Genomic DNA, 144,179 nt, shown 5'->3' with positions numbered 1-144,179 from the left:
GGTCTTTGGTGAGGGAAAGGATCAGTTGGGTGTCGTCAGCGTAAGAGATGATGTTAAGGTTGTGTTGTCGCGCGATGGATGCGAGGGGACTCATGTAAACGTTGAAGAGGGTGGGACTGAGTGATGATCCTTGTGGTACTCCGCAGATGACTTCGGTGGCCTCTGATTTGAATGGGGGGAGTCGGACTCTCTGGGTTCTCCCGGCGAGGAACGAGTCCAAGGCTTTTCCTTGTATGCCGATGTTGCTGAGGCGTTGTATGAGGGTGCTATGGCAGACTGTGTCGAAGGCGGCGGAGAGGTCGAGTAGGATGAGGGCAACTGTTTCCCCGTTATCCAGAAGCGTTCGGATGTCGTCTGTCGCTGCAATGAGGGCGGTTTCGGTGCTGTGTTTGACTCGGAAGCCGGACTGTGAGGTGTCGAGGGAGTTGTTTGATTCAAGGAAGGCGGCGAGCTGGCTATTGACGGCTTTCTCAGTGACTTTGGCAGGGAATGGGAGGAGGGAGATGGGGCGGTAGTTCTTAAGTTCAGAGGGGTCTGCTGTGGGTTTCTTCAGGAGGGCGCTGAGTTCGGCGTGTTTCCAGCTTTCTGGGAAGGTAGCGGAGTTGAAGGAGCAGTTGATGACATCACGGAGATGGGGTGCGATGATGGAGTCTGCTTTGTTGAAGATGTGGTGGGGACAGGGGTCGGTTGGCGAGCCTGAATGGATGGAGTTCATTAGTCGGATGGTGTCTTCAGTGGTGATTGGGTTCCAGGCGCTGAGGTTGTTAGAGGGCGGTTTAGGTTCGGAGGTGGGTGGAGTGGACAGTTCCGTGGAAATGTTCTCAAAGCTGTTATGTATGTCGGCTATTTTGTTGTAGAAGAAAGAGGATAACGAGTCGCAGAGATCTTGGGAGGGAGTAATGTCGTTTGAGGCTCTGGTGGGGTTGGTAAATTCTTTGACGATGTTGAATAGTCCCTTGCTGTTATGGGCGTTGTTGACGAGACGATCCTTGAATGCTGATTTCTTGGTGGATCGGATCAATTGGTGGTGTTTGCGGGTGGCTGTCTTGAAGGTGGTCAGGTTGTCAGTGGTTGGGTTTTTTCTCCATGTTTTCTCGAGAGTACGGCATAGTTTCTTGGATTTCTTAAGGTCATCGTTGAACCAGGGGGCCTTTTTGCTGCCTTGTTTGGTTTGGTGGTTTTTCAAAGGTGCTAATTCGTCAACGCTCTGAGTGAGCCATTGTTTGAGTTTGGTGGCAGCTTGGTTTGGGTCCGATGAGAGGGCGGGAGGGTTTTGTTTGAACGATGTGAGCAGTTGGTCGGTGGTGATTTTGTTCCAGTTTCTTCGTGGAATAGGTTGTGGGGGGATGTGGGTCGAGGTAGTTTTGTAGCTGAAGTGAACACAGCTGTGGTCCGTCCAATGGAGAGCTGTGGTGTGATCGAAGGAGATGTGCTTGCTGGAGGTGAAGACTGGGTCGAGCGTATGTCCGGCTGCATGGGTGGGGGTGCCAACAAGTTGTTTGAGTCTGAGAATGGCCAGGTTGTCCAGAAGGGTGGTGGTGTTGCTGTCGTTTTTGTTTTCCAGGTGGAAGTTGAGGTCTCCCAGTAGAATGTAGTTCTCGGAGGTGAGGGCGTGTGGGCTGATGAAGTCAGTGATGTCTTCGCTGAATTGTTTACGGGTTCCTGGTGGTCTGTAGATGAGGGTGCCTCTAAGTGTGGTCCTGGGGTCGGTGTGGATCTGGAAGTGAAGGTGTTCGGCGGTCGCGAGGTTATCGTCGGAGTTGGTCGTGATTCGGATGGAGTTCTTATGGACTATGGCTATGCCTCCTCCTGTTTGGTTGGTGCGGTCTTTTCGGATGATCTTGTAAGCGTCCGGGATGGCTATGGCGATGTCGGGCGCTGATGATGTGTTCATCCAGGTTTCTGTAAGGAAGGCGATGTCCGGTGAAGCAGTGTTGAGTAGGTCCCAGAGTTCAGTGGCGTGTTTGTGGACCGTGCGGGTGTTCAGCAGGATACACTTCAGGTAGTTAGAGTCGGAGCTGTGTTTGGAGTTAGTGGGTTTGGTGTGGGTTTTGATGCAGGCGAACTTGCAGGAGTGGCAGGCGAAGGGACCGTGGGTACGTCCTGGGGCAGCTTCGTAGCATTCTGGTGTGCGTCCGGGGTTAAGGGCTAGGAGGGTGGCGGCGTCATATGTTATGCGGGAGGAGTGCGGATTGCGGGGTCCAGGGGGTCTGGCGCTGGGCGCGGACGGGCGTAGACGGGCTTACCTTTGGCGCACCTTCGGCGCGCATGGGGCGCGATCGCTGCGCGTGAACGCTGCGCGCGAATGCATCTGTCATATGTGGATAGTGGAAGGGGAGGGGCGAGGGAGGGTCAGCTGGGAGGCGGGGTGGAGATCAGGGCAAGGAGGCAGAACAACAACAAACAAAATGGCAGCAAGCAGCCAATATCTAAACAAGACTGGGGCACAATCCAAACTAGCGTGATGCAAATGGCGGAGGCGCGGGCACAATCAGGCACAAATACAATTGCAGGCAGCACAGCACAATTTCTAATGTCGGACAAGCGCACCTTGGCAGTCGAGCGCTACGGATCTAATTAACCTCGGCAGATGTTATAAATAATGCGAAGCAGGCGGGGCAATCTAGCGCTACGAACTAGGTTAGATAATTATGCAGGCTTAGGCAGTAGGCGAGATAGGCACTCGGCAATCAACTATACCAGGTGAGGGGGCAGGGAGCAGCGTGTGGAGCGGCCGCTTCTGCTGAAAGCAGGACGGTCACAGCGGCAACGGCAACGGCAGAGCGGGGAGGTCAGTATCAGTGGGAGGGAGGGTCAGCTGGGAGGCGGGGTGGAGATCAGGGCAAGGAGGCAGGCAATAGTCGGTAGGATTCCACTATGAGATAGCGGCGAAGTGCTGCACTTGCCCCACATGTGAGACGCTTAATACCACAGTGCTTTTATTGATCCCGTTGCATAGAATGCACATTGGATTGGCCCCTAAGGGAAGCAGCGAATGGTCCGCTAAGACACGCCTGGGGGGTGGGGAGGGAGAGAGGGTGGGAGATGGTTGGGGATGACTGAGTTGCGGCGGGGATGGGGTTTGAGGGGCAGTTGAGAATAGATACTAGCACGGCACCCACTCACAAACTGCGCCAGGACCGGGTGTTCGAGGCGGGCGCAGATAAAGCAATAGACATTACTCAATGAATGATTATTAGTGTTGCGATAAGTAGTGGCGCCTCCAAGATTTAACGTAATTCTTGGTAGAGCAAATTATTGAAACGGTGCTACAGAAAAGAGGACTCCCGATTGTTCCCATAATGTATGCTTAATTGTGCAACCCTTGGACTCTCTAAACCCATTCTGGCACCAGTAATGAAGATATTCATTGTAAGACTGCACACAGTAGAACAAATCGCACACTATCAGGGTGGGGAATTCCCGATCCGTATACTGTAGTGCCAATATCAGGGCTTTCAGCTCTGCCAACTGTGATGTACAATCTCCTAGAGATTGTGTAGTCATATTGCTGGGATGGAACATACCACCCCGCATACGTCCTCTCACTATAGCACAAGCATGTATTCATATTTTTCTAGAGGCAAGATTTAATTCGGGAGAGGGTACTCTTGTTTATACTGCAGAGACACTTGTGTTTTTAATGTAGAATCAAATTTGTAATCTACATCTGTTCCAGTGAGAGAATTAGCTCATTGTATTAATTGAGGATGCAGTGCTTTTACATTTGGAATGCTCACTTTGGTAACCGCTTCTAAAGTTGGTACCGGGTTTACAATGATAATGTATTTCCCCTGTGTAGTGCTCTTTCCCTCACTACAGCAGTTTGCACTGCGGTCAATATTTTCAGTTGCCTCAAATCACATTTCAGCATTTGTGTATAAATGTGATTTGTATGAAAGTGGAACTGTCTCACCTTCATTGAAAGTGAGGTGAGTATATCGTGATAAACCAGGGACGACCCGAATCATCAAGTTTGTGCAATTTACACGTTTGGGTAAGTGTTTATAGGCTATCATGTCAGCTTGAACTGAACGTAGAGTATCCGTGTGTTGTTGCGTCCACTGATGTGGTGTGAAATCAGGTCTGATTGAGTCATAGAAAGGTGTAACCTTTTCTGCGTAATCTAAAATGTATGTTCTGCCAAAATTTAAAAATCCAAAAATGGATTGCAAACCTTTTAGATTCTTTGGAGGTTGCAGCAGCGTGCACTTTTCTAAACAGGCGGCTGCCAGGCTATTGCCTTCACTTGACAGCTTGTATCCCAAAAATAGGACATTGAGATGGGCAATTTTTGATTTCTTGAAATTACATTTATAGCCCAAATTGGAGAATCCAACAATTATGTTGTACAGCCTGCACAAGTGTTCAAGTAATTCATTGTCCGTCAGATAGATGTCATCTATATAGGACGCTGCCTCCTCATCGCATGTTTGCAATATTTCGGATAATCTTGCAGAGAATAGCCCCGGGCCTTTCTTATACCCTTGAGGCAAACAACAAAAATTTTGCTGAGTGCAGAGCACAGAAAATGCAGTCAAATATCTGCTTTCTGGAGCTATATTCTGGCAGATGAATCCATTCGATATATCTAATGTTGTTTTGTATTTCTTCTGCACAATGTTATTCATTAATGCAGCACTGTGTGCATTTTGAACTGCAAATGTTCACTTGCATGTGTTTAAAAGTCGGTAGTCTAAAACTAGTCGGTAGTCTAAAACTAGATGATACAAGTTGTCGGGTTTTATTACTGGAAACAAAGGACTATTCATCGGGGAGGTGCAAGTTTCAATTACACCTTGGTATTCTGGTCGCTCTAAGATTTCTTTGACCTGCTTCTTTGTATCATTTTTAATAGGTACTGTCTCTGTGGATTTGGAGTAGATTTTTAGGGGATTTCGTGGTGGGTAGACTCCCTGTCCCACCCTACATGCTTGCGGTATAATGCCGGTGCTAGGGCCCACTCCTGCACGAATGAATGTTTTAAAGATTCTGGAACGAGGTTGGAGAAAGCAGGCAAAATTACGCTTTCCCCCTTTGGACAATCCATCACAAACTCAGGCGGCCAATCTTTTTCTGCCAGCAGTTTGTCATATCCAAATGTCAAATTCGCCAAAAAGATACCTTTAACCTTTCTTGAGATGTCCCCCTCTATCTGTTGTGTAATTTCATATAGTCTATGTGAGACACTAACTCTGGCATCAGGTGTTTCCACCGTGATATGTTCATTCAATACTGCTGTCACCAGAAAATTCTTCAGGTTATGCCGAGCTATTGTTACTTCTGCCGCGCTGCCTAGCATCGTCAGAGCCCATTCCCGGTTCAGAAGCGGAGTCCTCAGTAACCGGGGCATGCCTAATTATTAAGCCAGCTACTTTCTTAATTATGAATTGAGGTTTTGCTTTAGGTTGCTCTTCCTGTTTGATAATATAATCTGAAGTGCAATGTTTTTCCCTTTTTGTGTTTGGTCGATCTTTAGTCTTTTGTTCTGATCATCCGTCCGTCCCTCTCCGAATTTCTTTGATGAATTCTGGAAGTAATGAAAGGAACGTGTATCAGTGTACTGATACCTATCAGGTTTCTTAATGTTCTCACGATTGCCTAGGTTGTACCTCTTTTCAGAGGACTCCCATTGGGGAGATCTACCCCTTGATCATGAACTATTTTCTGAATTATTATTTTTAGAATTTTTGTTTTCCCATTTCTTTTTATAAGAAGTAGGTGCTTACTTCAGGTTGTCCTTGTCGGGACTACCCGCCATTTGTGGCTACCCAGCTTTGGTTCCCAAATTATCTCTACCTAATGCAACATAGGTTTCTTCAATAATTTTTGGTAATTCTCACTCTCTATTGATAGGAGCAGTTTCCCTTCGGCAGCTATGTATGGCCACTGCTGATGCCTCCCCCTTTATGCTGCTCAGTATGATTGCGGAGACTTGGGCAAAATTACCCATCAGTTTAATTCCCAAGTCCAGGGCAGCTCCTGCCCCGTACTCGTTCGGTATTTGTTTCAATACATCAGGAACAACTGCTAAGGAAGGGGTATGTGTACTCTGACGTAAACATTGCAAAGATTGTTCCCCAAGTGGTACAATTTTCGATTGAGGGAACCATCCCCATGGGCAAGCAAATGGTTAGCATTCTGTGTTTTTCCTGCAGACCGTATGGGGGGAAACTGCTTCCATCTGTGTAATATTTTGTGCTATCCAGAACGGAATTTGCTACTGTTTGGAAGGTATTGCCTGTATCACTGGTTTTAGTGTCTGTGTGTTAATTGTAGGTATTGCATGATGATGTGTATCGGCTGGAGCATGTCTCGCAGGTTGGACTGTTTATGTTCGCATGACGAACTGGACAATGTGTCTGTATAGCCTGACTATATCTTTGTATATTGTACGGACTTCATCCACTGGTAGTCTATCTATCTCGGGATGTGGAGTGTATTTCGCCAAGACTGGCCAGGTTGCTCCTTCTATGCTGAGCGGACCGAATCTCACAACAGAGATTGTGTGTAGGAGGAAGCCTTAAACCAACTTTTATGCTGCTGGTATGTTAACAGGACTTCAATGTCTTCGTATGGAATGTATTCTTCTTGTGGTTCAAATACAATGTATGTGTGATACAATTCAGTCACCTGATCTGCAGGTGGGAACTGAACCCAAGAATAGAATACCTCTGATCCGAACACCATGTGTGCCTCAATCACGAAGGTAACACAGCCACCTGTTGCTGGTACACCATGTTCTAACAGCTTACTAGTTACAGCATGTCTGCAATTCTCTGTGATGTTAAGAGCGTTTGCTAATTCATCTTCCCCATTCCCTGAACACCTGCTTTTTGGAAGACAAGATAATAGTTAAGAAGTAGGGTTTTGCACAATGTGGGGAACCTTTTATCCTTACAAGCTTGCTAAACCTCCTGCTCAGCTGAGGCGTATTCTCTCCCCACTTCAGACGTCTCTGATAAAATGTGAGTAGGGCTTTCTGAGAAAGCACGACTGAACTACTCAGATTTTAAGTGTTAATATAAGGACCAAACCAGCGTTGGTGGCGCCATGTGGTGTCATTCCTAGGAGTCCCCCCAGTACCTGCGCGTTTTGGATGACCTAAACTGAGGGCTTTGTGTCCCCACCACTTCCGGACTCCCCCACAGGATAAGTCAGCTGTTAGACCAGCTAGCTCTACAGTGCCACCACCACATCCTTGTATTCTACAATGGCATATGTAGTATCTGGCAACCACTGAACAGGACAACCCTCATTCCTCAGGGATCATAGAAAACAGTACAGTACGCTTCGCTCAGACACTCGTGCTTACTTTCTCGGAAAATACACAGGATAGCGATTAACACGTTTCAACAAGAATTTATTGGTCCAGCGATAGCCTCTTGTAAAACATATGTGCTGTGACAATCAGGAGACAGAAGCATACGAAAGAGATTGCTAGTACCAATATAGTAAATAATAGATACATTTCTACCATAGTGCTAATAAGATGAACATAAGCAGTTCAGATAAAAACCGTAGCACTTGCATATCCCTAAAATGTACCTAGCCTAACCTGGGTGTGTAGGTGTGTACGCGTATAGCTATGTGTATCTGTAGCCAAGAAACCCCCAGGGAAGAACCAGTCCCCCCTCACCTGATGGTTCGGAATGAAGGACCCTGTCTCTGCTTCGAGAATGACAGCCCGCTGCTTGTCGGAGAGTCGGCATGCAGGACCCCTGTCTCAGCTTGGAAGGAATTCTCCTCTAATTAGTCAAGGGGAGTGAGGGACTTTTATACTAAAGTGGTCACTCCAGGCTTTTTTCTAGAATCCATATGTTTTAAAAACAATCATGGGTGTTATGAAAACAATCACTGAAACTTTCCCAAACAAGGGTGATCATGCACAGCTGGCTGTTGGCCAATGATGAAAAAACATGATGACCCTTATACAGAAAAATTCTGCGGTGCCTGGGGACATCTTTTTGTACGTCAGGTGCAGGGATTGTGATAGAGTTCCGAGAGCCTGGTGTTGAAGAGACAGGAGCAAGTTACTAGGTAAAAGGTCACCAGTTTAGAATTGTTATTGTCGTGTGGATGGGACAAATGTATGTAATAGGGGTATACATGACAGGACTATCATAAAAGACATGACAGTGTAAGCCGTTTTTGCAGCAGGTACTACCTGTCCCAGAGTTCAAAAGTGTGTCCAGGAGGAGCCCGTCATAGCATCATCACTACCACCTGAGCACTGGCAAGCGCTATATAGCGCAAGGACCATACCCCTCAGCACGAAACGCGTGTGCGGGTCCATCCTGCGCCAGGAAAAGCCAGGGCAGGGCCACCCCCTTATTTCTGCATCTCTAACACCTCTTGCATCCCTGGTTAGAGCTTCCATTACAGTGTAAGCATGCCTAGAATTGCTGTCTTTGCCCACTGCCTGTGCTCCCGCTTATTGTCTAAGCCTAAGGTCTTAACCTGGGGTGTTCTCGTAGCCCCGGGCTTGTTTACATCATAGGGGAGGCCAGTGGAGGTTATGCGGGACGTCTGACTGTAGCTAGAGACGCATCCGTCTCAAGCTGACTTCTTGCAATTTTTCCTGCCTGGATATCCGTAAAAACCCAGGCGTGTGCACGGGAGCCCTTGACATTTGTTGCACATAGCCGCACTATGTCCCAGGTCCCTTTCTTCCGGAGTATGCTCTTGGCACCATGCAGGGGTGGTCCTTGTGTTTGCTTTGTTCACCCTAAGTTCGCAGGGTATGCCCAGACGTGGGTCCCTTGCTCACTTTGCCACTGGATTCAAGCTAGCCTGGCTGATGAGGGCAGTTAGCCTGAAACCGGTCCCAGCGTGCTTGTTTCCGGTCCAGGGAAGACATGGATTGGCAGTTCGGGCTGGACTGTTCCCATGAGGCACAGGGTCAAGACTGATTTGCATATGGCCATGTCTGAACTGGGTGGCAAAGTGAGCTAAAGAATGATGATGGATTCAACCCAGATCTGTGACTGGGGGCGAGTGTTTGAAAAGTTTCAGCGCTCCATCCATCATCTCCTTGTGTTTGCATGGTACGTCGCCCCCCAGCTTGTTTGACCAGAGAGAGAGAGTGCTCCTTGATGTTCTCTCTTTGCCTCGAATTGAGCCAGCGAGGGAGCTCCTTCTCACCTAAACCATTTCAAGTGAAAGATATTAAAGGCTTTACATTTATCTTGGGGAAAGGCCAGTGGTTAAATTGCGCTATAAAATTCAACTAGCCCGGGGTTACTTCTCATAAGTCAATGCAGTCATGCCAAGGAACAGTTACAAGGGGAAAAATAATTACTGATGAGCTATTAGGAAAGGGTGGGTGTGAGAAAGTGCCACCTTTCTTGCCTTGGTATGCCCCCACTTTTTTCTGAACTGCTGATGTGCTTTGATTGAGTGTGCCCCCTGCCAACCAGGTACACAGGGCCTGTGTTCCTTCCCTAAAAACTAAGCTGCAACAAAATGAACAATAGTTACTTACCTGGAATCTGTGGTTCTCCAGTATTGGTGTCTTTCATAGATTCACATGCCTGAATCATTCCCCGTCGTCGGAGTGGGAGTCCCACGGTACATAAAAAAGCAATAGTATGCTAAAATATATATAGCAAATACCAATTATACCAAACCAGGAAGTAAAGTAGCCCCAGCTACAGTAGAAAAAACTTCCACATTAGTGACTATCCCTGTCATTTTGTATAGCCCAAACTGCAGCCAATCAGGCGACAGCACCCACTAGAAAGTTCTCCCCAGAGGCTCAGGCTGTCAGATTTTCTCGCACGGAGTGATAGTAAACCAATGTATCCTAAGAGCCTCTGAAGGGGAGGTGGGCGGGTGCATGTGAATCTATGAAAGACACCAATACTGGAGAACCACAGATTACAGGTAAGTAACTATTGTTCTTCTCCAGTATTAGGGGTGTCTTTCATAGATTCACATGCGTGAATCAGAGTTGATAGCAGTAAATATCCTTGCTAGGCAGACGCCATAGTAACCCAGTTTGTCAAACTGTGCACATTATCATGAAATATATATAAAATGTATTAACATAGCCCGAAGCATGATAAAATGCATCTAGTGCAGAATGTTCACACTGAAAACGGTATCAGAAGCGTCTGACTGCAGGAAAAAAGGAGGTGGGAACAGAGGCTCACCTTAGTAGAAAAGATTACATAGAACTGCTTGACACATGGAAACATCGGTCTCACTGGCTGCAACCCACAGTAGTGATTGGTGAAAGTATGTCTACTAACCTAGGTTGCCGCTCTGCCGATGTGCTGGAGAAGAACTCCAGCAAACAGAGCAGTTGAGGAAACATTGCCCTGGTAGAGTGCGCTCTAGGGGCTGCTAGCAAAGCTGTCCAACTTGTGCATGGCAAAAAATCGATCGGAGCAAAGATCCATAATGCAACTGTTCGCCAAGATCCTGTAGGGTTTTAACTAATCGTACCCTAGTTAATTAATTGATCGGATCTGCGAAACCAAACTATCCCTTGTAAATAGCATTTGAAACCTCCCCTACTATCAAGTGTATGTAAAACTCCTTTGTTGATAGTGGTGGAGGAAAAGATGCCTTTAAATTTACCGGCTCAACCCGAAGAAATTCCGGAGGCACTGAAAGTATGAATTTCGGAGTAACTCGAACCACCACAGAGTTATAGTGAACTGTATGAAAATGCTAAAGAATCGATAAGATCTGAACCTAACTGACTAATAGAGGAATGTCAAAGCCAATAAAAAAGAAAATGACACCTTTCTAAGTCATCTTAGATCATCACTGAGGATAGGTTCAAAGGATAGCACAAGAACTGCGCTATTACCACATTGAGATGTCTCGATGGTAATGGACGAACTGGCGTAGAAAAAACATTCTGAAAATTCCTTTGAAGGATTGATTTATATTTTTTGAAGAATAAAAAGATGTGGTCCCATCTCGTCGGCATCTGGAGCTGCTGCCAGGAAAAAACTAGTAGAGTTGCATGAGGCAATCCTAGTAAAAGGATGAAGTACAGCCGAACAATATCAGATACCACAAAAAAAACATTTCCATTTGAGACCATGTCCCTGTTATGGCTAACACTTCTTTGCAAACCACAGGGATGTTTAGATGGGCGAACCAAAGGTAAACAAGGGCAGGCCGCTGACCTCAAAGATGGCTGATCCGGGTGATAAACCTGGCCGCTCTGGAAGAAAAATAGATCCGGAGGTGGACACGACCGAATTGATCTGACTCCGACTGGAAAAAATAGAACTCAGTAAACCAGTCTTGGCGAAGCCATCAGGGGTAAAGAGGAACCCTCGACACCACTTTATCTTGTTCTTCCGCAGAACTTTGAGACCCAAAGGTATCGGTGGAAAATGGAAGCAGATTGAGATCAGTTGGACGACAAACGCATTTCCCTGTAAATCCTTGTGGGGATGCCAACTTGAAAAGAACCAGTATGTGCTGTTCCTCTTGGTCGCGAAAAGACCAGATCTGGATGCACCCCTCTGCCGAAATTTGAATCCACCGTCCGTAGAAGAAAACTCACTCGAGAGTGGAAAATTGTCGTCCTGCTGAGAGTGCCTGCCAACTGTGTCTTGTACCAGGAACATGCAATCGCCAGAAAGTTGAGTGTGCGCTGTATCGCTCATGCCCATAGATCACAGGCTTCCTGAGGCAACAAAGCTGATCTAGCCCTTTGTGTTTAGTGACATAGTGCATACCAGTTGTATTGTCTATGCGCCACAGTACAGTTGTCTCCTTGAAATTATTGCGCAACAAAATTGGAGGGCAAGGAATATGGCTCTTCGGTCAGCAGAATGATGTAGCAAGCCCCTTATATGAGGGCTGCATTTCCCGTAGACCTTCAGCCCCTAAAAGAGTGCTCCCCAATTCCCGAGGGATGCGTCTATGGTGATTGTGCAATTTAATACCTTTTTGAATGAAAAAACACACCTTGTGTACAAATTTCTGTCTTGGATTCACCCAAGAAAAAACCTCTCGCATCGAGGAGTGATTGTAATGAGATCTTCAGATGAATCAAAGACCTGAAACCACTGCTTATGCAGTTGCGTTAGCAGCTTATCCTGTGCAGAAGGACACCAACAGGATGCAGGTGGAGGTCATGGCCAGTTGAAATTTCAAGAATTAATGAAATAGGCTGTAATGTACGTAAAAGAAACAGCAACAAGAGCTGCAGGCTTCTCATTTGCAAGAGACAAAACACCCTTGCTGGATTTGCATCGATTGTTGTTCCTAGAAAATCCTGTGTCGTAACTAGGAATAATTAGGACTGGACATGATATATTGATAAAAACCAGGCATTGAAACAGTGACTGCAAAGTCTGGATGTACTGGATTGTTTATTAAGAAGAGTGATCCTTCTTAAATAAACTTGTCTCAGAATTGATGAATGCGTATGTATTGCAGACACAGATAGGCTGCCAGAATCTAGATATGAATCACGTGGATTGGACCGAGAGTCCTAAAAAGATAGGCCTGTGATAGAAAATGATTATAACTTAGAGGAAAGAGCAGCCACTTCCCGTGCTGTGGAAGGATTGGCACCTGAACCTTGACATCCTGGAGGTCGAGTGCACTTGCCAGGTCCTCTGGCAGTAACATTTGAAAAACATTTTTGAGGTATAACATTTGAAAAATTTTGCGCAGAGATGACAACAATCCGGTGCTACATTTCTGACCAGCTAGTTGATGAGGAACTGAGAGGAAAAAACCTAACTCTTTATGAGATTCAGAACCACTCCGACGGTCCCTGATGTATCCATAAGTCAATTTGTGAATGACTCACGTAGATGAGGTGAATGTGGTCACTATGAAGGTGTAGCAGAAAAGAAATAGCCAAACTCAAGAGCATGCCCCTTTGGCATCACAATTAGAATTCCTCACAGATAAATGGCATCGGTGACCAAATTATATGGCAGAGATAGTCCACCCTTATCCCACTTGGAATGGACTAAGGATGGGCTCTAAAGTAAGTCGTAGTTTCCTGGAAAAACGACTTCCTGTATACGATTTAGAATCAAATAATACAGTTGTATACCAGATACTGGGTGGAACTTCTTGGAATAAAATGAAAATTGTCCTCGGGCACCACAAAAGGGCTGAACCCCGTACTGTAGAGAATCGAAGGCACGGTATTGTCTGGCCAATATGATGGCCCAGAAGTAACATCTATAAAAAGGTACGGCTATTATCTCAGTTTGAACTTGTGGGCGAGGAACCAAGGGCTCTTCCAACCCTAACTTCGCAACACAAAACTGCAAAACTTGGAGATGCGATGTGCACTGCACGGTGTTTTGTTGATGATGATCTCCTTCCAATCTTTTTCTAGAAGCGTCAGTTTTAGGGGTATTCGTGGATACGCACATTCTGTGCCCCTATGCCAAAATTGATCGTGTCCAGAGAGCTAAAAGATTGCCAGAGAGCCACCAGCGCCGATCTTTGGCTTAAGCAGAGCTCAAAATCTCTGCCAATCTAAAATTAAAAGAGAAAAAACCTTCCGCCTCTATACTGGTGACAAGGGCTCGACGAAAGCGCGTCACCGTTCCTTACATGAGGAGGGTAAATCCGTCAAAATCCGCCGGAGGATAGAATAATAAAGATTCATGCAAGATCTCGTCAAAGGATAGGACATGGCATCCCAAAGAAACCAAGGCTAAGAGTCTGGTTAAGTCCTAAGCCATTCCAAGAAAATATGGCGTCGAGTAAAAAGACATCACTCCATCCGGAGGATCTTGCTGAAAGGAGGCTACGACTAATAAGTAGGATAAAGGAACACTGTACATAAACCCAACTGAATCAAGCGTCGACGAACCGAACCATGGACTGGGCACAGCATCAGAGAGGTCAACCTAAAACGTGACCCTCAGTGTCCGCTTTGGAAAACTGTTGCAGACTTAAACTACTATGGATGTGACCGCTGACGCTGTCAGTGTACAAACCCTCCGTAGACGTACTACTTGTTGTCTACAAAACTGATCCTTAACTTGGCCAACATTCAACAATAAAACTCACCCACTGAGGATGTTTGATGAACAGAGTATTTTGTCGACTTAGAATGTCGTCGACGAGCCTGCTATTGACTAAGCTTTTCTGTCGTCAATGGGCCAACAGTACGGACTTAAAGCCTGCGGGCCAACTGCCGATGTGCCCACTGTTAATGGCCCCAACTGCACTGTTTATAGGTCCACTGTTGACAGCCAAGAGATGCTGGGAGCCAATGGCCAACTGCCGATGGACCACATGTCAGAAGTGCCACTGTCAGTGGCCACTGGTATTGAGCCAACCGTCGCCAAAGGTTACCGTTGACCATTTCAGCTGAATAGGCTCTCGAACGTCGACGAGACTCTTCACCGTTGACGAGGCACCCCACCGTCGACGAGACTCTTCACCGTCGACGAGGTACCCCACCGTCGACGAGACTCTTCACCGTCGACAAGGTACCCCACCGTCGACGAGGCATCCCACCGTCGACGAGGCACCCCACCGTCGACGAGACTCCTCACCGTCGACGAGACTCCTCACCGTCTACGAGGCACCCCACCGTCGACGAGGCACCCCACCGTCGACGAGGCTACTCACCGTCGACGAGGCACCCCACCGTCGACGAGGCACCCCACCGTCGACGAGGCTACTCACCGTCGACGAGGCTCCTCACCGTCGACGAGGCTCCTCACCGTCGACGACTGCTCTTCAGCGTCGACGAGGGACACCCTGCACCGTCAACGAAGCCCGTCGTCGACGAGGCCCGCCGTCGACGATGCCACCATCACGGTCGACGAGGCTTTTTGTCGACGAGGCTAAACTCGTCGTCGACGAGGCTCACCATCGACGAGGCAAATTTGCACTCAGTAATGAGGCTGATTGTCGACGAAGCTCTTTGACGGTTGCGCAGCTCCCTGCGACTTACAACCAGTGCATAAGAGGGCACTGTCAACAGGATCCTGTAGCCCTGTGACACCGTAGATCACCAGTGACGGCAGAGATTGTCGTCGTAGAATACAGAGAGCGTCTTGTCAACCAGCTGGCACGTTCTCAGAAGAAAAGTGCGCAGAACGAGTCTAAACGCCCGAGAGTAGATCTCGTGGGCGTAGATGTGGGAGGCAGACTCAGAGTAGGTCAAAGACCCTTTACTTTTGAAGCAACCTCAGCTGGTGAAGTAAAGCCAAAAACATCACTGCAACATAAAGGCACCATATAAATAAAGAAAATTCTCCCACATCAGAAGGGGGGGTAGCCAAATCACAAGAACATCCCCTTCTCCTCCTACCATGTCAGCGACAGGCAGAGAAAATGATCCATATAATCGTGAAGATAACCGGAAACAGTCTCAGCTTTCCACAAGTGACACAGGGTCAACAAATAGACTTCATGTAAGAAGACATCACAAAATTTAATATAAATGAAGTAAATGAAGAAACTGAGCAGAGCTCAGGGAGACTCCCTTCACACGACGTGCGGTAAAAAATCTGACAGCCTGAGCCTCTGGGGAGAACTTTCTAGTGGGTGCTGTCGCCTGATTGGCTGCAGTTTGGGCTATACAAAATGACAGGGATAGTCACTAATGTGGAAGTTTTTTCTACTGTAGCTGGGGCTACTTTACTTCCTGGTTTGGTATAATTGGTATTTGCTATATATATTTTAGCATACTATTGCTTTTTTATGTACCGTGGGACTCCCACTCCGACGACGGGGAATGATTCAGGCATGTGAATCTATGAAAGACACCCCTAATACTGGAGAACCCTAATTGGCATCTCTGGCCACCTGTCAGCCCCTAGTCAATGGTACCCTAGGCACCCAGGGCCTGGTGACCAGAAAAGAACCTTGACGGCTGCAGCACTGGTTGTGCCACCCTCAGGGGCCCTGTACCCTGGCACCCAAACACTGCCTTTGCAGGCTGAGTGCCTAAGTACAGAACTAAAATAAGAGTCAACATGACACACATCCTTGTGTGCCATGCCCACCGAACCCACTGCCCTGGCATACCTCAGTCACCCCTCTAGCTGGGTGCCCTATGCCAGATGTGAGGGCACGGGTGCATGATCACTGAGCCCCTACAGTACCCAGGGTCATTCCTGGGCACTGTAAGTACAGTGATGCCATTCACGAGAATATGGTGCTGGGAGGTTGTCATTACGAACTCCACAGCACCATAATGGCTACACTGAAGACTGACAAGTTTGTTACCAAACTTCTCAGCATATTAAGCCCGCACTGATGCCAGTGTGAGATTTAATGTAACATGCACGAGAGGGCATCTTAGAGATGCCCTCCAAAACCCGAACCTACAATCCACGTCTGGGCTGAGTGGCTGCAGAAGCTGCCACCCAGCAGACATGTTGCTCGACCCCTGGGTGGAGAGCCCCCCGCTCTCCTGGGTCTGCAACAAACCACATCCTGGGCGAGGTGCTATGTCTCCTCCTCCAGGATGGACAGGGGGAAGCTTCAAAGGCATACTGCCTCTGAGAGCTTCTCCAGATCATTTGCTGTACCCAGCAACCAGCCTCCCACCAGTCCTACCCCCACTTTGGCAGGAAGACTGGTGGGAAAAACTATGTCAGGAAGGGGGTGTGCCAACCTGTGCCAACTCCACCCCTCAGGTGGAGGAGGCGAGGTGAAGCACGACCCCGGGCTCCGGCCATCTTGTAAATGGGGAGTCCTGTCCAATCCCAGATAGGCCCCTGCCCCCCTCCCACAGGAGAGGAGCAGGCTAGGGAGTGTACACACCCCAGGACAGGGACCCATTGGTCCCTGCCCTTGCCCTACCTCTAACGCCCCTACAGTTAGTATTTAGGGGCTCCCTGAACCTTCCTTCCTCAGATCCCGATATCAAAAAGAGGAAAGAAGATCAAGAAGAAGAAGACCCGCCGTGCAGCTGCTAACAACAGGACAACAACAACTGACTTGGCCCCAGCCCTACCGGCCTGTTGATCCTGGAACCTGCTCCTGCCTAAACCCAGCGACCTCCGCGGACAGCAACCTTGGGACACCCAGAGGACCTGCCTGCCTTGACCCTCTCGACGATTGGGACTCCCATCAGCAGAGGCTCTGCTGCAAAAACCCACCTGGTGCCCACCAAGAAGCTCCAGACCAGCCCACTCTGCACCAGCCGAGCCCGGGCTTGGCCAACCCGAACCAAGACCACGAGGACGTCCCCCCGGCGACTGGGACCCAAAGTCCAGTGCCCAAAGACCCTCCTCAACGAACCAGCCGACGCCTGCAGACTCAGAACCAGGGGTCACCCCAACAGCGACCAGCCGAAGGTAAGCTTTTCCGACACCCAAAGACACCCCTGCACCCGGTGCCCCCTGTGCCTCCCTTTGGGGTACCTACCTGTGCTCCAACATCCCAACTTACCTCTCGAAGTGCTGGTCGCCCCGGGAGAGTCACCGTCCCCGAGCCTGCAGCCTTTGTTCCTTTTTCAAGATCCTCATTGGATAACATTGAGCGCCCAACGGCTCAAAAGCACCCTGTACCCAGCCGCCTGAGTGCCGCTGGCTGTGACCTCTTTGCCCTATCCTACTTCCCCCCTTGCCCAGAGCAAGTGACCAGGAGCCCAGCTCCCAGAGCTGCGTGGCCTGCTAGCCAGCCGCCACCAACCGAAGGCCCCCTCTCCCTCATTGGATAACACTGGGCCTACCTACCTCTGCACCCGGCCGCCCCTGTGCCGCTGGGACTGAACTAACTGTACTCACCTGACCCTGGGGGACCCCTGAGTCTAAGCCCAGAACCCTAACTTCACCAACCAAGTACTCACCTGGAAAACGGTAATTCACTTGCCTGCCATTGGATGACATTGACACATTTTGACTCGAAAATGTTTAAGGGTGAAGTTTTGAAAACTGAAAATATTCTTATAAAATCAGCCAAAGTCCGAATTCGAAAATACCCACCTGTGACCAGGAGAGAATCAATCAATCAATCAATCAGGTCATTTGTAGAGCGCACTACTCACCCGTAGGGTCTCAAGGCGCTGGGAGGGGGGGGGGGTGCCGCTACTGCTCGAACAGCCAGGTCTTGAGCTTCTTCCTGAAGGAGAGGTGGTCTTGGGTCAGGCGCAGGTCGGTCGGCAGGGAGTTCCAGGTCTTGGCAGCCAGGTAGGAGAAGGATCTTCCTCCTGTTGTCGCTCTTCGGATGCGGGGGACGGCGGCGAGAAGCCACTACTGTACCTTTCGGCCCAGTACTGAACCGCAAAAAGTAATCCCTAGCGGGTTTACTAGTATCCTATATTTTCTCCATAGGGACCCATTGTCTGCTTTTCTATGAATTTTCTTCTGTCTACTTTTGAAATACTGAAACGCAATTACCTACCTGTTTTGAGTTAAGCCCCCAGTGCTGGCCCTAGGAGACTAGTGCTGGGTTACAAAAGTGACGCGATCATACTTTACCTGTAACCTGAATTTCCTCCCATTGGATAACATTGTCAGAATCACCTCGAAAAGTTTCTAAGTGTGAACTTTGAAAACAGCTTTATATTCAGGAAAATTCATCACAGTAACTAAAACGTTTTTGCTAATCTGGTTTCAGCTTAGACCCCAGGACTGAATCTAAGGTCTAGTCCTGGGACTACCAAAGTAATCCATAAAGTAATCAACTGTACTTTCCTATGAAAAACCTATTGCGCTCAATGCTAGAGTGTGTTTCAGAACTGTATTGCTTATTAGCTAGCCTGTAATTATTGTGTGTACAAACTTATTGCTCCTTAGCAAAGTATTTACATGAGAGTACTCGTACCTCGAAAAGTATATTTTTAGAACTGTTGGTTCTAAAAATAAAACAACGATATCTGAGGATATAACAACAATTGGCCTGGAGTTCAGTTCTTGAGTGTGTGAAACCTTTTGCTGACTGAGTGTGTACAACAAATACTTTACACTGTCCTCTGGTACTGCCTTACTGCTCGACCAAGCTACCACTTTGGAGAGTAAGGTCAGTTCTGACTTTAACCTCCGTTATACCTCTGGAGTTGGTGGACTCTATACACACTGTACTTCATTAAAGTCCAGTATATATAGAGCCACTTTCTCACAGTGGGGTAATGCCATCAAAATGGTACCATCAATAAATATCATAACATTTGAGGCCTAAGATCTCAGATGCCTGGAGAATATGCTGGCCAAAGTGGGTTGGGCAGACTTAAATCTTGCTATGTGGATTTACCCGGGCGTTCCAAGGGAGTTTAACATTCTAATTTCTTTAATGAGATAAAAGATCATCTATTCACTTGTATTTCTTCCCTTTCCCTCGTTCACTTTCCATGTTAGCTCTCACAATAGAGATGGGTTGGTTGAAATAGGGCTTGTTTTTCTTTTATCATTTACTTTAGGTCCTTTTAGTCACTATTTTAGTTTTTTAAACATACCTGAAGAAGGTTTTCGCTTTCTCGAGGACTTCGACCCCCAAGAGGAAACTGATTATTTCTTGAGTGGTTATTTTACTATAAAATAGTTTTATTTTGATCTTCATCAGACTAACAATTTTCATATTCTGCTCAGCTGGTTGAACCAGATCGACCAATTATTACTCTGAAAATACAGATCTAAGGAAAAGCTGTTCATTAGACCTACAAGATGAGTACAAGGCCTCTTAGTGTCTCGTCCTCAAGGACGAACAAGATAGATCTATATTGAGCCTCGTGTAGTGCTGTAGATTCCCTGGACAAAAATACAAAGGGGCAGATTTAAAAGCCCCTTTGCGCCACTTTTGCGTGATTTTTAACATGGGAAAAATGACGCAAAAGTGGAGCAAGGAGCTTGTAAATCTGCCCCAAATTGGGAACAATTTTTTCACAGAGCAAATATATTGCTGTGCAATCACATAGTGATTTTGATTCCAATTTTGTAGTGAATTGAAATGAAAGTAAAGAGCATATGGTAAGCACATAATTACACTCTGGGTGAGATTATATAAAAGTGTAGTGGTGGTGCACAGTCAGGCAAGTACACTGGCACCTTAATTGTGTTGTTTTATCTGGAACATCTATATGTGTAACAAGCAAACATCATTCTCTTAACAGGATGCAATACCTTGAGCAGAAAGGGGCTGCATAATTGCTGATAGGAGTGGTGGAGGTGATGACCAGGAAGCCTAACAAGGCCCGGAATCCTGACATGGAAGCTCGCCAAAAGCTTTATGCACGAGTTTTAATAAATTATTTAGAAATATATTTATTTCCAATTAAAATGTTCTTTTGCAAATAGTATGAAATGAAAAGGTTACTTACCTTTTAAGCATCGGTTTGTGTCGTGTAGTGCTGTAGATTCACATACTCCTGTCATCTAGTGTTGGGCATGGATGTTTGAAAGTTGTTTTTCTTTGAAAAAGTATTCTAAGCCATGTGGTCTGCTGTCTCCTCCCTTTGTTCACAACTAGCATGGGCACTGACTCCATCTTGGTTTTCACACAGAGGGGTACAGTGTGTAGGGAGCATCAAGTGAGTGTAGCTTAGTGCACCATGCATATTATGCATTGCAAACTGGATAGTAAACGAAGAGATTTGCAATCATCACAGGCTTCTAGAGAGTAGTGTGGGCGCATGTGAATCTACATCACTCTATGCTACAGATGCTTCCAGGGTTAGTAAGCAAGTAAACATTTCCACTCATAGCATGCGTGGGTTTAGATACACATGCTGTGCATTGACTAAACCCATGCCCTCTATAAGTGGTGCTGTAGGAAGGTGCCCTTTTTGACATGGTCACCCCCACTTTTTGCCTCGTATGCGATATGATTTTGACTGAAAGTGCACTGGGTTTCTGCTAACCAGGTCCCCAGTGCCAGATCTCTTGCCAAGGATCTCGCCGAATCACCTAGTGTGGACACCCCGGGGCAAAGGCCAGCCTTTGCCCCGGGGAGTCCGCACTAGGTGATTCGGCGAGATCCTTTGCAACACAAATTGTGATTTAACAGAGGCCACTTATCTTTGCCCATACCCCCGGGACAAGATTAGATATCAATATCCTTTACAAATGTATTCTACATTTTGAGAAGGACGATAAAATCGGTCAGTCCTCTATGCATGCAAAACACTCCCTAGCGCGAGTGTTAAATATGCTATTCACGTGGTAAAGTTTTTGCGACCCACTATTTCTCACTTATACTCACTGTTTTGGAGAGGTCTTGAAGAAAGCCCACTCTATTTTTTCCTCCGGGCTGAAACATGTCGACCATCTGATAATATATTCCAGGTACTATGTGTAGCTGTATATATTATCTACTCTCTGAAGATTTTTTAATCATACCCCAGTGCTCCAAGAATAAAGTACCAAGGAAGTATTCAGGAGGCATTTTTAATAGTAATCTCACTCACATACTCACCCATCACATTACCTCAAATACCCACTCCACTGTAATCAGGTGTTGCAGCACAGCCAGGTAGCATTCGGCTACCTGGCTGGGACCCGATGATGAAGCATGACACCAACCAGGTTGGTGTGTGAGGGTTTTAATAACAAACCTTTGAGGTGCCAGTACATCACACACGTCAGACAGCAAATGCTCCTGGACGTCTTCTTTTGGTTATCAATATATAGTTAGGGACTCGGACGGACGTCTCACAGTCCTAACTCTCTCCCTTTGTATAGAAACCTTATATATTTCCCATATCGTTCTAATAATGAGATATTCCTGCTTATCCAATCTGTTCTGGCAATGTATTTGTCCGCTAATGCCTGGCCAAATTATTGGTATTATCATATAAAAATGGCCTGGTAAGGAGTCCTTAGTTGTAATAATCAAACTATTCAGTGCATCCCTCAAGCCTGAGAAAATAATCTACTCCAGAGTTATTTGCTGTTTAAAGTCGTCCAAGAATTGAATGGCACACTCTTTCGGATATCAACGCCTCCAATTTATATTGGTGATTAACCCCTTCCATGCGGGGCTGTTTCCCCCGCTGTGCTGGGGGGCGGGGGGGCGCGCACAGCGCCCCCATGCTCATGATGTGGTCAGCTCGTCATGAGCTACGGCGCTCCGGTGCTCATGACGAGCTGAGCTCGTCAGGGCCACACCCGTTCCAAGGGAACGCTCAGCACTGCAGGGGAATCAGCCCAGCATACGAGCGTTCCACGGAACGGGCGCGGTCATGACGAGCTCAGCTCGTCATGAGCACCGGAGCGCCGTAGCTCATGACGAGCTGAACTCGTCATGAGCGCTGATGGGGTTAAAAGGCTTCACTTGGTGTCAAAGTCTGGACAGTTGTGGAAGCTTGCTACCAGTCCTTGGCGCCAAGGTTCTAGTCCTTTGGATCCAAGGGACGGTGGAGGAGCGGAGGTGTCTGGTGGGTATGTGGAATGAGAAGCTGTAGTTCAGGTATGTTGGTACTCCATCGTAGAGGGCTTTGTAATTGTGTGTGAGGAACTTGAAAGTGATTATTTTGTTGACTTGGAGCCAGTGAAGTATTCAGAGGTGTTCGGTGATATGGATGGCAGAGGCAGGGGATGTCGAGGACCATTCTGGCTGCAGCATTTTGAACGTTCGGTTTTTTGAGTAGTTTCGGGTGACGACGGTCTAGAATGCGTTGCTGTAGCCTAGTCTGCTGCTGATGAGTGCATGGGTGAAAGTTTTTCTGGATTCAGTGGGGATCCATCTGAATTGTTTTTGAAGCAGGCGAAGCGTCTGGAAGCAAAATGAGGAGACAGCGGGGATCTGATAGTTCATTCTGAGAGAGAAGTCAAGGTATGATGGCGAAGTTTCGTCCAAGTAGGCGGGGTTCCCAATGCGGAGGGCCACCATGAGCCGTCCCATGCGGGTGTGGTGGGTCCCAGGATGAGGCCTTCGGTCTTGTCCAAGTTGAGTTTGAACCCGACACTTCAATGACCCTCTGCACCCGGCCGCCCCAGCCAGAGGGGAAGAGCACCATTGGTGTCCCTACTTCACCTTGCATCGCAAGACTTGAACCCTCCTTTTGGTTTGACCCAACTGGCCTCCCAGTCCAAGCCTGCAGTCTCGTTATGCGAAGACTGATCCCATAGACTAACATTGGGCACCCAACGCTGTTTTGCACCCCTACACCGGACTGGCATAGTGCAGCTGGTGGTGACTTCACTAAGTGTCGACTTTATAAACATAAAAGTATTTCTCTTGCAAAACGTACTTACCTGATTGTATTGATTCTGGTGCCTAAATATGATATATACGAGTCAGCCGAAACGAGTCTCCTCATTCTCTGGGTCGAGGGAGGCCCTTTTAAATAAAGAAGCCATATTCCTTCAGCCTTCGTGTGCGTGCCTTCTTCTTTCTGGAATAAGGATTGCTGTGGATATTATTCAGCGCTGGCGGTGAGCGCTGTTCTCACATCACCAGTCGTTCTCAGGCCTTGTCAATTTCAACCGCATTCTTTCTGGAGTAGCATGGCAAGTGCTTTAATGATGAGCCCCCAGAGGAGTCAATGGGATGAGGATTACAGGATGACAGCAGTATTGGGAGGCAGTTATCTCTGAGCGGGCGGCCCAAACATGAGCCTGGCCCACCCAAACAGGAGCCTTGGCCCTCGCAGTGAGGCTTGAAGGCAGGCGCACTACAGCATTGGGCTCAAAGGGCTGTCTGTGTGTGCGCGCGCGCCCAGGCTGAGACAGATTCCCAGGTGCACACAGACAGTTTTTGAGATTATCACAGCCGCACCGAGTACTTCACAGGTCTTTAAAAGGCCATTGATATGTTAACCCCTTGCGTGCTCGTGACGGAACCATTCCGTCACGAGCCACGGTGGGGCTGTGCTGGTGACGGAATGGTTCCATCAGGCCCGGCCGCTGCGCCTGCACGGCGCTGAATTCGCGCCTGTGCGGCATGTTCTATTGACCGGGCGGGCCGCGACTGAACCATTCCGTCACAAGCACAGCGCCACCGCGGCTCATGACGGAGTGGTTCCGTCACGAGCATGGTGGTGCTGCGCGGACCCCCTCCCCCCTAGCGCCGCGGCGGAATTACCGCCGCGGCCAAGGGGTTAAGGAGGCTTTGTTTATTTTTTCACCCCTCCATCTCCACACGGCGAAAGGCGACAAATCCTTTCTTTGACAAAGGTCACTCTGCCTACTGTTCTGCTGTGTGGATATTTATTTTTCTATGCAGTGCAGGAGAAAAGAAGTTTGTTTATTCCTATCCACCTTTCCTGACCTCTGCAGCTACTTATCACATCAGGCTGTGACACAAAGTTTGTTTTATGGAGTAGGTAAGAGAATGTGTTACTATTCGTTTTTCTTTTTTGAATCTGCACAGGCCCAGCAGGACACATACTTCGTGTGTGCTTCATTTGAACAGTTATTATCATTATCATGGCTGATGCAGGACAACAATAAGACAATACAAAATGCCCAGAGAACGCTGGTGATTAATTATTCTGCTGTAGAGCAATCATTTGTCTGTTAGTGGTTTTTAAATCCAGATGAAGTGTATTTTATGCGGAAGCTCAGTGGGTTACTGCCTTTGTCACAGAGATCCTTGTGTTACTTGCAGTTCAGAAGTTACAATCCTAACATAGGACAGTGACCAATGAACTGTCATAAAAGAGCTGCATAGAAACATGAATGGTATAGTTAGAACTTCGCTTTTTCTGTTTTGTGATATAATTAGAACTTCCTTAGTCTTTAATTATTCTAATGTTGCTAAAATTAGTATTTCTGGGCAGATAGAAATTTTTATCAGTAAAGGTGACCCCCATGGAATACTCTTTAAATCTTAAGGTTGGGTTTCCCCAGACCAAACCCTCTTAAAATATACTGCCCACCATTATGGATGACATGCGATTCCTACATGTGATAATATTTAGAAAGAGATTTGGAAAAGAGTGTGTTTTACTGGGACTTGTAAGACTAAGAAGAGATAAAGGAGGGCCCTGAAGCAGGCCTGCCCAGACATATATGCGACAAATCGAGCCCGCAGTGGCCCACCCAAATGCCCCCTTGGCCCACCCGAATAAAAATTCCTGGAGCTGGGCCTGCTGGTAGTCCGCATGAATATGAACAAACCTGCATAAAGTGTGACACTATATGCATTGTAGCTTCAATTATGTATCTACAAATAGTCATCGATTGTGTCTTTTATATTATATAATAGAACGGCTAGGTGGCGCACTTGTGATATGAATTGATTCAGAGGTGTTCGGTGATATGGCAGAGGCAGGGGATGTCGAGGACCAATCTGGCTGCGGTATTTTGAACGTTCGGTTTCTTGAGCAGTTTCGGGTGAAAACAGTCTAGAATGCGTTGCTGTAGCCTAGTCTGCTGCTGATGAGTGCATGGGTGAACGTTTTTCTGGATTCAGTGGGGAATCCATCTGAATTCTTTTCGAAGCAGGCGAAGCGTGTGGAAGCAAAATGAGGAGATTAGCGGGAATCTGATAGTTCATTGTGAGAGAGAAGTCAAGGTATGATGGCGAAGTTTCGTCTGAGTAGGCGGGGTTCCCAATGTGGAGGGCCACCATGAGTTGTCCCATGCAGGTGTGGTGGGTCCCAGGATGAGGCCTTCAGTCTTGTCCAAGTTGAGTTTGAACCAGACACTTCAAAGACCCTCTGCACCCGGCCGCCCCAGCCAGAGGAGAAGACCATTGGTGTCCCCACTTCACCTTGAATCGCAAGACTTGAACCCTCCTTTTGGTTTGACCCAACTGGCCTCCCAGTCCAAGCCTGCAGTCTCTTTATGCAAAGACCGATCCCATAGACTAACATTTAATTTAATTTAATTTAATTTAATTGTGGGTTTATATAGCGCTAGAATCAACTCCCGGAGGAGTATCTCCGCGCTTCGACCCATGGGGAACCCGTCCTGGCTCACCCTGAGAGATGGTCCCTAATGGGTATCTCTAAGGTGCGACCAAGCATCCCCGGCGGTCTGGGGGGCCGTTGTGAAGATGAGGCAAGCTAATGCCCAGAGTTGCCGAGTGTGGTCCCTGACTGGAGTAGGCACCCAGGCGAGAATTATCGAGCCCGCTGACCCTGGTCCACGACCCTGCCGCGTCGGGAATCGAACCCTGGTCCCGGGCCGTCCTCTGCTTACAGGTCTGCCGCCTCTAACCAGTGAGCCATTGGGCACCCAACGCTGTTTTGCACCCCTACACCGGACTGCCATAGTGCAGCTGGTGGTGACTTCACTAAGTGTCGACTTCATAAACATAAAAGTATTTCTCTTGCAAAACGTACTTACCTGATTGTATTGATTCTGGTGCCTAAATATGATATATACGAGTCAGCCGAAACGAGTCTCCTCATTCTCTGGGTCGAGGGAGGCCCTTTTAAATAAAGAAGCCATATTCCTTCAGCCTTCGTGCGCGTGCCTTCTTCTTTCTGGAATAAGGATTGCTGTGGATATTATTCAGAGCTGGCGGGGAGCGCTGTTCTCGCATCACCAGTCGTTCTCAGGCCTTGTCAATTTCAACCGCATTCTTTCTGGAGTAGCATGGCAAGTGCTTTAATGATGAGCCCCCAAAGGAGTCATTGGGATGAGGATTACAGGATGACAGCAGTATTGGGAGGCAGTTATCTCGGAGCGGGCGGCCCAAACATGAGCCTTGTCCCTCGCAGTGAGGCTTGAAGGCAGGCGCGCAACAGCATTGGGCTCAAAGGTCTGTCTGTGTGTGTGCGCCCAGGCTTAGACAGCTTCCCAGGCGCGCACACAGACAGTTTTTGAGATTATCACAGCCGCACCCGAGTACTTCACAGGTCTTTAAAAGACCATTGATATGTTAACGAGGCTTTGTTTATTTTTTCACCCCTTCATCTCCACACGGCGAAAGGCGGCAAATCCTTTCTTTGACAAAGGTCACTTTGCCTACTGTTCTGCTGTGTGGATATTTATTTTTCTATGCAGTGCAGGAGAAAAGAAGTTTGTTTATTCCTATCCACCTTTCTTGACCCCTGCAGCTACTTATCACATCAGGCTGTGACACAAAGTTTGTTTTATGGAGTAGGTAAGGGGAATGTGTTACTATTCATTTTTCTTTTTAAATCTGCACAGGCCCAGCAGGACACATACTTCGTGTGTGCTTCATTTGAACAGTTATTATCATTATCATGGCTGATGCAGGACAACAATAAGACAATACAAAATGCCCAGAGAACGCTGGTGATGAATTATTCTGCTGGAGAGCAATCACTTGTCTGTTAGTGGTTTTTAAATGCAGATGAACTGTATTTTATTTGGAAGCTCAGTGGGTTACTGCCTTTGTCACAGAGATCCTTGTGTTACTTGCAGTTCAGAAGTTACAATCCTAACATAGGACAGTGACCAATGAACTGTCATAAAAGAGCTGCATAGAAACATGAATGGTATAGTTAGAACTTCGCTTTTTCTGTTTTGTGATATAATTAGAACTTCCTCAGTCTTTCATTATTCTAATGTTGCTAAAATTAGTATTTTTGGGTAGATATAATTTTTTATCAGTAAAGGTGACCCCCATGGAATACTCTTTAAATCTTAAGGTTGGGTTTCCCCAGACCAAACCCTCTTAAAATATACTGCCCACCATTATGGATGACATGTGATTCCTACACCATGTAATCCTCATTAGCTTATGTGACATTCCCTGTAGACTGATTTACATACTTGTGTGATTCATTATCTCTGTATAATGTGTGCGTGGTGTAAATTACTGACACACACTACACTAATATGAGTAGTGCTATACAACAAATGAAATGCATATGAGATAGGGGCTACGAAAAGATGAGGGGCACTGTTGGAGGGTGGCAGTGAGGGAATCCGAGGAGGTAGTGGGAGGGGCTATGGAGCGATGAGGGGCACTGTTGGAGGGTGACAGTGAGGGAATCCGAGGAAGAAGTCATGGGGTGGAGGGGGAGCTAGGGAGAGATGAGGGGCACTGGTTGAGGGTGGTAGTGAGGGAGTCTGAGGAGGAAGTCATGAGGGGGAGGGGCTTCAGAGAGATGAGGGGCACTGGTGGAGGGTGCAGTGAGGGAATCCGAGGAGGAGGTCATGAGGGAGAGGGGCTGTGGGGAGATGAGGGGCACTTGTGGCGTGTGGTAGTGAGGGAATCCGAGGAGGAGGTCAATAGGGGGGACCATGGAGGGATGAGGGGCACTGTTGGAAGGTGGCATTGCAGAGTCCCTGGTTAGGTAAAGGTAGTAATGAAGAGGAATTTTCCCTGAAGGCTCGCACAGAGGGAGCCCGAGTAGCGTCACTTGCCCGATACTCCCACCTCAGAAACCTCCTCTTCTCATCAAAGGAACATTACATGGAAAAAAAACCTTTTTGAGAGTGATAATATTTAGAAAGAGATTTGGAAAAGAGTGTGTTTTACTGGGACTTGTAAGACTAAGAAGACATAAAGGAGGGCCCTGAAGCAGGCCTGCCCAGACATATATGCGACAAATCGGTCCCGCAGTGGCCCACCCAAATGCCCCCTTGGCCCACCTGAATAAAAATTCCTGGAGCCGGGCCTGCTGGTAGTCCGCATGAATATGAACAAACCTGCATATCGAGTGTGACACAATATGCATTGTAGCTTCATTTATGTATCTACAAATAGTCATCGATTGTGTCTTTTATATTATATAATAGAATGGCTAGGTGGCGCACTTGTGATATGAATTGATTGTTTAATGCTTAATCACAGCGCTTGTGAGGCTGGTTGAAGCTTGTCGTGACACAGCTCTGTGGGGTTGTTAGGCTCCCAATAAAAGCAAATAAGCAGTAGCCTATCTGAGTCTCCCACATTTGTCGGATTTTATAAGCAGTGTTTTCGTTTTTTTAAAGTATTATTTGAGGCGGTTGGCGCCATGTATATGACACACAAATAAAAGTTGGTAGTCAGTGTCAAATGCCCCATGGTCATTGGCAGATATGGTGATACATTAAGCATGTCAATTATGTAAAGATGCACATTTCATGGTGGATTGTCATTGCATTAGGCAGACATACATTATATTTGAACCCAATCCGAGTTTCTAATATTGTTATTTATTTGCAATTTTGACCATGCACTTTTGTAATAATTATATTACATGTCTAATGTAAGCATTTACATTTTAAGTACTTTATTATTTCACATTATGTGATTAGGATTTTTTCCATGTCTACTAGGTGTGGGTTATATAATGTTGAAATAAAATGGCGCCTACCAGATTGATAAAGGCTGCTGAGTCAACCGAAACGTGTCTCCTCATTCTCTGGGCCGAGGGAGGCCCTTTTAAATAAAGAAGCTTTATTCCGTCAGCCTTCGTGTGGGTGCCTTCTTCTTTCTGGAATAACGATATATAGATTATATATATGTATATCGTTATTCCAGAAAGAAGGTGGTATATATATATATATATATATATATATATATATATATATGTGTGTATATATGTGTGTATATATATATGTGTATATATATGTGTATATGTGTGTTATTTTTACAAATTGGTGTCGTTCTCCTTATTGAGCTGTGTGAATCATTTATTGACTAATGTGTGTATTTGCCGAGGTCTAAACCTCCTCTCTGATAAGCTTAAGACTCCTCAACCACACCACCCCCTAGAATAGCACCTTAGAATTGCTCAAGCAAGCCCCTGTCCACTTATAAGGGAATACCTGGACTCTTTTCCTCGCTCTGTACTGGAGGAGTGGGAGAGAAGGAAAAGAGTAGCAAAGACCCCCCAACCAGTTCATCCATAGTGCACTGCAGATAGACTGTGGGTACCTGGAGGCGAAGTCTGGGCATTTTTCATTTTCTAGGGTCGTTAAAAGGTCTATTTGTGGGGTGCCCCAATGCTGGAAGTACCAGTGTAGGACTTGCAGGTGGAGTTCCCAGTCATAGACGGCTGAAAAAGTCTACAAAGTTGTTCACCTCCGGAAGAGGCTCCATTAGGAGTTGTATGCTGTGGGAGATCATCCAATGCTAAATTCCATGTGCTAGCACCGTGAGCTGGGGACAATTCGTGCCGCCCTGTTTCTGAAAGTAATACATGGCGTCATGTCATCTGTCTTGACGACTACCTTCCCTCAAGTGACTACGAAGAATGTGTTGAAGGCTAGGCAAATGGGAAGCAGTTCAAGGTAATTGATGTGGAGGCCCTAGTGTTAAGGGGCTGCTCCACCTGCATGGTCATGGCTTTGAGATGCACACTCAAGCCTGTGAGGAAGCATCCATGGTAACGGTCACCTGCGGAATCGGGTCTGAGAAAGAACAGCCATATAACAAGTTGGTATTGTTCCACTGATGCACACAGCTGTGAGTGACCCTGCGCCTGAGACCATTGCCTCACGAGGCACTCTTGCAGGAGGTGCATGTGGAGCCCGGGTGCAGAAGGGGTTTGGTCGGCTGGTACATAGCAGGGCCTAGCGGTTGTTGGTCTCACTGGTTGAGGGTGCCAAAACCAGGATAAGTGGGCCACTCTCGAAGTGGCTCTCTGCTGCGCTGAAGACCCTTCATGTCTGCTCGATCACGGTGCTGTTGAAGTCCCGACTGTACTTAAACAGACCTTTGTTCCTGCAAGGGGTCTATTAGCCCAGGTGGTGGTGCTGTGAGGCTCCGCTTGATCATGGCACCTTCTCAGTTGGTAGGGAGATGGGTCTGACCTTCTGAAGCACGGAGACGTCTTCCTGGGCGGCGGCTGCATTGGTACGACCGGGAAGCAGCAATACAGTGAACCGGAATTTGCGGTTTTGGTGCTTGCAGACTGCAGGGGAGTAGCTCCTCTACTCCAAGGGAGGCAATTTGTGAAGGGTTGGCAGCCTAGGCAAGTTCTTGGTAGAGGCTCAGCTGCAGGACAAGTCGATTTCTTTACGGTTGTTGAGATTGGTGCAGGCAGGCAGGGTTTGGTGCCAAAATTCCACAGCAAGTCTTCAGATCTCGTTTCTGCGGCTCTTCTTTGTCCTCTTCTTATGGATCCATCGAAACAAAGTTTCTGGCATCAGGGGTGCCACCTAAATACTCAATTTAGGGGCATTCAGGGGAGTGACAGGTAGTAGCTAATGGGCTACTTACCTTTAGAGTGACTACACTCTCTATAGAAACACTTTCTGTGGGAAGTGGGCATTACCTGGAGCCAGTGATCCTAATTCCATCAAAAACCAAGATGTTGGAATTCTTGTTTTCGTGTTCACATCATGAAGCCCACCTTAGGGGTGGACCTAGCCTGATAGGGAACACGCCTTCGGACTAGCTCATTTTTCCACCTGTCCTGGTGCCAAATGGGCCCGGGGCGGGGGGCATTTCCACCTCTCTTGGGGAAAGCCTGCGTCACATATCAACAGCAGAAGAGGTCTTTGAAGTATGCTGATTACTTAGCTATCGTGCTTGGAGGAGGTGACAGCACTGTGTTTGCCCCCAGGGAGCGTAGGCTTTCACCTGCAGGGGGTCAGAAACCGGTCTGTGGTGGCAAGCTGGTCTACACAAGTCAGCCAGTACACTAGAGGTTGGTAGGTTTTCAGGGGGCACCTCTGGGTGCATGTATTCAGTTTAGTTCAGTTCATAAACTTTATTCGGGTATCTTTATAGCCATAAAAGCACAGCATCATAGCAAATTGAATAACAAACGGAGAGTGGAAAAAATACATGGTACTAGAGAAGTTACAATGATATAAAACATAACATTATGGCAAATGGATTAAGAAGGAGATTCATTAGTGGTAAATAAATTACTATTGTATAAAATGTCAATTCATCCAGCAATTGTATATAGCTGTTCAGACATAATTAAAGCTTAAGAATCAGACATAGTCTTTCGTGCTTGGGTGGCAATTCTCAGAAGTGTGCTTATACGGAAAACCAGCTCTTCATCAGCCAGAGTGAGTATACACGAATAGGCAGTATCCAAGCAGATGGGACTCTTCGGGTATAAAAGCCACCTTATATATTTCATGTAATATTTACAGAAAAATAGAAAATGTAAAATTGATTGGCCACTCACCCAGTCACATGGACATGGTACGTGATCAAGGTTGGGGTGGTAACCGAGAGGAAAACTCAGTGCAAATTCAACAGTTCCTGCTCGCAGACTAAATAATAGGCTCCTTTCCCAATGACTCATAGGTAAGGTGAGATATATGGGTAGAGGATGATGGTACGGTTCTATAGACATATAACTAAGAACAGAAGATTTCTTAGATTCCATATTGATCTTTTCTGTATTATATAGTGAATATGAGCATCTCTAAGCTCTTTTTTCTGCGCGGTATCAACTGTGCTAGGATTTGAAAAGATGCATTCTTTGTTAACGCTGCGCAGGCTTAGGTACACTCCATTCAACGAAGGGATATCCATCCCTTTCTCACACTTAACACAGTCAATAATAGTCTCTCTAGTTAGGGAGGCAGCCTGGGTGCATGCATTAGTAAATCCATCACTGGAATCAGTGTGGGTTTATTAATACGAGAGGTTTAATACCAAATGTCTTTGGTTTCAGTTAAGCCATCATGTTGCTGGGGAACTCTTAATCACCAGTGCCCAGAACATATACTCAAGATGGCTTCCTGTTCACTGGCAATGTCCAAGAACCGACTTGGACATCATAGGGGCATATCTGCTTGTGCAGATATGCCCTCACATGTAATATAATGCACCCCGATTTAGGGCTGTGCGGCCTGCAGTAGGGGTGACTTATATTGCATGCAGTATCTGCAGGCATGGCACACAGGAGGGGTGCCATATTGTGTCTTCACTTTTCTCTGCCCCTTATTACGCAGCCTGCAATGGCAGTTTGCATGGGTGTGGTGAGGGGTCCCTTAGCATGGCACAATACATGCTGCAGCCCTCGTTAGTACCCATGCCTTCGGTACCTGGGGTAGCATTTAACAGGGACTTACAGGTGTGCTAAAGGTATTGCCAATTGGGGGAAACAATTGTACAGTTTTAAGGAAAGGGATCTGGCACTGGGAACCTGGTTAGCAGGAACCCAGTGCAATTTCTGTCAAAATTGCATCCATTACCAGGCAAAAAGTGGGGGTGACCATGTAAAAAAGGGGCTTTTTCCTACAGAGAGTAGACGCCCTATACCTGATGGTGTGGAGGCATTACCTCTAGTGCCCTTTTCTGGAGGAGCGTTTGTACCTCTTTCTTAAGGCAGGGATGGTCTCAGCGGCGGACATGTCTGCTGGTGGTATGTTGGGGGAGGTTGTGAGAAGTTCTAGACAGTAGCCATGGTGAACTACTGCTACAACCCACTGGTTTAATGAGATTTACACCCAGTGAGAGAAGAAATCTTTTCATCCCACACAGGTAGTCGTGGGAGGTGGGGCAAGCCACTACTTAGAAGTGGAAGCTCCTCTCCTGGAGCCACCTCTGCCCTTCCCTCTGTTCCCCCCCGCCATGTGGTGATCCAGCCCAGCCTACTGGTGGAAGTTGTGCTGCTGTCTTCAGTACAACTCTGGCAGGTTTGGTAATGTAGTCATGGCCCCTCCCCTAGTTTGCTGCTTGCAAAAGGAACCTCGTGGCAAAGAGGTTACCAGGATACAGACAGACATGGCAATCTCCATTGTGTTTTTTATTTGTTCTAGCATCTTATCAACCTGGGGGCTAATGAGATGCTTCATGATGAACAAGAGGCTGAGGAGATGCTGCAGTTAATGCCCCTGAAGGCTGTGTTTGTGGCATTGAGTACGCGACAAATGTCAAGATAGGCTTTCCCATACCCCATCTACCTACCCTTTTTGAACTCTAGTGCTTCATGAGTGCACACCCCACCCTTTGTGACCTCCTCTTGTGTTTCATGAGTGCCAGCATCTCCCCTCCACTGAGACCTGTTGTTCCTAGAGAAGAGTCCGGCAGAATTGGCTATGTACCAGTGCGTGGCAAACCCTAGCAGTACCCTTTCCCACAGCATTGAATCTTTTGCTGTTTTTATTAGGCTATACGTTTTCTCTACCCTATGTGTTACCACCCCAGCCTTTACTGGCTACTTAAAATGTTCTAGGGCAGATTTAAGCATGCCCTTAAACATGGGTAAGGACTTGACAGTGAGCGCGCTTGGAAAGAGTCTCGACTAGAAGGTCATATTCCTCATTGAAGGCTGTGGTATCATCCGGTGGGGATCCTCTAACAGGGTAGTGGTCCAAGTCAGCATCACCCCGAGGGATCAACACTGTAGTCTTCCCAAGGGTCATCAGGAGGCCCTGTGTTTAAGGGCTGGTTATATAGGTTGACAGGATCACAAAGGACTGCCTGGATTCAAAAGGGTGTGTGGGGATCTCTCAGGTGACACTAACGGAGGCAGAGGCGGTGGTGTGGTGTGAGTGAGCATGGTGGCTGGAGTGGTGAAGTTGGTGGTGGCATAAATGGAAGGGGGCTTGTGCCTGTCCCTACGTTTCTTTGGTTCCGGCTCCAAGGGGGCATCACAGATAGGTTATTTGAAGGCAAGCCTTTTTTTGACTGGGTGAATGGAATGGTTGGGATTTTCTGAGTCAGCTTTGGTGTGATCTTTGGCATCGACTTTGGGAGTGAGTCGGAGTGCTCGATATCCTTGGATCGGGTTCAGCTCGACACCCTTCAGTGGAATATCGGTAGACTCAGAAACCTTCTCAATGCTGGCCAGAGGATAAAGGCTGTGGAGACCTAGAGATGGCTGTTTCTTATATTCATAACTGGAGACTCCTGCAGGAGCAGTGGTCTACCCTGTGGGACTATTTATGCAACCCTTGCATGGTCGCGTGCCTCTTGGAGACATTTTGAGTGTCATCTTGGCTCAAAGGCCAGTGGTTGTTCAGCATCGGCTAGGCTTCCTCTTATTCCTCGCACTCAGATGCGCTCTAGGGTATCATATCTAGGCTGGTGTTGGCTGGCTGCCAGGGTTCCAGACGGAGCTGCATCCTCACCTTCGTTGGCGCTGAATGGATCTTCTAAAAATAGTTTACAGAGTTTTGGACTATGGCTTTTGGTGCATTTTGCAGTGTGCTCAGTACATATCTCTAGGATACTTTAAAGTCTTCTTCGAGTGAAAGACGAGTCAGGACTTGCAGAAGGCATCATCTGGGAGAGGCATAAATTGCAGATGTCTTTGTGATCAGACTATGGACACTTCGAGTTGCATTGGGGGCAATGTCAGAAAGGTGTCTGTTCCTTCACCCTTTTCCAGTCTGCATTCTCTGGTGGAAATGGTCAAGGGAGGACATGTGGTCACCGAAGGGAGCAGGGAGGCTCCTAGTGCCTTGAGTGGTGGTCGGGAGTCCTCTGAAGGTGTCCGGTGAAGTAGTGGATAGAGAGCTGTCGAGAGGAGGACTATTCTTCCGAAAAAGTATTAAAATTGTACAGTGTTGACCTGAAAAACATGTAAGAAATACAACTAACTCAGAACCTTTTTGATACATGTCCAAACCCAATGGCAGACAAAAATTATTCAATATGGAGTCAGTGCACATGCGCACGGTGAACCAAGGAACAAGTCACCGCACATCTCATGACTCAAAAGACTTCTTTGAAGAAAAACATCTTACAAACTGGTTGTGCCTAACACTAGATGCAGGAGTATGCAGAGCATGTGTATCTACATCAACACAAGCTATGAACATTCCTGTTTCCATTTCAATGGGCATTAGCTCAAATCATATGGCTTGCATTTACCTGTAGTTTGAATACGTTTTCTTAACCTTGACCCTAATCCTAACTCTATATCTAACCCTCAACCTGTCTGTAACCCTGTCCTTATCCCCAATACTAGCTCCCTCCATCATAGAACTAACCCAAAGAGTACTCATTACTCGAATTCTATCTGCTTATCTTTTCTTCAAAACCATCTCCTGTTTGCCTTTTGGTTTCACACCATTTGGTGGAATTGATTGTAATGCCAATCAAAAGATTCAAATAAATCACTAGTCAAGCATTACCCCCGGTGGAGCACTTTGCTTTCAGACTCTGGAATAGAGAACATCTTAAAAAAATATAAACAAATGTTTGGCTCAGGGCCTTAATTCCCATGTTCTGCAGCACCTGTATTCAAGTAACCAAAAGCATCCCCTCGCCCTCCATGAACCAAGGAGGATATTGTCCAGCCCACAGACATCACCCAGGCGCCAGCTCCAATCTTCCAGTCGTCTAAGACACACTGGCCTGGGATGCAACCTCATTTATCTCCAAAAGTTGTTCGGATTTCCATGGGTTTAGTTTCAGAATTCAGAGAATGATTAGTGCCCAAGAGTGGCCTTAGATTAAAGAGTGAAAGGCCCAGTCAGGTCTGTTCTTATGTTTTGGGGTAGCCTGAAATGGTCTTGTATCGCTTGCCGCAGGGCTTGTAGTGGGAAGGACCTGGTAGGCATATTCCATATTTGATCATTTGGTTGGATCAGGCATCAGTTTGGAGAACACCAGATGGCACTTGTTCCTTAAATGTGAGAGGAAGGATAACAAAGGAACAGTATTTTAAAAAGACTAATGTCATCAGAGGCAAGCCCAAAGGTGGCCCTTCTTACACCTTGTCTGTAAATGTCAGTTTTTTAATTCCCAACTCTGCTTTTATATTTTTATACACATTGTATCAGAGAGCATTCACAAGCAGTCGTACATGATAATTCTAATTAAAAGACGTAAACAAACATTAGTGCTCCCAATTAAGGTAATTAGATTGATACTTCAAAGACACTTTGCTCTAAGACAGCCACAGGAAAATGATTTCTCTACTAAACTGTCCTTCACAAATAGTCAGAGAGCTTTTACAGAAATAAGCAGCACATCAGTGCTAAATCTTTTTTTTTCATCCATGCATTTAAGTTATACTCCTTTTAGTATTGGGTTACACAGAGGTACAGCACGTGAAGATCAGGACAAATATTCAAAGTTGTTTCTTTCATGTTATTTATTCAAAAATCCTTTAGAGAATTTCCTGTAGAATAGATCAAGTCCACTTTTTTTTTTTTAAAGCAAAGCATTTCTCTTACCAAAATGATTCTACATTCCAGATACAGCTGTACATTGATCAAATGGACACTACAGAATGGTGTTAGATGCAAGAAGCCATTTCTTCTGGCAATTCCGGTGTTGGCGTGTTATTGTCACTACTAGTGGAGGTAGTAACCAGCGGTACAGCAGGAATATCATTCACTGTCGAATTAGCAGATGCTTTGCTAGAATAGTCCACCCTCTCAAACAAAATCAGCAGCTCACAGTGCATGGTTTGAGGGAACAAGTCCACAGCCACTGCCCGCACAGGCCGGAATGCAGATCCCTTGACACGGTTAGATGGAGCTCGACAAAGGCTGTGAAAAAAGATGAAAAACTAATTGAATTAGGGGACAAAACACCTGTGAAATCATGTAAAGAGAAATTCATTGCAATATGAGGAGCTATGAAATGGCTGTTTTGTAACCTCTCTCTGCAATACTAATGGAAAGTGAGAAGCCTTGGCATGGTCTGTGGCTTGAACTTAATTTGTTAACCGCATGCACGCTAGCGGTTTTCCCGCTGTGCGCGGCGTTTTTCAAAAAGCCGCGTTACATGGCGAGCTCAGCTCGTCATCAGCGTACGAGTGCCGTAGCTCATGACGAGCTCAGCTCGTCATAAGCATCGAAGGGGTTAAGAAGATGGATATCATGGAAATATACCTAAAAAACTTGGAATAAAACAAGAAGAACACATCAAGGATTGACATTTGGACTTTATTTGTTGCTTCTACTTGTGTGCTATCTGCTCAGGTTGACAACTGCTAATTTTAAAGCAGTATGATGGATGCCCAATTCCAAACCACCCGTTGTCCACACTTCACATCAAAGAGTACAGATTCCTTAGTGGTCACTCTGTGCACCTAGTCAGCAGGCAGGCGTCCATTAATTTATAGGTACCACGCCACTACAATCAGTAAGACTAGAAACTGTTTTGTAGTGGGTGATTTAGAGCTGTGCGCAACCGGTACCATGAATGCAGTTGTGCACCATATGAAGCCACAGAGCTTTATACCCACGCTGTTTGGTACTTAGACTGTCTTTTCCATTATCAACAATTTGTAGGGCGAGGGGTTGGAGAAAGAGCGTTGATAACGGGACAAAACCTATGAACTAGGAGTAAGAGCCACTACAAGGATTAACTTTTGTTTGCTTGTTAGCATATTGCTTCTACTACATTGTCTTTCTCCCATTGTGAGTAGATTTTACAACAAAGAGAACAGAGAAAGAGGAGGTAGCATTATGCAGGTTAGGCCTAAGTAAATGGATTTCTAATGAACATCCAGTCCAAATTGTGCATCACTTAGAGATAAATGAAGCCTTCAGAGCCACTGAAGTGGGACTAGCTGTAACTTCACCGGAGTGTGCTTGGACATCAGGAGGAGGTTTTGTTGTGTGCAAGGTATAGAAGCAGGACACGCATAAAGTAATCTATCTTATAATAAGGGTCTTCGTAGGGACGTGGCCAGCATAATTTCTGCTGAACGCAGAACCCTAATTAAGTCAAGATGAAATTGCAGACTTCCAGGGTGAGTACGTTTTAACTCAAAAGAATAAGCATGCAGGCAAATAAAGTGTGGAAAACTATTTTTGCTTATGTTGTGTTCAGTCAGCACCTTTGGAGCAAGGGTGGCAAAACACCTCACACAACCCTATCCCAATAGAATTTGGTGTTTGCTTCTGAGTTTCACAAGGGCAGGAGCACACCTATGTGCCTGACAAAAGAAACAGCAACTAGGAAGAAAGCTCCCCAGATGATAGCCTAATGTTGCAAGAGGCAATAAGGCTCCATGGGCTGTACATTCTGTCCAGATCCAGAATCCCAACTAACTCACAATATTTCACAGGATGAAAAAGGTGGTGTTTGCCAGCCAAGCTTTGCTCAACAACTTAGTCTTAACGGACAAAGTACTATTTGGCCTGTTACTGTACGTGCAAGTGGCTTTACGGTAGCAAACTTTGCAAGGAGTCTACCTGAGCGCCAGATTCAGGAAGATTTCTCGAGGTCAATGTCATCCACTGAGAGTTTTATTGGATTAATGTTTTTACAAGACCAGATATCAGAACCTCTGCCACTTACTCCTATATTGTGCTGTAGTGAAGGAATTTCTGACAGCCCTCAGAAGGCGAATGTTCTCAGAGAAGAGGCAAAGATGAGTCAATGCTAGCCACAAGCTAACTACTATGTGGGGCCTATCAAACATGCCTGAGGAATCCTTCTCAGCGGGCAACAAAGTCATCACTCTGAATCTGAGAGGTCTGAAGCAAGCTAAACCTGGCAGGTCTGAAGCAAGCTAAACCTGGCTGTGACCAGACTGATGAACAAATCATCAGAGATCATGGCAAAGGTACATGAAGTTGTCTTCTTTGAAGTATTTCATCACTGTACCCTAACCTCATCAAGGAGCACTGGTGAACATCAGGCGTATGTGCCTCTGAGCCGTACGCCACACTATCAAGATGAGGTGGTCTGCAAGCTCAATCCTCTATTGCTTTGGGGGTATAGCTGAAATTTCACTTAAAGGGAAGATTCTTGCTCCTGGCTTTCTAGGTCTCGCCTAGTGTGACTGCGCACATGCACAGATCGCTCGACGAGATTGAATGCAGATGAGGATTTTCAGAAGAGGGCTTTAAGCTCCGCCCCTCATTCCAATTGGCCGGCATCACTGTTTCTGTTAAACGGTGGCCTGCCATTGGAAATGAGGTGTTTTGGTTGCCTCCCTTTGGCTTGTGATCTGGACTCAGTGGCCTGCTTCACAGCTGTCATGAAGCACTTTCTTATCTTTATGGGGCCATGTGTTTATACATATGGCCCCATAAAGATAAGAGATCCCCATGCTCCGGCGCAATCCTCTTTTGTTTTTGGAACGAGCTTGTTGTTTTTGGTTGTTCATGTCACTTATCATCCTGTCCTTTTGAAATGTTGGAACACTGAAAATGTTTTCTTCCCTCATGCATTTTCACCTACATGAAGACATGCCTAGCTTCTTTCCTATTTTTGTACGTTATTTTAAAATATATTTTTCAATGAAGCGCTTTTTTCGAAAGCGCTTTTAATGAATGTCAAAAGACGCAAAAGAAACCACGTGACAATAACAGCATCAACTATTTCCGACTGTAAATATAATTAGATTAGGGGACGGTTAATGATGTAAAAATAAACCTTGAGCTGCTCACTGTGCCGCTTTACACCTGAGGTGAGGCACAGCGGGGCTGCGAGCATGAGGCAGGGCAGGAGGGGGGGGGGTGGCGGGCGCTGCGGTTCCGAGGAAGAGTAAGTACGGCCTGGGTGAATTGTATTGATGGCCAGATACGGTCAGTGCATTGCCCTAGGTTATGCGTTGTGCCTGGCCGTTGAAAATAGCATTATTGCTGACTACGGCGGAAGCATCACTTCTTTAAATTACTTTTATCATAACAGGATTAAGCGTGACAGCAGCGCTGATGTCGGCTAAAGTGACTTTTTTTCACTCAATTTCTATTGAGCTTCGGAGCGCGATAGAGCCCCGTCACCTCGAATCCGCGAATAATTGCATAACGGCAGCAAGATTTTGCTGCTCATTTGCATATTAATGCGCTTATATTTCCAATTCATGTTACAGGAATGACTGTTAGATGTGAAATCGCTGGTGTTTTCCCCTGGAGCGAGGGAGCTTCTATTTATGCAGAAACCTCCGATCTCCTGGGGGTGTAGCTCTCCTCCGCTCTTGGCGCTCTTCCATCAGATGCCACTTCGGATTCAACGCTTCTCCCCCAGTGCAAATGGGTTTATTCTGCTGTGGCACAAGGTAACCCCACTATCTCCCTAAATCTCACCCTCTTATTCCAGGTATACCCCCTCCATTTCTATCCCGTAAACATCGCGTCTTCATATAGGGCCTCCTCAGGACTGCCTGTCTCCTTACCTTTCACCCCTACTGGCGCCCACACCCAAGTACTCGTGGGTACCCTTTCTTGCCTTGTAAATGGAAAGCAACAACGTAGCAGCTGTGCTGGTAGAGCAACTTTAAACAAGAAGTGGCAAAGCCAAGAGGTCTGGGCTTGGCAAGTGTACAGTATTGTGTTTTTTAATTAAAATTTTTGCAAACATATGCAGTATACAATAAATAATAAAAACACTGGAAAACATTGGAAAAGTCAAAAGGAGTCCCGAAGCAGCCCAAAAACACCAGCCTCGCACCGAAGTGCACTGCTTTCCAGGTCTGTGGACGTGATGAGGAACAATGCATTAAATATATTTTCTCAACTGAAGACTAACATCTCTCAGAGATGTTCAATAGTCATGGCCACGTTATTCCCTGTTTGGGACTTGTCACGGTATACAGGTGACCTACTTTCAGCCTCATCACGCTCTTAAGCTCTCGGGTGACTGGCTAGAACAAACATTAGCAATGCCATAGGTCTCGCATTTACGCGAGTTTAAGCTATTGGCATTGTAAATAACAATGCCTTTTATTTATGTTTTAACCGCATCGCTGCTAGAGCGATTCCCCTGCTGTGCTGGACAGCAATAAAAACGGGTGTGGTCATGACGAGCTGAGCTCGTCATGAGCATGGAAGGGGTTGAAAACAAGAAAAATAAATAAAAGGCATTGTTATTTACAATGTCAATAGCTCAAACTTGCATAAATGTGAGACATATTGCACTGCAAATGCTTGTTTTCCCATGCCACAAGCCTCTTCAGCTAAGACAAATTTGCACAACCCTGATGTCAGGCACTGACTTCCATTCTTACTTGACTATATCACTTTTAGGGGACTGCAATGCAAATAGAATTGCAGCAAGGGCCACCACTGCCAAACAGTTTAGAGCCTACATCTCCCACAGCTACTCTAAGCATTGGTCAAACCCTCCAACAAGAGTTCAAGCACGCTCCAGAGACCTTCAATGGTATTTACCAGGTATTTACAGGTTGAGGAAATATGTAGGGTGGCCAATGAACATGCATGGTGCAGGCATTACCCTCAAGGCTTCCCCACTAAGCCAATGCATGCTTTGCTCAGTAGGTACTATGGAATCAGATGGTGTAGGCCTAACCCGTTTAATACTACCGTCTCCTACCAGCTTCTCTATGTAGTGGAATCTACCCACAAATTGTGAATGGGAGTACATTGAAGTCACCTATTTATGGTGACTCTTCTACCTATACCATAGGTCCTTTCCCTTTACTAAACTAAAACCTTTCAAGTGAACCCCTTTGCCACTCGCCGATTTTAAGAAGGAAACTGGTCAGGGTATAAACCCATTCAAACAAATGGGTGATATGATGTTTATTCACATGCATAGCACCTGACATGCAAAAGTCTATTACTAAGAAACAGCAGACGTCGTACATCTATTTATCACTGGCACCAAGATGTTGATAATGGGGGTCAGCTTTTCCTCTATGCTACACCTTCAGCTAACATCTCATCTTACACATTTACTCTTTTTTGGTCATGCAAGGAATTGTGATGAGTATTCCAACTTCAGACACCCTGAATGCCTCTTTGCTGCATTAACAGTCCTGTATAAGTTCACATGACTAACTGCAACAGCTCATTTTATTCACCAGGGGTTGAGCTCATTGAAGGAGGAAAAAGATTGCAAACATATAGCTAAGCAGACAAAGGGGACTACACAGTAGCAACTCACTCTATAAAGTTGTTCATTGCAGCTCTGGGATTGCAGGACACGTACAGGAGCCTCTTCAGGTGCTCAGCTCTGCGGATAGCCAAAATCACTTTGGAGTCTAGAATATATCAGAAATAAATAAAGTTAGTGAGCGCACAATAGATTTTGATCACTAAGAAAACTTGCTTTTTTTACATGAATTAAAAAAATACATTTTTCTTTTTACCCTTGCAATTTCAGTCAGAGTAGGGGAGTATTTGTTTCCTGGCATCAGACTTAGTTCAGGCTTTTGAACTGGGATTAGCCATTTTAGTCCTGGCTAGGTGAGAACCATGTAGCAGCATTTAAATGGTAAAATAATTAGAAAGGTGACCATTGAGCTCTGTTAGGAAAGAGGAACACCGCCTGCTTTGCCATCATAGCCGGAAATTTCTAGGGGACTTGCAGGCGAAAAAACCCCCCAAAAGATGGTTCCATCATGGGGGAGTGTCGTGGAAGCCAATCACTGCTTTATTTCAGGGTACATGTGAGAAGTTGGCCTGGTATATGATGTTCACTATTCTAGTGAACACCTTGCACCAGTCCAAACAACCCTTATGGTGATGGTTGTAAGTCAACCTTATAGACCAGCTATCCTACTGGTAGCGTGGACAGAACAGTCTTAGGCTAAAAGACTCTTGAGGGCGTTTAAAGCCAGCTGTTTTACCATATGTAACCCCTTGAATACCAAATGAAAGGACACCACACAGGATATATATAAAATATATATGTATTTATTTACTAACACACTCCTCTGAACTCTTTATGAGATCAGAGGCCGAAGCACATAACAAGTTACTTAATCAGGATACTTTAAGTTGCACAATTTACAGTTAGGCCCTAGGGGCGAAGCAAACCATATATTAAGAAAGTGGTATAAGTACCACGTCACGAGAAAAGGAAAGGCCTAGGGCATCGCTGGGGCTACACTATCTGAACCTTAGTTTAGAAGTGGGAGGCCCACAGGTGGCGCGTGCTGAGTCTTTACTCACACGCGAGAGTCAATGTTAAGTCAATGGGAACTAGAGTTTAGAAAAAGAAGTATCAGGACACTTCCGGTTTAGCTAGGAGGAAACAACTAAAAACCTAGACACTTGGATAGTCAAAACCCTTGGGAGCACCGAAGTACTCGTGTTACCTCACCTACAGGAAGATGTGTCGGGTTTCGCCATTGAAACCTATGGAGACCTGGAGGAAAGATGTCCGAGTGGATCCAAGGGTGGATCGAGGATGAAGAAGACCTGAAAGCAGAGGGGACAGAGTCTGGGTCACTAGCCAGTGACCGGGTGGAACCAGACGACGTCGAGGAGCAATCAGGTGCTGTCGTGAAGCTTGTCTCTTCAGCCACGCGGACCAGGAGGCGTCGAGGAAGACCAGATGCTGGAGAGGAGCTGTCCCACTAAGGTTCTCGCAGATGGAGGGGTCGACTGCCGGATTGGAGTCAACAAGCCTTGGCAAAGGCAACCCACGCAGGATTCAAAGAAGGCTTCTGATGCTGACCAGCAAGGTCTGAGGTGCCTCACCTTTGCAGGGAGGCAAGGGCCAGTCTGGAGCAACCAGACCAGCGAGTTGATTCAAAAGGATTGTCGTCACAGAGGCTACTAGCCAACGGGCCAGCAACCGGACAACGCGTCGAGCAGAACACAAGCAGAAGGGCCCCACGCAGAACTCGTGGAGTGTGGAGGGCTGATCTTCGGTGCAGGTGAAGCTCAGATTCGGGGCTTCTCAATCCCCAGAAAACACAACAATGATGGACAGAATGTGGATCAATGTCACACATTCACCCCAGTCCAAAGATCTGGGCCCAAATCCATCGTTTTTCCACTCCACACCACCCTGGGTTAGACAATGGCGATATGCAAATCAGCGCTGACCCGGTGCCCCATGGGAACAGTCCAGTCCGAACTACGAAAGCCATGTCCTTCCCAGAACGGAAACAAGCATCCGAGGACCGGCCCGGTTTCGAGGTAACACCTCTCATCAGCCCGGCTAGCTTGATTCCAGTGGTGTGGAGTGCCTGGGACTCACGTCTGAGCATCCCCAGTATGCAGTTACCGCTCTCGTGAAGAGAGGGTCAGAGAGGTCTGGAAGTCTGGGTCTTGTCAGGCTCTATGCTCGGGTCCCGGCGGGAGCGTCGACAAAGCAAGCCGTTGATTTGCTGGATGGTGCCTGGTTGTCCAGGGTGGTCACTCCTTGGCCACAAGGGAGATTCTTCAGTCTTCAGCTTCAGCAGAACGTCGAAGGTCCAGAGTTTCATTTCAAGTTTCAGTTCAGGATCAAAATCTAAAGTCCTGGGGCTCAGCTCCTACCTTTATACAACTAAAAGGGGCTGGATTACTTTATAGGTCCCTCCTATGGGTGGGACCAGGAAGGGGGGTGGTTACACTCCCTTTCCTTTGTCCAGTTTCGCACCAGAGCTGGGGCTGGAGTGCCCCAGCAACCGGTTTGAACTGGGGTATGCATGGAGCACCTAGTGTGCCCCAGGCAGTGTCTCATTCTATTCAGCCCTTCCTGTCCCAATACACAAAGTCCTGTCTGGGGTGGTGCTCGCACCTCTCCAGGTAATAAACCTATTGTCCAAACCTCCGTGACTGGAAGGACTCCCGGCAGCAGGAGGTCAGACTTGTGTCTGTGGCAGCAGCGTCCATTTTGTGACGCTGGGGCTCTGGTTAACTTTCACCGGGATAGCCAGCAACAACATGTCTTCTCCCTCTAGAAGGGTGGAATGCTACCCCCGTCGCCAGAATTGGCGAGGGGGTAGTATTCCAAAGCGTATGACACCTTACACGACATGTTTAGATAAAGCCAAACCAAAGTTAGCATACAACCGCGAGGATTATAATGTACTTAAGAGTATATGGTATGGCGATATCATAGAACAGCTAGAAGGACATGGTTCCACAAGCTGCAGACAGGCTCAGCTCATGCTAGAGCACCATCTCACACATAACCAAGCACTCTGCCTCCAGGATTGTTAAGGCCTGCCATAGGAGTGACTTATAGGTTACTGTGTGTCTCTATTTAAGGGTAGATATAGGAATACTATACCTAAGCAAGGGGTGATTACACGACCTTGCCCCAGCTGAGTGATCAGCCAGTTGTATCAGTGTGAGTGGCCAGCCAGGGGTGGCATAATACATGCTGCAGCCCCTGGTAGGCCTTGGTTACACCTATGCCCCGAGTACCTAGGGTACACTTCTACAGGGGCTGATAAGGTGAGCCAATTCCCAATTGTGGATGTACCTAGAGTACATGGTGTGAATTTAGAGAGAGTGCATCTGGGCTGTGGGTCTGATTAGCAGGCCCATAGTCACATCTAAGTCGAAAACCAGTAAAGCAAAAGCAAAAAGTGGGGGTGACCATAGGAAGCAGACCCTACAACTCTTACCCAAAATGATAAGTTACACAGAAAAGTGGCGCATAGTAAACAAAAAAAAAAAGATATGCAGAGTGTGGGAACGTGTCCCTCTAAGTTAAGAGAAAACCCCAATAAGTGCTACAAGAAAGTCAGCTGGATATGTGCTGTGGAATTTCCAATGGTGAAATGCGGTGGAATTTGCAACCTGCTCTCCCAAGGATCAGAACTATTCAGATTCCCCCTTCATTTTTATCTATGGCAAACCCGTCGCACTTACGCAGTCCAGCTCTTGGGGGATCCACCACTGCCACTGGGTTTTGCGACGCCAAAGAGTTGATCAGATTTGGGAACAAGTCTTCAGCCTTTCCACAGCGAAAATCAATGTTACTCAGCTCTGAGGAAGGAGGGAAAGAAAACTTAGAACTGCAAGGTATTTGTTACAAAATACAGTGAACCCTCTTAAGTTCTAATGCATGCCTCACTCCTAAATCCGGGATTCAAGTTAAAGTTCTGACCCTGAAACGCATTTAGTGATTTATAGTTTAAAACGGTTCAATTTCTGTGTATTTCGTACTTAGTTCAGGCACATTTAGGTTAAAGGTTTTGGAACGTTAATACCACATTTCTATTTTTGTTTCAGCCTCAACTTATCCATAACATTGAAATTGAACTTTACCTAGATTTATACGTCTTTAAATAAGCTACACATGAGCACTAGCTGCTGAGGATAACCCGAAAGGCAGCCATAAATACTTAAATGTAATGAATGCGGTCAACATTTGAGATTTGTTTCCTAAAACAACTTGGTGATATGCTACCCTCAAATCAATGTTGCTAAAGTATTTAACTCCCCCAATCATGGTCAGTAGTTCCTGAATCTTTGATAGCGGGTGACAATCCACCACAATGTTCTTATCTAAAGAACATAAGTCAGCACAAAGGGTCTGATTACGATTGTGGCGGACCGACTGCCGGACTGCTGGTGCAGTGGTTGGGAGAACGACGCCAAGCCAGCGGCATCCCGACCACAGCATTACGAGTAAACCACAAGGCCGGCAATGTGCCGGCTGCGGTCTTGAGGTGGTGGCATGCTTCGGCTCAGAATGAGTCTGAAGGCAATGCCACTGCAGCGCCTGCACAGTTGTACGCACTGTCAACACGCACCAGTGCGCACAAGATAGTGCAGGAATGGGGCACAAAATGTGCTCCCAGCCACAATGCCCAATGGGCAAAAGCCCCAGGGGTGCCTGTTTGGGGCCCCTTCCATCAAACTAATAATTAGCCCTAAAGTCTTATTTGGCCTCCTTTTTTCTTGGACATCACAACAGCACTAACCCACTCCGCAGGATTCACTGGCTCAATAATTTTATCTGCACATAACTCCTCCAAGTGTTTCTTCAAATCAACTCTCGCACATAATGCCACATCTCTTACTTCATGGGCCACAGCCACAGCATTCTCCTTCAGTACTATCTGATGTTCAGATCCTTCCCCTTACCCAGTATTGTCACAAAAAACTTCAGGATATTTCTCCAAAATACTTTCAATACCATCAATCTTTCGTTCAACCAGCATAATGGGGGCATCAGTACCAGGTCTTAAAATAATCCCAAGTCTTCCTTGATCAACCCAACCCATTAGATCTTTGCCATTAACAGCCAAATAGATTTTGGTGAATACATCTCTCCTGAATATATCTCTCCCAGTAAAACTCAAAGTGTCTTTGAAAAATTCAAATGCTTCTATATCCAAATCTCCATAAACCACCGCTCTTATATCTGCCTGTTTGAGGTTTTTGTTAGACCAATAGAACTTCAACGTTGCATCAGATAACATAGTAACAGTAGATCCAGAATCAATCAGCCATCATCCTAATTTCAATGTCACCAATAATGAGTGAACAAAAGGGATCTTGATTGCTGGCCAAAGACCCCTTGCTTTCTTCATCAACCGTCAACGCCACCTAAGTGAACTTCTCATTCATCTCCTGTACATCAGAATGATGTACATAGTCAATTTCACAGAGTTGCCACCTCTACACACACACACACACACACACACACACACACACGCGCACACACACACACACACACACACACACACACACACATACATGAAATACCAGACTAAAATGTTTCACTTTGGGCAGGGCAATTCACACTGCTCCCCATATGTGGATTAGACCCACACCTAAAACAATTCTTAGTAAATGTTTTACTGACGTTACTACTGTTCCCATCCCATGCTTATATAAATTATTCACAACATTGACACCCATGCGGTCAGCAATCAGTTTCACAGATTTCGCAGATCTTTCAATTCCTTTAGCTATCTGAATAGTTTCTTCTAAAGTTGCATTGGTACCCAAAAACAAATTCCTGCACTTTCTTTGAAGCACAATTCAGAACAATCTGATCTCTTATGTACTGATCCACAGCATTCTCGAAATTACATATATTCGCTAAAATTCGCAGTGATGCAACATATTTATTGATCAATGCCGTTTCCTAGAGTTAGAATGGACACGTTCCACAACAATACTGGGTTCATCTGCAAAGTGTAATTCAAGACCTTTAACGGCCTCAATATAGACATTCCAATTTCTGGCATCTCCAGATTCTGCTTCTGTGGGTGGCAGTACCAGCAAGTTATCAAAAATCTTCTGTGCTTCTGATTCCAAACAATTGAACAAGTTTCCTGGATGGTGTAAAATTAGTTCCATCAACAGCCACTATAGAATTCCGGAAAACTCGATGCCAATGTTTCCACTCCTGTGAAGGTTTACCCAGATTTTGTAAGAAATAAGCTAGTTGTTGTATTACCATGAATGGCCATGCTGACCAATATAGCCGAAAAGTATTGCTCCTCACATCCGAGCCAGAAAGTTGTAGTACAAGCTCATAAATCACCAATGTGAAGCAGTCACACAATTCGCCAAATAAATGTTAATAAATACTGATCAAAACAAGCTTACCACTGACAGAGTAATTGCGATAACTTGTTTACACGTGCTTACTCCGTAGATGCTGCTGAAGAAATATACAGGCTGCCCTTGCAGCAGTTTGGGTGATTCTAAAAACTGTGTCTTCGGCACTGAAATCTGAAGATAACTCCACTTCCTCAGACGCACATAGCCAGCCACATACGATAGCACGATCAGGTGCCGAGGAGTGTTTCTTCTAGCCGCCAGCAGTTGGCATTGTTTAATGATAGGCTCCGACAAGTAAGTCCTTTGAGATCTCTATCATCCGCTCCCAGCCACATAAGTACTTTCTGATATATATATATATATACACACACACACATATATACAGGAACACTTTGTAAGTTGTAGTGTAGGTGTTTATTGTAATATATTTAGCATAGGTACAGCAGAGCCCATCTCAATACATCCAAAGACTTTCCAGTCCAGATCCTACTCTTTCAGCCATCGGGATCTGGAACTGGAATGTACATAACACAAACAGAGCTTGTTCGGCTTGCGCAACACACAGAACTTATCAAATGAAACACAAAGCTTTGACGACAACAAACTCACATACTTGTAAATAATGAGTTGATTGACTACCACAATCTACTAATTTGTTACTGCTCTTGCACACATCCTCTTCAGTACGTCTTAAGAGTTAGCACACGTCAAAGTGGGTTAATAACGCGCCATCTCCCCCAGGAGCAGATATAGAGAACCAGTAGAACCAAACATCATAAGTGATATGGAAACAAAAGCAGTGTAAAACTGTCTGGAATTAAGAAAAGGTAAACTGTGCAGTCCTACACAAGGAAACAACCAAGGGAGGTTTTTAAGGAGTGCTAACAGCCTTTGTTCAACCAAGGGGAGGGTTTGTATGGAGTGCTAACAGCTTTTGTTCACACAAATAGCACATGCACCCTACTGTGACCAAGTATCAGACCTTTCATCGCTCTGCACTGTGCTGGAAGCATCTGAAAGTCACGCGCTTTTGTGAAAGGTGTAAGAAGCAGCACAGAGCATCTACTGACACCCGTCATTACTGGATGATTCTCAGAGTCTAACCCCAATGTCTTCAGGAAAAAAAAAGTGACTATGTATACAGGCTTTCCATGCACACTGCTTCTACATTTTGCACGATTTAAAAAACAAAAACAAAAAAAACACCACACAATTTGCAAGAATTCATTTAAACAATTTTGTTGTTTGGATACACTTGCTGCAGAGTAGCAATCGCGAACAAACAAAAGGATAGGCCTGGACCAAAACTTCCTGACCATGGACAACAAAAGTGCAGTAATGCCCTTCACTCCCACCATCTACCAAATGGTCAGGTGTAGCAACCGGTATAGAATTCAATCAGCATACAATACCACCTTTGATATCAACAGGGAGGAGAATTGGATGCCATATAGTGTTTGAATTGCACAGTATGAAACCAGATAATCCGGGACCAATCATTGTTAACCAGACTACCCAAACAGGGTGTTCCTAGGGAAATAGGTTATTTCAAAAAGCCTGCTTTTTTCATTATCACATAGGATAGCACCTTCAAATATGTGAGTACAGGATGTGTGCTGTACAAAAACTTCTTTTTGCGTTTGAGTTAATAGACAGAAACAAGGCTACATATAGGGTGCACTGACTTCTCTTAGTTTTCTAATGACACTGCATACACGAAGTAAGGGCATGAATGTTCGTAAGCTCAAGTTTAAAAAGTTTCACTCAAATGCCTCTCAGTGAAGACATAATCTGATGCTTCTGCGTGTTACAAAAAATACACTTAGCGGAATCTTGTAGAAACGTTATCATATTTTTACATGATGTTTGTTGCACGATCTACATGTCAAACATTTCTATGGTGTGTTAAGCTAATGTGAGTGAATAAGGGAAGTTGGGCGCACAAAAAACACAGTACCCAAATTTGTTCAATTGCAGATAATCAAGGCAGTGCTAAAAAAGAAGAGTGATGTCTACCTGCATCCCTAATTTAGACAGCAAATGAAACACTAGCTCCGAGCACATGCGGATTGGAGTACAAACAAATTCACCGTATGCCCTTCCGCAGAACTACACACTGAATAGAGGGTATGCCCACACCGGCTCGTACTCGGGAGGCACAATACTGAATTTACTGCACACTTAAGCACGCTACATGGCCTTTGTACAGTGATACGTATATCACGAAGAGTGAAGAATATTAACAACTAAAGTCGTAGGGTGACTTTACCCAAAGACTAAACACGTGTTGGCTGGTGCAAGAAGTACTGATTGATTAAAGAAAAGATAGAATAAAATGACGACTGTCGGATAAATTTGTTTGTACTCAAATTTGCATGTGCTCAGAGCTCGTTTCATTTATATGGTGTTGCTTGCACATGGGCTCTTACAGCCAAATCAGAACTTTTGGCTCTGATCTCCCTGTGACTAGGTTAAATTGCCCAACTCTAACAGATACCCAGTAAAAATTAACTATGTCTTAATTTGTATACAACACAATAACCGAGAAATCCAATGACATTGTACATTCACATGAAAAATAAACCCATGAAAGTATCTGTGAGCAGGTATGAGGGAGAAAGCAAAGTTCCCAGACTCAAACTGCTTTGGAAGCGAGGAGGGAAAACTCCTGTGCGTAATAATTCATACACACATCCCTGTTTACATATATTTGTGGCGGTCCACTCTGATTATGAATAATACTGCACTGGTTCTAAACCAGCATAGCAAAGAACAAGAGGGAAAGTTCCGATCATTTCTGATTTACATTTTTTAAATTGATTATTTCTGTAATTTACAAGCAATTCTTTGTTTGTCTTCGTATGGGAAAATATGTAGGTTCTTGGCCTGTGGTAAACCCAGGCCCTGTGTGGTTGGTAAACTAATGTGGTGTTAACCAGAGATTTCAGCTCTCTTTTTTTCTGTAAGTTTTAGGACTTTGGGTAGTCTAGAAGGACACTCCCCCTCAATTTCAACTTTCTTTATTGCCTTTGGTTTGAGTAGCCGTTTTCTTTTTGTGCATCTCAGACACTGTGGGAGCTGTACCCAAGTCTTTGTTAGCACCACCTGCTTATGTTAACTGGAACCTGCATACCTCCCTCACTTTTGTTACCACGACAGAGGTGGGGGGAGCACCAGGTTGGTTCAAAATTATTCCACAAGATCCTCTGTGAAGGGAGGGAGTCTCGTCGCACTCCGTTTCAGAGATTTGCATAATTTCCAGCATATTCTGGTAGGATTCTAATTTAGGGGAGCAAGAACCGGATGGACAACTCCCCACACTATTGAACATTGTCTAGACTATACAGAGATATTCATTGCATTACCACATGACTGCTACTTGGAGGCAAAGTAAATATTATGCAAATATTAATCTCCAACAGCTTTTTAAAGCCGTACTACTTGTGCCTCCCAGCTACTATATTCCCAATCCAAACCATTCTAAATGTAAGCCGCTCCTCCTCCCCACCATTCACTTTGGACATCTCCATTCCTCTTGCCATGGGGTATTTAAACTGGGAGGCAGGCCACCCCTAGGGGGAGCCTCAAGTGATCCCAAGGCGGATGCCGACTCTGGCCAAAAGGAATATGCTACTTACCAGTATGCATCTGTTCTTGGCATAGAGGGCTGCAGAGTGGTACATTTATGAATAGATCGCCATCTGGTGTTGGCTCGGATGATTGCACTTTGTTTTTCTTCTGGAGAAGTCTTTGTCGTCATAGATGACTCCTCCTCTCGGTGTTAGTGCGCATGGGCATCGGCTCCATCCTTAGATTGTTTTGCCATAGTAGGGTTAGATGGAGTAGTGTAGTATAGTACATAAAGATATGCCCATATAAGTGTATCTAAATAAGATAATGTTGGGACAGACACAGGTTTCCGGGGAGGCCGGGAGGGCATGTACCACTCTGCAGCCCTCTATGCCAAGAACAGATGCATACTGGTAAGTAGCATATTCCGTTCGAGGCATATGGGCTGCAGATGGTACATTTATGAATAGATTGTAAAGCAGTTACCTCCCTAGCGGTGGTCACCAGTGTCTGTCGCAACTGTTTGAAATAGAGTTTTTAATACAGCTTGGCCCACTCTGGCTTGTTGTGCAGCCTGTACATCAACACAGTAGTGCTTTGTGAATGTATGTGGTGTAGACCAAGTTGCTGCTCTACATATGTCATCTAGGGGAATGTTCCCTAAGAATGCCATAGATGCTCCTAGTTTTCGTGTAGAATGAGCTCTAGGAGGAACAGTTAATGTTCTCTTTGCTTTAATGTAACATATTTGTATACATCTTACAATCCATCTAGCGATGCCTGCTTTAGAGATAGGATTGCCCTTATGTGTTGGGGAAAATGCTACAAATAGTTGTTTAGTTTTCCTGAAGTTTTGTGTTCTTTCTATGTAGTACAAAATGGCTCTTTTGACATCTAGTGTATGTAGAGCCCTTTCTGCCACCGTCTGTGGCTTTGGAAAGAAGACTGGTAATTCCACTGGCTGATTGATGTGGAATGCTGAAATTACTTTAGGCAAGAACTTTGGGTTTGTTCTAAGAACCACTTTATTCTGGTGTAACTGTAGGAATGGTTCTTGTATTGTCAATGCCTGTAATTCACTTACTCTCCTGAGTGAGGTAATGGCTATAAGGAAAGCCACCTTCCATGTAAGGAATTGTATTTCGCACCTATGCATAGGTTCGAAGGGTGGCCCCATTAGTCTGGTGAGTACTACGTTGAGGTTCCAGACTGGGGAAGGTGGTAATCTTGGTGGAATGACTCTTTTAAGGCCTTCCATGAATGCTTTTATCGCTGGTACGCTGCTATAGCTGCTAGATGTACTCTGATAGATGTGTACGCTAGATTACATTGCTGTAAGTGTAATAAGTAGCAAATAATCTCCTTTGTTGATACGTCCAGAGGGTTGATATTGTTATTAGTACAGTGTATAGCAAACCTCTTCCACTTAGCTGCATAACATGCTCTGGTGGTTGGACGTCTCGCTTGTTTAATTATCTCCATGCAATTTGGGGGTAGATCTAAGTACCCAAATTCTAGGATTTCAGGAGCCAGATCGCTAAGTTCAATTGAGTTGGATCTGGGTGCATTATTTCTCCATGGTTCTGTGTAAGGTGCATGGGTAGAATTCGTAGCTTTTGATGTGGCACTTGTGAGAGTTGCAGGAGCGTGGTGAACCACGGCTGTCTTGCCCACGTGGGTGCTACTAGTATCATGGTCATTGAATGTTGTTGCAGCTTCCTGACCACTAATGGGATTAGTGGGAGAGGGGGAAAAGCGTATGCAAATTTGTTGGACCAATTTGTCCATAACGCATTGCCCTGCGACAGGTGATGTGGATACCTGGACGCGAAGCTTTGGCATTTTGCGTTCTGATGAGTGGCAAAGAGGTCTATCTCTGGTTGTCCCCATCTTTGGAAGAATGGCTGCAGTATTTGTTGGTGCAGTTCCCATTCGTGTATTTGTTCCGACTGTCTGCTTAAGATGTCTGCTATCTGGTTTTGGACTCCTGGTAGGTGTTCGGCTAACAGATAGATGTTTTGAGGAATGGCCCATCTCCAAATTTCCTGTGCTAGTCTGGATAGTTGGAGAGAGTGCGTCCCCCCCTGTTTTTGAATATAATACATTGCTGTCATGTTGTCTGTTCTGATCAGGACTGCTTTGTTGGTAACATGTATTTGGAAGGCTTTCAATGCTAGGAACACTGCTAGTAGTTCTAGATGATTGATGTGCAGTCTTCATTCCTGCACACTCCACCTTCCTTGTACTGTGTATTTGTCCATATGTGCTCCCCATCCGGTGAGCGATGCGTCTGCTGTTATTGTCACCTGTGGAATTGGTTCTAGGAACGACCGCCCCTTGGCAATGTTTGTTATGTTCCACCACTTCAGAGAGCGGTGTGTGCGGTCGTCTACCAACACCAGATCTGTAATCTGCCCTTGAGCCTGATTCCACTGTGTCGCTAAACATTCTTGTAGCGGACGCATTTGTAGTTTGGCATATGGTATTAGTAGTATGCAGGATGACATCATCCCTAATAGCTGCATGAACACTCTTGCTGTTAGTGAGTGTTGTGGCTGAAATCTTTGAATGACTGTAAGCATTGTTTGGATCCTGACTGGGTTGGGGTACACTTTGGCTTTTTCTGTGTCTATAGTAGCCCCCAGATATTGTTGAACCTTGTTTGGTTGTAGGTGTGACTTTGTGTAGTTCACCGTGAACCCTAGCTGGTGTAGTAGCTGAATTGTCTTTTGTGTGTTTTGAAGACATTCCTCTTGTGACCTGGCCTTTATTAGCCAGTCGTCCAAGTATGGGAAGACATGAATTTGTTGTCTTCTTAGGTGAGCTGCCACCACTGCCAGGCATTTTGTGAACACCCTTGGTGCCGTTGTGACACCAAACGGAAGGACTTTGAACTGATAATGTTGTCCTTCTACCACAAACCTGAGGTATTTCCTGTGGGCTTTGTGAATCGGGATATGAAAGTAAGCGTCTTTTAGATCCAGTGTAGAAAGAAAGTCCCCTTTCTTCAGTAAAGGAAGTACTTGTTGGAGCGTGACCATGTGGAAATGTTCCGAATTTATGTATGCGTTGAGAGGTCTTAGGTCCAGTCTTGGCCTTAGAGATCCGTCCTTTTTGGGAATTAGGAAGTATAGGGAGTATACTCCTGTTCCTTGTTGGTGCTGTGGAACTTTCTCTATAGCATGCTTTTCTAGCAGTGATAGTACTTCTTGTTTTAACAGTGTCAGGTGATCTTGTTTCATTGGACGCTGTTTGGGGGGGATGTTTGGTGGGGTAGCTGTGAGTTCTAGGCAATAACCATGTTGGATAATTTGTCTCACCCACCTGTCTGATGTGATGTTTTCCCAGACAGGTAGGAACAGTGATAGTCGTCCCCCGACCGGTGTTATATGGTCTGGGGGAGCTGTATGAAGTCACTGTTTTGGGGTTGGAGAGTTGCGGTTGTTGTTGTTTCCGCGACCTCTACCCATGTTGTTGTTACCCCTGTAGCCACCTTTAGAATTACCTCTGGGTGATGTAGGTGTAAAAGAGGTTTGCTGCTGGCTTGTACCTGTATTTTTGGATCCTCCTCTATAGGTGGATCTACGAAAGGAACCTCTTTGTGTCGGCTGTTGCAATGCTCCCATTGATTTAGCCGTTTCGGTATCCTTCTTCATCTTTTCTAGGGCCTCATCTGTCCCTGTGCCGAAAAGTGTTTTCCCATCAAAAGGTTGGTTCAGTAACGATGTTTGTACTTCTTGTTTGAACCCTGATACTCTGAGCCATGCATGTCTCCTTAACATGATGCTTGTGTTTGTAGACCTTGCTGCAGTGTCTGCCGCGTCTAGGGTGCACTTTATTGAAGTGTTAGTAATTAACTTCCCTTCTTGTATGAGTTGATCTGCCCTCTTTTGATGTTCTTTAGGGAGATGTGTGATGAGTTTTTCTAACTCATCATAATGCGCTCTGTCATACCTTGCAAGTAGTGCTTGCGTATTAGCTATGCGCCAGCTGTTTGCCGCTTGAGATGCCACTCTCTTGCCAGAGGCATCTATTAGTTTAGATTCTTTGTCAGGAGGTGGAGCTTCTCCTGTAGATAAAGAGTTTGCTCTCTTACGAGCGTTTGTGACCACTAGTGAGTCTAGAGGAATTTGCCCTTTAATGTATATTGGGTCTTTTGGAGCTGCCCTATATTTTTTATCGATTCTTGGGTTCAATACCCTAGCCCTCACTGGGTCTTTGAATATCTCTGATGTATGACTGAGAAGGCCCTTAAGCATTGGTAGTGTTCCTGATGTTCTTTGTGCAGTAGGTAGTGTTTCTAATAAGAAGTCCTCTATTTGAGGTTCTGCATGTAGTTCTACCTTATGATATGTTGCTGCTCTATTAATGAGTTGTGCAAACCCAGTATTGTCATCAGGAGGTGAAGGTTTTGAGGGATACAATTCAGGGTCGTTATCATTATCTGACCCTACATTATACTCTTCCCATGGGTCTGCCTCCTCTGGGATTGTGTCTTCATCATCCCCAGGATGTTCCCCCTCCCCTGTGTCACTCTCTACATCTGTTGTAGGTGTAGATGGTCGTGTGGGAGGAATATTTGGCCTATTGTGAGGAAGAGGAGAAGATGGTGTGTGTCTAGGTTTGGGAGAAGAGGGAGGAGTTGTATTCGTCCCCATTGTTCTCTTCTTCGGATGAGTCTTGTCGTCCGAATGTTCATTCTTCCTCTTTTTAGGTAGTTCTGTGACTACCTTGCCAGTCTTTGGGTCAATAAACAGAGTCTTTTGTTTAGGATCAGTCCCGTGTTCCTGTGTCGGTACCGCAGTTTTCGGGTCCGAAAGGTGTTTTTTCTTGTGAATGTCCATTTGTATTTTCGGTGCCGAGATTTTATTCGGATCCGATTTCTTCGGTATCGAAGATGTCCCCGGTGTCGAGGGTGTTTTCGACGCCGAAGCGTGCTTCGGTGTCGACATGGACTGCTTCGACTTCGAGCTTTCCTTGACTTGGAGCTTCGGTGTCGATGTGGTCCGTTTATCGGAACCGGAACCACTATGATGGGAGACCGAGTGTTTCGGTTTCTGTTTCGTTGCCGGGCTCGAAGGCGGGGCGTTGGAAACTTTTTTCGGTTGTCTGACCGGGCTCGAAGGCGGGGTCGATACCGTGGGGGGTCTGTCTTTTGGTAAAGGGACGTCGTCACTCACGGTTTGTTGGACGTCGATTTCCTCGACGTCAGACTCGTCCGCTTCGGACCCCGCCTCTTCGGCCTCTTCTTCCTCCTCTTCTGGGTGCTGGTCCTCAAACAGCTCCGAGATTGCTTGTGACTGCATTCTCGATACCTCGTGTCTTCGGGCTCGACGGTTTCTAATCGTCGATTTTGAAGAGAACGCTGCACAGGCCTCACAGTCCCTGGATTCGTGTTCAGGGGACAAGCAGAGGTTGCACACTTCGTGTAGGTCCTTGTGTGGGAACTTAGCACCACACGTTGGACATTTTTTGAATGGAGTCCTTTCCATGGACCCCGGGCTGGACTACGTCGAGTTTCTCGTAGTCGTCGTCCTTCGAACCGCGTCGGTATGGAGTAAAGTCGCGTTCGATAACGATACCGTCGATTTGGAAAGGAATACGCGCCGGTTATAACCTTCTTTGTTGAAGTCGGTCCGGAGCGCTTCGATCCTCATCCGAACCCGATGGCGGAAAAAAACAATCTAAGGATGGAGCCGATGCCCATGCGCACTAACACCGAGAGGAGGAGTCATCTATGACGACAAAGACTTCTCCAGAAGAAAAACAAAGTGCAATCATCCGAGCCCAACACCAGATGGCGATCTATTCATAAATGTACCATCTGCAGCCCATATGCCTCGAACCAAGCATTATGCTGATAACAGTGCTTTGTTTTAAGTGGAAGAAAAGGAGCAGCAGTAAGCCTCTCAGTAATGGGCCATTACTAACCTCTTTTATCATTTATATCCTGGCTGGGAGAAGGTGTCAAAAGGGAAGGGACTCCAGATATTCTTCAAAACCCCCAACCAGATTTCTAATAATCACATTGTGGATACTTCTAAACATTAGTAAGGCCTGCCTGACCAGAATAGTATGTTTGACAATCATTAAAAACGGTAACAGAACTTAACTGCAATGTTTAAATACGTCTAGACATATTTCAACATTACCAATTTAATAGAGTAATTGTGAAATATTCTGAGGGGGGGTCCGATGATTTATTTTCCCCACAAGGAGGGGGTTGGGGGCATTAAAAGATTTGAAGATCACTGCTCTAGCCAGACTGCAAAGACAATGCCACCTCCACCCTCAAAACCAACTCCGCTGCCAAGTTTCCAGTACACTCTATGGTCTCCAATTCCTTGCCTCCTCCTTCCTATCTTGCATGCACATCACCACTGCACCTTAAGCCATCCGGGCAATGTACGCATGTTCCTGGAACTAAAGGCTCGCCTGGCACTGACCATGACGTTACCTCCTGCAGATCTCAGTGGAAGTGACTGCTTGAACTGAAGTGATCTCCTGCTGTGGCGGCTCCTCTGTAATGGCGGAGGAGCGTCGCCCCACTGCCTGGCTCAGAGCCAGCAGGTGAAAAATAAAACTATGTTCTGTCATAGTTTTATTTTTTCATTTGCTGGCGCTGAGCCAGCGTGTGCAGGGAAGGGTGGGCCGAGGCATAGGAGTGGAGAGAAGGAGTGCTTTGTATACTTCTAAGTGCTCATGTGTTTTTGGCCCACCGTCTCAGGCTGGATAAACACATGCGCACTTCGGTTTCTCCAACCCAGCTGCATTCACCAGCCGGGCTGGAGAAACCCCACAGACTCCCTGACCTGAGCAGAGTGTCTTTTATGCCCGCTCAGGCCAATCCCTGTGCTGCTCTCATGTTATGAGAGCAGCGCGGGGATTGCAAAGGAAGCCTGTCTCAGGGGCTGCTGGGATCAGGAAGAGCACAGGGGTCAGCTTAAGGTGGGTTCATTTATTTTTATATTCATATTAACGCCCCCCTCCCTCTTACGCTCCCTTTCCTGCGTTCCTTCCACCTGTCTCACCACATTTTGTTTTTGTGGTCAGCAGCCACTGATCTCCTGGGACCCGACAGCTCTTCAACAGTTTGACTCACTTTGTATCTTCCTCAAGACTAAGAACCTCACCATATGCGAAGGCAATGAAAGAGAGCTCTTAACGGCAACCTCCCTTCTCAGCCATGAGGAACACAGCCATCTAGAAGCTTGGTGCACTTCAAATACACTACCTTTTAAAACCTTGATTTTACCAGTTTTGCTTGTAAACCTTCCCATTTACACTTAAAGATATATTGTACTACTCAAAATACTGAAAATAATGTGAGACCCTGTAACATTTGAGAATAGGGGGAGTGAATACTATATTATATATCCATCCTCATCTAGGGAAAAATACACACTTATGTTCTAATACATCGATAATAGAGATGCATCTCCAGTATTTTAGGAGTTCGGACATTGAGGTAATGGTTATTTAATAGCTACAACATTAATAGTATTTTCTTAATGACTGCACACAAGCTGGGCTGTTTTGGTTCCAGCTCATTGTAAAATGAACTGGATATTTAGCATATATAAGAATATATATGCGATGCAGTACTAAGAGTACCCTTAGCACATTATGGAGGGATGGCATGACATGTAAATCTACACAGAAATTGAAAAGAAAAATAGTGATATGGGTAGCCCAGATGTTTTGCCGGATCTAATAAAATACAAAATCTTGCCATAAACGTATAGGTTGATTGGGAAAAAATGCCCTAATACTAAAGTTTTAAAGCTGAGGCATGTTTGATGAAAGTTTACGACATTCTGTTACTACGCCAGGTTTAATGTAAGGTGTGGGTATTTTGGAGACAATTCCTCACGTCATTTAAAACCCCAATTTGTTTTGTAACATATATCCATTGTTTAGCAAGCTGAAGACTTTGTTTTATAAATTGTTCTTGTTTCCAAGAACTAGCAGCACTCCTTGGGGCGGACATCAGTAATTTATTTTGGAAACAAACACCTCGCCTATACAGCACGTTTCAAATTGTGATTTTGATTTTTTTTTTACTGACTATATGATTATTTATTGAAGTAAAGTGTGTATGGGAAAGTAAAGTGTGTCATTCCCATTACCTGCCGGAGTGTTTTTTGTTAACCAGTAGTAATGGCTTTACTGGAAAGTGCCACATAACTAACAGATTTTTCCATTACTGAAGCCAGGTTTGTCTTACACAGTGCATCTCTCAGGCAGGAAACAGTTCCTTAATGATCTCCACCACTCACCATTAAGTCTGGCATTGACTTTAGCATCTTTCACTGCTTCTTGGCACATCTCAATTCCAATCACTTTCTTTACTTTCTAAAGACAGAAAAGGGGAGAAGAAGCAAGACAAATTGGAAAATAACTCAAATATTACTTTGGGAAAATGGCAGAGAGAGAAGAAAGAGCAGGATAAATGCTGCCATATCAGCTATTAAAGATTCTCCAGAAGACCATATTTTATCTTTATACGACTTTTTGGAAAACTTTTAATGGGTGTACTGGGAAGTAAAGTGTGTGGGTGGAGAAATATGGTAAGAGAAAAGGAGAGAAGTAATTCTAATTTAAAGGCACAACAATCAAAATTGTGAGGGAAAGAGGGACAATGAGCAAAGGAGCGAAGGGGCTAAAGAAAGACCAGGAGAAAGCAAGAGGCTGACAGGTGTAAGAATACAAAGAAAAAAAGATCAGGAGAAAGGGTGAAATAAGGTGGAGCGAAAATAAGAGAACAAAAAAGTGTGAAAAGTGGAAATACTACAGATGGCGCCACAAGATAAGGAAGCTGAAAAAAGGGGTTGAAAAAGAATGTAAACCTGTAGTGAAGGATGAGCTAGAAGCAGGAGAAAAAGAAAAAATAAGAAATAAGGGGAAATATAGAAGAGGGAAGCTGAGGGTTTAGATGGAGGTGACTGACAGAAAATCAAAAACAAAATACAAATAAATAAAAGTCAAACCAAAGCAAAAACATGGACAAGCATGGCACTAGGCATTACAAACTAGTATACTGTACTCTGACACATTGGCCCTGTTTGAAGGACAGTTTTTATCTGTATTATATACTCTGCGATTGGTATGTACAAGTCTGAAAGGTCCTTGGTCTTACGAAGGATAGCAAGCATCCAAAGGTCAATAGAACACTGCTGCTGTATGGTCTAAACATGTAGGGAGCTTCCATCATTTGTCTCAGATTCCCTACAACCCGTTTGGACTTGAAACTTCATGCTTGCAGGAGCTGGCTGGTACCTTGCAGATGTTGTGTAGGGAGTTTGCTCTATATAAGTGTTCAGAAAGTAGGTAAAAGCTGCGTATAAAGACAATGCCCTGCACAGTTGATACAGTATTGTAATTACATTTGTGTAGCAAATCAAGGACAGCTCAGCCAATGTTTCACCCAAGTGGGTCTGCTACAGCTCAAGCGTTCTCTCATGTCAAATTTCCAAACATTGCTGATGTTTTTGGATCTGTGACCCACCTCTTCTTGCCTAGACTGCCTTACTCACCTCGTGGCAGTTTCAAGGAAAAGTAGACTGCCCATCAAGGTCTTGCAACATTCTGCCTCGCTGCCCTTGGGCTCACAAGACCGTGTGATGTTGGGAAGTGGGTGCATTACTGCCACCGCTCAAAATTGATAGAGGAGCAAGGGTCTGCTGTACAATGCTGTGTGCTGCTTGTAATAGTAAGGCTCTTGAGATTTCAAAATGGGAAACGAATATGCTACTTACCAGTATGCATCTGTTCTTGGCATGTAGGGCTGCTGACATTCATATCTGTGCATAGATCGCCGCCTTGTGTTGGGTCCGGATGATTGCACATTGTTGTCCTGTAAGAGTCTTCGAAGTATCACGAGATAGGTGGCTCCTCCCCTGGACTACAGTGCGCATGGGCATCCTCTCCATCCTCAGATTGTTTTTTGCCATTGTGGCAGAGATGGAGTGTAGTACAGTAAGTGATGACCATGCTAAGAGTAATTCCGAGTGCTGCAGCCGCTACAGGCGCCGGGGAGGAGGGCGGGCGATATGAATGTCAGCAGCTCTACATGCCAAGAACAGATGCATACTGGTAAGTAGCATATTCGGTTCGAGGCATGTGGGCTGCTGAATTCATATCTGTGCATAGAATACATAGCAGTCCCTCCATTAGCGGCGGCTGCCTGTGCCAGCTGCAGCAGTCTGAAAAAGTGTTTTAGAACAGCCTGTCCTACAGCTGCCTGCTGTTTGGAATGCACATCTACGCAGTAGTGTTTGGTAAATGTGTGTATGGTAGACCATGTGGCTGCTTTACAGATTTCCTCTAAGGGAATGTTTCCCAGGAAAGCCATGGATGCCCCTACCTTTCGTGTTGAGTGGGCTCTTGGGGAATTGTTAATGTGCGCTTAGCCTTTTGATAGCAAATCTGTATGCACTTAACGATCCATCTGGCTATACCTGCTTTTGAAATGGGGTTGCCTTTGTGTTGTGGTGAAAAGGCAACAAACAGTTGTTTGTTTTCCTGAAATCTTTTGTTCTATCTATGTAGTATATAAGAGCTCTTTTGACATCTAGTGTGTGGAGCATTCTTTCTGCCACTGAATCTGGATTCTGGAATAACACTGGTAGTTCTATAGTTTGATTCATATGGAACTGTGAAATCACCTTAGGCAGAAACTTAGGGTTAGTGCGTAGCACCACCCTGTTGGAGTGAACCTGTAGGAATGGCTCTTGGATAGTTAGTGCTTGAAGTTCACCAACTCGCCGTAGCGATGTGATTGCTATTAGGTAAGCCACTTTCCACGTTAAGAATTGTATCTCGCATGAGTGGAGAGGTTCAAAAGGGGGACCCATCAGTCTGGTAAGGACCACATTTAGGTTCCATACAGGTGCTGGTGGGTGTCTGGGAGGAATAACTCGTTTGAGTCCTTCCAGAAAGGCTTTGATGGCAGGCACTCTGAAAAGTGAGAGATGCCTCCTGTTTTGGAGATAAGCTGCTATTGCGGATAAATGTATGCGTATGGAAGAGTAGGCCAGATTGCATTTGTATAGATGGAATAGATAACAGATGATGTTGTGAGTAGATGCATCTAGCGGAGTAAGAAATGCGTTACTTACCTGTAACTGCAGTTATCCAGTATTAGTGTCTTTCATAGATTCACATGCCTGAATCATTCCCCGTCGTCGAGACGGGAGCCTCCGGTATATAAAAAAGTAATGTCAGAGACATACATAGAAAAGAATAGGCCTAAAGGTCTCACCTTAGTAGCCTATCCACGTCCTTTTGCAGGAAGGACCAAACAGAGCAGGCCCCAAGGGTCCCACTTTGGTGGCCTATCTGGGTCCTTTTGTAAAAAGGACCAAATAAAGTAAAACGGCCAATCAGCTACTACCTCCTTCTAGAACCTTCCTGCCAGGAGCCCAAGTCTCTCAGATTTTCGTACGCACCAAGCTAGTAGGCGTAAACTCATTAGAGAGAAAGGTGAGCCCTGCCAGGGGAGGCGGGAGGGTGCATGTGAATCTATGAAAGACACTAATACTGGATAACTGCAGTTACAGGTAAGTAACGCATTTCTTATCCAGTATTTGGGTGTCTTTCATAGATTCACATGCCTGAATCAGAGTAGCGAGCAATACAAAATGCACATTCTGTATGAACATCAGGTACGAGCATGTAGATAATACATATCACATGACTATAAATCACAAAAAGCAATGTCATAGAAATACAAGAGAATGTGCATACCCGTAAAGGATGGAGGGATTTAATAGGGCTCACCTCACTGGAATAGATGGCGAAGCACTGCTCGGCCCACTGCTGCATCCTTCATCAGCTCAGTATCCAGGCAGTAGTGCCTGGAGAAGGTGTGCGGGGACTTCCATGTCGCCGCTCTGCAGATGTCCAATATCGGCACTCCAGCGAACAGCGCCGCAGACGTGGACATGGCTCTTGTCGAATGAGCTTTGACTCGTGAGTCCAAAGGCCGTCCGGCCTTGTCGTGGCAAAAGGTGATCGCAGAAGAGATCCATCTTGAGATGCTCTGCTTTGTCAGGGGCATGCCCAGTCTTGGTCTACTAAAGGCAATAAAGAGCTGGGATGACTTTTTCGAAAGTGTTTTGTCTTATCAATGTAGAATTTAAGACATCTCTGTAGATCTAGAGAATGAAGAGTTCTTTCGGCTGCCGTGGTAGGATTCGGAAAGAACGATCTAAGCACCACTGGCTCGTTAAGATGGAAGTCCGAGGGGACTTTTGGAATGAAGCGAGGGTTAGTCCTCAGAATGACTCTGTCCTCTCTGAATTGAAGAAAAGGATCCTGAATGGATAGAGCCTGCAATTCACTGACCCTTCTGGCAGAGGTGAGTGCCAGGAGGAGGGCCGTTTTCCAAGAGAGGAACTTGATCTCAGCTTTATGGATGGGTTCGAAGGGATGCTTCATTAGTTGATGAAGAACCACATTGAGTTGCCACGATGGAGGGATAGGTCTCGGTCGTGGAAAGGACCTGAATAGGCCTTTTAGGAATTTTTTCATGAGTCTGTCCGCCCACAAAGATGGGCCTGTAGCCGTCCTTGTGAACCTTGAAATCGCCGCTAGATGCACTTTGATGGATGTATGCGCAAGGCCTGATTGCGCAAGATGTAACAAGTATGGCAGCAGCTGCTGTGGAGTGGCATGGAAGGGGTGCAAGCCATGATCCACACACCAGGAACAGAATCGCTTCCATTTTAGTGAGTAGGTTTTGTTAGTGCTGACAGCTCTAGCTTTCGCAAGGACATCTCTGCAATCCTGCGGGATGTTCAGGTGGCTGAATTCGCGGTATTCAGGAGCCAGGCGGACAACTTCAGAGAGCTCAGGTTCGGGTGGAGAACCTGCCCTTGAGACATCGTGATCAGGGCCGGAAACTGCTGCAGGCGAAGAGGGGGCCGGGCAGAGAGGCGATGAAGCTCCGTGAACCAGTGATGCCTCGGCCAGGACGGAGCAATGAGGATCAGAGTGCAGGGTTCCGCTTTCATCTTCCTGAGAACCCTGGGTATCAGTGGGAATGGCGGAGGCGTACGCAAAGACGTTGCGCCATGCGATGGAAAATGCATTCCCGAGGGTTCCTGAGTGGTGATGCCTGCTTGCGAAGCTTGGGCATTTGGCGTTCTCTCTGGTGGCAAAGAGGTCTATGTTTGGTGTGCCCCACTCCTCGAAGATACGGTCCAGCACCTCCATGTCCAGTTCCCATTCGTGGGAAGGAGACTTCTCCCTGCTTAGTGCGTCCGCCAAGACGTTGTCCTTGCCCGGGACGTACTCCGCTTTCAACACTATTCCATGTTCCAGAAGCCAGTTCCAGATTTTTTGCGATTCTCGTGATAACGAGATCGAACGTGTCCCCCCCTGTTTGTTCAGGTAGTGCATCGTCGTGGTGTTGTCCGTCCTGACGAGCACTGGGGAGTGACGAATGCGTGGAAGAAACGCCTGTAGAGCTAGGAAGACCGCTCGTAACTCCAACAGATTGATATGGAGCTTGGTTTCCTGTGTCGTCCATTTGCCGTTGATCTGAAGTTCCTGGAGAACTGCTCCCCAGCCTTCCAGGGACGCATCCGTAGTTATTACGTGTGGCTCTGCTGGGAGCAGGAACGGCAGACCCTTTGACAGATGGTGGAGTGATGTCCACCATTGCAAATGGTTGACAATGGGTTGAGTGACTCGTATGCGGTCCTCGAAAGAACCTGTTGCTTGGGTCCACTGCTTTGTCAGTGCCTCCTGAAGCGGACGCATTTTCAGGCGGCAGTGTGGAATGAGCAGTATGCACGAAGACATCATGCCAAGGAGGGACTTGAACGTGCAGACCGGAAGATTCTTCCTCGAAGCCACTGCCTTGGCCAATGAGATGATTTTGATTTTTCTCTCCTGAGAGGGGAAAGCCTTGACACGCTCCGTGTCCAGAGTCGCTCCAAGGAACGTAATGACCTTGGTGGGTTCCAGAGTCGACTTTGCGGTGTTGAGAGTCAGTCCCAGGCGGTGGAAAATATCCAGACAGGCGCTGGAGGATGAGGCTGCGGCGGCCGCTGTCGGTGCCTTCACCAACCAGTCGTCCAGGTATGGAAACACCTGGTGGCCTTGTTGACGAAGAAATGCCGCCACTGGAGATAGGCATTTGGTAAATATCCTCGGGGCCGATTTGAGGCCAAATGGAAGGACACGAAATTGGTAGTGCTGTCCTGCCACCGCAAACCTGAGGAACTTCCTGTGACCTTTGAGAATAGGTATATGGTAGTAGGCGTCCTGAAGGTCTAAGGACGTCATGTAGTCCCCTTTCTCCAGAAGACCAAGGATTTCTTGCAGAGTCACCATACGAAACGATTGTTTCTTTAGGAACACGTTGAGTGCCCTGAGATCCAGGATAGGTCGCCACTTCTTTCCTTTTTGATGGATTAGGAAGAAGTGAGAGTAGAAACCTTGATTCCTGTGGGCCCGTGGAACTCTCTCTATCGCTCCCTTCTGCAGCATGGAAGCTATTTCCTGAAGAAGTAATCGTAGGTGCCTGTGTGATCGTTGGCACGGAGGTGTTGTTGGGGGGATAGAGGTGAATTCTAGGGAATGTCCAAATCGAATGAGTTGGAGCACCCACCGATCTGTTATAGCGTGCCAATTTTGATGGAAGTATTTCAGTTTCCCTCCAAGTCTGAAAGAATGTAGTGGTGGAGGGGCTAGCCAGGGAGACAAGTCATTGTCTGTTGCCAGCAGGTCGTTTTTGTCCCTTTCCTCTGTAATTGGATTTGCCGTAGGAAGACTGCCTTCCCTGTTGGGGTTGTCGCTGTTGAAACTGCGGCTTGGACTGGAAATAGGAGTATGAAGATCTATTTTGATAGGCCCCTCTGTATGCAGGTTGGCCTCTTCCCCTGTTGCCACGAAAGGACTGGGTCCGGAATTGTAATGTACCCAGCGCCTTGGCGGTATCCGTATCTTTTTTGATGGTGGTAAGGGCCGCGTCAATCTGTTCGGCAAACAGAGGCTGGCCATCGTAGGGCATATCCAAGATCCTGGTTTGCACCTCCTGGCGGAAAGTGGTGGCCTTGAGCCAACCCTGTCGCCTCAGGACAGCAGCCCCTGCCAGTTGCCGGAAACCAGTCATGGCGGCATCAATGGCACAATCGATGAGCTCTGAGGCAGAGGTCTGTCCTTCCAAGAGAAGTGAATGTGCCTCCTCTCTGACATCCTCCGGCAGATTTGAAAGATAGGGTGCAATGTCCGCCCAAAGTTGGCGATTGTAACGGCCTAGTAGAGCTATTGAGTTAGCCACTTTTACCGTCATGGCCGAAGTGGTAGTAAAGCGTTTGCCAACGGCATCCAGTTTTCTGCCCTCCTTGTCGGGTGGCGTCGATAGAGGCGAGGCTGGATTTCGTGAGTTCTTCTGCGCCGCTTGAGTCACCACGGAATCTGGTTTGGGGTGACCTGTCAGGCATGCCGGTGCTGTGGATGTGGCCTTGTATTTCTTATCAAGCCTGGGCACTACCACCTGTATAGAAGCAGGTGCTTGCATGATTTGTTTGCCCTGCTTCCAGATATAATCAATTATGGGGATTGACCTCGACGTCTTCCGAGTGGGCTCTTTGAAGTCATAAAGGAAGCATTCAGTTTCCTGGGTTTCCATGGACATATGGAACCTCTTGGCAGCCCGCTCAATGATGTTGTGGAATCCACCGATGTCTGCGGGTGGAGACTCAGAGGTCTGAGGATCCGGAGAGGCTGGAGAATGTGCCACATAGTCCTGGTCTGCATCCGGGTCCGACTGATCGTCATCCACCTCCCCTTCTTCCTGTTCCCTCTCCTCTTCGTCAGATGAGGGAGCGTCTTGAATTGGTACCTGTGTCCTTTCAAGGACCAGGGGAGTGGGTCTATGGCGAGATGAAGGAACTGGCGCCTGTGCTGCTGGAAGTGCGGGCGCAGAGTGTTTCTCCGGGAACCTTTCCTTATAATCTTTAATGAGGAATTGTAGGTCCGAGACGATGGAAGCGGGGAGACACCATAGGAGTAATCTGTGTCTGGGACGGAGGTTGAACCGATTGTTGTAGAAGGTTTTCCTCCTCTTCCGGCTCCTCGTCTGTGGTTTGGCATTTCAGGACTAGGTCCGATGGACTAGTAGCCTGCGTAAATGAGTCCTCGTCCGACTCCTGACCTTGTAGTAGACAGGTCGGAAGAAGTTGTTGTATCCTACCGGACGAGGTCTGCTGCGGCGTAATAGGCCGTTTAGTAATTTTCACTGTGACATGGCTCACTTGCGGTGGAAAGGCATCCATGGCGTGGGACAGGAGTGCAGACTCCTTCCAGGGTCCTGTAGACGTCGACGCTGGAAGCGACGGTGTTGTGGTAGGTATTTTCGTCGACGGAAATTTATTCGTCGTCGACGGTGGCTGCGACGACGGTGTCTTCATCGACGTCATTTTCGTCGACGGTAAAATTCCCACTGTCGACGATTAACTCGTCGTCGACGGCTTTCCCACCGTCGACGGGATGATCTTCGTCGACGAGGTAGACTTCGTCGCCGGTGTCGTCGGTGTCTTCGACGAGGGTCTCGTCGTCGACGACGATATCTTCGTCGTCGATGGAGTGACCGGGATGGTCGACAGCGTAGGTGTACTCGCCGACGATGAAGGCGTCGTCCTCGTCGTCGAGGAGGAAGCCGATGATGCCGTCGTCGTCGATACTGTCGACGTCGAGACGGTTTTCTGTGCGGAATGCACCATCGACGCTGTCGTCGTCCCTGGGACTAGCGGCTGCTTCCTGGGGATAGGCAGGTCCTTGCCAGACACGGATGGCTTGCCCTCTGAAGACTTTTTAGGAGTCTTCATAGGAGGGGTGTCTGTGGGGCTAGGGGAAGAAACCCTTGGCCTCTTCAAGGAAAAATGCGACACTCCAGACACACTCTCACCTTCGGACACCAAGTCATCAGTCTTGGTCTTGAGCCAGTTGAGCCACAACAGGAGTCGACCTTCTCGGTCCTTGAGGGTCTTGTTGGAGAAGGTCCGACATATTTTGCAGTCCTTTGCCTGGTGGTGAGGGTAGAGGCAATATAAACATGTCTCATGTTTATCCTCAACATGAAGTCTTTTCTTGCTGCAGGAGGAACAAGCCCTGAAAAGACCCTTCTTCTGACTATCCGACATAACTGTAGAAAACAATTAAAGTTGTTTTTTGAAGAAAAAAGAGAAATTCCTGAGGAGAACTCAGGTGGAGACTCCCTAGCACAACGTGCGGTAGAAAATCTGAGAGACTTGGGCTCCTGGCAGGAAGGTTCTAGAAGGAGGTAGTAGCTGATTGGCTGTTTTACTTTATTTGGTCCTTTTTACAAAAGGACCCAGATAGGCCACCAAAGTGGGACCCTTGGGGCCTGCTCATTTTGGTCCTTCCTGCAAAAGGACGTGGATAGGCTACTAAGGTGAGACCTTTAGGCCTATTCTTTTCTATGTATGTCTCTATGACATTACTTTTTTATATACCGGAGGCTCCCGTCTCGACGACGGGGAATGATTCAGGCATGTGAATCTATGAAAGACACCCAAATACTGGATAATTTCATTATTAGCACAATAAATGACGAAACGCTTCCATTTGGCCGCATAACATGCTCTAGTTGTGGGCCTCCTTGCCTCCTTTATGATATCCATACAGTCGGGAGGCAGGTTGAGGTAGCCAAATTCTAAGACCTCAGGAGCCAGATCGCCAGGTTGAGCTGTTGCGGATCTGGATGCTGAATGTCGCCATGGTTCTGCGTCAAGAGTCTGGGTGTGAGTCGCAGCCTCTGATGCGGTACCACGGAGAGTTCTAGAAACGTGGTGTACCATGGTTGGCGTGCCCACGTCGGAGCAACCAGGATGAGAGTCATCGAGTGTTGCCTTAGTTTGCGTGCCACTAGCGGTATTAGCGGTGCTGGGGGAAAAGCGTACGCAAATATGCCTGACCAGTTCATCCATATCGCATTTCCCTGCGACTGTGGGTGTGGGAACCTGGCGGCAAAGCTTTGGCATTTGGCGTTTTCCCTTGTGGCGAATAGGTCTATCTCTGGATGACCCCACTGCTGGAAGTACGGGTGGAGTACTGATGGATGTATCTCCCACTCGTGTATTTGGTGGCTGTGCCTGCTGAGCAGGTCCGCCATCTGATTGTCCTTGCCTGGGAGGTGTTCTGCCATGAGGAAGATGTTTCTCTGAATGACCCACTTCCACATGCTCTGAGCTAGGTGAGACAACTGTGGGGAGTGTGCCTCCTTGCTTCTGTATGTAGTACATGGCAGTCATGTTGTCCGTCCGGATCAACACTACTTTGTTGCACAAATGAACTTTGAATGCTTTCATTGCCATGAAGATTGCCATCAGTTCCAGAAGGTTGATGTGCATCTTTTTCTGCTGTATTGTCTATTGTCCCTGCACTGTGTAGTGGAGTACGTGAGCTCCCCATCCAAGGAGAGATGCGTCCGTTGTCAGTATTATCTGTGGTACAGGCTCTTGGAACGGTCGGCCCTTGCAAAGGTTTTGTGGGTTCCACCAATGCAGAGAGCTGTATGCGCGACCGGTCACCAACACTAGGTCTTTCAATTGTCCGTGAGCCTGGTTCCACTGCCGTGCTAAGCACTCCTGAAGCGGACGCATGTGTAGTCTCGCGTGCGGGACTATGAAGATGCAGGAGGCCATCATGCCTATCAACTGCATGAACACTCGTGCTAGAAGAGAGTGTTGTGGTCTGAATTTCTGTATCAGCAATTGAATGCTGTTGATCCTCACTGAATTTGGCTGTGCTTTGGCTGCCAGAGTGTCTATTGTTGCGCCCAAGTACTGCCGTACATGGGCGGGCGGAATGTGGGACTTTGGATAATTCAGTGAAAACCCCAGATTGTGAAGTAGGTGAATGGTGTGGGACATGTGGGCGGCACATTGCTGGGCCGACTTTGCTTGGATAAGCCAGTCGTCCAGATAAGGGTAGACGTGGATATTTTGTCTCCGTAGGTGTTCAGCCACTGTCGCTAGGCACTTGGTAAACACCCTGGGTGCTGTTGGTACTCCAAAAGGGAGTACCTTGAACTGATAATGTTGATCCTGAATGGTAAATCTGAGATATTTTCTGTGTGATGGGTGTACTGGTATATGGAAATATGCATCCTTTAGATCTAGTAAATCTCCCTGACTGAGTAACGGTAGAACCTGCTGTAACGTGAGCATGTGAAAATGTTCTGACAGGATATACTGGTTTAGGGGCCTGAGGTCCAGTATGGGTCTGAGGGAGCCGTCCTTTTTTGGGATTAAGAAGTACAGCGAGTACACCCCTGTACCTTTTTGTTCCACAGGCACGAGCTCTATGGCTCCTTTTTGCAGCATGCTTACTACCTCTTGCTGTAATAACTGTATATGCTCTGCGGACATAGGACGGTGTCTTGGGGGTATGTTGGGTGGAGTGGATGTTAACTCCAGACAATAACCGTACTGGATAAGCTGCCTCACCCACCTGTCTGTGGTGATGGTTTTCCAGACTGGCAGGAACTGTTGTAGTCTCCCCCCGACCGGTGTTATATGGTCGGGGGGCAGTGACAAGACGTCACTGTTTGTTGGTGGCGGAGGATCGGGAGTTGTTGATTCCACGACCCCTGCCCTTGGTGCTGTTCCCACGATAGCCACCCCTATTGTTCTTGGTGTAGGTGGCTTGCGTGCCTCCTTTACTATATTGTGTCTGCTGGGACACCTGGCCTCTGGAAGCTCCTCTATTGCTGGAGCGACGAAAAGAACCACCCCTGAACTGCTGGGACTGTAGAGCCCCCATAGACTTTGCAGTCTCTGTGTCATTTTTTATTTTTTCCAAGGTGGTGTCCACTTCTGGGCCAAATAAGTAATCAGGGTTAACTGGCTGGTTGAGTATGGTGGTTTGTATCTCAAGCTTGAAGCCTGAGATTCTCAGCCAGGCTTGTCTACGTAACATAACGCTTGTATTAATCGCCCTGGCTGCAGGGTCTGCTGCATCTAGTGCACACTTAATAGATGCGTTTGAAATAAGTTTTCCTTCCTGAACTAGCATTTCTGCCGCCTCCTTGTACTCATCTGGCAAGTGTTGTAACAGGGTTTCAAGTGTATCATAATGAGCCCTGTCGTATCTGGCTAAGAGTGCCTGTGTGTTGGAGATTCGCCAGACATTGGCCGCTTGAGCTGCCACCCTTTTCCCTGAGGCTTCTAGCACTTTTGATTCCTTGTCAGGGGGAGGAGCATCACCCGTGGTTTGCGAGTTCGCTCTTTTACGAGCATTGGAAACAACTAGCGAGTCCAATGGCAACTGTCACTTGATATAAGGTAGGGTCCCCAGGTGCTGGTTTGTATTTCTTTTTAATCCTGGGGTTTACCACTCTGGCCCTTGTGGTCTCTTTAAAGATGTCTCCAGCGTGTTTCAGGACACCTTTTAGCATGGGTAGCGTTTTGACAGTTTTTTCTGAGGCTGAGAAGGTGTCAGATAAAAAGTCCACTTCAATAGGGTCAGCATGGAGTTGGACATCATGATTTTTTGCTGCCCTCTCAATAAGTGCGCTGAACGCAGCCGTGTCTTCTGTAGGTGATGGTTTAACAGCATAGACATTGCTGTCAGGGGCACTTTGTGGCCCCCCTGGGTCAACAGCGTATGTCCACTGGTCAGTGCTGTCTTCTGGATCAGTGTCGACAGGATAACTGTATTCCTCATCGTAAGCATCCCCTACATCCACATCTGAATGTGTGGGTGAAGAAGGAGCAAAGTCTTGTCCATGTGTTTGCAGAGGTTCAGAAAGAAGAGGTGATGTTGCTGAATCCCTTTTTTTCTTTAATGGAATTTTATATGACTCCATTGGGTGTTCTGGGACGATCTTTCGCTTGTGAATGGAAAGTCTACCAGTTTCGGCGTCGATGAATTGCCTCGGTTGGTCTTCCTGGAGAGGCTGTCGATGCTTCGTGGCCTCTTCAGTAGTTGTAGGCTTCTGCCCCATGGACACCTTCTTGGCCGCTTCAATGGCCGTGTGTGGGGCGAACGCCTTAGGTGTCACTGGCGGCGGCAGTATAAACGTTATCGTGCCGACGCTTTCGCAGTCTTACCGACTGTCTTTGGGGGCGGAGCGGGCTTCGGTCCGACAGCTATAGCTTTTTCCTTAATGCGCTGCAGCGAGTCCGACACTTGCTTGGAGAAAGAGGCGGATGGTTGTGTTGATTCGACGGGAGCTTTAGAGCCACTGTGTGTTTTGTGCTCAAGGTCCTTGCTGACTTTTGCTTTGTCGAGTCGACGCTTAGGATCGGTAGCGTCCTGTGCTTCGAGTCCTTTATTTGTGTTTACGGTCTTCGGCGCCGACTTCTTTGGGTCGATGTCCTTCTTGACCTGTTTCTTCGGTGCCCCGGATTTCGGCTCGACACCCTTTAGCGACCTCTCTGGGTCGATAGCACCTTTTTGTTTCGTCTGAGTAGACGGTCCTGAAGCCTTCGATCCGACCAAAGTAACTTTTACTTTCGGTTTCGATTTAGTATCTGGTGCTTTCGGTTTTGTGGCCACCGATGTTTTTGGTTTCGATTTTAATCGGTCAACCGATGGCTCCTTAGTAATGTCTGCAGCCGGGCCTTGAAGCGAGGCTGTAGAACTATGCGTTTGATCTTGGGTAAGGCCTTGTGGCGATCCCTCGACCTGAGCCTTAATGAGTGTGTTGGTGTCGGCCCCCATACCAGCGGGCGGGGCTTGCTCCTCGCTGGAGCTATCTTCTCCGGCCCCAAATGCCTCATCGTCGTCTCCTACCTCGCCGACGACGTCGTCATTTTCGACCATCTCCTCATTTTCTGCGTCATAACTGGAGTCAACCTCCGATGCAGGATCCGACTGGATCTCATGAGCTTCCTGCTCGACCCCTTCATCGTCCTCAGCATCGAAGATGTTCACCGGGAAAGGCGCTGTGTGCTGGGCTTCCTTCCGCGTTGCGCGTCGAAGGCGAAGTGTTTTCTTGGACCGGAACCGAGAACAAGCCATACAGCTGGCTTCATCGTGATCCGGAGACAGGCACTTGTTGCACACCGGGTGGACGTCGATGTGAGGATACTTGCAGTTGCAAACGGGACATCTCTTGAATGGGCTCCGTTCCATTTTCGTTCGTCGACCGGGCCTTTGGAGCTGAATAGCCACGCGGCTTGTTCACGACGTCCGGCTGGAAATCGAGCTGGAACGAGTACTCGGCACCGATCGCAAAGACAATACCGACGATACCTATAGGCAATGTTCCCCTCTAATTTTTTTCCTCTGTGTGCGGCAGTGTAAGGTCTGTGTGCACCAGTAACCAGGCGCGCGCGTGGGCGCAGCGCTAAATATCACTCCAAACGTTTGCTTAATAAAGTGAAAAGACTGTGCATTTCCTCACATACAGATACTCGTGAACGGTTTTAAGGCAGGTTTGAAACCGTCCCACATATCAATTTGAAACCTTAGCAGCTATGTTGCTGCATTTCTTTTCTTAATAGAGCTGGGCTGCAGGGTGATTGTGTGCATTTGTTCAAGTTTTTATGTTGATTTCAGCTCATGATGGGCACTGTGATTAACATGAAAACTTTAAACAATGCTCTCTTTGAGCAGGAAAAATAAAATTATAATAACGTTATTATAATTTTACTTTTCGCAGTTTCAGGGCTGGGTTAGGGTAGGGCCGCATCAGGCTTTTGACAAACACATTTTAATGCTAGTGTCCGCATCACCGCATTAAAATGCATTAGTCCCGTATTCTAGCAGCCCTCTGACAATACTGCAATTGAGGTACACTGCCAATGAGGCAGCACCAGCACGCTAAAATTGTCTAACATATGAGAGCATGCAACTGTGCCTTCAAATTTAAAATGCTATGCGTCAGAGATATAATATTCATGAACAGCACTGAGCAGGCAGGCCAGAATTTAACAGATCAATTAGCAGTGCCCCAACCAGCCTTCCTGTGAGTCTACTTCTTTAATGTGATAGATTCCATTCCCCAGATTTTTTATTTTAAACATGTGTCTCAGGATGGCAGAAATAGCCAAGGCCCACAGATCTGGCTCGGCATTCATGACAGTTCGGGGCGGGGCGGGTAGAGAAGGAAAAGGACTCTGTCTCTTCCTTCTTGCCCAGAGAAGACAAGGACAGTGTCCACTTCTGCTCTGCCGCTGGCAAAAGCACTCACTGATATCTGAACAATTAATGTAAAAGCGTCAAGGTAACCATGTTGTTCCTGCTAACATTTCACATGCTTTACTTAAACTAGCATTCCTTATGAGTATTTGCTTTCTCCATGATTTTGTAACTTTTCTTTAGGCAGCATATTACTCTCGTCTAATGCGTAATTTGAATTGTGTTGCATCCAGAAGTTTATAGCGGACCACAATTGGGTTGTAGCTGAAGGCAGTGCGAGTGTCTCTCAGTGGAGCAGTATGGTGTTCAGTGGAGGAGAGGATGTGGCACTATGGTCAAAGCTGCCGAGTTTGAAACTGGGGAACCAGGTTCAGCCTTCATGACCAGTCCACCAGACCACTCTCCTGAGGGAGCATATTCCCTTGCTATACCTTAGAAGCCCTGGTGTCTTTGCACCATCATGCGTACCCTAATGGTGGCAACTATGGGTTAAACGTAAAGGCCTGTCAACCACAATCCATACCGAAGTTCACCTCCAGTCTTGCAGGCAGGCCTATGAAGCAGCGCACCATAGAGTGACAGTGACTCTGTCACAGAGGTCACAGGACCCTTGAGCAAGGTGGCTCTAGGGCGGTGCATTCGCACCGGGCGCTGACTTTGGGTGGGGTGACATCCTAGCAGAAAAGTCGCAGATTATGGTGCAAAGTAGGAATCTATTCACTTGCTGGCTACTCCCTTGTAGGATCCTCCTTGAGGAAAAGTCTTGGAACAACGTGACAGTGCGTCCAGAAAAAAACTCCTAGGAAAAAAGCTGAAGGCAGATACAACGAAGTCCTAAGATCCAGTTGTAGAGAAGATGGAAAATAACTCACTAGATCAGGAGAACCAACAGCAGGGATCCACCAAAGTGTTAGGGCAAAGTTGTGATGTCAGTACATGCAGGAAGAGGGCCTTTTATACCTCCAAATTCCTGCCAGCAGACCCATCATGGATTATGTTAATAACCTTGGTAGATTTTATGTTGACCACTTTAAAACTTATAATGGAAAAGTAAACAACATTCATTGATCGCAGTCTGGGAAGAGGGGCTGGGAGGAGTGTTTGGTGCGCTGTGCGAGGCAAGGTGGCAACACCAGGAGACAGAAACATGGGAGCAGGTTGCTGTGCAGGAGTTGTCCACAACATAAGGGGCTCTAGCAGCGATGAGGGAGAAAGAAGTGTGGGTGCGAATCCGTTTAAAGGAGCTGTTCAGCTTAATATACAGGCCAGCATCTCTGGGTTGCTGCATGTGATGACTGCCTGGAATCAATGAGTCCTCAGTTATCTTGAATAATAAGGTTATAAGAAATAACTGCTCACTCGTAACTGAAGAAAACAGATCGTAGTGTGCAATTCATCGTCGGCTGCCTCAAGCCCTTTCCCCTTTGCAGACTGTGGCTGGGCTCTTAATTACCATTCAGCCTTTAATTTTGCAAATGCGTATTCGAGTTGTGTATCACTTGATGCATTTATTTAGCATATTTATAAATACATAAAAAGGTTAAAAACACGCTGGAAACATGAATAGCCGACATAGTGAACAAAGGCACAATGTGGACAGAATGTGGCCTCACAGTTATGGCGGTAGACGAAGGAGCTGGGGAACGGTGTTTGAGTCTCCGCAGGGATGCTCAAGAATGTGTGTTTTTGGGCAAATCAGTCAATCTCCCTGTGCCTAACAAAAATGATTGTGGGTGTATTTAATGCAGCTGGTGCTTAAGTAAAGCGGTTTGATACCTGCGGGTCTAGTTAGCGGTAGATAAAACTCCACATATAATGTGAGAGTGAAGTGTAAACGGTAAATATAGTAGTGAACAAATGCAGAATGTGGCCTCACGGACAAGTAACAAATAAAAAGCGAGATATTCAGAAAGGTGCCTTACAATTTGCAGGGACTTTAGGCTATTGTGCAAGTTGTAGCGTTTTAAAATGGAAACGTAACGTGATGTTACAGTATTGTGCAGAGGACAGGTGTGGTAAATAAATAAAAAAACGTATTTGAAGGATTTTATGCAAGTTATTCCTGAAAAACATTTTTGTGTAAAGCTTGCCATATGATAAAAGCCGTGGTGCCTGTTTTCTTACAAATTAATCAGTAGCAAAGCGGCTGTAGGTAACCCACAAACAATAAGGAACTGCAGCTGGCTGGGTACATGTGCATTACGGGGGAAATTGCCTTTGAAAGTAAAATAAACGCGAGTGCTGACAAGGTAGATATGGCCATTGGGGGTACATATGGATGTGCATAAAAGGCACATCTGGAAGCGGATGTATGTATGAGTTGCGACTTGCGAGTCACATACTATGCTGTTTATTAGGAAGGCAAACAACGAACATTTTATAAAAATCTGCCGCCTAATAAGAGCCCTGGCACCTCTTTAGTGACAATTTAAGCACTGGCAAAGGGCCACCTTGTGACAGACTGCCGCTTCGAAGCACTTGTTGAAGTATGCCCACGGAGAAGAGTGTGGTGTATTGCAAGGCATTTGTATGTGTGGGAGTCTGTTGGGAGGTGAATGTACCCCAAAAATGAAAAACATTTGCTTTAAGGAGAGAGGGGACCCCGTAAACACTTTCTTCAGTATTGTTTTACACAAGCATCTGCGCCTCACACTGAAGGGAGGCCACGCCTTTCACTGTGCACCGACAACTAGTTATTATTGGGTAAAGAATGACATATTCCTGAGGAGAGATTCCGTGTCCACAGGGTAGCCCGAAAACACATCCCTGGCACACATGTACAAAGTTCCTTACTTTAGCCCTGCTTTACACAACAACGGGGGGGAAACATCACTTACAACGCAACTTTTACCACGCAATGCTTTTACATCGCAGCTTTTACAATGCAAAACATTACAACGCATTGCGCTGGGGGGCGCTCTAGGATAGGGAATAGGTTAATTTACTATCCAATAACCTTCCCTAGTGTCCACGGGGACTGGAGTTGGAATAGTAAATTAAACTATTCACTATCCAGCACCCCAAAGCGCTATGTGTTGTAATGGTATGCGTTGTAAAAACCGCGATGTAAAAGCATGCGTGGTAAAAGCATGCGTTGTAATGTCGTACATCCCAACTGAGGGCCCTAGCCCGTACCCAGTCTGAAGAAAGGCCTGACCACTGGGCTCTATTTGCTAAGGGGGTCTGCCCTTAAGGAGATAACCCCCTTCTTCAAATGGTACCCTTTAAACATGTTCCACGCATGCATCTTATTTACACGGTTCGTTTCTTCTGCGCTGCCTTACACATCCTGGCTTCACTCTGAAGGAAGGCCGCTCCTTTCACTGCACACCAACCACTGGCCCCCATGTGTAAGGAAGAATGTCTGTTCTCTTAAGGAGAGAAGCTGTGTACACAGAGTACCCTGTAAAGATGACCCTGCATGCATTTACAAGGGCTCTTTTTTCAGCACCATTTGCAGAACCAAATGAGTTCAGCTAATACTGCGCCACACACACTTTAATTGCGCACCCACACCATCACTTCCAAATAGCGCATTTGACACTCATATGTGGGATCTTCGTCCTGCTCATAACCTGTCCCTTTGTTGCGTCCACAATGACTCAAGACCACTGGGCATTAGATACAGACAAGGGGTGGTGTGTACTTCATTTTCCATTGGCCTACCGTTCAACCATTATCTAACATAAACTTTTTGTTTCATCATCATTTTTTTTAATCAAAAAGCATAATCTGCTTCAATTTACTGGGTCTTGTATTTAACTTGAATAACTGCCAACATCGAGTGCGCGCGTATATGTGAATGTGCGTGGGAGAGTGTCTTTGTGTATAGTGTGTGCCCGTGTATGTGTGGCTGTGTTATTATGTGTGTTTCTTTGTATATGGTGTGTGCCCATGTACATGTGGCTGCGCCAGTGTGTGTGCGTCTTGGTATGGGTTTGTGTCCATGTGTGCATTTGTATTTCTATGAGTGTATGTTACTTTTTGAGTAAATGTATTTCTTTGTGCGTGTGGTGTGCATCCATGTTTGGTTATTTGTTTGTGTCTGTCAGTACAGGTGGGTGCTAGCGTGTATGTGTGCGTGTGATATACTCCCGTTTATGTAGCTTAGGGGCAGATGTATCAAGATTCAATTTTGCAATTCCTAAATAGAGATTTTTAAGGAATCGCTATTTAGAAATCGCAAAATGGAATGTATTAAAAAAAAAAAAAAAAAAAAAAGCTATTTTTTTGCGATTCCTTACACCTCCTTATTTGCGAATTCGCATTTTGCGAATTCGCAAATAAGGAATAATTCCCCATGCATTCCTATGGGCCAGGAGGCCCATAGGAATGATTTTGAACTAATTCTCAAATTGCGAATTCGCAATTTGCTAATCGCAATTTGAGAATTATTTCAAGGGTGCAGGGGTGTCTGAAAGACACCCTGCTGCACCCCAGAAATGAACATGTGTGTGCATATGGCGCACATGCATGCCCCATGGGCATGTGTGTGCGTCACATGCCACCTTAAAAAATGCAAATTTGTGCATTTGTTGAGGACTTCACAAATTACCATCAACTACAAGTTGGTGGTAATTTGCGATTCCTTAACACAAATTCGCAAAAGAAAAATGCATCATACATAGCATTTAAGGAATCGCAAAATTTGCGATTCCTTAAATGCTATGGCAAATTAAGGAATCGCTAATTTTTGCGATTTCTTAATTTGCGATTGTTACATTAAAAAAAATGCTAAACAACCATTTGCGAGTCGCAAAACGGTTGATACATCTGCCCCCAAGTGTTTACATATGTGCATGCATATTTGTATCTTTGTTTATGTGTGATGTTTCTCCGTGTGAATGCCTCAGAGTGTGTTATGTGTCTGTTTGTGCTAGGATAATTATTTGAGGCAGTGTGGCTTGCATGTCTCTTATATTCGACGTATTGTTGTGTTGCAAGAAGACAACTCCTTGGCTCCTGTCACAACGCACACTGTTGAGAACGCTGTATAAACACTGCAATATGTTAAGGTGGGAGGGGTTAGCCTTCCCAATTAATCCCAACGCTTCTTCACACATTCCCAACGAGTGAACGAGAGGAAACATGACGCAGTCTGGGCTCTGGAAACATCTGCCTCTTGTCTTGGTGTCTCTCCCAACTCCGTTTTATTTGACTGTCCTGCCCCCACACTTTACTTCTAACACATGCTCTTCTGATGGGTGCAGGGGGCACAGGCCCATGTATGAATCGGAAGGTGGGGGAGACTTGTTGTGGACAGTCCTGGGTGGTTATTGTGGAAAGGCCCATCTTGCGGAGGGAGTGGGTACACCAGACGAGCCTTCATCCAAACATCCTATGTAGCCCCGTCGGCATGAGATAAGCTTTGTGTAGAATGTTATTTTGGATGTATTGGTATTTAGCATTTTGTGACAATGTGCGTGCAAACTGGAGACCCCTCTCCCATTCCTTATGAGTCAGCCTATTGACCTATGTCTCTTTCCCAGCTCCAGAGGGTCGGCAGTAAGGGGTCCTGCGGTGATGAGTTGGCAGCCGCCGCCCATGGTTTGAAGTGTATGTACTTAACATATGTTGTGCCGGCTCTGTGTTGGTCATGCGCAATTACCGTCCCAGTTCCACCAACATCCTACTGTGGAACAAGTAATGTCCCACTGACAAATCACAGTCTGCCTGCAATTGGTCTAATAATGGCATGAATGCACCATCATGGAATTGGGCACATGATGATTTCTTGCCTTCAACATCTTTCTCTCTCCATTCGCTCTGGGGCAGAATGCCTCTGCTGGACGTGAGTAGGTAGTTGCCATATATCTGGCTGCTCTTGCTACTTTTGCCCGGGTTCTTTCTCTCAACACATACGGATGGATCTTTTTTATACTATTGTGTTTCCTTTTTCCGTAACATTTACTATCCTTTATGAGGTTCTTTTGTGCCTAACTTGATAAATGGCTGTTTTTATCGCTGTCTTGGTCACTTTCAGTTGCATGGTCTTTGTGGTGTAAAGTGATCTATTTTTTGGTATGTCACCATTCTGTTGAGGACTGCAGCAGTGATCTGGTGCCTGCTGCTGGGCAGGTAGGGGCACCGCTCACCGATTGGGGTCGGCCACCCAGCTCGGGGTAATGATTTTTATTGGAATTGAGGCTCCTAAACTAGTCTTTACATAATGAAATACAGCCTAACTGTTATCTGTGCGTGCCTCACTCTCTGTTGTAATTTCTAATATTTTAATGTTTCCCTTGTCTTCATTGCTTGATTTTCCTCACGAGAAATTGTCACTCATAGTCCTTGAAATAGCACTCATAATTGCACTGAAATTAGGAAACTGGCAGCTATGCCCCTCCCGCTCCGGCCTCTCTTCCCCTGCTCGGATCCGCCGCCCTCTTCCTCTCCGAGCCTCTGTCCGACAGGCGCCTCTCCTCCCTTTCTCTTCGGCGTCTGTATTCATATTAATTGCAGCGCACACGGGCTGCAATTAATATGAATACTAACTCAATGGCCCACAATCAGCCCCGCATATGTGCACTGTTAAGAAGAGAAAATCACAGTGTCAAAACACCGCGTGTGCTGAAGCACACGTTGTGTTTGAAACTCAGTTTTTCTTTTCTTAACAGTGCACCGCTGCGGGGCTGATTGAGGGCCATTGAGGTAGTATTCATATTAATTGCAGCCCGTGTGCGCTGCAATTAATATGAATACTAACTCAATGGCCCACAATCAGCCCCACAGCGGTGCACTGGCAGGAAAGGAATAGAGCAAGTGCAAAGGCCAATTGCACGTGAACGCGATCAGAAAATTACGGGTTTTCGCGCCGCTCGCATGTTAAAAGCGGCGGCGCGAACAGTCTTAGAATGTGCGCGCTAAATAATGAGCACTGCGCGCTTGGGGTGCCTTCAATGCGCACGAGCGCAGGCGCGCAGGTTATTGGGAACAGTGCCTATAGGCCTTTTGGCCAAATATAAAGTTTTCTATCGATTCCGAACTTGAGTTAACAAATATACATCCGAACCCAATGGCGGAAAAAAAACAATCTGAGGATGGAGAGGATGCCCATGCGCACTGTAGTCCAGGGGAGGAGCCACCTATCTCGTGATACTTCGAAGACTCTTCCAGGACAACAATGTGCAATCATCCGGACCCAACACTAGGCGGCGATCTATGCACAGATACGAATTCAGCAGCCCACATGCCTCGAACCTGTTATACACTCGATTTTGGAAACTGGCATCTGACCTGGTAGCTTGCATCTAATAGATATTAGGGACATGAGTCACAAGATTGCTTGTGGGCTTCTAATTATCGCTAAATTTTAAAACATAGTGTCTGTAACACTTGACTTTATTCATTTTTTGATAAGTTGATTAATGCCTTGAAAACCTCTTCCAGGAAGATTTAGGACAAGAATCCTCAGAGAAGGTTTCTGCAAGAGCCAGGGATTGGTCACTATTGTGTCCCTGCATCACAGTGAGGAAGGAGAAAGTCAGATGCAAAGCAGAAAAAAAGGAACAAGGAGCATCCGGCAGAAAGGTTCTTTCACCTGAGTATATAACAAAAAAAAAAGATAGGACTGCACAGAGTAAAGTTGGCAGGAGCTCCTGAAACAAGTCCGTTTAATAGGCAAGCCTACAAAACATATGTGCTCAGAAAGGAAAGGCAAGCAGGTGGGGCATAGATGAATGGAGTTTAGGAAGATTATTTGATATCCTCCAAATGGCAGGCACGAGATGTGACTTGTGGAAGGACTGACCACCTTTGCTTGAAGGTGCCAGGTCCTACCCATACTACCAAACAACACATTCAAAAACAGTCTATCTGCGAGTTCAACAACTTCTGCTCATAAGGCACTGAGTAATTCCACTTGTTGCAAAATATAAGACAACTAACTCTCACCTTTGCCAGGGAAATGCCGATTGTGCCCGTGCCACAGCAGACATCGAGTACCGTGCTTGCTGGACTCAGCTCAGCCCAATCCCCAATAGTCGAGTACAGGACTTCAGCCGCTTGGTTGTTCACCTATGGTTTTCGGTCACATCAAACAAACAGCCGGTTATAACAGAAGAGGAAGGAAAACCACATAGACCAAAACACTGCATTCCTTTAAAGCCATTGGTATCTCCAGACACTGCCTAGACAGGCACAAGCTCTTACAGGTCAAAGAGCAAAGTGTTCTAATCTTTAAATGTCACAAGGGACATCATTTTGTATCATCAGATTTTCCAGAACACACAGCACTACTCTGATTTATCTGAGATGCTGTGCTGTGTCAGGTATTTGTGGATCACACAGTTTTGCCTTTTTCTGTAAATTCTGCTACTTGCAGTCATGTATTCATAGAGGACATGGATCATATCTATTACCAATATGCAAAGGAAAACATACGGCTTTGACTACTCAGGCTGGGCCGGGATCAATTAAGATATATGAACAAACAAGCCCTCGAAAAACATACACCACATACATTCAGTAGAGAGGTAAAGGTTTGGATATTTAGATGGTTAGAGAAAGAGACAAAACTATGACAAGCGAACAAGACACAGCATAGAGGTAGAGTAGGGAGACGACAACAGACAGACATGTTCAAGTTTTAGGCACTCATATTATAGAACTTTACATTTTTTCCTGGTTTACATCACTAAGAGAAATGAAGGATGTAGAGCCACAGGGCAGGCAGTAAAGAACAAATTACTTACCTTCGGTAACAATATATCTGTAAGAAACATATATTAGTTATAGATTCCTTACCTTAGAATTACCCCCAGGCGTCAGACTGGATCCTGATTTTTTTTTCGTAGCAGTACCCTTGCGCGTCAGTAGGTGGTGTCGGTCGACTACGCGTTAATTTGTGATCGCCTGGATGATGTGGCGGTATCCACTTAGATGCCGCCCCTGCGGGCTGATGTCAGTTCTTTACACAACATTCCACACCAGAAGCGCAGAGCCATGCAAGATACAGAACACTGGTGCACCGAACTAGGGCCCTAAAAGGGAGTCCCTTACCCTAGAAGTCAGTTTGCAGAATACGGGAGGATGGGTGGGGCGGTAAGGAATCTATAACTAATATATGTCTCTTACAGATATATCGTTACCGAAGGTAAGTAACTTGTTTATCTGAAAGAGACTATTAGTTATAGATTCCATACCTTAGAATAGATACCCCAGCAATACAAACAATGGAAGGGGGTCTGCAAACCAAGTTCGCACCAGAAAGTACTGGAGCACAGAACGGCCAAAGAGGCCGTCTCTTCGGACTTGGCTGTCCAGACAGTAGTGTTTTGTGAATGTGTGCAGGGATGCCCACGTGGCTGCCTGGCAGATGTCACCGACGGGGACTCCACGTCACAAAGCAGTAGTGGCTGCCGTCGCCCTGGTGGAGTGAGCGCACAGTACTACCGGAGGCTCCTTTTTCGCCAAGGAATAGCAGATTTTAATGCAAAGGACGAGAGATGGTCCGTTTTTGCACAGCCCGACCTTTCTTGGCGCCCACATAGCCAAGAAAGAGTTTATCATCCACCGGGAATTGTTTTGTGCGATCCAGATTAAAAGAGAACGCACGTTTTGGATCCAGGCAGTAGAGGCTCTCTTCCTCCTTGGAAGGCTGCGGAGGCGGGAAGAAGCTGGCAAAGTGATGGTATATCCTATGTGATAAGATATAGCCACTTTGGAAGAAAAGAAGGTCGAGTTTGAAGGACAACCTTGTCCGGATGAACGGAAAGGAGGTTAGGAGAAAGAGCCTTAAGCTCACTCACCCTGCAAGCAGAGGTGATGGCAATCAGAAAAGCAGCCTTGAGAGTCAAGAGTCTGAGAGGACAATTATGTAATGGCTCAAAAGGAGCACACATAAGGTACATCAGAATCAGATTCAAGTACCACTGGGGCATTATGAAGGGAATAGGAGGAAAGATGTGAGTAATGCCCTTAAAAAATCTATTTACAATAGGGGACTTGAAAAGAGAAGGCTGATCAGGAAGCCAAAGAAAGGTTGAAATGGCCGAAAGATAGCCTTTGATGGTGCCCAGAGGAGAGCCCTGCTGGGCCAAAGAAAGAATGAATAGGAGAACCTCTGGTAGAGGGGCAGAAAGGGGATTCACAGCCTTTGCTGTGCACCAGGCCACAAATTTGTTTAATCTACAGGCGAATACCGTTTTAGTGGAGGGACGCCTGGCTGCCAAGATTACATTACAGACTTCGGGAGGAAGGTTGATAGCTGTCAACTCTCACCGCTCAAACTCCACGCAAGGAGGTGGAGGCTGGATAGGTTCAGGTGGCATACCGTCCCCTGCTGCTGCGACAGAAGATCCTCCCATAATGGCAGTTGGATCGGAGGATCGATGGTAATGTGCAATAGCTCAGGATACCAGATTCTCCGTGCCCAGTCCGTAGCCACAAGAATGACTTGGGCCTTGTCGCGCTTGATCTTCTTCAGCGCTCTGGGCAGAAGTGGTATAGGCGGAAAGGCATATAGAAGACCACAACTCCACTAGCGACGAAATGCGTTGCAGTGCGAGTGCCGCCTTGGAAATTTCAACACGCAGAACTGCTGACATTGCGTGTTCTCTTCGGTGGCAAACGGATCTAACCAAGGCACTCCCCACTGCTGAAAGAGACCTTGCACCACCTCTGAGTGAAGATGCCATTTGTGATCCATCATGAACCTGCGGTTGATTTTGTCCGCCCGGCGTTCAGTGAACCTGCCATGTGTTGAACCAACAGGGACATGCCCTGATGTTCCAGCCATGTCCAAAGGCTAAGAGCCTCTTAACATAGGATCCACAACCCCATCCAGCCTTGTTTGTTGCAGTACCACACGGCGGTGGTGTTGTCCGTGAACACCTGCACTACTCTTCCCCGAACGAATCGCCCGGAGCTCCAGAAGGTTGATGTGTAGCCCGGACTCCACCGGAGACCAGAGGCCTCTGATCTCCGCCTCCCCCATGTGGCCGCCACACCCCAGAAATGATGCATCTGTCACTACTGTGAACTCTGGTTGGGGGAAGGGAGAGGGATCTGCCATTGACCCAATCCCGGTTCGTTAGCCACTAGTGCAATTGGTGTGCAGTGCCCTACAAGATCTGGATGCAATCAGAAAGATTCCCCCGATGCTGTGCCCACTGGAACTTCAGGTCCCTCTGCAGAGCCTGCATATGCCACCTGGCATGATCCACCAGCAGGATGCAGGAGGCCATGAGGCCCAGCAGCCTCAGGGTCATTGGGATCGAAACCCCGGGATAGAGGCAGAAAGATCTGAATCATGGCCCGAATATCCCAGACTCGCTGTTCAGGAGGATAAGCCCGAAACTGCGCTGTATCCAGAACCACCCGATGAAAAGGAGTCTCTGAGAGGGAATCAGGTGTGACTTCGGCACGTTGATCGTGAACCCCAGTGAATGCAGGAGGTCTGCCGTAGTCTGGAGGTGGGAGACAACAGCCTGGGCGAACTCGCCTTCAACAGCCAGTCGTTGAGATAGGGGGAAGACTGGAACCCCTGATCTGCGCAGATGAGCTGCGACCACCGCCATCACTTTCGTGAGCACCCGAGGGGCGCTGGTAAGGGCAAAGTGGAGCACAGTAAACTGAAAATGCTCATTTATTACGGTGAACCGTAGGTAACGCCAGTGGGCAGGCAGGACGGGGATGTGAAAATAAGTGTCCTGCAAGTCCAACGCTCCCATCCAATCTACAGGGTGGAGGGCGGACAGGATATGAGCCAATGTCAACATTTTGAACTTTACCTTCTGGAGGAAGCAGTGGACGTCCCGGAGATCCAAGATAGGACGCGTGCCTTTGTCCTTTTTGGGTGCTAGGAAGTCGTGGAAATAACAAACACTACCAACTTCTGGCACAGTGACTCGCTCGATAGCTCCCTTGGCCAAGAGAGCCGTAACTTCCTGACGGAGAAGGGCCAAATGATCCTCCGACATGCGATGGAGTGTTGGTGGCGTAGAGGGAGGGGTAGTTTTGAAGGGGAGGGAGTAGCCCCTTCGGACTATCTGCAAAACCAACCTGTCCAATGTGATTTTGTGCCAGTGTGGGAGGTGATGGCGAATCCTACCGCCCCCTGGCAACTGCTGGCCCTGAAAAATAGGACTAGGAAGGTTTGGAGGTTGCTGCAGAGGGGGCGCTGGTGGACTGGCCCACCAGCTGGCCCACAACGCTGGGTCCCGCGTTCCTGGCGGCACAGAGGCTGGGCAGCTTGCACAGGCCTGTGGCTCTGGGTGGAATGTTGTGGGGCACCCCTTCCGTAGCCACGAAAGGGCCGAAAAGCAGACTGCGTGGGGCGAGAGGTGGTAGCGAGGCCCAAGGATCTGGCCATAGCCCTAGAATCCTTAAAGCGCTCGAGCGCGTTGTCTGCTTTGTCGCCAAACAAGTGATGGCCATCAAAGGGCATGTCCAAAGAGTCGATTGGACATCGCCCGAAAAGTCAGTGGACCTCAGCCAGGCGTAGCGTCTCAGGGATACTGACGTTGAAATAGTCCTGCCTAGCAAGTCAGCAGTGTCCAGCCCACATCGTATGGCGAACTGCGCTGCATCTCTACCCTCAGCAACTGCACCGGAGAGAACGTCCCGGGCCTCATCCTGGCACTCTGGCAGCACATGCGTGACAGTGTCCACACAGAGTGGATGTAACGGCCCAAGAAACCTGCGGTGTTCACCGACCGCAGTCCTAAGTTGGCGGTAGAAAACATCTTCTTCCCAAAATGATCCAGCTTCTTGGATTCCCTATCTGGGGGAGCAGTAGGGAGCGCGCCTTTGGAAGTTGAGGCTTGGACCACCAAGCTAGCAGGGATAGGGTGTTGGGAGAGGAAAATGGGGTCGCCCGGGGCCGGGCGGTGCCAGGGCAATCATCCTGTCCACAGGAGCCCCTGTGCTGGGCTTGGACCAAGTGCCCAGAAGGATGTCCGTGAGGGCCTCATTGAACGGCAGCAGGGGCTCCGAAGAGGCGACTGCCGGTTAAAACACCTCGATCAGGAGGTTTGTCCTGACCGCCACCGTAGGAAGCTCAAGGTTCAAGGCCTCAGCCGCTCTACACAACACCACAGAGTAAGAGGCTCCCTCCAGAGTAGCCACGGTAGGGGGAGAAAAGATGCAAAGGTCTGGGGAGGTGTCCAGATCACTAGCCTCACCAAACTCCTCTCTCCAGTCCGGTTCATCCAACTGGTCTGCCAAAGGGTCAACAGACCCGTCCCAGTCGTCACCCTTCTCTGGCTGCCACTCAGGGCGATAAGGAACACCAGGGTAGAACAGCGGTATAAAAGTACCGGTTGGCGCCCGTACCGGCGTCGGTCTATGCCAGTCCGGCTCCAAGTTGAGAAGGCCGGGTCGACGCCGGCTGGGGACACAACCAGCGTCAGAGAGGGCAGAGGTGTCGTCAATGGATTTGATGCCGGAGGTGGTGTGGTAAGGTCAACCGGCGCCGATCCGGATGCAGGCCTGGATCCCTGGGGGCCCTGCGGCTCCGGGGCTGAAACCGCCGGCATCGAAAGCCTAGAACCCCCAGCCGAGTCTACAGGGCCCGAAGGCGCGCCGTCAGGCTGCCCAAAGATGGAATGGAGGGCTTTGTTAAAACTACGAAGTTGGACAGGGGTCGCTCCGGCTCCCAGGAAGGGAGGGAAGCTCGGAGCAGACCCAGTAGGCTCCGCAGGTGGAGCCGAAGGACGACGACCTTCCGCATCCCGTCGGGCTGATGGACAGGGAGAACGCGAAGAGCGACGGTGCTTCTTTGTCTTCTTTTTGTGCTTTAACTTACCCGAAGACTTAGAAAAAGAGTGTTGGCGATGAGTATTGGTGATGACTCTGCGACCGGCCCCGCGACCTCCCTCTCGTCCGGGACCTTGAACGGTGCAGAACTGACTGCCGGGCCTCCAGAAGCTTTTGGTACCACTCCCGCAAAGACTTCAGATTCATGGCCTGACAGTCGGAGCACGACTTCGGGTCGTGGTCGCACTCCTGGCACCACAGTCACACAAGGTACGGGTCCGTAACCAACATCAATTTGTGACAGGAGTTACAAGGTTTGAAGCCGGTCCGCCGATGTGACATTCCTGTCATTCAGGAAGCAAACTACTTGAAAAAGTTGTCAACAAAAAGTAAAAAAATGCTAGTCAAAAAGTGACTACGGTACCGCTGGCTGGAGAAGAAAATCAGGTAGCATGAGTAGTTGTGGGAGGTGGCTGAAAATTGTGTCCTTCTCTATAGGAAGTTACCGGAGAGAAAGATAAGAATTATTTAGTCTCCAATTCCACATGTGAAGATATTTCTTTAAAAATTAGGTAACCCTCATCCACTTCTAATGGCATGCTTCATCATCTGATACCTACTTGCTATTTCCAAATGTTTAGGTATGTAGCAGGCTCACTACTTACCTAAATCATTGGTAGCAGCAAGACTGTAACCAAACTAGTTAACCGCTATTTGTTCTTGTTTCTAAGAACCAGCAGTACTTCTTGGGGTCACACACCAATGATTTATTAATTTATTTTGGAAACAAACACTTAGCCTAAACAGCACATTTCAAATTGTGATCTTGAATTTGTTTTACTGCCTATATGTTTATTTATTGCTGTTAAGTGTCTATGGGTAAGTAAAATGTGTCATTGCAGTCATCACCTAGGGTGCTTTTTGTTAAGCAGTAGTAAAGGGTTTACTGGAAAGTGCAACATAACGAACAGATTTTCCCATTACTGAAACTAAGTTTGTCTTACGCAGCGCATCCCTCAGGCAGGAAACAGTTTTTGGATGTTCCCCACCATTCCCCAATAATTCTGACATGGACTTTAGCATCTTCCACTGCTTCTTGGCAGATCTCAAATTTAATCAGAGACCCAATCGTAGCGGTTTGTCCTTCATATCTCGGCAACTTGTCTTTTATGGGGTTCCAGAGACATGGAGAACGCAGGTGGCAGTATTCCTGTACCAGTCACCTTCTTTCCAATCAGGTGAGTCTCTACAGACCTGCGCAGAGAGGAGAAATCAACCCACACTGACAAGCGCCTCTCTTACAGCTGCTGTTATTGCAGTGCTGGCTAGAGCTCACCTATGGGTTGGGATGAGGCTGGATGGTGCAGAAGGGCATTCAGTGGGCTGCAGGAGGATAGGCATCTATTTTTCAGTTTGAGGTCCGGGGAGGAGGGCAAGAAGCCAGGTATTCTCCTCCCTAGTCTGGGCCAGGGTATGGTATATGAGAAGGGTAGTGTGAGAGGGTGCCAGCAAGTCAGGTATATTATTTTAAAATTGGGAGACGCAAAGGGAGGGTTTAAAAAGAGGATGGTGGGTGGGTGGCAGAAGCAATGCACTTATTTATTCATTTGTGAAAGAGGGATGGTATAGGTCAATAGGGGGGGGGTATATGACTATGGCAGTGGGGCCGCAGGAGGCCAGTTTTTTCTCTTCTTTATATAAGGATCCCCTATTATTCCTCTGCCCTTTCATACATTTTGAAAGCATGGACAAAATAATTTGAGGGGGGCATGTACCACAAAAATACAGATGTATTAAAAGTGAATAATGGAGATGTTTTTCATCTCGGGGTTGTGAATAACATCACAGACAACTCAAGCTTCACTCGTTTTGTCTATTTGATGTTACCCCGAACCCTTCCGTAAAAAACATCCTAGTAATTCAATGTTACCCATCTATCATTCTCTAGTAGGAGATTATGAATAGTTAATCACTGCTATAATGTGTCAACAGTGGTAATAAAAGTTGGTTCCCACTATCACTATGTCTCAAGAGGAAGCATTTGCTTACTCTCCATTTCCTGGCTCTCAAGAGATCACAGCAAAATATTGGAAAAAGAGAAGCCTTTTTCTACCTCAAAAACCAGAGTGATGTGGTAGAACGTTGGCAGTAATCAGCCTCTGCCACCCATGAAATTACCCGTCAGCTGCAGGACTCTGCAACTCAGCACTGACAGGGAATTAAAAGTTGCACTGACATGAATTTCAGAGAGGACGTGCACAACTGCTTACAGCTGAGAAAAATGAAACGTGAAACCATACTGTAGGAAAACGAGTTTCTGTTGCAGTAACCCCACCCTTTTTGCCAGATGTCTTATGCACTTTGAGTGTGTGACCTGGGTCCCAACTAATCAGAGACCCTGGACCTGGGTTCTTTCCCTAAATGGTATCATTGTTTCAACAACTGGCACAACTCTGGCCCACCTGCAAGTCCCGTGTAAAGGGGTGCCTATGGTACCAAGGGCATGGTAGCCAGGGAAAGGCCTCAGAGCTGCAGCACGTATTATGCTACCCTCAGATACTTCTCACCAGAAACATGCACCACTGCCATTGCAGCCTGATTGTTTTGGTGAAGCTAAAAGTGAAGAGTCAACATGGCACACACCACCGTGTGCCATGCCTGCCCAGCACTGCATGAGACCTAGGTAAGTCACCCTAAACGCAGGGTGCACTATCCCTCATGTGAGGACCTATGTGCATGAGCAGGCAATCCCCTCTAATATTTAAGGCCATTCTTAGATATTATAAGTGCCCCGTAAAGCAATACTGAGTATATGGTCTGAAAACTGGTCACTACGAGTTTCCCAGCACCATATTGACTTTACTGAATCCTGGGATGTTTGGTATCAAACATCTTAGAATAATAAACTTGCACTGATTCCAGTGTCAAATGCATTATTCCCTGTACTCAAGGGTACCTTCTAGAGGGGACCCCTGAATTCTAGAAGGGACCACTGAACCAAATCAGCCTCTAGTGTGTTCCTGACTGGTGACCAATAGTCTGCCACCATAAGGGAAGTTTTTGGACCCCTGGGGTGGGAGCCTTCACTCCCTGGGACCAGAAACAAACCCTTTCCTGGGCAGAGGTGTTCACACCTCCCCCAAGTCAGGAAGAGCCATCTGTGGCAGGTCAGATTCAAAGGCCTTGACGCCTTTGCAAAGCAATCCCCAGCCTCTCCAATCAGGAGTAGGCAGCCTTCCTGTCTCACCCTCTTTTCAGTTGGAAAAACTAGAGCAGCCCAGAAGGGGTGCCCACTTCTGCCAGCCCCATCCCTCAGGTGCTAGAGGCGAGTGAAGCCCACTCTTCACTGCCCACCATCCTGCAGTTGGCAGGCATGCTCCAATCAGGGTTAGGGATTGTACCCACTCCCCCACATGGGGTGAGCACACCAAGTGTGTAGTAACCCTAAGGTCAGCAGCCAATTGGCTACTGACCTAGAGACCCGTAAAATGCCCCATAAATACAGTTTTTAGGGGCCAGCCCTGAACCCAGAAGGCAGTTCTCCACGACCTAAGAAGATTGGAAGAGGTTGTAGCAGTGAACTGACTTGGCCCCAGCCCTACTGGCCTGCCTGCATCTCTGAAGTAAACAATGGTTCCAAAAAGGATCAGCAGCCTCCAGATTTGGTGAGGGCTGATCCACCACTTCAATAAAGACTTGAGACTCATGAGGACAGCGGCCCTGTCCACAAGAGACTAAGAAACCTAGCTCCACGACTTACAGCTGCCCCTGTCATCCACTACCCATGTCCAGAGGGTCCAACCATCCTGAAGTGGTCCCATGGAGGTTCCCACCTCCTAACCATCAAGGGTGTCACCTCCAAGGTTCTGTGTCGACACCTGCAGCCTCTTCACGATGACCCCCCCCCCCCTTCACCGTGACCTGACCGGTAAGCAGATTCCTGACATCAAAAGGTACCCCTGCAATCTGCAAACCTGTGTCCTAGTGATCTGATCCAGAAGTGTCCTGACATCGAAGGACATCTCTACTTACCTGTCCAGCTGTTGGTTCCTACTGGAAGACTTCCTGGACCACATCTGCAACCAAACTCCAAAACCAGCAACCTTCATAGGATTGCATTGGGCTCCCGACACCTCCTAAGCGCCCTGCTGCCCCTGAACCGCTGGTGGTGTAGTCTTGGTGCTAACTTGGGACCCCCTTTGCCCTCACCTTAACCCCAGGAGCTTGCCCCCATGACCGAGTGGCCTGCCTGTGAGCAGACCTCAAACAAGGTGTCCCCAGCTCCATTCGCTAACATTGGTGCCCTGCACTCTGCATCCGGTCGCCCTAGTGGTGCTGGTGGTGCCCCTTGAGTGCCAACCTGAACCTTGGTTCTTCCCCCTAAAACTCCTTATCCAAAACCGTTTACTTTCCTGTAAACTTAACACTTAGTTTTTCTCCATAGGACTGTATGGTGGATTTCCTCAGTGTTGAACTGTCTTGTACTACAACAAAAGTAACTTAGTGCCTTTGAAAAGATAACCTGTTTACTGATTCCCTATGTTGCTCAAACCGTTAGTAGTTTGTTTCATGCCAAGCTAGAAAAGTAATCACAAGGTATGCTGAAAGTAATTTCAAGTGTTTTTTAACAGCTTACAAACCATTTTCTCAACTGCAAAAGTAATCTGACTGTTCATACAAAATCAGTGCTCACTGTATTTTGGAAAGTAACATTCTATGAAAAGCTTAACTTCTCTGCTAGAAGTAAATCCTGGTTCCTGGTTCTAGAAATAAAACCACAAAATAACTTTTCTACAAACAATTGGTCTGGAGTCAGTCTGAGTGTGTGACAGCATTTCTTGCCCGAGTATGTATAACAAATGCTTAACATTAACACTACCCTCGATAAGGCGGACTGCTCAACCACGCTACCACAAAAGAGAGTAAGGTATTATCTACCTTAGCCTCTGCTATACCTCTGGGAATCCACTGGACTCTGTGCACACTACACATTATTTTGGTATAACATATACAGAGCCAGTTTCCTACACATACAAAACATAAAATTGTAGATGGGAACTGTGAGTAAAGGGGGTATTTACACCTTCTGGTTTGGATTGACATCCTAGACAAATCAAGCTTCCGTCTCGTGATCAAAGGTCATTCAGAACCCCTTGGTGATCAACATCTCCACCATTTAGAATCTTTTTTAATATTGTCGAACTAGAGGTGCTGTGTAGAAAGAACAGGGCGCAAGATGAAAAACAGTAGATGAAGCCACTGTGTTGGCAGTGATTTGGGCACTAAACTATAAGACAAGAACATCAACAAGTCAGTTGGTTTGTCATGTTTACAGACTAAAATCTTAAAGGGGATCAGGGCACAAAGAAGTGTTCTGTATAGGACGATTGTCTTAAGTACTTCCTGACGAATGGCCATGGACTGTTTTTTATAAATCCAATGACAAACTTTTCGTTTTTAGTGGCAGTGATAACCTACAGGACTTTAGTGCAAAGATAGGGCAAGAGAATAAGGAAAGTGTGCTGTGCTTTAAAAAGGCAGGTAACAGGGCAGACTACATAGGCAGGTATAAACTTTCAAGTGACTTCTTAATGAAGTATTAACACAACTTTTGTCTTCTCTGATAAATGTGGCCTTTTCAACTATGTTGATCTATAAATAAACTACCTCACCCTCCCACAGCGGATATCTGCACCCTTTATTTATTCATTTCTCTTTCAGAGTTGACTGCTTTCTACATTCTTTATTATGTCCTTTGCCAAAGCCTGTAATGTAAACAATGCACTCTTTTGTGGCTAAAGCCGAGACAACAAAGCAAGTAGCAACGCATGCTACTGACAAAAGCAGCAGACTGCAGATGGCACAGAGTCCTTACATCAGGATTATTTCTGTTAATAATACACTTTGCGAAGCATACAAAAGGGTTCTCAAGGAGGCAACACTTTATAGTACCAGGCTAATGAAAAGTAGTACAAAAGAGAAATTACTTCAGTTCTCTCTAAGCCTCTGAAAAGTAGTATTTTAGGAGTACTATGCCACACTTTGTTGTATGATGACTGCAGGCGGGGAGGAGTTCAACATCTATTCTAGAATATCTTTTGTCTTGAAACACACCTGAAAAAAGGCTTGTGGCGAAACTTGGAAGCGAAGGCCAAGGAGCTCTTCATGAATGCAGGTTGCTCCAGCTACGTGCTCTAAACGTGAAGCCACATCCTCATCGTTTGGCGATTTCCTGGAGGGACCACAGATAAAAAAGAATATAAAGTGGAGGCAGTGAGTATATACTAACTCAGGTGTAGGTCTTACGAGAAAGTACGTGAGCAAAGAACACTTGCATGAGGAAGCTCTGGAGTGAACTCACAGTTCAAAGACAGGCAATAAAAGCAGGGACTGGGCCTGAAATACCAGTATACAAAAGGGCATTTAACAGATGAGGGGGCCAGTGTGCACACCAACATGCAATCTGTGTGCCAAGAGACAGTAACAGACACCAATCAGCCTGGAGAATATTAGTGGACACTGTATGCACTTCTTAATACAGATTGTTAAATAAGGCTGAACACATTATTCACTTTAGCAACTTAAGCTTCAAATTGCTGCCTCCATCAAGTTACCAAAATATACCCTGCTACTAAATATAGCCTCAATCTTGGTTCAGAGATATTCATCAGCCACTATAGTTAATGAAAAATAAGACAAAAGGTCTGCCCCTGGGATCATCATGGCACTAAAAGTGACCAGCTCAGTTCCAGGTCTTTAACTAAATTAAGTTTACAATATGCTTAATATCTTGAGGAGCATTTAACTTGCCATAGAATTAGTTCAGAGAGTTCTTTGGGTAGTTTATTACTCTGTGAAATTCACAAGATGCCCAACGCGACTTCAGAGCTATAAACGAGTCAACTACAATAAACATGGTTGATGGAAACTGTATTCAATCTCCCCAGAGCTATTGGCGACGTAAAGTAATGATTCTTGATGTTCTAAATAAGACAGCTGGTGGGTGGAATGGAAAGTGACGTGGAGATTAGAAGTACAGATATTTTCGTATTACAGGCAACAACCACACTACTGCACAGTGAACATACCTTTGGCCTTCTCTGGCAAAATAAAGTGAGGTCACTCCGCAGTGCTTGCCTTCTGCTTCCATGAAGAATCTTGACAAAGTTGCCTTCAAGTCTGCTAAATCATCTTCACTTAATTTCTAAAATAAATAATTGAAAGGGATCTGGCTGAATTCACTTATTCAATGGAAGCTTTTCTATTGATAACTGTCATTACTGTGGTCGTAGTAGCCTTGGGCATGCTAGGTCCCACCTTGGCAATGCACATCTCAACATCGGGATGAAGAGAATGACACTGTCTTTGAAGACATTATTATTCTTTTTAATTAAATATTTTTATTTCAAGACAACACATACATCGTCACCATGGTTACAGCACAATATTTCCCATCTCTCCTGGTTACACCTATGCCAATCAACGAAGAAATGATGTTATAGGTTGATATGACGGACGTGGTTTTCATGCCATACAATTGTTATACGGTTCCTACATATCTAGGTGGACTGTGTATGTAGAACAACAAAACTTCATAATATAGGGACTGAGTCTTGCCATATAATTCGTATTCAATGGTCTGTATGGCTAGCTCACAGTACTGCTTCTAAATTCCTAAATCCACAGAGTTGCAGATGTTGCCAGTAACCTAGAGCATGCCACTCAGATTCCCAAGCAAATTGTGGAAACGGAGCTACCTTTTTGTTTGTAACCCAACCATGCCCTAAGTGTACAAAAGAAAAAATACAGTATTGCATTTTCAAATGCTTATTGAAAAGCTCTAATCTTTATAAATGTGAAACTGTGATTATGAAAAAGAGGAGACATCATTGCAATAAGCATTAGAACGGTGAAAAACAAATAATTCAACCATGTAAAACTGTTCATAAAGTTACTAACATTACTCCTATCGTGTAATTCTTAGGAGTCCCCCAGGACCTGCGCGTTTCGGATGACCTAAACGGAGGGCTTGGTGTCCAAACCGCTTCCGGACACCCCCACAGGATATGTCAGCCATTAGACCAGCTAGCTCTACAGTGCCACTAAAACCCTCCTGTATTCTACAGTGGTGTAGGTTGTCTCTAGCAAACATTGAACACGACAACCCTAATTCCTCTGGGATCATGGAAAACAGTACAGTACGTTTCGCTCAGACTCTCGAGTTTGCTTTATCTCAGAAAATACACAGGATGGTGATTAGGACGTGTCAATAAGAATTTATTGGTCCAGCGACAGCCTCGTGTAAACATATGTGCTGCGACAATTAGGAGACAGAAGCATATGAAAGAGACTGCTAGTACCAATATAGTCAATAGTAGATACATTTCTACAATATTGCTAATAAGATAAACAGAAGCAGTTCAGATAAAAACAGTAGCATTTGCATATTCCTAAAATGGGCCCCAAGTAATTTTGCTAAAATGTACCTAGCCTAACTTGGATGTGTAGGAGGATGTGTGCATTACTATGTGTTTCTGTAGCGAAGAAAACCCCAGGGAAGAACCAGCCCCCTCACCTGATGGGTGGGAAGGAATGACCCCCATCTCCGCTTCGAGGAGGACACCCTGCAAGGGATGTCAGACCGCTGCTTGTCAAAGATTCGGCATGCAGGACCCCCGTCTCAGCTTGGAAGGAATTCTCCTCTAATTTGAAGGGGGGAGTGAGGGTCTTTTATACTAAAGTGGTCACTCCAGGGTTTTTTCTAGTATTGATATGTTTTTAAAAAAACAATGGATGTTTTAAAAACAATCATAAATGTTTGAAAAACAATCACCAATGCTTTTCTTAGCAAATGTGATCATGCACAGCCGGCTGATGACCAAGGATGAAAAAAGTGGGGACTCTTATACAGAATAATGTTGCCATGCCTGGGGATGTGTTTATGCACATCAGGTACAGGGATTATGATAGAATACTTAGAGCCTGGTGTCGTAGAGACAAGAGCAAGCTACTAGGTAAAAGGTCACCTGTTTAGAATAGTTATTGTCATGTGGATGGGACAATGTATGTAAGAATGGGGTATACATGATGAGACTATCCTAAAAGACATGACATTCCTATCTATTCCTAATATCTCAATGCTAAAGAGAGCACACTGGGGTACCTTCCGCCTGCCTGCCTATTGGAATGACCCATCCCCCTACCTTGGTACTATATACCAGGAAGCTGGCCTTAGTGCATTAAGGAATGCACCCTGTCTTGAAGGTGAAAGCCTACACGCTTTTTCTGCACGCCTATCTTCCTTCCCAGGATGAAGGTCTGGGACAGCTGAACTGCATCTCAGTAACAGGTCACAGCAGCATTCCATGAAGAGTTCATCATGAAGTGAACCTCTCACCGACTTCAGCATTGGCGCTGTTTTTATAATAAAAAGGCAAGCTTATCACACTGTGCCAGGGGTGCAGAACAAGGTTTTAATTACACTGCAGCAGAGAAGTAGGCTCCCATGAGTACAGAAAATAAAACAATTTTGTGTATTCTGAAGTGTACGACCCTGAAACTAAATGTGCAGACTACTACAAGGCGACAGTGTCTACCTGAAAGAAATGCATTCAAATGACATTTTTGCAATAGGAAAAAGCATATGCAAAGCTCCACTAGAAAATGAAGCCAAGTAAAAAATAAGAAGCTTAACTGGAAACGTAGGCCACATAACCCAATTGTTGCCAGCATACATTTTGTGTAATGCAAAAACACAGACGCAGATTTCGATCAGCTTGGAAAAGGGAGTGATCTTTACCTGATCCGATGTAGTCAGACTCAGCAGAGATGTACATTTATTGGGTGCACTTATGTACACACACATATGGTAACTGCCCTCAAATTGGCATAACATGCAGATTGTGGTAATTATATCACAAATATCTGCATGTCCCATTAATTACCAAGCACTTTCCGCCATAGAATTTCATCAGGTTTGACGCTCTGAATTTTACCCGTGGAAAAACGCAGGAAATGTGCTCATCACACTACCATTAATTACGATGTGTGCTATGAAAAGGTTTACAACACAAATTGCTAATAGTCAGGCAGTCGACAGACCATAATCGGAGGTATATCTAAAAGCTGTGCAACATTCCTATAGATTTTCTTTGCATTGTGACTAAATGTGGCATTTGAAAGAATGGACGTGCCACACCAACATTACTACTCCTGCAAGGCCCTCCTCATTGTTGAGGAAACAAACATCGATTTCACCTTCTTCTCTCATTAGGACAACTAATTTAGCATGGTAATGTATGACATACTGAACAGTGTATCTGAAAGCTGTTGAATTTTAGACAAGTATCTTCGATTAACCCCTCCAACACTGCAATCAATACTTCCTGCTCACAGCCAACCACGCTTCCTTTATATTAATTTACTCGTCTTCTATCCCTTTTTAATACTAAGCTAGAATGCGTTCCAGCTATGTACTCAGGTCACACTGTATTTATCTCCCTTACAAACATATGCACTCCATTAGTGTCTGATCTGAGATCTCTGCTCCAATAGTCACATGCACCGCACTCTGCATCACCATGTTAGGCAGCTCTTTGACCCCACGTGGACTCCCAAGAATTTTTTTACGTTATTAGCCCCAATATGACACGCTTTCATCCTTGTCTTACTCAGTATATGACCAAACGAACACTTGCGGAATAAAAACAGTATACAATAAAACACTATATTGCAGGACATCTTCAAATTGTTTCATTTCCTACTGATGAACTTTTTTGGCTCCAAAACACCATCACTTTCTTAAAACCTTAACATGATTCACATTTCTTTAGTAACACATTTGATTGTCAGGGGTATGGCCACCTCCATTTTCAAAATTATTAATTATTTAGGTTAATTATAGAAGGCCCTAACAGCTGCCTCTCCCATAGGCCTCTGACATCACCATACGGATCCAAACCCATGGTGCTGATAAACAATAATCCAGAATTAGGGCTTTTTTCAGTTTGAAAATTTTGGAAAGGAAAAATAAACGTTAAAGAAGAATTTCTAGTTTTGATTTCTACAAAACCTCCTGCTGCGTTTTGCCAATTGCCATCTCGCAAGCGAGTGAGTGCAGTAGATAGGGAAAGATTTAATAGGTCTCTCAGCAAGGAATAGACGACCATGGAAAATGTATTTATTATACAAGGGAGCGCCGGGTTTAACGGGGAACCGGACTTAACAGTGTTTGCCAATTCTATCAGATCTTCATCTGCTATGGGCTTAAATGAGGATAGACTGGCACCCAGGGTTCTTCAATCTGTGGGGCGCGGCCCCCTGGGGGGGCACGGCACCATCCCATGGGGGGCGCGCGCTCCACTCCGATCTTCCCTTTGTGCCCGTTCCTTTGTCTGGGTGATTCTCCCAGGAGGGGGTTGGTTCATGGAGTTGATGGCTTCGGCTGCGGTGCGAGGCGGGGGGTCTCCTCTGCTAAAAACGAAAGCAAACAAACATACACGCTTTCAGTTTTAGCAGAGGAGACCGCTTGCCTCCCACTGCAGCTGAAGCTGTCGACTCCGTGAATTGGCCCCCTCCTGGGAGAGTTATCTCTTCCCAGAAGGGAGAGAAGGTTTCCGGAGAGGTTTTGAGGCACTTGAAGTCTGCATTAAAAAAAATATTTTCGAATACGTGGGCAGGCGATTCTGCTTCCTTTCTGCATAAGAGTATGATTGGTGTCTTAAATGTATTCTAACACACTGTAGCCATTATAGGCCTAATGACAGATATTTTGCACTTCAGTAAATACAGGGCAAATCATTGTGGTGGTATGAATACAGGATGAATCTGTTTGCTCTATTATTTGCCACCTTTGTTTTACGTAATGGACCAAAACGTATGTGCTCCAAACTAAGGGGCTTATTTACAAGGCCCTTGCGCCACTTTTGCGTCATTTTAAATGGGAAAAGTGACGCAAAAGTGGCGCAAGGGGCTTGTAAATCTGCCCCTAAACCTTTATCCTCCAGCACAAAACGGAGCAAACTGGTATGACGCAATTTTTGCTCCATTGACACAACACAAAACACAGAAAACAAACGTTCTCCACTGTTCAAATACAAATGATGTGGTTAAATATGAGGAGAAATCAGTTGGTTTTATTAAAGTAGAACGAAATTAACAAAATCAGTTTGCCTCATGTTTTAAAATAAGAATGTTATTCAGGTTTCAGGACTTATTTTTAAATTGTTTCTCACCCATCTAAAAACAATTCTTGGCAGGAATGTCTCACGCTTTTATGGGACCTGGGCATAACATTTAGTGGGGCCTCCTGACTATTGGGCACAGCAAGCTTAACGAGGAATCTTAACTATTTTCCAATACTATTTCTACCTGCAACCTTCACTTAGGTGCACCGTTCCTTTTCTAAGCTAATTTTCTCTCACGATGAACACTCACCTCTTCCCTACACCTCTCTCGCAGTCCCTTTATTTTCCTTACATTTGCACAACACCCTTTCACTTCACTCCGCATTGTTGTCAAGTGTGACACCTATCGGTCCTGGCTTCTTAGCTTATATCTCTGTGCATTATAATAATTGTATTGTACTTTGCTTATTAGAAATATAGGTTTAAGAATCTCAGCATTCAATATGTTGTTGGCTAAATAGCCAGGGCTTTAATGAGGGTGTCATAAATGAAATATGACCACGTACACTTCCCTCTTATCTCATCCATACATCACACACTCACTATGTCTGTCACCTATTTTCCGGCCCTCTCCCATGCACCTATCACATAATACACACTGGACAACTCTCCTCTCTGTGGGTCTGAACATTACAATAGGTTTGGGCAATGAAAGCATGAGCTCCTTCTCAAGTAGCCCCAAGTCGATAGATTCTGTCTTGCTTATCCCTGGTTCAGTATTTCATGACAGAGCATTGCCACAATTGTGCAGGGCTTGAGGTGGGCATTATCATGCCAGGGTTTCCCACAAAATGGCAAGATTTACCATTATTAAGGTAGCAATCCAGGACACAGTCCTCCATATATAGAAATACCGACCATCCTACCCACTGACACAGTTGCAGCAGTACCACCAACCTACCCACAGAAGCAGTTGCACCAGAGCAATTCAAGTCCTTGGCTCTTATTACAAAGAGCTCTTCCCAGAAGGGAGAGAAGGTTTCCGGAGAGGTTTTGAGGCACGGGCGGGGTGGGCTCTGACCCAGGGCCCCAGCCTTTCAAGGGGGGTGGGTGTGAGGGGGGGTGGGAGGGCGGGAGTCCTTCAGTTATTTTTGGAAAGGGAGGGAGAGGTTGCAATCCGGGTTTGGGCCATGAATCGGGACGGTGGGCTCTGGTCTGCGGTCCTCAACTCATGAGGATCTTTGTGTGGGCACCGAAGTGGTGGTGTTCAGGGATGTTGGTCTGCAGATTTGAATTTGATTCATCAAATGTGTAAGGGATGTCGGGTGGAGCCGGCCACCAGACGTCCGTTTTGTTGCCATGTGGGTGAATAGATGTATGGGTGGAGTGGTGGATGTATAGGTGGGGTGATGGGTGGAAGTGTGTGTGACATGGTGGATGTATGGGTGGGGGTGGATGGATGAGTGAGGGGATGGATGGATGGGTGAAGGGGTGGATGGATGGTGAGTGAAGGGTGAATGGATGGTGGGAGAGAGGATGGATGCATGAGTGGAGGGATGGATGGGAGTGGATGGATGTGTGTATGGTTGGAAGGGTAGATGGATGGGTGGAGGGGTGGATGGATCAGTGAAATGGTGGATGGATCGATGGGGGGTGGATGGTGGACTAGTCGGTGGGTGGATGGATGGATGAGAGAGGTGATGGATGTATTGATGGGTGAAGGGGTGAATGAATGAATGGATGGATGAGTGAAGGGGTGGATGTGGGGATGGATGGGTGATTGAGGAGGGTGGATGGACGGGGGGATGGATGGAGGAGTTAAGGGGTGGATGAGTGGTCAATGGATGGATTCATGAGTGGATGAGTGGATGGATGAGTGGGTGGATGGGTGAAGGGTGGATGGAGGGATGAGTGGCTGGGTGAGGGGGAATGGAGAGAGAGAGAGGGGGAGGATGGATGGATGAGTGAGGACATGGATGAATGATTGGCAGAGTGGATGGGCAGGTGTGTGCGTGGATGGGCAGGTGTGTGCGTGGATGGGCAGGTGTGTGCATGGATGGGTGAGGAGAGGAGCATGGAGATGGATGGGTCAGAGAGTGCATGCATGAGTGGGGGGAGGGTGGAGAGCGGGAGGGATGGATGGGTGGGAGGATGGCTGGATGTGTGAGAGGGTGGGTAGTTGGGTGGGTGGTTGGATGGGTGAGAGGGTGGGTGGTTGGATGGATGGGTGGATGGATGGGTGGGTGGAGGAGTGGATGGATGAGTGGAAGAGTGGATGGATGAGTGGAGGAGTGGATGGATGAGTGGGAGGATAGCTTGGGTGAAGGGGTGATTGGTTGGATGGATGGGTGGATGGATAGGTGGAAGAGTGGATGGATTGGTGAGGGGATGGATTGGGTGAAGGGATGGATGGATGATGGATGGATGGGTGAGGGGGTGGATGGAGGGATGGATGGGTGAGATGATGGATGGAGGGATGGATGGTGGATGGGTTTGCAAGTGGTTGAAGGGGTTTGGATGTGGATGGGGCACAGATGGAGGGACGGAATGAATGGTGGGGGAGTTGGTGGATGACAAGGTGTACATGATGGATGGGGAGGGTTGTGATGACTTTCTTTGCTTTCTTGATGCCATGGGAGCTGTGGTTCAGAGTGGGAGGTATTTGAATTGTTTGGCTGCTCCCTTGCCTATGTGTTACTGTTCTGTATTCTATGTGTGCTCATGTGTGGGATCTATGCATCATGCGTGTGACATTTTGCGTGACGTATGCTACTTGAATGCGGGCCCCCATGGGCAAGGTCGGGTTCCATGTATTGGGTTCCGCTTGGTGAAGCACCCATGGTGTGTTCCCTATAGTGGGTTCATCACTGCGGTCCTCCCTTTGGTTCACTTGTGCATGGTGCTTTACATCTTACAATGTATTTGTTTATTTGTTGGGGAGTTTGTGAGATTGGGTTCTCAGCACTTGCGGTGTTGAAGACTAGGTACCGTTCAGGACTGGATGTGGAGCACAGCCTGAGGATGGCAGTGGCAGGGATCCACCCACAGATTGAGAGTCTAGGTGTGGCTGGGCACCGGCACACCCGTCACATTCATGTTGGTGGTGTTGTTGTTGATCTGTGTCCTGTGTAAGGCAGGGCATCCTAGTGGGGAGAATTTGCGCACATTTTGTCTTGGAGGATTGTGTTTTAAGCTGTGTGGTACGCCTCTGTCGTTTCACCACACCCACTCACAGGCCTGCAGTTTGCTAGGCACTCTTGTTGTGTTGAGCATTGTTTGCCGGATATGGCCCGTGGTGTGCGCGTGGCAGTCGATCATGTGGTGTGCCGGATTCCCGAGGTTTCTGTCGGGTGGTGGGGGGGCCCAACATCTGGGAGAATTCAGCTGGGGGGGCTCAACCTGGAAAAGTTTGAAGACCTCTGGCACCCAATAACCTAGACGATGTAACAATAGACAAAGTGGTAAGGGGGACCAAGTGGATCTGAAAAGTGGAATAAATGTCCTGGATCTTCTTTGGAAAAAAAACTGGCTAATTGTTACAGCAGGAGATGGATGGAGACTCCGCCAGATTTTTAGCTGATGGATCAAGCATAGATTTAAGACTGCAAAAACGTATTTCACTGAGTTACAGGCTAGATCTATTTTAAAAGCATAAAAGATGGCCAGAGTCTCCTTTATCGTATTACGATCATTTTTTATAGCTCTTCTTTACTAGAGTACCCGGAAAGTTTTTTCTCCACTTTCTTCCCAAAATGTTGCGCTTTTTTTATTTTAGGGCACAAAGATAGCGTCTAACCAAATGGGTTGTCTTTTAGAGCATTGAACTGAAAAGGCACCTATAGGGACCGACTTGTCTAGGGAGGCCAAGTGCAACAAAGAAATAAAAAGGTAAAGAACATTCCCTCTGTATAGGCTTTAGAACAGTTTCAGGCAAACATAGCACACAAGGAAGACACAAAGGTGTGCTAGAGCAGGTTACGGAGGGCTCCACTTTGTGAGTTCACGCCCAGAAGACTGAATGCTTGGCGCAGCAGGGAGTGCCAAGGAAAGGAGGCGGCTATATGCAGGGTCAGGTAGAACCCAAAGCCTTTCAGATTATAAAATGACCAATCGGATACAAGAGTATACATTCTAAGCACCGAATGGAGAATAGAACACAAGCAAATCGTGAATATTGGAACAGTCTGAATGAGGCTTAGAAGCAGACCAGATGAACAACTGCTCTGTTAATATAGTCAAAGAATTTCAGGTCCCGATTACAGCCAAGACTGCAACACTCCAAGTTAAAGATCAAAACTCAATGCTTTACAGTGTGTCGTTTTCTCTCCCAGTAATTAAGCAGCCTAAAGAGAATACATATTGCTTCTGCAGTGTGATAAATGGAGTAACTCAAGCCTCTGCCTTTCCCTTGCTGGGATCAGTGTAAAGAACCAGAAAAGCTATTTGGTAGGTTAACTCACGTACCATAAGCAGTGGACATCACTAATTCAGCATGTCATATGCTGTTGAATATCCATAAATTGTTTCACATTTGTCTATTCATAAAAAGAAAGTCCTTTTGCAGATCACAGTGCTGTCCAAGTTGGAATATCATGATGGTCTTCTTCAGTGTATCTAAATGTCTCCTCTCGTTGAAAGGAAGATGTAAATAATAAGGCAACTAGAATAGCACATGGTCTGAGATATTCTCATCAAATTGTGACTTGGAGTCAAAATCTGAACTACAAGCTCAGGTACTTGCGCATTCAGTAGCAAATGCTCTGGTTTGCCGGAATTGTTCAGCATTACTGTATATATTTTCTTTTGAAGCCCAATGAGAGACTGTCAAATGAATGACCCAGGACAAGAAGCATTGAAAATTCAATAGGTCCTACCAGTGAAGCCTATTGCTTTGTATCTCTCTCAAATGGCTGAAGTGCATACGCACAAAGAAGTAATGGCCACCATGTAACGATTTTATATAAAGTGTAGGGAAAAACTATTACATGATGTCTGTCCCACATTCTTTTGCATGCAAAGGGCCATACTGGAATGGTTCTTATGCCTTAATGTAAAATGTGAGATTCTGGTAGTGTGCATAAACCAAGCCCTCATACAAAGATTAAAAAAGAAATACAAAACACAAGAGGCGGAATCAAAAACGCAAGTGGCCTGGTAGCGGTGTGAAGTGGCTGGCCCTCATGAAAAGCATAAAAAAATATAAAAGAAAGGAATTGTTTTTTTGGGGGCAGTAGCAAATACAATGAGCCTGGTACTGTGTGCAGCTGCTGTGCTCAAGCATAAGAAATGTTTTAAATAATACTGGGGATGTGGAAGAGAACAAGGAAAGGGATGCCCTCGCAGACAGTGATAGAGGACAAATAAAAAACAAACAGGCCCTCAAGTCAGGATCCAAGTGAACCAATCAGAAACATGGTAAAGTAGCTATGCTCCAGAGGTGGGACAAAAGAGCAGAGAGGAAAGCCATCAAATAAGGAGCAGGGAACTGAGACAGGCAAGGGAGACACCCAAAATGAGCAAGGGGCCGACCCAAAGTCTATTCTATGTAGATTGTATTGTAGATAATAGGAATTTGACAACAAGACAGCTGGACCTGTCTGTAGGTCGAGCCAAAAAGAAGAATTATATGGAGGAAACATTTAATGGAGTAGGAATAGGAACCGTGGTCTATTGGTTACGTTTTTGACCTGTAGCTGTAGACCAGTTTCTCCACTTGATCAAATTAAATCAACCAGGACAAATTACGTTATCAAGATCTGTTTCACAAACACTTCAAAAGGCTTCAATGCTATTATTAAGTGCTAACTAATTTGGACTATGCCAAAGCATGTAAGCAAAGCGACCAAACCTACTTACCTGTCACAAATTGGAAAATGAATCCAAGGCAAACTGATGTGAAGAATTTTGAAATAATACTTATTTTTGGGAATACAAACAAGCTGTCACCCATTCCAGGGTACTACACACAAGATGTATATTAAAATGGGTTGGGCTGAAGGGTATTGAAAACACCTGAAATTATAGCCCATATGAAAAAGATGGGGCTTAGAAGAGGCCCATAAGAGAGGCAAGATTACAATATATATGGCACGGGGATGGTATTTGTACCTGTGGATTGAAATGTGCAATCACCATAATCTGACCGGTTTTGCTCATGCGGACAGTCAGCTGCCTCCAGTGTCCTTCGTAGGTTTCTGGACTGTAAACAGAGTATGGTGTAGACCTGCAAAAAGCAAAGGATGACGTTAAGGAAAGAGGGCTGCTGATGTTTCCTGATCCCTACTCCAACATAACAAAATTATGCAGAAACGCCAAAAAATTAAAGCACTGTAACACTCGAAAATATCTTATTGCCCTGTTACTCGGGGAAGAGGAGAGCGAGTCAAATAGACATTACCCATAATCCAAAAGCAGTCAATTAACAGGCCAGAGCGCCCACACCAGTCAACAATAAATCTCAAGTAGCACTACTGTTGAAAAGGAAGGTAAATGTAACTTGTTATTTTCTTCACTCTGCTCAGCCCTTTACACTTTCGATAAATTAAAGAATATGATGGATAAGTGATTTTTTTTTACAGACAATAGAGCCTCATTTGTCATTCTGGAGAAGTCACATTATTAGACGCCCACCTGATATAATCTTGAAATGCCTTCACAACTGTTTTCATGGCAGCAGGAATGTGAATGGTGCTAAATGGTTCCACTACGGCACATGTTCCACCTTTGTACTTGCTCAGGCGACAACCCACAGTTTTGTCTTCCTGGTTGGCACCAACACCTATTAAAAACTCACATTTGTTGCGATACTCTGTCTGTGATGAAAGATAATTCAATAGGTTAACTCAGAGAAGCTCACCTGCAGAAATTAAGTCAGAGGATCCCAACAATACACACAATACTCATTTTTGGCGGGGGCACTGTGAACTTATTCACGGGAGGTACCTGGGAAGGGCTGCTGTTTAGATTTGTTGCACATGGCTGAAGGCCTTGACTACAAGTAGAAGATACTCATGTGGCCCACAAGAACATTGATTTGTATAATTAGCTTTGATTTTACTGGTCCTCCAACAAATATTTCTAACACATTTCTGCCCTAACAGAATAAAAATATGTAACTGCAATATAAATAAAAAGCTGAACTGAACATAATACTAAATTATCAATACAGTGCGCTGAAGTGCAATACCTGAACAGGGGAAGGTTTCACTCCTTCAAACGGACAACAAAGATCATCGTGTTTCTGCTTCTGCAGGAAAAGCCATGGCAAGAGAGCCTTATTGTTCTTTGCAATTTCCCTGGAAGAGCAAAGAAAAATTGCAATTCATGTGATTGCAGGAGGACTCATTTCACACTAGTATTTCATCTGCTCTAATGTGTAAATTTGAGGTGACAGTGTTGGAGAGCTGAAGATATTACAGAGGGGCCAGTTTTACTTTTTCATATTTGTGCTTTGCAGATCACACAATGTTTCTAGCAAATGTGCTTCACCAATTCCAACAGAAGGAAAACATTAGAAGAAATTTAGGGCAAAGCCCCTGGCTGAGACCACCTTCCACTGCAATCTGAAGAAATTTAGGGCAAAGCCCCTGGCTGGGACCACCTTCCACTGCAATCCGCTTAAGTCCAGCTTACTGCCTTTGGCTCTTAACCAGTCTACTACAGCCAGCTCTGACCCAGTCCCCTGCAGCCGGTGAAAGCGCCATCCACAGCAGCTTTCTGAGACCCTGTGAACTGCAAAAATCGAACTCTTATGTTGCACATTTCCCATTCACCTGGAGGCCATTTACAATTCGGTTCTGTGCATTCCTCGGATACAAAGAACGTCCCTTGGCAAATATTTCAGTTGTGCTTTACCTTTATTGTGTTTTTGATTTAACCAATATCCCTGGTGGGGAACCTTCTTTTTTTTAAAAAAACAAAAACAGATTTTATTGACAGATCACAAACAAATCGCAGAGCTCTGTACCCCAGAGGTATCTGCCAGTCAAATGTATACATGAATGACATCGCAATCCATCTTGACTTTTTACATAGGTAACAAGAGAACATAATCAATGCAATGAAGTGGGGAACCTTCTTTAATTGATTCTGTAATTCAAAGGGGGGGGGGGGGGGTATTAATCAGCTTTTTGGGGACCATACTCGCCCTCTTTCTCCATGAATCTCTATTCATGCCAAGTCTGGTAGGCGAGCCAATGGTTGATGTTCTATCTCCAACTCACAATACTAACTGCTATTGATCCCACAGACAAGTGTTTGAGACAATGCCTTTAGTATCTCCTGCCCTCATGCACTCAAAAGGATAACTCAGTATTAACACCCTTAATATTTCTGCTTTGAGAAAAGCTTCGATGTCTCTGTATGCAGGATTCTTTTAACCTACTATATGCCATCTTAGAACATAATTTCAGTGCCGAAGAAAGAAAAATGTAGGTGGAGCAGATGAGAAAAAGGCAAGAGTTCCAGGACATATTATCTAGATAGAATTTTCCTTATGCCTGGTGGAATTATTCTCCAACATTTAAACTCACTGTATGGAGGCCTACTAAGGCACTGTGATTAAGTTACACAGAGCATCAATCCTGCCGGCATTCTGCTTCCTCAATGGTTATCGTGCCTTTACCTTGGAATCTAGACTGTAATTACACCTTCATTATTTGTTTACCCCTCTCCTAGCCTAAGGTACACCCTTCCACAGTTCCCCATGTTACACACAAAAAACTACTTAGATTTGCTAAATTCTAAAACTTCATTATACTGCTTTCCCTACAGTACCAAGAGATCTACTCACACCAGTCCCTCACCTGTATTACACCCCATATTCTCCTATCAGACCTGATAAAAGATGAGTTTTGGTGGTGTGACTTCCCTTCACTTGTGCCTGAACAGTAACCACAACTTAAATCCCATATTGTCTTTTGGCCCTGAAGCCCATTCTAATAGGGAGAAGCAAACCTGTGGATAACAGTCTGTGAAGGTTTGCATAAATCCATCACTCAAACTCCCATATTTCGCGGTTCCCCTCTCAAATGTCATTTTTATCTTCCCCGAAAATATATTTTAAAAAAACCTGCAAAAGGCAAAGTGACACCATATTTCTTCTCCCATTTTTGTTCCAGTTCTCCTCACCTGTACCTCTATCAAAATCCTTAATCTATATATACTTACATCCTCTATGCATCTATATACTTTCAATGTAGTAATGGATCTATATATTTATCACTTTCTTCTAATTTAGCATTTCAAACGCACTACCCTATTTCTCAGCCTATACTTCTCTCAATATATCCTCTGGCCCAACCTACTGACTCATCTCAAACTTCTTTCTACTACTATTTCCAATGCTCTACCGTATACATATATCAATATATCCTTTACATCCACTCTCTCATTTATTCCAAACCCCATACCACTACTATGATCCCCAAATTAACCCTTTCTAGACTCTCCTTGCATCATCTGACACCTCTTTTTACTATATCAATCCCCCAAAACAAACCTTTATAAACTCTTCCCTCCGACTCTTCCCCTCAAAAACCCCTTTTACATATCCAAAAGCCTCCTCCTACTGCTAGAACCACAAAAAAAGAAGAAAACAAAATCTCACTTTCTGTCCCTCCACTATCCTTTTCTATCAAAATAACAGATTAACATGTTCACCTCTCAATTTCCATATTCCACTATACTAATTCACCACTATCCTTTATGGGTTCCAGAGTAGCGTGCTACTCACCAATGAAGCACCTTAACACCCCATCAAGGGGAAGCAAGCGCTATATAAATACAAACCTCTTTCCCTCCTCTATCCCGCAACCTACCCCTCTGTATCCAAATAACTGAATAACATATCCACCACTCAAATTACTTCATACTTCACTATACTAATTTTTTTCAACACTAATCCTTGGGTTCCAGAGTAGTGTCCTACTCGCCAGAAAAGAGATTCAACACCCATCAGGGGTAACAGGTGCTGTCAGGATTTAGACTCGCGCCTACCGAACTACACATCCCATGACGCTCGAGCCTCGGACTACATCTCCCATGAGCCTTTGCTGCGATGGGATATAGCGAGTCCGGGCGGGGGAGCGAGTGTACTTGATTTTACCAGTGTACCTGCGGGAGCGCTAGCCGCGTTCCCTGTTTGGACTCCTGGAGGCTGTGTTTTCCTGGAACTGCTGCAGGCGGACAAGACCTTAGATCCGGTAACGTTCCCGCGCCTCCTGGGTTGAGCGTTGCTGTGTTTGTTAAAGAGCGGTTAGCTCTGGGACTTGGCTATATTTCTGGTTTCGTTTTCGTTTGGGCATTTGCTAGCAAGTCTCCGTGAGAGAGAATTAGACAGCGAGTTTGCTGTTGTACAGTGGATCAGAGATCCGTCCAGTGGCGGAATGCAGGGGGGGCTCCTCCACATTGCCGTCATGAATTCATGACTTTTGGAAGTTCTACTTTGGATTACAAATACCAAAGCGGGCGGCGGTAGTGCTGGAACTACGCCCTGCCGTGTTTGGTGTGGTTTATGACGTTTTCTATGCACTTTGCATCCACACGGTGTGGATGAGGGAATCTATATCGCTGGCTTGGGAATTACTTTGGGAGTTGTTTTGATGGGATTTGAAATACTTATCCGAAAAGGAGAGGATCTGTTGTCACGTTAGTGCCTCAGACTTTCCATGGCTGCTTTATGTTGGGGCGGTTAATCCCCCAGGGGTATGTACATTTCCTTAGTGTTTAATACTACATGTCATGTTAGGTTAAACCATAGACACTAATGGTGGTTTTATGTTGTTTAAGGAAGGAAGGAAGGAAGGAGGAGTACATGGCTGGCTGGAAGCTACAAAGCATAAACAGGGCAGGTGACATATCTTTCTATTTTGCGAGAATTCAATGAGAGTAGGTTTAAGGAATTGTATTAACCTGTGTGCACTTTGTTTTACAGCTTCCCTTTCCCAGCAGTCCCCTTCCTTTCCTTTCCCGGGTTTTTCCCCTTTGGGGTTTTTTCCCTCACAGTTTCACTTGAACACCCTGTGGTTACATATCGGGGTGTTCGGGAGGTCCGGAGGTGGAGCTTTATCACGGCGCACTGATCCTGCGGAGTGCCAACCTTGACAGGTGCTACATGAATGCAAACTGTTCTTCCCCTTTATCCCTCCGCTACCCTCCTCACTCCAAATAACTGACTAATATCCACCACTCAATTTACTTTCATATTTCACCATAGTAATTCAGCACTAATCTTTTATGGGTTTCCAGAGTAGCGTGCTTCAAGATTCTGCTATCTTTCAGAATCCAAATAACTGACTAACCTATCCACCACTTAAAATGTACTCGCATGTTTCACTATACTAATTCAACACTAATCCTCTATGGGTCCCGGAGCAGCATGCTACTCGCCAAAAAAGCGCTTTGACGCCTCGTAAGGGGTTGTAAGCGCTATATAAATGCAATTACAATACAATACAGCCAGCCCTTAACAACCAGCTAGTATTCATCTCTCATCATACAGCAATTAGGTCAGTGCCCTGACATTACGATACTTTAATTGAATACTGACTAGATCTCGTAATGAAAAAAGTTTGGGAACAATTACCCAGTTAGTTTGTGCAGAACTTGTCGGCACTCCTCTCCTTTCTTCCTCAGCTGCTCCTCGTAGGGTATATTCCACAGGGGTGTCACCACATCTGCAATCTGCTTGTTGAGGGTCTCTAGGTCTACTGCTTCTGCTACAGCAGGCCGCTTGGCCTCAGAGTGGTCCTTCCCCTCCTCTTCCTTTTTCCTTTTCTTTGCAATGGGATCGGCCTTCGGCTTGGCAAGCATGACACTTAAGTTCCTATTCTTCCACATCACCCCATGAAGGACTTTCATTGCCTTGTCTCGCTCATCCACACTTTTGAATGTCACAAAGGCAAATGTTTGCTTACCAAAAAGCTTGATCTTGTGTGGATTGAGTCCATATTTGGCGAGGAACTTCTTAACATCATTGAAGCCAATGTACTTGGGCAGGTTCCGAATTTCGACTTTAAATATCTCTGATGTGAATAGATCGTCCTTTATATATCGGTACATACTAGAATCCTTGACAGTACCACCAGGCTCTCCGCCATCTTGAATTTCTTTCGCCAGATTATCATTTGTATCTCCATCTTCTGCTGACATGGGGACACTTTGGCTGCTACCTTTAAGTTCTTCTGCAATTGCATTCTCGTGATCAGCCACTGCTTTAGGTTCTGCTTTATCCAAATCATATTCGCATTGTTCATGGTCGTCTTTTACTGCATCACTACCACAACCATTTCCAAGCACGGCTGTCATAAAATTGTTTCCATCACAATGTTTATGTTCATCTTTCACTAGATCAGTATCAATGTCATCTTGGTTATCAGCTTTCACTATAGTTTCTTCCTCTGAATTCATTCTCCTTTCTTTCTTCTGACCAGTACATTAAGTTGTCTGCAAACCTGAAAGAACAGAAAGAACATTTCTAAGTTCTTCGTATAAATAGAAATAAAACATTGAAGATCAATCTGACACGTGCTTTTAGATTGTCAATTTTATCAAACTTTTCCCTACAGGTCTCATATTTCCTGTAACACTTTCTCAATTCCTGGCATTTATTTTGGAACTTGTAAAATGGCTTCCAACAAACAAATCAAATGGTTTATGGCGAGTGCACTAGCATTAGGCACATCTACAATCATGAACCAATATGTGACTACAACCTGGTCCATGGTGTGGACCAGCTCAGTGTCATCATCGTTTAGCCACAGCAGACCTGGTCTGAATAATTTTGGAATGCTATCTTGGTTTGCCACATTTAACATTGTTTTTTCAATAACAGAAGCCCCTTAACTATGGAAACTCTGAGAATGTTCTTGTATAGCGAATTTCTAGCATTTAGAATCAGGAGGGAACTTGCGTACTCAAACTTCCGTCATCGCAAGCTTGCCCCTCCAATTCCCTTGCACCCTGAGAGTTGGCTGCCACCATATTGGCCCCTTCAGCCATCTTTGAATGAATTTTATGTTTTAAGAGAAACAATTTGAAGGTGGCCACTGCAGATGCATTAGTATCCACATTGGAATTCATTTGCTTATGCTTTAAGAAAATTCATTCAAATATGGCCACTATGGATGCAATTGCATCTGTGGCAGCCATCTCTTAAATGATTATCTATATATATATTTTTAAACACACACGAGCACTGGCAACACCAATAGCTTTGAGAGGCGAGATCCAATGGGTTTGTCAATGTTCTTTTAGTTTAGCAAACAAACTAAAAGATAAAAAGGACACACTTTTTGTATAGTGCACTCAAAATCTAACATCCTAACATGTATTTTTTCTCTAACCATATCCTTAATTTTAGGTTCTCTCAATCTCCGACATCCGTTCCTATACCCAGCTTTAACATACATTTTCCACTGCCCTTTCGCTTGCCCTAACCTAACTCGAAAACTACATTTACCTTTACAATATCACTTACTTACCTGTTGTGAGAAGTTGGCCTGATATATGATGTTCACTAGTTCTAGTGACCACCTTGTATCAGTCCAAACAACCCTTATGGTGAATGGTTGTAAGTCAACCTTATAGACCAGCTATCCTAATGGTAGCATGGACAAAGCAGTCTTAGGCTAAACTCTTTTGGCATGTTAAGCCAGCTGTTTTAACACAATATAACCCCTTGAATACCAGATGAAAGGACACCACACAGGTTGTTATGAAAATAAACACTATATTTATTAATAACAAACACCTCTGAACTCTTTATGAGGTCAGAGGGCTAAGCACATGACAATCTCTTGGAAAAATACGACAAGTTGCACAAAATTACAATGGTGCCCTAGGGGCACGGCAAACCATATACTAAGTAAATGGAATGTGAGAGTCGATAGAAGAAATGGAGCTGTCCGGAGGCTGCAGGACCGCTGGGACTACACTATCCTAACCTTAGGTAAGTAATAGGAGGCCCACGGGACGCGGGTGCAGAGTGTGAATTCACACGCGGGATGCGCAACAACGTCTATGGACAGTACAGTTCAAAGAAAAGGGGAGTACGGACAATCCTGACTAGTTAGGACTAAAACGACTGTGGAACTGGACACTAGGAGAGTCAAGCTACCCTTGAGCACCGAAATGCTCTCGTTACCTCACCCACGGGCTGCGGGTGCATAGGTGCAAAGTCGTGTTGGGTTCTCGCGTTGAAGTCAATGGAGCCTGAAAGAAAAGATGCTGCAGGCGACCAGGAGGAAGATGTCCGGTGCGATCCAAGGGTGGATCGGTGAAGAAGAAGAACTGAAAGCAGAGGGGACAATGTTCACAGTCACTAGCCAGTGACTGGAGTGGAAGCAGGAAGGAACCAGATGTCGTCGTCGCGTTCAGGTGAAGAGTGGACGCTTGACTCTGTAGCCACGTGGACCAGGAGGTGTCTTCGACGACCAGGATGGAGGCACGAGCTGTCCCACGCAGGCTCTCGCTGTCGGCGGTCTTGGATCCGGAATCGGCGTCAACAGGCCTTGGCAAAGGCAACCCACGCGGTGAGTAGAAAAAGCGTCTGGTGCGGACTAGGAGAGTCCGGGGTGCCCCTCTTTTGGAAGGGAGCAAGGACCAGTCTGGAGCAACCAGACCAGCAGCAAGGATTTCAAGGTTCATCGTCTAGGAGGCCACTAGCCAGCCGGCAAATGACCAGACAACGCGTCGAGCAGCAAACAAGCAGAAGGGCCCCGCGCAGAGCTCGTGGATGCTGGAGGGCTGATCTTCGGTGCAGGAGCTGCTCGGGGCTGGGGCTTCTCAGTCCCCAAAGCACTTGGTTGAGTTTACCTCGGGAGTCGTGCTGGAAGCGAAGTGCAGGTTCGTTCAAGATGGCCGGTCCCACGTGTCTCGTCGCACCCACGGATCTCAGCTGTGGTGCAGATGTAGGTTGAGGTCGGACAGGTCTGGGAATCCGGGTCTCGTCGGGCTCTGAAGTCTGGATCCTCAAGGGAAGACAACAAAGTGAAGCCGCTGGACGCTTGATGGTGCCTGCAGTTGCAGGGTGGACACTCCTTGCCCGCAAGGGAGATTCTTCAGTCTTCTGTGGAGCAGAACGTCGAAGTCCAGAGTTTCTTCTTACAAAGTTGTTCAGGATAATCTAATTTGGAATGGGACCAGCTCCTACCTTTATCCTGCTAAAGGGGGCTGCACTACTGACTAGATCCCTCCCCTGGGTGGCACCAGGAAGGGGGTGGTTACACCCCCTATCCTTTGTCCGGATTTCGCGCCAGAGCTGGGGCAGGGATGTCCCAGCAACTGGTTTGAACCGGTGTATGCACAGGGCACCTAGTGTGCCCCAGGCATGTCTCATTCCTTTCAGGTCTATCCTACCCAATACACAGAATCCTGTCTGGGGTGGTGCTAGCACCTCCCAAGGCAGGAAACCCTTTGTCCAAGCCGCCCTCGCTGGAAGGACTCCCAGCAGCAGGAGGTCAGACTTGTGTCTGTGGTGGCAGCATCCATTTTGTGATGCCAAGGCTCGAATTAACTTTAACCGGGTGTAGGAAGGTAGATCCCTGACTATGGTTGCCCCCAACTTTTTGCCTGGTGTTTTGCTGGTTTTCTGACTTAGTTGACCTGGGACACTGCTATTCAGGGCCCCAGGCCTACTGCTCTCTCTGTAAAATGGATTCCATGTACCTTAGGTACATATCTAAATTGGATACTGAGTCACCTTATCAGTCCCTGTACAGTGTACCTTAGGTACCCAGGGCATAGGTGTACCCAGGGCCTACCAGGGGCTGCAGCATGTATTATGCCACCCCTGGCTGGCCATCCAACTCTGACACAACTGGCTGCTTGACAGCTGGGGCAAGGTGGTGTAATCACCCTTTGCTTTAGATATAGTATACCTATATCTAACCCTAAAAATGGACACACAGATCTCCTATCAGTCACTCCTATGGCAGGCCTTAACAATCCTGAAGGCAGAGTGCTTGGAATCGTGTGAGATGGTGCTCTGGCATGAGCTGAGCCTGTCTGCGGCTTTCGGGATCCATCCCTTAGCCGTTTCCATGATATCGCATACCATATACTCTTAAGTGCATTATAATCCTCGCGGTTATATGCCAACTCTGGTATCGCTTTATCAAAACATGTCGAGTAAGGTGTCATACGAATTGGAATACTAACCCCTCGCCAATTCTGGCGACGGGGTTAGCATTCCACCCTTCTAGAGGGACACGACATGTATGTAACCCCTAACCCCGGTTAAAGTCAAACAGAGCCTCAGCTCCACAAAATGGATGCTGCCACCGAGACACAAGTCTGCCCTCCTGCTGCTGGGAGTCCTCCCAGAGCAGGAGATAAGGACAAAGGGTTTCCTGCCAGGGGCGGTGCCAGCACCGTCCCAGACAGGGTTTTGTGTATTGTAGGTAGGCAGGGCTTTAGAGGAAGGTGACTGCACGTGGCACCCCGGTGCTCACTGTGCATAGGCTGGCTGGAACCAGTTCCAGGGTCACTCCAGACCCTGTGCTGGGGAAAAGCCCGCCAAGGAAGTGGGTGTAACCACCCCCCTCCTAGTCCCACCCCTAGGGCAGGACTTAGTCACGTGCCAGCCCCTTTTTACAGGATAAAGGTAGGAACTGGCCCCCTTCCAAATCAGATCATCTTTGAATCCTGAAACTACTTTCCACGAAAGGAACTCAAGACTTCTTCCTAAGATTTCTCCCTTGTGACTAAGGAGTAGTCACCCTGCATCCGCAGGCACCATCTTAAGAACACTGCGGTCTGCTGCACGTCTCTCCTCCGGATCAAGACTGCCCAGCTCGACGAGAACCGGCTTCCCTGGCACCTCTGACCTCTACCTACATCATCAGTCACGCTGAGATTCGTGGGTGTGACGAGACCTCGAGGGACCGGCCATCTTCAAGACTGCACGACTTCTGGTGAGTGCTTTGGGGTCCGAGAAGCCCCGACCCTGAGCAGCTCCAGCACCGAAGTGCAGCCTCCCAGCATCTCCACGATCTGCGTGGGGCCCTTCTGCTTTTTGCTGCTCACCGCGTTGTTTGGCTACTAGCCCGCTGGCTTGTGGCCTTCTGAACGACGCCCGACGACATCACTGCTGCTAGTCTGGTTGCTCCAGACTGGCCCTTGCTCCCTTCCAGAAGAGGAGCACTCCGGACCCTCCTGGTCCACTCAAGACGCCATTTTGAGTCCACCGCGTGGGCTTGAATTAGCCAAGGCTTGTTGCCCAATCCTGGGTAACTTCGACGCCGACAGCTTCATCCATCGTGGGACAGCTCGCCTCTCCATCCTGGTCGCCGACAACGCCTCCTGGTCCGTGAGATCTGCAGAGCCAGCGTCGCCCACTCACCTAGTCGAGGTGACTTCGCCCGGTGCCATCCTGGTGCCCACTTAATCACTGGCTAGTGATTCAAGAACTTGGTCCCCTCTGCTTTCAGGTTTTCTTCTTCCTTGATCCAGGCTTGGATCCATCGAACTTTCCTTCACTGGTCGCCTGCCAGCAACTTCCTTCTTCCAGGCTCCTGGTCCGGCAACGAGATTCCCGACGTCTTTTCAGACCTATGCAGCTGCAGCCCCTGGGCTAGGTAACTTCGGCACTTCGGTGTCCCAGCATAGCCTCACTATCCTAGGGTCAGGATCCACTGTCGTTTTCTTCCTACCAGGTCGGGTTCGCCCGTGAACACTAACTTTGCCTTTACTAGCTCCCATAGACTTTGTCCCGCATCCCGCGTGAGAGTGCACACTCTGCACCCGAGTCCCCTAGGTCTCCTAGAAGTAATCTAACGATTCTATAATCAAGTCCTAGCGATTCCAAAGCCTATTAGTACTGTACTTACCTGCTAGTAATTTCGCATTCCACTTTTAAAGTATATGGTTTTTCGTGCCCCTCGGGCATTTGTGTAGAACGTGCTAACTTAAGTATTTTCGTAAGAGTTTTGTTGTGTGCCTAGCACCCTGTCCTCATAAAGAGTACAGGGTTGTTGTGATTCTAATAAATACACTGTTTATTTTCATAACACTTGTGTGGTGTCCTTTCACTGGGTGTTCAAGGGGTAATGTGATGGTAAAACAGCTGGCTTAACACTCCCTCTAGAGTCTTAGCCTTAGACTGCTCGTATCCATGCTACTAGGATAGCTGGTCTATAAGGTTGACTTACAACCAATCATCAATAAGGGTTGTTTGGACTGATATATAGTGATCACTAGAATAGTGAACACTGCACATCAGGCCAACTTCTCACACCGGGGTTCACAGTTACATACATGTCGTGTCCCTCTAGAAGGGTGGAATGCTACCCCCGTCGCCAGAATTGGCGAGGGGGTAGTATTCCAATTCGTATGACACCTTACTCGACATGTTTTGATAATGTTATACCAGAGTTAGCATTCAACCGCGAGGTCGATAATGCACTTAAGAGTATATGGTATAGCGTTATCATGGAACAGCTATTAGGACTTGGTTCCGCAAGCTGCACACGGGCTCAGCTCATGCCAGAGCACCATCTCACATAATTCCAAGCACTCTGCCTTCAGGATTGTTAAGGCCTGCCATAGGAGTGACTGATCGGAGGATATGTGTCCATTTTAGGGTTAGATATAGGTATACTATATCTACAGCAAAGGGTGATTACACCACCTTGCCCCAGCTGTCGTGCAGCCAGTTGTGTCAGATTTGGGTGGCCAGCCAGGGGTGGCATAATACATGCTGCAGCCCCTGGTAGGCCCTGGGTACACCTATGCCCTGGATACCTAAGGTACACTGTACAGGGACTGATAAGGTGACTCAGTATCCAATTAGATATGTACCTAGGGTACATGGAGTCCATTTTACAGAGAGAGCAGGAAGCCTGGGGTCCTGAATAGCAGGATCCCAGGCCAACTAAGTAAAAAACCAGCAAAACACTAGGCAAAAAGTAGGGGGTAACCATAGTCAGATATCCACCTTCCTACACCTGTGTAGCGCGCAAGGTTTTTCCCTGCATTGTTTTGTATTTTTGATTCAGTTATAAACATGTCTACAGGTCCAAATAGCCAGAATCTTTGGGCACACCACGCTGACCGAAGAAAAGCGGATTGGATAAATTGTGGCATCCTTTTTGGCTAAAAACATTATCTACAAAATACAGAGATCGGAATGAGCCCACCAAGACTATTCCCCTCTACAGAGTTTGCAGGTCTGTCCTCTCTCTCTCTGACTTAACTTTGTTCCACTTTCCACTACAGTTTCACCATCTCCTCTGATCCACTCTATTGGCGCAAGTTTATCGGGTCGAGGGGAGTCCATTGGGACCAAGGGCTTTCCCGGAGTTTAAAGATCGGATTGGTTGCGCTATCTCATCTGTTGTCAAGTCGCTTTCCATGAAATTACGGTCTGAGGAGAGTTTGGGGAGCCTAATATCTTGTAGTAATTCATGAGAGTCCTCTTCAGTGTGTGGGGCTACGGCTGTATAAACAGTACAGAAATGGCCGGTGAATCGGTCTACTTTTACCTGTGGATCAATGAGAGGATTGTCTCCATCGACTCTGAGTTCCGGAAGCAGTCTGCTCGCCCACTTTTTTTTTTTTTTTTTAAATCAAGCCACGCTATGAGTTTCCCTGCTTTATCTCCCAGGTCGTAAATTCTGCCAAGTCTTTCCCTACCCAGAATTTTAGGTCTATCAGTCACTAGTACCTTATAATCGTGTTGTTTCAGGCTTAGTAAATGGAGTTTCTCTGGCGTAACTCCATATTCTAGGTCTCCTTCTAACCAGTAAATATAAGCCTCGATGTCTGAGACTTCTTTTTGTTTATCCTTCTTCCTTTCAGAGATCAAAGACAAGGCCTGACCCCGAATTACAGTCTTAAATGCTTCCCATAATGTCTGGGATGAGGACACGGACACTTCATTGTCTAAGAAGTAGTTATCCATGGCTTTGAGGAGGTCTTTATGGATTTTCGGATCCCGGAGGTACTATGGATTAATTGGGGCGAGTCTTCCCACTGTAATCTGGTTGAGGACTATGTGGATCCATACCGGCGAGTGGGCGGAGATGCCCCTGGGTAAGTGCTTGATTTCGTAGATGTAGGTGACTTGTGAGGCGGGGACTAGGCAGCAATCTAAACAGGAAAGGCTATGGCGTACCCCGGAATGAAAGGTGTGCTGTACCCTATCTGGGTGATATGTTCTCCAACCATCCGCTAACCCCATGACATCGATAAAATCATGCAGCCAGCAGAAAGAAGTCCCCACCTCCCATCGGGGATATCGGTCCAGTGTGCCCGAGAACGCCGCATTGAAGTCGCCCTCGAGGACTAATAGGCCATCTGGAATGGAGAGTAGAACAGCGCCCAGATCTTTAACGGTGGTACATTGCAAGCCTAGTGAAACGTAAACGGACATGAGTGTTATGGACCGCCCCTCCCATGTGCCCGTCACCCTTATGTATCTGCCCCGATCGTCCGTCCATGTGGAACTTACAGCAAGGGGGGGGAATTAATTTTTCATCATGATACCAACACCCCGCGAGCTTGAGGTACATCCTGCACGTGCTACCATTTTATATCCCCATCTGTGCATCGCTTTACATGAATTTCCGAGAAGGTGGGTTTCCTGAAGCCATGACAATATCCGGGGCCTGCAGTTTAATATATTGGAGAACCACACTACGTTTAATTTTGTCACCAAGCCCGTTAACATTCCAACTCAATATTGTAAAATTGTTGTCTCCTTGTGCACTCATTGGTTAATGCGTAAGTCTCAGTGTCCTCTGGAAGAAGATCAAAACCAATTACCGATGTTAAAACCATAATGTCAAACGAACATAAACCCCCACCCAACAACCCCCCACCCTGCTGCCCTGCACTCTGCAGAGTGCCTGTCGCCCTGTGGAAGAACTAAAAGTAGAAAGTGTAGGGACGTGGCATACCGTTTTCCTGTCCCCCCCCTCCCAAATTGTAACCATGAATTCCCCTAAGAAAGTCACGCACCACAGCTCTGGGTGTCAGCTGTGAGAAGTTGGCCTGATATGCAGTGCTCACTATTCTAGTGATCACTATGTATCAGTCCAAACAACCCTTATTGATGATTGGTTGTAAGTCAACCTTATAGACCAGCTATCCTAGTAGCATGGATACGAGCAGTCTAAGGCTAAGACTCTAGAGGGCGTGTTAAGCCAGCTGGTTTACCATCACATTACCCCTTGAACACCAAGTGAAAGGACACCACACCCTGCAAACCTGAAAGAACAGAAAGAACATTTCTAAGTTCTTCGTATAAATAGAAATAAAACATTGAAGATCAATCTGACACGTGCTTTTAGATTGTCAATTTTATCAAACTTTTCCCTACAGGTCTCATATTTCCTGTAACACTTTCTCAATTCCTGGCATTTATTTTGGAACTTGTAAAATGGCTTCCAACAAACAAATCAAATGGTTTATGGCGAGTGCACTAGCATTAGGCACATCTACAATCATGAACCAATATGTGACTACAACCTGGTCCATGGTGTGGACCAGCTCAGTGTCATCATCGTTTAGCCACAGCAGACCTGGTCTGAATAATTTTGGAATGCTATCTTGGTGTGCCACATTTAACATTGTTTTTTCAATAACAGAAGCCCCTTAACTATGGAAACTCTGAGAATGTTCTTGTATAGCGAATTTCTAGCATTTAGAATCAGGAGGGAACTTGCGTACTCAAACTTCCGTCATCGCAAGCTTGCCCCTCCAATTCCCTTGCACCCTGAGAGTTGGCTGCCACCATATTGGCCCCTTCAGCCATCTTTGAATGAATTTTATGTTTTAAGAGAAACAATTTGAAGGTGGCCACTGCAGATGCATTAATATCCACATTGGAATTCATTTGCTTATGCTTTAAGAAAATTCATTCAAATATGGCCACTATGGATGCAATAGCATCTGTGGCAGCCATCTCTTAAATGATTATCTATATATATATTTTTAAACACACACGAGCACTGGCAACACCAATAGCTTTGAGAGGCGAGATCCAATGGGTTTGTCAATGTTCTTTTAGTTTAGCAAACAAACTAAAAGATAAAAAGGACACACTTTTTGTATAGTGCACTCAAAATCTAACATCCTAACATGTATTTTTTCTCTAACCATATCCTTAATTTTAGGTTCTCTCAATCTCCGACATCCGTTCCTATACCCAGCTTTAACATACATTTTCCACTGCTCTTTCGCTTGCCCTAACCTAACTCGAAAACTACATTTACCTTTACAATATCACTTACTTACCTGTTGTGAGAAGTTGGCCTGATATATGATGTTCACTAGTTCTAGTGACCACCTTGTATCAGTCCAAACAACCCTTATGGTGAATGGTTGTAAGTCAACCTTATAGACCAGCTATCCTAATGGTAGCATGGACAAAGCAGTCTTAGGCTAAACTCTTTTGGCATGTTAAGCCAGCTGTTTTACCACAATATAACCCCTTGAATACCAGATGAAAGGACACCACACAGGTTGTTATGAAAATAAACACTATATTTATTAATAACAAACACCTCTGAACTCTTTATGAGGTCAGAGGGCTAAGCACATGACAATCTCTTGGAAAAATACGACAAGTTGCACAAAATTACAATGGTGCCCTAGGGGCACGGCAAACCATATACTAAGTAAATGGAATGTGAGAGTCGATAGAAGAAATGGAGCTGTCCGGAGGCTGCAGGACCGCTGGGACTACACTATCCTAACCTTAGGTAAGTAATAGGAGGCCCACGGGACGCGGGTGCAGAGTGTGAATTCACACGCGGGATGCGCAACAACGTCTATGGACAGTACAGTTCAAAGAAAAGGGGAGTACGGACAATCCTGACTAGTTAGGACTAAAACGACTGTGGAACTGGACACTAGGAGAGTCAAGCTACCCTTGAGCACCGAAATGCTCTCGTTACCTCACCCACGGGCTGCGGGTGCATAGGTGCAAAGTCGTGTTGGGTTCTCGCGTTGAAGTCAATGGAGCCTGAAAGAAAAGATGCTGCAGGCGACCAGGAGGAAGATGTCCGGTGCGATCCAAGGGTGGATCGGTGAAGAAGAAGAACTGAAAGCAGAGGGGACAATGTTCACAGTCACTAGCCAGTGACTGGAGTGGAAGCAGGAAGGAACCAGATGTCGTCGTCGCGTTCAGGTGAAGAGTGGACGCTTGACTCTGTAGCCACGTGGACCAGGAGGTGTCTTCGACGACCAGGATGGAGGCACGAGCTGTCCCACGCAGGCTCTCGCTGTCGGCGGTCTTGGATCCGGAATCGGCGTCAACAGGCCTTGGCAAAGGCAACCCACGCGGTGAGTAGAAAAAGCGTCTGGTGCGGACTAGGAGAGTCCGGGGTGCCCCTCTTTTGGAAGGGAGCAAGGACCAGTCTGGAGCAACCAGACCAGCAGCAAGGATTTCAAGGTTCATCGTCTAGAGGCCACTAGCCAGCCGGCAAATGACCAGACAACGCGTCGAGCAGCAAACAAGCAGAAGGGCCCCGCGCAGAGCTCGTGGATGCTGGAGGGCTGATCTTCGGTGCAGGAGCTGCTCGGGGCTGGGGCTTCTCAGTCCCCAAAGCACTTGGTTGAGTTTACCTCGGGAGTCGTGCTGGAAGCGAAGTGCAGGTTCGTTCAAGATGGCCGGTCCCACGTGTCTCGTCGCACCCACGGATCTCAGCTGTGGTGCAGATGTAGGTTGAGGTCGGACAGGTCTGGGAATCCGGGTCTCGTCGGGCTCTGAAGTCTGGATCCTCAAGGGAAGACAACAAAGTGAAGCCGCTGGACGCTTGATGGTGCCTGCAGTTGCAGGGTGGACACTCCTTGCCCGCAAGGGAGATTCTTCAGTCTTCTGTGGAGCAGAACGTCGAAGTCCAGAGTTTCTTCTTACAAAGTTGTTCAGGATAATCTAATTTGGAATGGGACCAGCTCCTACCTTTATCCTGCTAAAGGGGGCTGCACTACTGACTAGATCCCTCCCCTGGGTGGCACCAGGAAGGGGGTGGTTACACCCCCTATCCTTTGTCCGGATTTCGCGCCAGAGCTGGGGCAGGGATGTCCCAGCAACTGGTTTGAACCGGTGTATGCACAGGGCACCTAGTGTGCCCCAGGCATGTCTCATTCCTTTCAGGTCTATCCTACCCAATACACAGAATCCTGTCTGGGGTGGTGCTAGCACCTCCCAAGGCAGGAAACCCTTTGTCCAAGCCGCCCTCGCTGGAAGGACTCCCAGCAGCAGGAGGTCAGACTTGTGTCTGTGGTGGCAGCATCCATTTTGTGATGCCAAGGCTCGAATTAACTTTAACCGGGTGTAGGAAGGTAGATCCCTGACTATGGTTGCCCCCAACTTTTTGCCTGGTGTTTTGCTGGTTTTCTGACTTAGTTGACCTGGGACCCTGCTATTCAGGGCCCCAGGCCTACTGCTCTCTCTGTAAAATGGATTCCATGTACCTTAGGTACATATCTAAATTGGATACTGAGTCACCTTATCAGTCCCTGTACAGTGTACCTTAGGTACCCAGGGCATAGGTGTACCCAGGGCCTACCAGGGGCTGCAGCATGTATTATGCCACCCCTGGCTGGCCATCCAACTCTGACACAACTGGCTGCTTGACAGCTGGGGCAAGGTGGTGTAATCACCCTTTGCTTTAGATATAGTATACCTATATCTAACCCTAAAAATGGACACACAGATCTCCTATCAGTCACTCCTATGGCAGGCCTTAACAATCCTGAAGGCAGAGTGCTTGGAATCGTGTGAGATGGTGCTCTGGCATGAGCTGAGCCTGTCTGCGGCTTTCGGGATCCATCCCTTAGCCGTTTCCATGATATCGCATACCATATACTCTTAAGTGCATTATAATCCTCGCGGTTATATGCCAACTCTGGTATCGCTTTATCAAAACATGTCGAGTAAGGTGTCATACGAATTGGAATACTAACCCCTCGCCAATTCTGGCGACGGGGTTAGCATTCCACCCTTCTAGAGGGACACGACATGTATGTAACCCCTAACCCCGGTTAAAGTCAAACAGAGCCTCAGCTCCACAAAATGGATGCTGCCACCGAGACACAAGTCTGCCCTCCTGCTGCTGGGAGTCCTCCCAGAGCAGGAGATAAGGACAAAGGGTTTCCTGCCAGGGGCGGTGCCAGCACCGTCCCAGACAGGGTTTTGTGTATTGTAGGTAGGCAGGGCTTTAGAGGAAGGTGACTGCACGTGGCACCCCGGTGCTCACTGTGCATAGGCTGGCTGGAACCAGTTCCAGGGTCACTCCAGACCCTGTGCTGGGGAAAAGCCCGCCAAGGAAGTGGGTGTAACCACCCCCCTCCTAGTCCCACCCCTAGGGCAGGACTTAGTCACGTGCCAGCCCCTTTTTACAGGATAAAGGTAGGAACTGGCCCCCTTCCAAATCAGATCATCTTTGAATCCTGAAACTACTTTCCACGAAAGGAACTCAAGACTTCTTCCTAAGATTTCTCCCTTGTGACTAAGGAGTAGTCACCCTGCATCCGCAGGCACCATCTTAAGAACACTGCGGTCTGCTGCACGTCTCTCCTCCGGATCAAGACTGCCCAGCTCGACGAGAACCGGCTTCCCTGGCACCTCTGACCTCTACCTACATCATCAGTCACGCTGAGATTCGTGGGTGTGACGAGACCTCGAGGGACCGGCCATCTTCAAGACTGCACGACTTCTGCACAGCAAGCCCGCCGAGTAATTTCCTGGTGAGTGCTTTGGGGTCCGAGAAGCCCCGACCCTGAGCAGCTCCAGCACCGAAGTGCAGCCTCCCAGCATCTCCACGATCTGCGTGGGGCCCTTCTGCTTTTTGCTGCTCACCGCGTTGTTTGGCTACTAGCCCGCTGGCTTGTGGCCTTCTGAACGACGCCCGACGACATCACTGCTGCTAGTCTGGTTGCTCCAGACTGGCCCTTGCTCCCTTCCAGAAGAGGAGCACTCCGGACCCTCCTGGTCCACTCAAGACGCCATTTTGAGTCCACCGCGTGGGCTTGAATTAGCCAAGGCTTGTTGCCCAATCCTGGGTAACTTCGACGCCGACAGCTTCATCCATCGTGGGACAGCTCGCCTCTCCATCCTGGTCGCCGACAACGCCTCCTGGTCCGTGAGATCTGCAGAGCCAGCGTCGCCCACTCACCTAGTCGAGGTGACTTCGCCCGGTGCCATCCTGGTGCCCACTTAATCACTGGCTAGTGATTCAAGAACTTGGTCCCCTCTGCTTTCAGGTTTTCTTCTTCCTTGATCCAGGCTTGGATCCATCGAACTTTCCTTCACTGGTCGCCTGCCAGCAACTTCCTTCTTCCAGGCTCCTGGTCCGGCAACGAGATTCCCGACGTCTTTTCAGACCTATGCAGCTGCAGCCCCTGGGCTAGGTAACTTCGGCACTTCGGTGTCCCAGCATAGCCTCACTATCCTAGGGTCAGGATCCACTGTCGTTTTCTTCCTACCAGGTCGGGTTCGCCCGTGAACACTAACTTTGCCTTTACTAGCTCCCATAGACTTTGTCCCGCATCCCGCGTGAGAGTGCACACTCTGCACCCGAGTCCCCTAGGTCTCCTAGAAGTAATCTAACGATTCTATAATCAAGTCCTAGCGATTCCAAAGCCTATTAGTACTGTACTTACCTGCTAGTAATTTCGCATTCCACTTTTAAAGTATATGGTTTTTCGTGCCCCTCGGGCATTTGTGTAGAACGTGCTAACTTAAGTATTTTCGTAAGAGTTTTGTTGTGTGCCTAGCACCCTGTCCTCATAAAGAGTACAGGGTTGTTGTGATTCTAATAAATACACTGTTTATTTTCATAACACTTGTGTGGTGTCCTTTCACTGGGTGTTCAAGGGGTAATGTGATGGTAAAACAGCTGGCTTAACACTCCCTCTAGAGTCTTAGCCTTAGACTGCTCGTATCCATGCTACTAGGATAGCTGGTCTATAAGGTTGACTTACAACCAATCATCAATAAGGGTTGTTTGGACTGATATATAGTGATCACTAGAATAGTGAACACTGCACATCAGGCCAACTTCTCACACCGGGGTTCACAGTTACATACATGTCGTGTCCCTCTAGAAGGGTGGAATGCTACCCCCGTCGCCAGAATTGGCTAGGGGGTAGTATTCCAATTCGTATGACACCTTACTCGACATGTTTTGATAATGTTATACCAGAGTTAGCATTCAACCGCGAGGTCGATAATGCACTTAAGAGTATATGGTATAGCGTTATCATGGAACAGCTATTAGGACTTGGTTCCGCAAGCTGCACACGGGCTCAGCTCATGCCAGAGCACCATCTCACATAATTCCAAGCACTCTGCCTTCAGGATTGTTAAGGCCTGCCATAGGAGTGACTGATCGGAGGATATGTGTCCATTTTAGGGTTAGATATAGGTATACTATATCTACAGCAAAGGGTGATTACACCACCTTGCCCCAGCTGTCGTGCAGCCAGTTGTGTCAGATTTGGGTGGCCAGCCAGGGGTGGCATAATACATGCTGCAGCCCCTGGTAGGCCCTGGGTACACCTATGCCCTGGATACCTAAGGTACACTGTACAGGGACTGATAAGGTGACTCAGTATCCAATTAGATATGTACCTAGGGTACATGGAGTCCATTTTACAGAGAGAGCAGGAAGCCTGGGGTCCTGAATAGCAGGATCCCAGGCCAACTAAGTAAAAAACCAGCAAAACACTAGGCAAAAAGTAGGGGGTAACCATAGTCAGATATCCACCTTCCTACACCTGTGTAGCGCGCAAGGTTTTTCCCTGCATTGTTTTGTATTTTTGATTCAGTTATAAACATGTCTACAGGTCCAAATAGCCAGAATCTTTGGGCACACCACGCTGACCGAAGAAAAGCGGATTGGATAAATTGTGGCATCCTTTTTGGCTAAAAACATTATCTACAAAATACAGAGATCGGAATGAGCCCACCAAGACTATTCCCCTCTACAGAGTTTGCAGGTCTGTCCTCTCTCTATCTGACTTAACTTTGTTCCACTTTCCACTACAGTTTCACCATCTCCTCTGATCCACTCTATTGGCGCAAGTTTATCGGGTCGAGGGGAGTCCATTGGGACCAAGGGCTTTCCCGGAGTTTAAAGATCGGATTGGTTGCGCTATCTCATCTGTTGTCAAGTCGCTTTCCATGAAATTACGGTCTGAGGAGAGTTTGGGGAGCCTAATATCTTGTAGTAATTCATGAGAGTCCTCTTCAGTGTGTGGGGCTACGGCTGTATAAACAGTACAGAAATGGCCGGTGAATCGGTCTACTTTTACCTGTGGATCAATGAGAGGATTGTCTCCATCGACTCTGAGTTCCGGAAGCAGTCTGCTCGCCCACTTTTTTTTTTTTTTTAAATCAAGCCACGCTATGAGTTTCCCTGCTTTATCTCCCAGGTCGTAAATTCTGCCAAGTCTTTCCCTACCCAGAATTTTAGGTCTATCAGTCACTAGTACCTTATAATCGTGTTGTTTCAGGCTTAGTAAATGGAGTTTCTCTGGCGTAACTCCATATTCTAGGTCTCCTTCTAACCAGTAAATATCAGCCTCGATGTCTGAGACTTCTTTTTGTTTATCCTTCTTCCTTTCAGAGATCAAAGACAAGGCCTGACCCCGAATTACAGTCTTAAATGCTTCCCATAATGTCTGGGATGAGGACACGGACACTTCATTGTCTAAGAAGTAGTTATCCATGGCTTTGAGGAGGTCTTTATGGATTTTCGGATCCCGGAGGTACTATGGATTAATTGGGGCGAGTCTTCCCACTGTAATCTGGTTGAGGACTATGTGGATCCATACCGGCGAGTGGGCGGAGATGCCCCTGGGTAAGTGCTTGATTTCGTAGATGTAGGTGACTTGTGAGGCGGGGACTAGGCAGCAATCTAAACAGGAAAGGCTATGGCGTACCCCGGAATGAAAGGTGTGCTGTACCTTATCTGGGTGATATGTTCTCCAACCATCCGCTAACCCCATGACATCGATAAAATCATGCAGCCAGCAGAAAGAAGTCCCCACCTCCCGTCGGGGATATCGGTCCAGTGTGCCCGAGAACGCCGCATTGAAGTCGCCCTCGAGGACTAATAGGCCATCTGGAATGGAGAGTAGAACAGCGCCCAGATCTTTAACGGTGGTACATTGCAAGCCTAGTGAAACGTAAACGGACATGAGTGTTATGGACCGCCCCTCCCATGTGCCCGTCACCCTTATGTATCTGCCCCGATCGTCCGTCCATGTGGAACTTACAGCAAGGGGGGGAATTAATTTTTCATCATGATACCAACACCCCGCGAGCTTGAGGTACATCCTGCACGTGCTACCATTTTATATCCCCATCTGTGCATCGCTTTACATGAATTTCCGAGAAGGTGGGTTTCCTGAAGCCATGACAATATCCGGGGCCTGCAGTTTAATATATTGGAGAACCACACTACGTTTAATTTTGTCACCAAGCCCGTTAACATTCCAACTCAATATTGTAAAATTGTTGTCTCCTTGTGCACTCATTGGTTAATGCGTAAGTCTCAGTGTCCTCTGGAAGAAGATCAAAACCAATTACCGATGTTAAAACCATAATGTCAAACGAACATAAACCCCCACCCAACAACCCCCCACCCTGCTGCCCTGCACTCTGCAGAGTGCCTGTCGCCCTGTGGAAGAACTAAAAGTAGAAAGTGTAGGGACGTGGCATACCGTTTTCCTGCCCCCCCCCTCCCAAATTGTAACCATGAATTCCCCTAAGAAAGTCACGCACCACAGCTCTGGGTGTCAGCTGTGAGAAGTTGGCCTGATATGCAGTGCTCACTATTCTAGTGATCACTATGTATCAGTCCAAACAACCCTTATTGATGATTGGTTGTAAGTCAACCTTATAGACCAGCTATCCTAGTAGCATGGATACGAGCAGTCTAAGGCTAAGACTCTAGAGGGCGTGTTAAGCCAGCTGGTTTACCATCACATTACCCCTTGAACACCAAGTGAAAGGACACCACACAAGTTGTTATCAAAAATAAAGTATATTTATTTATAACAGGACTACCCTGGCTCTTTATGAGACAGGGAGCTAAGCACACAACAAAACTCTTAAAGAAACACTGAAAGTCGCACAATTTACACAGATGCCCGAGGGGCACGAAAAACCATATACTATGAAAATGGAATGCGAAATTACTAGCAGGTAAGTAATACTTTTCTAGACTTTAGAATCGCTAGGCCTACAATACTAAACACTTAGGTTAGGAGCAGGAGGCCTGTGGACGTCGTGTGCAGAGAGGGAACTCTCACGCGTAAGGCGGGAAAAAGTCTATGGATGCTAGCAATTGCAAAGTTACTGTTCTCGGGCGAACCCGACTAGGTGGGTCGAAAACGGGAGTGGATCCGAACACTTAGGGTGTTGGACTATGCTGGAGCACCGGAGTACTCCGTTTACCTAGCCCAGGGGCTGCGGCTGCATAGGGTTGAAGTTGCGTCGGAAACCCTCGTTGAAGGACCAGGAGCCTGAAGAAAGAAGTTGCTGGCAGGCGGCCAGTGAAGAAAGTTCGTGGAGATCCAAGCCTGGATCAGGGAAGAAGAAACCTGTAAGCAGAGGGGACCAAGTTCTGAATCACTAGCCAGTGATTTAGGTGGGCACCAGGATGGCACCGGACGAAGTCACCTCAGCCAGGTGAGTGGGCGCTGCTGGGCTCTGCAGTCTCTCGGACCAGGAGGCGTTGTCGGCGACCAGGATGGAGGTGCGAGCTGTCCCACGAAGGTACTTGCTGTCGACGTCGCTGGACCCAGGATTGGGGCAACAAGTCTTGGCAAATGCAAGGCCCACGCGGTGGACCTAAAATGGCGTCTTGAGTGGACCAGGAGGGTCCAGGGTGCTTCTCTGAAGAAGGGAAGCAAGGGCCAGTCTGGAGCAACCAGACCAGCAGTCTTTGTCGTCGTGGAGCGTCGTAAGAGGGCCACTAGCCAACGGGCAAGTGACCGGGACAACGCGGTGAGCAGCAAAGAGCAGAAGGGCCCCACGCAGATCTCGTGGATGCAGGGGGGCTGAACTTCGGTGCTGGAGCTGCTCAGGGTCGGGGCTTCTCTCACCCCAAAGCACTCGGTCGAGGGTCACTCGGTGGTCGTGCTGGACAAGCGTTGTGCAGTTCCGAAGATGGCCGGTCCCTCGAGGTCTCGTCGCACCCACGGATCACAGCTGGGCTGAGGATGTAGGTTGAGGTCAGAGGTGCCAGGGAAGCCGGTTCTCGTCGTGCTGGAGCAGTCTTGATCCGAAGGAGAGACTGGCAACAAACCGCGATGCTTGGTTGGTGCCTGCTGCTGCAGGGTGACTACTCCTTAGTCACAAGGGAGAAAATCTTGAGAAGAGTCTTGAGTTCTTCCTGTAGAAGGTCGGTTCAGGATTCAAAGATTGATCTACTTTGGAAGGGGGCCTGCTCCTACCTTTATCCTGCAAAAGGGGGCTGGCACGCGACTAAGTCCTGCCCTATGGGTGGGACCAGGAGGGGGGTGGTTACACCCCTCTCCTTTGGCGGGCTTTCCCCAGCTCAGGGTCTGGTGTGCCCCTGGAACTGGTTCAAGCCGGCCTATGCACAGTGAGCACCGGGGTCCCACTTGCAGTCACCTTCCTCTAAAGCCCTGCCTACCTAGAATACACAAAACCCTGTCTGGGACGGTGCTGGCACCGCCCCTGGCAGGAAACCCTTTGTCCTTGCCTCCTGCTCTGGGAGGACTCCCAGCAGCAGGAGGGCAGACTTGTGTCTCGGTGGCAGCATCCATTTTGTGGAGCTAAGGCTCTGTCTGACTTTAACCGGGGTTATAGGTTACATACATGTCGTGTCCCTCTAGAAGGGTGGAATGCTAACCCCGTCGCCAGAATTGGCGAGGGGTTAGTATTCCAATTCGTATGACACCTTACTCGACATGTTTTGATAAAGCGATACCAGAGTTGGCATATAACCGCGAGGATTATAATGCACTTAAGAGTATATGGTATGCGTTATCATGGAAACGGCTAAGGGATAGATCCCGAAAGCCGCAGACAGGCTCAGCTCATGCCAGAGCACCATCTCACACGATTCCAAGCACTCTGCCTTCAGGATTGTCAAGGCCTGCCATAGGAGTGACTGATAGGAGATCTGTGTGCCCATTTAGGTTTAGATATAGGTATACTATATCTATAGCAAAGGGTGATTACACCACCTTGCCCCAGCTGTCGTGCAGCCAGTTGTGTCAGATTTGGATGGCCAGCCAGGGGTGGCATAATACAGGCTGCAGCCCCTGGTAGGCCCTGGGTACACCTATGCCCTGGGTACCTAAGGTACACTGTACAGGGACTGATAAGGTGACTCAGTATCCAATTAGATATGTACCTAAGGTACATGGAATCCATTTTACAGAGAGAGCAGTAGGCCTGGGGCCCTGAATAGCAGGGCCCCAGGTCAACTAAGTCAGAAAACCAGCAAAACACCAGGCAAAAAGTTGGGGGCAACCATAGTCAGGGATCTACCTTCCTACATCAGCCATTAGGGGGAGGTCCCCCTGGAGATCGGCCACGGCTTGGCCCGTTACCTGTCTCAGCATGCCCCAGAAATCAGTCCATTCAGCAAAGTAACAGCGTCCAGTCTAGCCCCGTCAGCCGTGGGGCTGGGTGCTGCATTGTCACCAGCACTGCAGTCACATGGGGTGCGATCAATTAGGTGCTCAATCCAGTCTGCCGCTTCCTCCGGTTGTCCGAAGAACCAGGGTCTTCCCTCTGCCTCCACACGAAGGCGCGCCGGGAACAGCATGGAGTACTTCAAGCCCCTCTCCCTGACTTTCTGTTTCACCATAGTGAACGTCTGTCTCTGCACTCTTTGTGTGAAGTCCAGGAAGGAGATATCGGTGTTGTCGGAGCGGAGAGCGGCACCCATCCTAGCGTTCTGGAGGGTTACATCTCGGTCCCGGAAATTCAGCACTCTCGCTAGTATAGGGCTTGGGGGGCTCGTGGCTTTGGACGACCCCCCCCCCCTTTGCGCCCTTTCGATGACAAAACTTACCGAGGACCTTGGGCTGTAGGTGTTTTAGGATAAGGTCTTCCACGAAGAGATCAGGGGTCTGTCCCTCAGCCTTTTCCGGCACCCCTCAAATACGTATGTTGTTGCGCCCTAGGCGCCCTTCATAATCGTCCTGCTTGAGCTCTGTGAATTTACGGAAAGACTGTATGTCTTGTATCACCCCCTGGAGCTGGATGACGTCTCCCACCAAGCTAGATGCGGTGATTACCAACTGTTTGACTTTTTCGTTAAGTTTGGTGAGGTCCGCTCGGATCAGGTTTACATCAATAGCAATTGTATCCATTTTATGTTCCTAGGAGATCTTGACACTGGATATGGCATACATGACATACTTTAGTGACAGCTCTTGGTCTTCCCCCTCCTTGATCACTGGTGGAACTGCCCCTGGATTGGCGGCTCTGAAGAATGTCTTTGGGGAGGTCATAGCGGTCCAGTTTATTGGATTGCTTGGTTTTGGGCCCTTTCGCACCTGCGGATTTGCTGTTTTCCATTACTGCTCCGTTGTACCTTCAGGACCTCCCAGATTGGTATGCCTCTGCTCCCGGTTCCAGAAGTAATCCTACACGGCGTGGTGTTGTGCTTCAGTCACTAGTTATCAGTCACTAGGCGAGCCCTAAGGCAAGGGATCAAGGAGGGATGATGGCGCCACCACCCGTTGTACAAGCGCTTAACCTCCCTTGTGGCAGACAAACCTGGAGAATGGATCTGGCCGCACCCGACTCGGTGTGGGACAGGTACACTACAACATAGAGCACGGTCTGGGCTTACAGGTGATGGCGAGTCGATGCCCGGCTGCCTGGGAGGCCCCCAGCCCCACACAAAGGGTCCAAAAGGCCGAGCACTATTCGCGGCTTCCACCGCTCACTGCGTTACTGCTGTGTCTCTGGGAAGGGCGGGCCCCACGCTTTCAGTCATTCGCCCACGATGTATTGAAGCAGTATGAAGAGAGAGGGAAACGGGAGGGGGGAGGGAAGGGGTGAGTCCTGTGTCTCCAGTCCCAACACCGGGCCCCCTCCGCCACCTCACTGCCCCCAACCGTGTGCACATCCAGTCGGATTATCGCAGCAGCTGGTCGGTGCTCCCGCTCCTCCCCTCCGACCCGGTAGTTGTTGGCGGGCCCTCTGTGCAGTCACCAATTTCCCGATGGGCTCAGCTACGCTTCGGTGGATCACGGTGGGCATCTGCTCCGGCCGTGCAAGTCCCCAGAGCCTATGCAAACCTCGGTGCGCACGCGTAGCACCGGCCGAACCTTCTTGTCTCCGCAGTGGTTGCAGGCAGAAAATGAGCCCCCGGCTACGGCTCTTCTATAGGCCCTCGACGAGCGGGATCTGTACGATGTTCGGAAAGCGTTTGGACTTTACGACTCGGTTACGAACGGCATTCGGAGGAACCAAGTTGGTCGAGCAGACTCATAGGTCTACGGAAAACGTTTCCGACTGACACATTACGATGTCGGATTCGGACAGCCTTTCTGAATCTGTTGTTCCGAAACGGATCGGTTGTCAGAATCCGGCTTTGGGGGCACATAGCAGGCTCCCCCTTTACCTGGGGCCCTCCGAATGGGTCCTGTAGGGGTACCCATGGATCCCCCTCTTCCCAACCATGCACAGTGTTTCAGGCACCATGGAGTTCCCGACACAGGGTGCATGATTACCCCCACCCCTCACTTTCTTCAATGGGAGCCTGTGTTGTTGGTCGGAACACAAGCTCCCATTGACGTCAATAGGAGTCCGACCGAATGTTGTTCAGAAACATCGTAATTGGTCAGTCGGAATCCCCATATCTGATCTGGTCAGAAACCATTCCGAGACCAAGTCGGTCGGAATGCTTTCCGACCAACATCGTAATGAGGTCCTAACTGTGTTTGATTTGAATCAGGAATATGTGTACACCACGCTTGAGCAGTGGATAAAAGTTTTTATCAATTCATGTTTCCTTTCCTCTAGGCTGTCGCTTAGATTCCGATTATTGTAGGAAAAAATGTATTGAAGTATTTTATTCTGAGAAAGCCACAGCAATATTTTACATGGAACATTGACCTCGGTGTTAGATCTATGCTCGTCCTTATTACGCCATGCTATTTTACCCTTTAAAAATGTAACTGCCAGTTGACATCATTTGCCCAGCAAGACAATATATGCAATTTTTGAAATTGTGGTGTTCAATATCCAAAACCAGTGTAATTTATTTGCCCTTCGCTGCTTCTCTATTGCTGTAAATTATTGAGGCCCTTGTTTCTGAAATATCAGGTCCAAACAACTGATGATGCTTTAGATTTGTTATTCTCTCCACCTAACTAAATGTTGTGCATACAAGTTTTTAAATTTTTCTAATGATTTTTACATTTGTATTTATTATGAAGTTAAAGTTATGTATTAATGTTTTGAATGTTGTTTCTTCTAATGAAATATGTGGAATGCACAATTTTGAAGTTTGTTCAATACTTTTAAATATTGCTGTGATATCTGTAGCGTTCTGTTCTAGTGGACCTCATCCAAGTTCCCAATCTTGAAATAAAAACTTGAACTTATAAAATCACACCAAGCTGTAACACAACTTTTCTCTTGTGCAAAATGTGTTATTAGTGCTTCTTTTTCAATAGCCGTTTCCCATCACCATTCCTTTGGCAGCATATTGATTCTCCCAATTTCTTGATGCGTCCTATGGGTCAAAGCTCATGGATGAAATTATTAGATGAATTGCCATGGATGCTAAAAATGTTGATGTGGAAAGACAAAAGCAACTATTATTGAACTTCATTAGAAAAGAAGGCAAACAAATGTTTGAGCACATAGCTCCTTGTAAAACTCTGTCTGGAAAGCTTCTAGCAATTATAATGACATTGATTGGCTTAAGTTACAATCCAAAGAAGACATAAAATAGTTCCACCCACACGCTAATCAAGTTGTTCATATATATATATATATCACAATTAGGGTACACAGTAAAACAGTCCTCTTTGTTATTTCTTTTTGTGTCTTTATTTTCTTTTTTCTTTCTTTCTGGTGAATGCTTAGCCAACATGTGTTTCGACGCCTGGTGGGCACACTATCCCGCAACTTTTTCAAGGCTCAATCTTATAATTGTAAAGCTTCTCCCTTAGTGTTAATTCAGTCCCAATGATATTCTTATACAATTATTTCCAAGTAAGGTACATCTGTATGTTCTCCACCAATCAATGTGTCATTTACAACAGCCTTCCCAGAGTACGGGTGGTCACGAGGTTTCCAGAGTCACCACCCATGAGACGGTCTAAAAATGAGCGTAGTAAAGCTCCTATGGGCCCATTAGCCGATAAGCATTGGCCCGACCTGCCCCCTAATACGGGGAAGTTTGACAGTCCCGTTTCTCAACTGCGAGTGGAGTGGCGTTTATTGTCGCTCTGTTGTGTTCCGTGTGTGTCAAAAATGACTCAGTCAGTCACATTTTAATGCATTGGCAAAGAGGGCTATGGCCCAGGGCCCCACCTTCCAAGATCCCTTTTGTTATTTGGTAAGGACAGAGCCCTTCATTAATTTATCTGAATACTAAAGCAGTAATAACTACCTCTACCTCTTTAGGCCATAGAATATTGGCAATTATACCATAGCCGCATACAGGGCTGTCCCATGATCAACTTCCATGCCAATGAGTGTGCTGTATGTGGATCTGGGCAGTCCAAAGGTAACACAAGTAAAGGAGGGATGTTAAAGGTTATGGGTGCTGATTTTAATAAGCAATTGCTATCATTTGTCTTTTACTATTGCTTACTTTTAAAGTAGGATCAATGGGCATAATTTAGCTAAAAAGGATCATAAATTCAAAGCTTTTGGGATGAGGGGCCATAAAAATTGGTTTGGCCCAGGCCCAAAATTCTTAAGATGGCCCTGCACGCAACAGAGCCAACAAAAGGGTATACAGATCCTGCAGAATCTAGTTTTAAGCAGCACAGCTATCCGTCAGATTACTCAAAACCAGTGGGCATTCGCTTTTAGAGTGCACAACAATACGTGCACTCTATGAGCCGGGTCTGGTGGCTCAGTGGACTAATGCATCCACTGCAGGGGCCTATGTTCGACCTCATGGTCACAGGTTCAAATCCCGGCAGGTCCACTCAGCCTTTCATCCATTTGAGGTTGATAAAGAGTACTATTGAGTTGGGTAACAATATACATCAGTTATTTCAGCGCCAAGATGCCCTATTGCTGGGGTGAACGTGCACTTTACAAATACACCTGTTATGTTATGTCAGATTTCATAAACTTTACTTGCTCAGGTCTTCAAGTGAAACAGAATGTAATAATAAATATATTAATTAATAATAAATCGAAGAGCTACTTGTAAAGCTGTTTCCAATTTAAAGATCTGGGCCTCTGACAGAAGAGCTAGCCTTCAGATGACAAAAAATGTGTCAGTTCGTCAAATTTTAAATCTTCCTTTCGACTCAGGCTTCAGACTGGTTAGTGGTGGGGGGGGCATAACAGCATAAAGCAAGGTAGGAGGCAGAAGAGACAAACCACAGGGTCTGTCGGAGTTACCCTGAGACCGCTTCGAATGGTCTATTTACATGTCTATGTATACCACAGGGGTGAGGAATTCCTATCTCCAGATGCCCGAGAATTCTAGATTTCTTAGGAGAGCAAGAGGTTTTAATTTGTAGTTTGTCCAAAGGACAAGTAGACAGTTTTATGGTAATCTGATACACAGCTGTTCAACCCTGTCGGTCACAGCCAGTTAATAAGTTGCTCTGAGCAGTTTATTGGCAGTGAAAGGGTGAATGCAAAAGGTGGGGATTGAACTTTAATTTCCCCAGATCAGAACAATAAAATGATAAAGCAGAGCTCAAGGTTGGAGCTAGCTCGATAAGCTTATGTGGCTACCAGGCCCTCCACTGGTCCTTTTATTTTCTTCAAGCATGAGACAAACATCGAGCTTCTGCAGCTCCAGTACACTCGCAGCAATGGCATGTAAGAGGCTGCCTTATCTGCCTCTTGGCCCCTTGCTCTGACTTGAACTGTATGACCCGTGCCTTGCTCTGACTTGAACTGTATGACCCCTGCCTTGTATTAGTAGCACAAGAGGGGTACAAAGTTCCCCGATGGGAAATATAAGACACAAGAGTGCGTGCAGCGTAGAGGAAGGTAAAAGGGAAAAGGGGCATTTCCCTTTTTGGAACTAAAACCCTCACACACCTAGCAAGCTAGATGTCATGCTTCATCATATGGGTTCTGCTCCTCATCAGACTGGCGCTGCAATGTCTGATGGGCACCCGTAAAGGGGCTCTTTAACGGAGATCTTTTGTTCCGGCCATATGGTGCATGCGGGTGAGAGGGCGAGTGAAAGTGTAGTCGTGAAGTAGTGGTGAATTAAAAAAGGTGGGTCAGTCCACAGGGAACTTTATTAGAGTGGCTGACACCCTTGGTTAAAATGGGTGAGAGGGGATATATGTGCTGGAAAAGTTAACAGCAGGACATCTACGACCCTCTGGTCAGGTCAACATGTTTCTTGCCGTCATGGTAATTCTTCAGGACCTAAGTGCTCAGTACTACACAGTGAAAAATGAATATAAATTACAACCTTATTTCAGGAGGTCAATAAGTTGGCAGGCCAGCAGGTACTGCTGTAACAATGCGACCCTAAGTGAATCCCTAAGGCGCCTCGCAGTCTGCTCCCGTGGGACCTGCACCAATGTGTCAGATACCTGATACGCGTGCGGTCTCGACCGTCATAACCTACCCCCACGAGCCTGGTCAGGGCGTCAGAGCGACTGCTTGTATTCTCTGCTCCACTCCGGGGCCTCATAGGGCTCCAATATCCCTGCTCATTTTCAACTCTCTTTGCTTTCCCTTGTCATGCACCCCCTCCTTTGCACTTAGCCTTTCCTGTACACCTTATGTTACACCCGGTGCTTGAACCTGCTAACTCCACCCCACCCCCGCCGCACTCTCTGGCATCCCTGACCCGCTCCCCTTGGCCTCTCATATCTTACGTGATCGAGGGCTTACATTAAAGCTTATTAGTTTTCCCATGGGCTTTCATGCAGGCCTAAGGCCACCCCCAATTCTGTCCTTGCACTAGGCCTCTCATCTCACTTTGTGCTTGCACCAGGGGCATTGTGAACACACCACTGTAGAAACTACAGCAGCTGTGGAGTTTTTTTATGGGCCTCTTCAGTCTGCAGACAAAGGCCCATAATGGACTTGAAAGGGTGGGTGGGTGACTGAGTAAAAGAGTGGATGAATAGATGCATGGATGAATGAGTGAAAGGGTGAATGGATAGATGCAGGTATGAATAAGTGAAAGGGTGGATGTACAGATGCATGGATGAATACGTGCAAGAGTGGAAGATAGATGCATAAATTAATGAGTGAAAGGGTGAATGGATAGATGCATGTATGAATAAGTGAAAGGGTGGATGTATAAATGCATGGATGAATACGTGCAAGAGTGGATGCTAGATGCATAAATTAATGAGTGAAAGGGTGAATGGATAGATGCATGGATGAATGAGTGGAGTGTAAGGGTGGATGTTTAGAGCCATAAATGAATGAATGAGTGAGTGAAAGGGTGGATGGATAGGTGCATGGATGAATGAGTCGATGGATAGGGTGCATGTATGAATAAGTGAAAGGGTGGATGTATAGCTGTATGGATGAATTTCTTGCAAGAGTGGATGATAGATGCATACATTAATGAGTGAAAGGATGAATTGATGGATGGATGAATGAGTGAAAGGCTGGATGGATAGATGGATGAATGAGTGGAGTGAAAGGGTGAATGGATAGATGCATGGATGAATGAGTGGATGGATGTGTGAAAGAATGGTAGGATAAGTGCAAGGGTGAATGAAGGGATGGGTGAGTGGATGGATAGGTTGAATGTGGATTGATGAGTCAAAGGATGGACGGCTTATTGAAAGGGTGGATTAATGGGTGAGAGAGTAGATGAATAGATGGCTGACTGGGTTGGGGATGGATGGGTGGGTGGTTGGGTGAAAGGGTTGATGGATGGATGGGTGGACAGTTGAGTGTAAAGGTGGATAGAGGGATTAGTGAAAGGGTGGATGGATATATGAGCAAAACGGTAGATGGATGGGTGAAAGGGTGGATGGAGGGATGAGTGAAAGGGTGGATGAATAGGAGTGAAAAGGAAGATGTGTGGTGTGAAAGGATGGATAGATGGGCAAAAGGATGGATGAGTGAAAGAAAGGCAGGATGGATCAGTTGGATTGATAGATTTGGAGATGGCAGGATAGGCTTTAGCAGCTACAGTAGAGGTGGAGCTCTTGATGGGCCTCTTCTGTCTGCAGCTCAGCAGACAAAGACTCGTAATTAATTTGAAAGAATGAATGGATGTGTGAGTGAAAGGATGAGTGAGTAGAAGTGTGGATGGATGAATGAGTGAGTGACCGCGATGGTTGAGTGACAGGGATGGTGGATGGACAAAGGATGTTATAATGAAGGAAAGGGTGAATGAGTGGATGGGTTACAGGGTGTAAGGATTAGAGAGCGAAAGGATGGATAAGTGTAAAGGATAAATGGATGGATGAGTGGAAGGATGGATTGTCGAAGGGTGGGTGGATAGATGGAGTGAAAGGGAGGGTGGATAGATGGAGTGAAAGGGAGGGTGGATAGATGGAGTGAATGGAAGGGTGTATAGATGGAGTGAAAGGGAGGGTGTATGGATGAGCGAAAGAATGGATGGTTGAAATGGATAGGTTTGGAGATGGATGGGTAGGTTTGGATATGGATGAGCGGATGGACTGACGGATGAACAGATGGACGAACAGATTGGTGAAAGGCTAATGGATAAAAGAATGAATGGGTGCCAATGTAAAGGTGAAATGCTAGATATCAGTGGGTGAAAGGATGAATGGATAGATGCTTAGATGGAAGAGACAAGAGAGCTATTCTGGAGAGGATTCCAATTACTTTATCTCACTTGCTTGGTGTTATAAGAACTTTGGATCAACAGGGGGGGTATTTAAATTTTCTGGTTACTCACTTGGTCTACACTATGCTCCTTTCTTTACCTTGGGATTATCAGGTAGGCGTGGTGCTGTTTGCCAGCACGTTCTTACTAGACAGCTAGTATTTGGTCTCATAAAGGCCACATTGCCATGGAAATTCCTGGAACTGAACAAAACGACTTTGTTAAAGAGCAGAATGCTGTCCAACACAATGAAGCCAGCTCACAGATAGGAAGAGATAGCATTTTAATAATAAACAAAAGGTCTTGGTTAACTCAAATTTAATTAGGGGCTCAAATGTTAAAGTCTCGAAAGTGCACCCATGATATATGTCCTTGTATTAATGCAGATTTACGTTTTTCATGAATGCACATGAATTTCCTTAAGTAGGCCAGGAAACCGAAGTCCTAAAAAATATTTGTGAATTGCATCTTAGCATGAGCAAATATGAATATGCCCCAGCGGAAATCTGTTGAGTGTTTACAATTTCACTTTTTCTCCAACCACATTTTTCCCAGCCCTGGAAGAAACTTTACTTCTGCCGTTGTCAGGGGTAAGTTTCCGACCTTTCCGGGTATGGGAAAAGATTAGAGAAGAGCTGCTGAAAACCTCCAAAATTCAAATCCTTCTATAGTGTTAGCCTGACATAACCAGAGAGGCTATTATCAGAGCTCTTCTATAAAGAGATTGCAGCCATTATTTGACGGCGCAATACATGGTACCAAAGGGACAAGTGGATTTTGTTACAGGACAAGTAGATTTATGAAGCTACTTGTCCCATGGACAAGTACATATTTCATTAAATTCCACACCCCTGATACCACCTACATCACCATCTGCTTACACACGAGCACACTGAAACACAGACACCTTACACAGAATGCATACAAAAGACGTGGCAACTATGAGATGGGTAGCAACTCCTTCTGCGGCTTTAGAACCCTCTCCCACTACAAACCAGAATTAGGGTGAAGTAAATGTGTTTAAACAAACTGGTAAAAACATTTCTTCTAACTCCAGGTCTCTGGGTACGGTCTGCGCTGCTTAGGTAACGGTGAGCTTTACCACCCACTCATTAAATTCAAGTAAAATTGACACGTCATCCAATACCTATCAATTCGCGTGATGTCTTAAATGTTAGCGTGTAGACTACTGTCCCACAGACCTCCCCACTCACCGGCAGCTCTACCACGGATCTCGCCAACTCCACAAGTAGGGAAGCCTGCACTGGACTTGTCAGCATGTGTACATAGCGCATGCGCAGTAGTCCTCATATTCGGCCCAACCTTGAGGCGCACGTGTGTAAACACGGGCGCCATCTTTCAACAACGGCTTGTCATATTCCTGGATCTACAAGCCGTGCAAACTATATGAGGGAGGATCATTGTCAATTTGCAAGTAAAAAATAAGATATAAAAAAAAATTCAGGTCATTTATCATCTAGTAAGTAGCTGACATAAATATTTAAACCTCTTTAAATATTCAAATGACTTCAACGGTATTGAGTATCATGTCAACGGTGGGACTTTCTGAGTAAGAAAAAAAATCGGCATGGCTCTGGTATATTTGTTTTTAACGTACCATGACCGTCACCGAGTTTTACAATGGTGAAGCGTATGCCTTCTTTTGTGTTGATAAAAATAAGACGGCGTCGGTAAAGGTAATGTATCGCAAACTTGACAACTACGTTGAAACTGAGCCAGCATCCAGCGAGTTTAAATAACTCGTTTCCTTTTAATTTAATGCAATTTATACTATTCCTAATTATCAAAGTCAATGGTTATATCTAAGAGAGAGTCAAGTGTACTATTATGTATGCAAAGAAGGAAATTATGTGTTACTACTGATTTAAGTCCTTCGTTTGTCTCAGGTGAAATAAATGGCGGGAAAGTCAGATGACGCTCTAGACACCACTTGAAACTAACAAATACTTGTTTCTCACGAGTAA

The 144,179-nt window shown here is 46.5% G+C and overlaps 1 protein-coding gene across 3 annotated transcripts; it reads right to left on the bottom strand.

The window, feature by feature from the left end:
* Positions 1-36,693: 36,693 nt before the first annotated feature.
* On the bottom strand, positions 36,694-143,501 carry TRMT2A (tRNA methyltransferase 2A). 3 transcript variants are annotated; one of them, XM_078667920.1, is made up of 12 exons: positions 143,409-143,501; positions 112,842-113,709; positions 108,444-108,552; positions 107,888-108,069; positions 107,366-107,480; positions 96,221-96,336; positions 95,247-95,364; positions 83,328-83,450; positions 60,590-60,665; positions 46,089-46,205; positions 42,436-42,532; positions 36,694-37,118 (listed from the first exon to the last, which is right to left on the bottom strand). In XM_078667920.1, the coding sequence occupies exons 2-12, from the start codon at positions 113,663-113,665 to the stop codon at positions 36,863-36,865; spliced, it is 2,133 nt and encodes a 710-aa protein (XP_078524046.1). In that variant the 5' UTR covers positions 113,666-113,709; positions 143,409-143,501; the 3' UTR covers positions 36,694-36,862. The 3 variants fall into 3 exon arrangements, with proteins under 3 accessions (XP_078524046.1, XP_078524047.1, XP_078524048.1); XM_078667921.1 differs by lacking the exon at positions 143,409-143,501 and adding an exon at positions 142,267-142,397; XM_078667922.1 differs by lacking the exon at positions 143,409-143,501 and adding an exon at positions 142,295-142,314.
* Between the last annotated feature and the right edge of the window lie 678 nt (positions 143,502-144,179).

Source organism: Lissotriton helveticus, chromosome 11 (genome assembly GCF_964261635.1).
Source record: "Lissotriton helveticus chromosome 11, aLisHel1.1, whole genome shotgun sequence".
NCBI classification, from domain to species: Eukaryota; Metazoa; Chordata; class Amphibia; order Caudata; family Salamandridae; genus Lissotriton; species Lissotriton helveticus.
This window is presented reverse-complemented; position numbering and strand designations above follow the sequence as displayed.

What these genes read in the sequence shown, in the direction of transcription:
- TRMT2A (XM_078667920.1), bottom strand. Translation starts at nt 113,665, where the DNA reads ATGAATTCAGAGGAAGAAACTATAGTGAAAGCTGATAACCAAGATGAC. An exon ending in GTTCTGCACAAACTAACTGG is followed by an intron (nt 108,553 to 112,841) that starts GTAATTGTTCCC and finishes TTGCTCTTCCAG; the next exon opens with GGAAATTGCAAAGAACAATA. An exon ending in TTGCACATTTCAATCCACAG is followed by an intron (nt 96,337 to 107,365) that starts GTACAAATACCA and finishes TATTTATTTTAG; the next exon opens with AAATTAAGTGAAGATGATTT.